The 144,179-nt window shown below is 40.3% G+C and overlaps 1 protein-coding gene across 1 annotated transcript; it reads right to left on the bottom strand.

Annotated features, from left to right (window-relative positions):
• Positions 1-51,713: 51,713 nt before the first annotated feature.
• On the bottom strand, positions 51,714-135,222 carry OTC (ornithine transcarbamylase). The gene is made up of 10 exons (XM_004457647.5): positions 135,011-135,222; positions 123,579-123,717; positions 121,125-121,206; positions 101,452-101,539; positions 81,131-81,284; positions 70,374-70,496; positions 64,005-64,058; positions 63,776-63,925; positions 58,786-58,923; positions 51,714-53,046 (listed from the first exon to the last, which is right to left on the bottom strand). The coding sequence occupies exons 1-10, from the start codon at positions 135,085-135,087 to the stop codon at positions 52,987-52,989; spliced, it is 1,065 nt and encodes a 354-aa protein (XP_004457704.1). The 5' UTR covers positions 135,088-135,222; the 3' UTR covers positions 51,714-52,986.
• Between the last annotated feature and the right edge of the window lie 8,957 nt (positions 135,223-144,179).

Genomic DNA, 144,179 nt, shown 5'->3' with positions numbered 1-144,179 from the left:
GGACTATCCTGAGGAATGTACTAGACAATGTCTCAGAAGGTGCCCAGTTGATGTGGGCTATGGGTGGGAGGCTCTTTGTCTCTTCAGAGATAACCCAAGCTGTTTGACTTGTGGGTGTGGAACGATAAAGGCTGCAGTCCTGCCCTTAGGGACAATGGCAACAGGCTCCAGTCCCAGGAAACAGTTTAACAATGTAAGGGCTATAAACTTTAAGTATTTAGGGGAAATGCAAAAACCAAATATGCTAAAAGCTTATCTAGAATATCTGGAGTCAATGCTAAAAGCTGCTAATTGAAGCCTATTGAGAACTGAAACAAAGGGACCATTTGGCCTTTCCTCTCTGTATAAAAGACGTTTGAAAGTCTTGTTCAGGGCTCGGGATTCAAACAGAAAGTTCCCTAGTCCGGCTGGCCGTCAATAAACCATTTTTCCTTCTCAAAATCATTCCTGAGTCCTGGCCTCTCTATACTCAAGTAATTGAACTTCTCTCAAATTCTACAACATTTTTGGCGACCGGGGCAGGACAACAAACGAAGGCCAGAGACAGTAGCATTTTGGTGCCCCTTCCAAATCCCCAAGGAAGCTGGGAGGACTCAGGTGAACCCCAAATCTGGGCGCCCCTGGATTAAATTTAATCCAGAAAAGATGTGGGCTCCACCAGAATCTTCCCGACAAAAATTGAGGGCAATGGAAGGTCTGAAGAGAAAGATTCTGGGAACGAAAAAGAACTCCGAACATGGAAGAAGGTAAGACTCCCTGGGTGAGCAGAGTCTGGAAAGCCCTAGCTTTAATTGCTAGGAAGGGGAGGCTGATCACCTCCCGAGAGAACCCTAGTAGCCCCAGAAGGCTGGGGGGAAGCCGTTCTCTCTAGGCTTGGGAAAAGGAGAAAAACCGGGGAAAGGCCCTGGTGTTTTGGGTTTGTCTAACTGCATGTTAGAATCTGGTACTAGTCTTATATCCACTAAAGGAGTGGAGTCTCGATTTTAATAGGAAGGGCTATTTATAGGTTCAAGTCCTAATGTCCTGGAAATTGGTCTAGATTAAAAAAAACAAAACTTGGTTACAGGAAAATGGATCGGCTTTTCTGGTGGAGCTTGGTCTGGGTGTAAAGTTTAAACAGTGGGAAAAGGTTAGCTGAAATCTTTTGTTATGGTGCTAAATTGTGAATGAATTCGCTTTATACCAAATGTTAAGTGTTCTGAGGTTTGTGATGGCTGTGGGGGCAGCCATGGTAAAAATATATATAAACTTTTGGGTCAGATTAGTGACCTTTGTGCTTCTGTCTGTGTCAGCTCAGTGCTAGTGTTGGAGTTGTGTCCTTATGTAAAGTAGAATTACAGCTGAGCTGGAGCCCTCCCTTGCCATTGGCAAGGGGGTGAAATGATTGTGGGGCAAAACTGAGGAGTCTGGATGTTTGCGGAGTCTAGATGTTTGTGCATGCTCTGCTGTCTTGTCTCTGGTCTGGCCCTTTGCCGGGGCTTGGAGGCCATCTGTGTCCGTGCCATGCACCCAAGTTTGTTGGGGCTGTGCCCCAGTCAGGGTGGCCGGGTCCCCTGGAGAGTTGCTGAATTTGAGTAGGTTCTGTCTGCCCATTTTGGCCTGAAAGCTGGAAAGGGGGGAGCGGCTTGCCCCTTTCCAGTGAGTCCACACCTTCTATTCATAAGCTGCATTCCTGTTTGATTGTTGTGCACCCGATTGCCTGGAAGGGGGTAAAAAGCAGAATTAGAATAAATGCAGTAAAGTTCCCTCCCTAGGGTGTCAAAGCCAAAATACCTTTGCATTCTGCCCAGGTTCTTAGAAGGTATTGTAGTAACTTTAAGTAAGAGAATGTGTTCTGTGAAGGTAAAATTTGTCTTAAGGGTATAAATAATTATAAAAGTTTTACAAAACATTGTTTAAATTAAGGTATTTAAATGGCTAATTGCAGAAAGTCATTATTTAACAAAAACTGAATTGATAATAATAATAATAAAAGGCAATTTTATAACAAACTTATTCAGCAGCCAGTCTCCCCTGCCAACTTGCTTCCAAAAAAACTGTTTCTGGTATTACATGCTACTAAGTATTTAAAGTGAAGAAAAGTTCATTATTTTAACACGCTTGTTTAGTATTAATGGCAATTATATGTTGTAAGAAGTTTGCCTGGTAACTTAGTATGTGGGATATATGCAATGTGTTTTTATTGTTAAGGAAACAGAAGATGATTTTGTCCTAAGATAAAATGATTGATTATTGGAAAGAGTAGAGTGTGGGACAGAACCTGAATGAATACTGAAAGTGTAGAAGGTTTGTGGAAGGAAAATTTTTATGATTAAAATTGAGTAAGATCAATATACAAAGAAAATCTTTTTTCAAAATAGCTTTTTGTGCTTTAACTTCATCATTTCCTCAGTGTTTGAAGAAGAGTCTTACCTCTTTTAAAAGAACATTTATGTTCTAGAAATCAAATCCTGAAAAGTAGCTTTTTATTTCAAACTAACTTTAAAGTAAAAGATTTATTCTTTTACTTTAAAGGAAAAATTAAAGTAACGGTTAAGTTCATTTAATATGTTATAAGTCGAATGAAAGGTATTTAAAGGTGTTATAAAATGAATAGGTTTTTAAAAAATTAATAAAAACTGTAAGAGTTAAAATCATTTATAAATGCATTTATATTATAAAACAGTGGAAAGACAATAACTGAAATTATAGCTGGGTGAATTTAGCCTGAAACTATTATTTAAGTGTAAATTCTAAACTAACTTTTCCTTTGTTTATGGTTACTTCAAGCCTAACCTCACCCTTTGCCTTTGCCTATGGTTATTTCATAATTGAGAAGAGCTGGGACATCACTGTCTCCTCTCCTGGTATTAGTAACCCTTTCTCTCATGAATTCAAGTGTAAACTAAATAAATTGCTGCCTGATGGAATAAGGTTAAATGACCACTGGAATTTTATTATCTCCAAAATCAAAAGAGAGGTGGAGGGGGAGAATTCTCCTGCCTGGACTGTCAGTGTCCCTAAGAGTGGCAATTCATGAGAGAAACGTCTGTCTCCCTGAGTCTTCAAATAGCCTCAGTAAATATATAAGATTAATCTTATTGTTTATCCAAAATTCTGCTAATTTCAAGGTAAAATATAAAGTTCTAAAACAAAATGGTGCTAAAAGCATTGAGAACATTTTGGTTATTACAATCCATTAAGTAAGAAGGAAAATTCTTGTGGTAAACTGCATGGTCATAGTGCAAATTAAGGAAAGTTTCAAGAGTCTTTGAAATGTTTCCAGTCACACTTGTTTTGTAAAGATTAGAAGTTTAAAGTAATTAAAGTTATGTTTTTGTCTCAAACTATTTATATCTGCCTATGTGCTCAAATTGTTGAGGTTAAATATGCAGTTATATAAGTAATATGTATTTCTGGACCCCTAATTAATTAAGCTAAACAGTATATAAAATAATGCAAATTATAAGTAATATCAGTGAGTTGTGTTTGTGTCTAACTCTTTGTGTCTGCCCATTTTTAAAAAAATGCTCAGTGTATGTCTTCATACATCAGGATAATATCAAATTAACAAATAAAAATTCTTAAAAGAGCTCTATTCAAATTCTTAAAAATTAAATATGCAGTTATATTTGTAAATATTCTTAAAGCCCAAATTAAACTAAGCAGGATGAAAAAGTCATAGAAATCTGATTATAGAAACAATTGGGAAAGGGCCTCCTCTTTGCAAGAGCTTTAAGGCAAGACTAGGTGTGGCAGATTAAACCTATCTACTAGGCTAGGGAATTAAGAATCAGTTTGCCCTGTAATTTCCCAGTTTAAACCTTTTGTCAGCCATAAAATAAAAACAAAACAAAACAAAGATTAGGTTAATTTTCACATAAGAAAAATGTTGATGTAACCTGGCGGCCTGCTGCCTCAGTCTCCCACTCCCGGGTTGGACAGCAGTGGAGGAGACCAGTTTAGGCCAGTCCTATGGGCAGTGGAAGGATGCCCAAGAAGGAGCTAAGTCGGTGCCATTTCAGCACTAAGTTCTATTCCTTATTTGACAAAGGGGAGCAGGTAAAAACTAAAATGGTTGGAATGTGATAGAGGAAGCAGTTAAATCACAAACTTTTGTGTGGGAAAGTTAAATCTCAGATAAGCTGTAACTTCTGAAGTATCCAATCTATGGAAAAACAGAGGAAAAGCTTGCATGCTAGGTTTAGGGGTATAAATAGTGTCATTTTTCTTTGTTCGGGGCACCAGCCATATCTGGCTCTGCGCCCCTTCTTGCAGGATTGAGAATAAATTCTTTTCTTCTCCACAATCTGGTGAGCCTTATTTTCTTCCAGAAGATTTCTTTCCAACAAAATAAAGGTAATTAGTGGCTCTATTAACAAATTTCAATAAGTAAAGGAAAGTCCATAAAAACTATGGAGAGATCTTTCCTGGGTTATGATTTTAAAAAATTAAGTAATTGTGTAATGTGTTTTAAAACCTGGTAGTCAGTATGCTTTTAAATTATTAATTTTCATAACCTAAAGAAAAGAAGTTTTTAGCTTCCTGTAAGGGAAAAAGAGAACATTCCTTGCATAAACTATTATGGTTTCAATTTTATTTAACTTGAGTGTAATCTCTCATATTAATTTATAAACTAAATTAACATTATATATACAAAATCTTTAGAGTAATGAAAATTGTAAGTTCACACTGGTGAAATTAGGCTAAAGGTAAAAGACTGTAGATATGCTTTCTTAAATAAATAGAGTAAATTTCTTTGGTAATTGTAATTTAATAAGTTATTTAAACATGAGGTGTCTAGTCAATGTGGCTATAGTCAATTATAAGGAGGTTGTAATACATCTGCCAAACTGAAAATGTTTAAATAGTTCTAGTTGTAGAAGTCATTGTTAACTAAAAAAACTTAGATTGGTATTGGTAGCAGAAATAACTTCGTGATAATAAAACCTGTCTGAAGGCCACCGCAAAGTACACATTTAAGTAAATGGTAATAAAAAGTTGTCTTGATTCTATTGGAAATATTCTGTTTTCATTTTAACAATGAAAAATAATATTTTTCCTCTATTACTAAAGTAAAGTACCTACTGTTATCTTCATAGTAAAATTGTGTAAGTAAACAGTCATTTGATATATGTGTTACATTAAGTTGTTTAAAATATATATAAAAACAAGGAATAAACTTTAACATTGTCAAACTCTTGTGCATTCAAACCAGACCTTGAATACATTACAGGTGGCCTCTCCATGTGAGTTATTGGCTAGGCTGGTCACTGACCCCTCAATTAAAAATATGTGCTATATCAGTCTCTGGTTCTGCTCCTGAAGTCGATGGAAACTATATTGCAGTTTCAAGCTCCTGCAGCAGCCAATAATAACTCGGTACAGCAGAGTGTACAATGGATATCACCTCCAGACTGGCACTGTTCCATGGTGCCAGAGAGCACTATGCACCAGGCTAGTAGAATACTGGAAAATCTCTCTAAGATGAAGGATGCTGCAACTTGCTCACTGCGTTGAAGAACATGCTAAGTGGAGCCATGATACCAGGATACAGTAAGTGAAACTTAAACACAATTGGCATTATGGCCTGCTCTCATGGAGAGATAACATGTAAGGTATTACAAACCTGAAACTCAAAACTAATAATTGCAACTCTGAATCCTTATGCATTAAGTAATACATTAGTTAATATTAAGTGCTGTACTTTTATCCTGTACTAAATATATGCCTAATAATTGTAATGCTATCTTTTCTATTTTGGATCAAGTGCAGAAGTATATTAGACATGTTAAATTCCTGGTAAAATCATTTTCTAAACAGTTAATAACATGTCTATAGAATAAGATGGCAGTCTCAGCCAGTCTCAGTCAACTTCTATATTCTACTGTACTCTGCTGTGTAGCAAAGGTGAGGCTTGCTTGCTGATGTTGAGTCACCTATTGAACAAGTCAAAATTGCTAGAAATTGTACAATTAAAACCAAGGTGTAAAAAAAAAACCTTTATTCTGTAGTTCTAATCACGCCACAGGTGAAAACCAAGAGAATTTCCAACTTAGTGTTCTAATCCTGAGTGAAGCCAGTTGCCCAAGGAGTGCCAGTTGACCAGGAGCATCTGACAGAGCGAATGAGTGCCAATCATTGAACAGCTTGGAATGTGTCTTCAGACAAAGCTAAGTGTCTGTTGCAATTTTTCTCTGAAGATAAATAACTTAAAAAAAAAAAAGAATATATATGCTGTTCCCACCAGCTTTTAAGGAGTGCCATCTTTATAGGCACCTAACTTTGTCTACCTCTGTAATCCAGTGTCCTCTTTTAAAACGGGTATTCCAAATTTTTAATTAAGTTTGTTTCTTTCAGAGTGAACATCTTATTAACCATATGAAAACTTCATCCAACTTCGTATAGAATGCCAGAACCATCTTCCTCCAGTTAGAATAAATTAAAGAGTTTTACACCTTATTAGGCAATGACTACACCCCATGGCCAGCAGGAAGCAGTTACAGAAAAGAGATCGTCTCCCTTCAGCACCCCTTTTAAATTAAAGGTGTAAACTCTTTAAGAGTAAAATAAAAGTAATAGATGGATCTGGAACCTGGCTGGAAATCCACGTGAGTGCCAGTGGCAGCAGAATAACTGCAGGAGGCCCCTGCCCAAGATTCTGCTGTCCAGAATGAAAAGTTCTAAACTTCTAAAAACAGTCCTGGATGCTGTACTAAAGACTGATAAATAATCAATCAAAACAACAAACAGCCATCCACCTCATAGCTCCAACAATAATTATGCCAAAGCTTAGCAAGTTAAACTTTGGCAAAAGGGGGGAATGATGTGGGCTATGGGTGGAAGGCTCTTTGTCTCTTCAGAGATAACCCAAGCTGTTTGACTTGTGGGTGTGGAACGGTAAGAGGCTGCAGTCCTGCCCTTAGGGACAATGGCAACGGCTCCAATCCCAATCCCAGGAAACAGTTTCAATGCAAGGGCTATAAACTTTAAGTATTTAGGGGAAATGCAAAAACCAAATATGCTAAAAGCTTATCTAGAATATCTGGAGTCAATGCTAAAAGCTTACCTAAGATGTGGAAGATATATATGCTAATTGAAGCCTATTGAGAACTGAAACAAAGGGACCATTTGGCCTTTCCTCTCTGTATAAAAGACGTTTGAAAATCTTGTTCAGGGCTCGGGATTCAAACAGAAAGTTCCCGAGTCCGGCCGGCCGTCAATAAACCATTTTTCCTTCTCAAAATCATTCCTGAGTCCTGGCCTCTCTATACTCAAGTAATTGAACGTCTCTCAAATTCTACAACACAGTGAGGCTGAGCCCCAGTTGCCCACATTTTATTGGTTTTTTCCTTCCTACCCTCACCACGCTTCCTGAGATCAGCCCTCTCCTCCAACAAACATTTCACACCTAAATCCTTGCTCAGGATCTCCTTTTTCATAACACCAAACTTAGACAAGAAATCAAGCAGTAAATTATGCTATTGTCTCTATCTGCTCAATGAAGTTCTGGTAGAACTTATTCTTTACGCCTTTTCTCCTCCAACCATCATGCACCCATCTGCCACCACCAACTTGGTTCCATTTATTGCCCATTACCTCTGCTCCTAGGTAGGTACCCTTCTATCCCCAAGATGCCAATGGTCCCATGTGAGATGTGAGACTCAGCCTGGAAATCCCTTGCTCCCATGTGAAGCTGCTGTTTCTTATTCTAGTCTCAGCTAGGCGGGTAAGTTGGCTGCCTTTCAACTTTAAAGTATCACATTTGGGGGACACTAAGATCATTGCCAGTCATGGTAGCTTCCCAAACAGTCATAAATACAACAGCTGGCGCTTGGTAAACACATTTGTTCAAACATTGGCCACTTGGAATTCTTTGAATAATGACAACCTTAGTAGTGGGCTTGGCTATAAATGTATTCATCTAAATATACAGGTCATAGATCCACTGAGACTCAGAACATTTGAATCTATTTCTCTGAAGCAAATATTAACAAGCCAGATATCTATTCTGAGTCAGCTCACATTCCAATTATTATTAGCTGCTTGCATCAGTAAACTTGCATATAACACAACACCTGTTGCAAAGAGGATTATGCTTCCTTATTCCTGTAAAAACAATTTGAAACTCAAGAAGCAGTCAGATTTTGGTGTTGAATCTATTTCTATAACAGCACTATTTCTATGTTCTTTTTGGCGTGGTGGTATACAGTGAGAAGTAAACCACAAAAAAAAAGAAAAGGAAAGGAAATGTGTTGCCTTTATAATGGCTGGCCAAAAACAAGTAAGAGCTTTGAAAGTATATAAAAAATAGAATTTAGTAATTTAGGAGGTTATGAAATCAACATGCAACTATCAATAATTGAGGTGAAGTGGTACTCAAATGGGTATATATATCTGTCAAAACTCATTGAACTGTATACTTAGTCTGTTCATGCTGTCTGTAAGTTATATCTGAATAAAAGTGATTAAAATTAATAACCACATATCTACAAGCATTAACAAGTTACAGAATATAATGGCAGGGAAGACCAAATTTAAGATAGCAAAGAATAAAACAAAATAAACAAAATATAATACATAGTGCTCACTTTGACAACACATATACAAGATAATATACATAGGTAAAAAAAAAAAAAAGCCCACAACCCATATGAGAAAAACTGTGACAAACTTCTGAAATACACAAAAATAAAAATGAAAAAATGAAAAGCTATACCATGTTCTGGGTGTAAATTTATAAATTTGGGTACTGATTGAATGCTTAATAATATTAAATAATTAATGCTAATTTAAAATGTGATAATGGTGTAATTATATTTTAAAGAACTGTTATCTTTTACATTAACATTTTGGAGTATTTATGGATAAAATAATATGATTAACTGGGATTTGCTTTTAAAAAACAGTGGTGGAGAGAGGGGAGAGAGTAAAGTGTAAATGCAACAAGATGGCCATGTGTCGATAACTTTTGACATTGGGTGATGGTACCAGGGGATTTATTATTCTACTCTCCTTAGTCTTCTGCATGTTTTATAATGCTTCCTATTAAAAAGTTAAAAGAGAAAATGTAAAGTATTTTATCTGCAAATAAATTCTATTTACAGGCATCATTGTAATTGTTTATTTTCTCCTCTAAAATGTTTGCTTAAATACACAAAACTTCAAAATACAAATCAGTATTTCCTAAAATCAAAATAGAAAGGAAGGGGAAGAGGATGTGGTTCAAGGAGTTAGGCACCTGCCTACCACATGGGAGATCCCGGGTTCGGTTCCTAGTGCCTCCTAAAGAAGATGAGCAAGACGGTGAGCTGACATGATGGGCTGGCATGGCGAGCTGATGCAACATGATGCTGCAACAAGGAGACAATGAGGAAACAATGAGTGACACTACAAAGCAGAGAGCGGAGGTGGCCCAGGTGATTGTGCAACTCCTTCCCACACGGGAGGTCCTGAGATCAGTTCCCAGTGCCTCCTAAAAAGAATACAAGCAGACAGAGTGCACACAATGAACAGACACAGAGAAAGCAGACGGCGAACTCAAACAACAGGGAGGGGGAGAAATAAATAAATAAATAATATTATTTAAAAATAGGAAGAAGGAAGGGATGGAGGGAGGGAAAGGGGGAGGAAGGAAAAATGTATATGATCAAGTAAGTTTAGAAAAGATTGTAGACCTTTTCTTCCTCTTTTAGATTTCATGGTGTACATAGGCCAGAGGTGGACCTCAGAACTGCCTAGAGTGAATTTTTTCTCTTCTTCTCTAGATCCCAGTGAAACCCAGGCATCTGTAGTTTTTAAAATCCCCCAAGTGATTCTAATGCACATATAATGCACAAATAAAATGCCCAGAAACTTCCTGCAGTCAAGGAACTTGCTTGACATCGCTTACCTTGACATTTCCTGAATGTATGTGACCAGGGAACCCTTTTATCATATAGCATCTATTAAGGTCTCCCCAAATCAGTGTTTTGTAACAGGCAACAAAATGCAAGTTTAATTTTCTTTGAATGCGATCTAAAAAGTAGAAATTTGGATTAGGTTACCTGCATGGTGATTTTAGCTACCAAATCTGCAAATGGTAAGGCCCATAGTTCAAGGATTGAAAATGTCGCTACTGACATAACTAGTTTGTGTCTTTATATTCATCCAAATGAGTCCATCAATCAATAATGTAGCCCTGAATTCCAATATGCTCTTAGACCATATTTGTGACAGATTATTCTTTCCAAACTGTCTCCCATCCCCATCTCTCACCTCTCAGTCCAAATGTATCATCTGAATAAAATTAGTAAAATCTCTCCAACGTCTTTTTCACTTTTCATTGGAAGAAACAGAACTTATGGCACTACCTTAAAAGCATAAGCTCTACCAATAGGATACGTACAGCTTTCGAAGACAGAAGCTAAAGAAAATAGTATTGCATTGACTCATCTGACTAAAAAGTAAATGTCAAGGGGAACTGAATTTTGGGGGAGTTCATGGTTGTTAGACCTTTCTGGTTCTCCCCGGGACTGAGAGATTTCCCAAAACACAAGACTTACAGTGCTAAAATGAGGACAGTCTAGGACATACCAGGCCCGTTGATCACCTCTGTTGTTGCCAACCACTAAGTTTGAAAGGGATGGAGGAGGTGTGCATTTTCTCCTATGAGTGGAATGATATAGTTTTGCCTTTATCTTCTGGCCTTTTTCTACCCCTGCCATCATAGTGGGTGACTGTCACTCAATGTCATCCATCCCATTATTACCTTTCCTTGCCTATTCAAAGGATGGTTTCATGCTGCTGGGGTAGTAAGAGGGCTGCACAGTTTTCTATTTTACTTTTATCTTCCAATCACTCTAAGTTTGAGCCCTCATCCCAGGACAACAAAAGGAATGAAGAGTTGGAGAAAGCATCCTTGGCTGATGTTTATTAACATGACAACTGTGCTGTATGTGGGTGGGTATGCAGGGGCAGGGGAAGGCACATAATGAGAAACCTGATGGTGACTGGGAGGCACTGAGCATAGTTTTGTTCATGATTGAGCAATAAACCAGCTGGTGCCCAATTTATACGTTCCCTTACTGATTGATTAATTGATTGAAACAGGAATAAAAGCAAAGGCTTATTTGATGCATTAAAATAATTTCTTCACCCAATCCTCACTCATAATTTACTGTTGTTTACTTGTTTCTAAGGGTACTATATACCAAGCACACTGGAAAGTTACTGCTTTTCAAGTGGTTTATTGTCAACATCCTAGATGATTTTATTGGATTTTAAAACCAGCAGTGGTGATAAATTATTGCTTAACATTTCTATTGTTGAGTCACTGAGCCAGTGGTTGCAAGTGTTTCACAGAATAACAAGACTGAGTCCTTCTCTGTTTTCCAGGCGGCAGGTTTTTGTATTTTTGAGTACCACACATTTATTATCTTACAATCTTTGTGGGTCAAGAATCCAGCCATGGCTTAGCTGAGTCCACTGGCTCAGGATCTCTCATGGGCTGCTACCAAGGTATGGCTGTGGCTATAGTCTCATTTCAAGGCTGCCCTGGAGAAGGTTTCAATTCCTAGTTCACGCTTGTGGTTGTTGGCAGGATTCAGTTCCTTGCAGGCTGTTAGACTGAGGGCCTCAGTTCCTCACTGGCTCTTCTTTTTTTTTAAATTTATTCCCGGCCCCCCGCATTGTTTGTGGTCACTATCTGCTTTCTGTATCCATTCACTGTGTGCTCTCTGTGTTTGCTCATCTCCTTAGTGGAAGAGAGGTGCTCAATCACTTGAGCCACCTCAGCTCTCTGCTTTCATGTGTCTCTATTGTCTTTCCTCTTTGTGTCTCCTTGTTGCATCATCTTGTTGCATCCTTAGAACTTTATAAACACTTGTGTACTATCTTCTAGGGTTGGATATTGCTGCTTTGCAAAAGTGATAAGTCAATCTGACTTTATTCTCCTTACAGATGATTTTATCTTTATATTTTAATGCCCACATGGCATCTTCTTTATATCTGAAGTGTGAAAATTTACTAGAATATGTATTGATCTTTTTCATTCTATAAGTCAGAATCCAGGCATAAAAACAGACACGTTAGTTATTTCAATAGAGGGGATTTAATATAGTTGCACAGATATGAAAGGGCTGAATGAACAAAAGGGGAACACTGAAGGAACCCAGATACAGGAAGCAGCTACCACTTCTAAGATTGGTAAAACAAAGAGAAGAGAAAGAATCTAGAAGCTCAGAGGAGGGGACTCCAAACCCTGGGGAAGGGGTGCTATCTGGGTGGTGCTGGTACTTCAGGATCTTTGGAGAAGAGTTCCTAGAGAGCTGAAACTCAGACCTCTGCAGAGTGTGCACCCCTGGATGCTGCTATTATCGCTAAAGGGGATCAAGCAGTTCTTGGAATGCTGAAAGTAGCTGGATACAGGAATGAATAAAGTGCCTTTGTTGGGGGTGATGCTGACAGCAGCAGCAAACAAAAAAGGAAGAAGGATGTTCCTTCTGCCTTCCAATATCGCTCTAGTGCCCACTATTGGCGGAACCTAATGAGGAGCTGGTTGTCAATTGAGAGATGTAATTTGCAGGGTCCCAGTTCCAGCATCACCAAGTGAAGTATAGATGGGTGGGGTTGGAACTAGATGATTAATAACTGAAATGCTTATTCAGTTTTTCTTGGGAGACAATATGTCTTTTCAATCTATACACTCAAGGCTCCTTTTATTTCAACAACATTCTCTTGATTTATCTCTTTGAAGTTTTTTCTGTTCCATTGTTTGGGCCCTAGATTATTTTCAGGTGGGCTACAGATGGGTGGATAGAAACCACCCCACACATACCATATGTCTAAACTAATTCCCAGTGTAGCACAGCATGTCAAATAGCAGCAGGATGGTGACTACACAGTGCAGCATGGCTGCACAGCTTTCTAAGTTCCCCACCACCACTACCAAGCCCTCAACAGGGAACACAGCTGCAACTGCTACCGCTCACACAAGGTGGGGTCTTGATGGATCCAAGAAATTTGATTTCATGTTTGTAATCAAGGGTGAGACTCTGGGAAAATTGCAATGACGTCACAAAGATAGCTTTACTCACCTCATTCCCAGATCCACTTTAGAATCCCATATCCCTTCTCTGAGTATCTGGGAAAAGAAATCCAAAGAACAACATATGCACATTGGAGGTAAAATTAATATAATTACTAGTTTTAATGTTCTTTTATTTCTTGTTCTATTTAGAGCCTTCGACTAATAAACTTGTCCCCAAATTCTTACCTTTATTTTTCTTGTTTTATTGCACTGGCTAGAATATCCAGCACAGTGTTGAATGGAGTTAATTGTCTTTTTTTTGTGATCTTAACTATAATCCCTTCATTTTGTCACTGTATTAGTCAGCCAAAGGGGTGCTGATGCAAAATACCAGGAGTCTTTTGGCTTTTATAAAGGATATGTATTTGGGGTAGGAGCTTACAGATACCAGGGCATAAAGTGTAAGTTACTTCCCCCACCAAAGTCTATTTCCATGTGTTGGAGCAAGATGGCTGCCAATGTCTGCCAGGGTTCAAGCTTCCTAGGTTCCTCTCTTCCCAGGTCTTGCTTCTCTCTGGGCTCAGGTTCTCTGTTTGCTCCACAAGATCAGCTATAGACTACGAGTCTCTCTAGGCTTTGCCTCTCTCCACAAGGTCAGTTGTAGACTATTAGGTGAACAGCTCCATCTCTCTCCCTGGGGTTTCTGCCATGTCTAAGGAGTTGTCTCTATTCTTCTGTGTTCTTCTCCTGGCTCATTCCTCTCTTCCTGGGACTTGCTTCATATTCCTCTGTTTGCTTACTTCCCGGGGCTCCAGCTCAAGACTCAAGCATCAAACTCCAAATCAGAACTCCAACATCAAAATCTCCAACTCTGTCCTTTGCCATGCCTTTTATCTGAGTCCCCACCCACCAAGGAGTGGGGAACTCAACTCACTACTGACATGACCCAATCAAAGCCCTAATCATAATTTAATCATGCCAGGTACAGACCAGCTTACAAACATAATCCAATTATCTATGTTTGGAATTCATAGCTATATCAAATTGCTACAGCCACCATTAAGTGTAATAAGTATTATAGATATTTGTACATGTCCTTTATCAAGTTAGGGAAGTTCCCTTTTACTTCTAGTTTGCTAACTATTATGATCATGAGAGATGTTGACTTTATCAGACTAATTTTCTGCAATATTACAGTTTTTCTCCTTTAAATTGTCAATGTAGCAAAATACATTAATCAATTTTTCTAATCATTTTTGCGCTCTGGAATAAATTAAATGTGGTAATCTTTTTAAACATTGTTAAATTCGGTTTGTTAATACAGTGTTTTGGATTCCTACATCTATCTCCATCAATGAGAACAATCTGTAATTTTCCTTTCTTTGAACTTCCTTAATTGGTTTTGGATCTAACATGCTAACCTCATCACTTGAGTTGGAGTGTGTCTCCCCTTTCTCTGCTTACTTTATGATCTAACAAGTAATACATTTTCATTAATTTTCCCTACATGCTTGAAAATAAAATGTCTTCTCCAGGTTGATCATGTAGCATTCTATGAATGTACATTGGGTCCAGCTTGTTGATTGCGACATTCCAATCTTCCACAACTTTATGGATTTGTTTTGCTTAATTTATCAATTACAGACAGAAGTGTATAAAAATACAATGTAGCATATTTGTTCATTTCTTCTATCTGTCATCTATCTCTATCTAAAGCATGTATTTGGCATATATGAATGTAGAAGTTTTCTATCTTCTTTTTTTTCCTCTCCCCCCCTCCCCAGTTGTCTGCTGTCTGTGTCCACTCTCTGACCGCTTCTATCCTTATCAGTGGCACCGGGAATCTGTGTTTCTTCTAGTTGCATCATCTTGCTGGGTCAGCTCTCCCTGTGTGCAGCACCATTCCTGGGCAGGCTGCAATTTCTTTTGCACTGGATGGCTCTCCTTACGGGGTGCACTCCTTGTGCATGGGGCTTCCCTATGCGGGAGACACCCCTTCATGGCAGGGCACTCCTTGCGCGCATCAGCACTGTGCATGGGCCAGCTGTACACGGATCAAGGAGGCCTGGGGTTTGAACTGTGGACCTCCCATGTGCTAGGCGGACGCCCTGTCCATTGGGCCAAGTCTGCTTCCCTCTATCTTCTTGATGATATAAAATATGAAGGAAGATAAAAGCATCTTTACCCTCCTCCTGAACAACACAAGGAACTTAACATTTTCTCTGATATATAGCTGTATCAGAGCTGTGTCAGAGCACTCTCCATACATAGCTGTCCAGTCATTTATTATTTTTTTACTATAAAGATTAGATACCCTTACCTACATAGTGGTTTTTATTGCTTTGGATATAGATTTTCTCCATTATCTTTCCTTCTTGCATTTCAGACCTTACACCTGAGATCATTATTTTTCTTGCTTGAATGAGAAGCCTTTAGAATTTACTTTAAAGAGAGGTTGCTGAAAAAGATCTTTTGAGTTTTGTTCACCTAAAAAAATTTTTTTAAATTTCACTTTCATTCTTGAAATATAGTGTCTGTGGATGCAAAGTTCTAAGTTGGCAGTTATTTAAACTCAGAATATTTTGTGGCTATTGATCTAATAGCCATTCTTTAATATGTGATCTTTAGTCTTTTTTCCTCTGACTGCTTTTGATATTTTCTCTGCCTTTGTTAAACTGCACTTTCACTACAGTATGGGAAGGTGTGGATTTCTTTTTATTTATTCTGGTTTGGATTCATCAGGACTCCATAATGAGAATTGAGAAATCTGGACAATTCTCATCCATTATCTCTTTGAATAGTTCTTTTCTTCCATGTCTTTTAATCTCTCTTTTATATTAGTTTTGTCTTGTTTCTCTGTGCTGCATTCTAGATAATTTCTTTAGAGATCCCAGTTGGTACTGCCAAAATACAATGCTCTGATATCTAAACCTCTTTCCTCCCACACTGCAGTAGTGAGTAAGTAGGACTGGAACTCCCAGTCACATCTTCCCTCTTTTCATGTGGGATCCATCTTCTGTTCCTCTCAGGAAACATGAACTGATTTGGAGGTTCTTTCTGATCCCTTCTCTGCTTGGCAGTCCCCCACCACATCATCTCTTCCCAGTTCTCTTTTCCATGCTCCAACGTCAGAAGCAGGTCAGTAAGTCTACTGGCTAAGGAGACAGTCAATGAGGAAGTGAAACTCTAGTTTCTTCTTCTATCTAGTATTTATACCCTTATAAGCTATTCTCTTGAAGTCCCCATTTTGGCCTTATTGAAGGGAAACATCTTCACCAAACCCAGTCAGAGAAGAGGTGATAGTAATGGTGAAAGCTCAGAAAATCTCTGTTTAAAGACATACTCCCTAAAGGGCCACAGGCTGTCCCTCAGTTGCCCCTTTTTATTGACTAGGAGAGGAGTAGGCAGGGTGGGTGGTGATATGGTCTGTTTTTTGTGTTTTTTTTTTTAATTTTTCAAACTTTTAAAATTGAAATAGATCATTCACACCTAAACATACATAAACAATAAATGTGTAATAGTTGTGAACTTAAAAAACAAACATATAATATCATACAAACATATATAACATCTCACCCTATCACCAATAACTTGCATTGTTTTTAAACCTTTCTAACTAATGATTAAAGAACATTGTCAAAATATTACTGCTAAACAAAGTATTTTCCCCTAACCAATCTGATTATTATCTTTATATCATTTTTCTAAAAATTGCACATGCTTTTTATGGTATGCTTTTTGAAATTTAGTTCATATTCATTGTAGGGAGGTGGCTGACGCAACTCTCAATGGCTTTCTGAACTTAGATTTAGAGTATGGATTACTCTTTTAGCTTTAGCTTTGGGGCTTAACTGTAACCTCAGGACAACAGAAAAATTCCACTCAACATCTGATTACACATAGAAGCATGGTTTTTTTTTTAAAAAGATTTTATTTATTTATTTAATTCCCCCCCCCCCCTCCCCCGGTTGTCTGCTCTCGGTGTCTATTTGCTGCATCTTGTTTCTGTTGTCGTCAGCCACATGGGAAGTGTGGGCGGGAAGTGTGGGTGGCGCCATTCCTGGGCAGGCTGCACTTTCTTTCGTGCTGGGCAGCTCTCCTTAGGGGCGCACTCCTTGCGTGTGGGGCTCCCCTACGCGGGGACTCCCCTGCGTGGCAGGGCACTCCTTGAGCGCATCAGCTCTGCACGCAGGCCAGCTCCACACGGGTCAAGGAGGCCCGGGGTTTGAACCGCGGACCTCCCATGTGGTGGACAGACGCCCTAACCACTGGGCCAAGTCAGTTTCCCAGAAGCATGATTTTTGAGTGGAGTTGCTCAGCCATTAAAGTACTCAATTTGTAGTAAGTTGTAGTCCCAAACTCTGCTCTTTAATATTCTGTGCTTAGATCAAATAATGAAATTAATGTGTTCAGAAGAATGATGAAATCTTCCTGAGCTTTCTGTTTTGATACCCTAACTTACCTTGTAACTTCTAAAATTACGTCTCATTCTAAGAAAGTTTGTTAAATACTTTAAAACATGTGAAACCCACACAATTCAATAAACCATAGCCCAATCTTGGGAATTCTCAAAAATAACAGCAAGCAAAAAAACCATCAACTTCTGGTTAGCTTTTTGAATGGGGAACGAGTATAAGCACAATCTATTGATTGTCTGGGATGAACACACACTGGCATCGTCCATTAAAAACTCTAATTAGGGGAGCTATCAATTAAAGTAAAGCATGCCTTGGGTTGCAAATAGACATGACAGAAAACAGTCATTATCTGCTCATTATCTAATCACTGATGGACATTAGTGAGTTAAAGGACTTTATGACTCTCATAAAAACAGTGAAATTTTTAGATAAAATGACATATGGTTATTGTAACACAAATTAAACAAGACAAAAAAGTATAAAAAAGAATAAAAATCTCCATAAATCCCCTAACCTAGAGATAAATACTATTAATGTTTTTGTAAACCCTCTAAGGACATATGTTTAATGTCCTTTTAAAAAAATCACATTTGTCATTGGTTTGGAAAACATGTCTTATTAGACAAAGGTTAAGACTTCACTTACATGATCAGAAAATTGGTTTTAATACCAGTGAATTTGAAGTAAATTCACGTGCTGAAACCAAGCAGGTCAATTGAAATTTTGGACTCCAAAGAATAATTTCACTACAATGCATTGCCCTTTCCCCAAATTTCACGGATGTCAATCACAAAATTCCAAGGAGACCTCAAACCATATTTATAAAAGGAGACCTAAATTTAAACAAACAGAAGTTGTAGCAGACTTTCATTAATTTTCTATGATCTTTTTTGGTCATAACAAGATTTGCAAACTCCAGTGATCTTTGAGTATATATGTATTTGTATTTTTTAAAGGCACAGATATGTGTAACAAGCATTACAATTTCAGCATAGGACTTCATGCCTTCCAGTTCTCTGGAAGTTATTCCCTGCTCCCACCTCAGGTGAATGTCTGCAACTGGACACTGGTTAAGCATTTTTCTTATTTCTGTAAATGGAAGGATGTGAAGAAGTTATGGAGAATATTGTGAAGGATCAGAAAAATTTAAGAGTTGCCCACTATTCTGCGGAAATTCTCCATCTCTGATAAAGAAGACCATATTGCTTGACATTTTGCCCTGCTGATCCCAAGCTGGTGTTAAATCAGTGATGAGTTCTTTTTGGTTTTCTTCCATGTAGATCTTTATAATTGCATTTATGGTGTCTCCTTTAATTGCCTAAACAGGACTGCCACCTAGCTTCAGTAGCCTAAGCTTTCAGAGTGTCAGAGCTTCCATAAGGTAATAGGTGACTAGCTTAAAGGTCTCTTCAAATGCCCTTATCCCAAGTAAAAAAGCTCTTCATTTGGCCTATTATAGGTCAAGCTTTTTTTTTTTAACTATTATCATTACAGGGATTGAAGATTTCAGAATAAAAAAGGAGAATAAAGGAGAAATTATTCCCCTTGTGTGAGCAGAGGATAACAAGAATAAGCAGAACCTTTGGTCATCCACTTGAGCAAATGGGAGTATGGTCAAGGATCGTGGGCAGGGGTGTCCTTCTTCCAAGAAAATCTTAAATTTCAGGTATTATAATAGTAGCATAAATAACTACTCTACAACAGTCAGAATTGGTGGTTCTGGATTATGGCTGCGCATTAGAATCATTTGGAAAGCTCTTAGACAATATCAGTAATGAGGCTCCACCTTCAGAGACCCTGATTTAATTATTACAGGATGTACCTCAGGAATCAGTATTTTTAAAAAGCTTCTCAGTGATTCTAATGAGTACACAGGTTTGCAAATCACTTGTCCAAATGAATAGAAGAGAGAGGAAGCCTCATTATACCTATAGTTTACACCAGGCAAGAAGTCAGTATGAGGATCTTTTTGGGAAGGAGAAATAGGGAAAACAAGGTAGAAAATTTCCCCATTTGTGCTGCTTCCTTACAGCTAGGGTGACCATATAATTTATTGTCTAAATCAAGACACTTCTGAGAATTAAAGAGGAAGCTGTAAACAATTGTGCCAGGACAAAGGTTGTTAACTGTAAGTGTTCAGGCAAACTGGGACCAATTGTCACCCTACTTATAGCTATGGCTTGGTCTCAGAAAAAAACAAAGTAAAACTATGTTGTTGGTTTAATATTTATCCATTGGTAGAATTTTAAGTCACTTTTTAAAACATTTGTCATCATTGCATCAAATTTTGGCAATCAATTTTTGCAAAGCCGTTTTTTGAGGATTTTTTAAAAACTGAGTGTTCTAAGATTCTTATTACACTTTTCCACCACTGCTTTCTTGCAGGAAAGACAGGAAATGAAACCCACATACATTGATTAATATTTTTTTGGCCACTGTGGGCACTTTTTAGGGCCTCCAGCCAAGTTTAATGAGAAAGAAGTTAGAAACTACTTGCTCTAATTAAGTTTTTGGGTTATGTGTGGATTTTGCATGCCCATATTGGGTCCATTTCCCATTAACATGGATAATTAAATGTTAACTGGACTTAACACAGTTGTGAATGCATAGTCTTAACTAATTGCTTTTATTGATTAGCTTGGTTCTTCTGGCCAAATGAAATACCTGTGAAACCTCTTTAAAGAAGTAGAAAGTACTATATAAGTGTAAGGCTTTATTATGTCACAAAATTTTTAATTTTTTAAAAATTTCTCTCCCCGTCCCCCCTCCCCCCACCCCCCAGTTGTCTGTTCTCTGTGTCTATTTGCTGTGTGTTCTTTGTCCACTTCTGTTGTTGTCAGCGGCATGGGAATCTGTGTTTCTTTTTGTTGTGTCATCTTGTTGTGTCAGCTCTCCATGTGTGCGGTGCCATTCCTGGGCAGGCTGCGCTTTCTTTCGCGTTGGGTGGCTCTCCTTACTGGGTGCACTCCTTGCGCGTGGGGCTCCCCTATGCGGAGGACACCCCTGCATGGCAGGGCACTCCTTGTACGCATTAGCACTGTGCATGGGCCAGCTCACCACACGGGTCAAGGAGGCCCGGGGTTTGAAACTTGGACCTCCCATGTGGTAGACGGACGCCCTATCCACTGGGCCAAGTCTGCTTCCCAATTTTTAAATTTTGAAGCAGAAAGGATCTTTATTTTCCTGGGATGATTTGGTTTAATGGATTTTCAATAGATTTTTAATCTGGGAGCCATTTTAGCAACTGAAATCTTAGCAGAAACTCAATATATAAAATAGATTAAAGACAGGTTGCTTGGGTTGAAGGGAGAAGACGTGATTGGGGTAGAGGTGGAGAGAAGAGGACTGTTCGTTGCCTGTTCAGTCTACCACCCCTTCTTAGGAGAAGCATGCAGACACAGTGGGAGAATAACTTTGGGCTCGGGAAATCTATATTGTCTTCCTACTTAGAGTACAAGCTTTCTGCTACAGCTCAAATATCAGCCCACTGCTAGTAGTTTTCTTTTCAATCAAGGAAGATAAGATAATAGATTCTTCTACCTGCCTGCCACCCAAGGATGATATATGAGCTAAAGATGATAAATATGATACGCTTTGATTGCTGCAGAAGACAATGTACATAAATCTAAAGTACATTATGTTTTTATTATAAAATAATTACTAATTAATGAAAGGCAATGTGCTCAGAGAGAGAAAAGGAAGCAGAAGTTTAGTCATTAGAGGAAATAGAGGAAAGACTATTTTAGCAAGAATCCAGCTCTCTTTCTATCAGAAGCTGACAAGTCTACTTTTTTTTCCTTAAAATATCCTTCCCTTACAACCCAATGTCCATCAAATGGCAAATGGATAAACAAATTGTGATATATCCACACAATGGAATATTATTCATTAATATAAAGAAACAGGCTTTCAATACACACTACAACATAGCTAAATCTCAGAATCTGCCAAGGGAAAGAAGCCGAACACAAAAGAACACATACTCTATGAATCCACTTACATGACATTTTAGAAAAGAGAAATGTAATCCATAGTAACAGAAAGCAAACCAGTAGTTGCCTGGGGCTGGAGGTGAGGAGGATTGACTAGAATGGGGTACAAAGGAACTTTTAGGGGTGTTGGAAATGTTGGCATCTTCATTGTGGTAGAGGATCAACAGGTTTAGAAACTTGTAAAGTTAATCAACACAGACACTTAAAATAAGTGCATTGTAGTATGTGTAAGCAACACATCCATTTAGTTGATTAAAAAGTTTCATTTTCTTAGGACTAAGCATCAGTATGTACTTCTCACTGATGCCTGTGAAACAAGACAAAAAATTACATTGAACTAGTCCTGTGCAGGAATATAGATCACTTGGCCTGCTTTTATCTCATGGACACTGCTATATCTGTTTCTAGAAGCTTACACTCTAGATATGAATGTCATTGTTGTTTCTACTTTTATGTTTACTTCTAGTTTCACTTGATCCTCTGATTTGTTTTACTTTCTTTCACCCAATTTGTCATACTTTCTATTTTTTATATTGACATCTAGGCATGCAAGTTATGTGAAATCCTTTGAAGTATAAGACAGAAAAGAAAGTTTTCTTTTATTATATTCTTTTATTATAGCCAAATGTAATATGTGTTCTAAATTCATTATGCTTATACATATATTATGTGCACACACACACAATTACTAACCATTTAAAGATTTAGAAATCTAATAAAGTTGGTGGGTTTGAGAGGCTCTAACTGTGACCACTTGGGAAATGACTCATGTTGTAGGACTAATAAGTGAAGTGGTCGTTGTATTCTGAGTCCTCTTCTGAAATAGATAGGAACTTGACCAAATGTAACTAACAATGGAAACCTTGTTGTTGAAAATATAATTCTAGACAATTCATTGGAAAAATATGATGCACATTTAGATGTTTTTTAATGTTGCTAACAGTGGCAATAGAGATTAATAGCAACAAGGTCTCCCCTCATATTTAGGAATACTCAAACCATGCATGGCATCTATGGAATACATTGTCCAAAGGTGATCTGCCAATGAGAAATGTGCCCAAGGAAAAGTGAATAAATGATGTTTTAGATAGAGAACATATTCATATCTTCTATGCTCTTGTAAAGTAAGAATAAAGAAATCAGAATAAAGAAGACATCAATCTATAGTGATGGGAATGGGCCATGTAGACATTTTAAGGAAATCAAAATTATCTAAGAAAATACCAGATACAAAAGTTCTTCAAAAAACAAAAAAAGGTGACTAGTACGACATAAAAAATAGAGTTACCATAGTAATCTATATATTTTGCATCTATTAACTTTTGTTTCATTGTAAAGTTAAACACCTTTCCTTTAAATTGTTTTTTGTAAACACAAGTGCACTATTGGCAAGTAAAATAATCTCTCCTTCCTTCTCCAAGATTAATCATAATGAAATAATATTATCCCACAAACACCGTAATTAAGCTAAAAGCAGAGATAAGGTAAAATTAAGTTTCAAATGCTGGACAGTTGCAGCAAAATTCTGGCATCAATATTGACCCTGCCCTAGACCAATGCTATTCAAAGAGTGGTCCATGGACCAGCAGCATTAACATCATCTGGGGACTTGCTATAAATGCAGACTCTCATGAATTAGAATCTACATGTTAACAAGATATGTAGGGGATTTGGATGTATTTTAGGTTGAGAAGCACTGACCTAAGATCACTAACACAACCAGAATTATCAAAAAACTTGCTAGGGTCAACAACCATCTCAGTTTACCCTGGATTCAAAGACTTACAGCACTAAAATCAGGAAAGTCCCAGACAAATCAATATGAGTTGGTCACCCTAAAATTGATCAAGGTTCAACATTAAAATGAGATGGGGAAAAAAATGGATGCAGGAAAACTACACTCTAGGTCAGCTTCCATGAGCAATGATTGTTCTTTCATTGTCTGTTTTTACTTACTAATTTTAAGCATTAGAAGTAATTTAAAAGAGGAACCATTCTCTGCTCTCTGAGATGGAATCTTTCAACTCTTTAGGTTCTCCTTAGGAGTTAGGACATGCAGACCAGGGTCAAAAGTCTAAGAGGTAAAACCTGTTTGCTCTGTCAGCACACTTCTTGCCACAGGGGTATATTACACTTGATAACCCAAAGGAAGGAATTTGGGCTATTCCTTTCCTGGTTTTTCATTCAGGGTTGTTGAACTGTACCTCTGGCCTGTGTGTGATTATCTTATAGTTCCCAAACCTCTAAGGAAGGCCACCCGGGATAAAAACTGTTTGCTCTCATTAGCTGGGAAAACAAGGCGCTGTTTATATTCCTCATGCTAGTGTCAGGGGGACCCTGGTTTAATTCCAACACAGGTCTGGGTGTTGATTTCACACAAAGGGATTACCTTAGGTGTCTGAGAAAGCTCCAAGGCAGCCTCCTAGGAGTCCTCTGACTCATTAGCATGTGACTAGGGAAAAGTGGGTAAACAAAATACATTGTGATTTTCTTTTAACACTTGTGGTTAACAAATGGTTATGAAGCCAAATCAAGTAAATAAAATGCAAATGATGCACTCTCCTTTCTCATGGACACTGGTGTTGGTATTTAAAAGCATCCCTGCCAAATATCCCTTTTGTAGAGGGCTGGCCCTGTACTGAGTGTGGTGTGGGTAGTAATTCATTGAAGTAGATGCTGCCAGTGTCCTACCCATAAGCCCTTCAATCCCTGGACCATTTTCATGCTCGCTGGATCCCATGGGCTCTTATTCCCAACAGATTTTATCTGCGACTCTCATTTGGAGGACTACCTTCAAGCTGCCAGTCCTGATTTGCCTGCACATATGGAGACATGGAAGTGCCTGGAAATCTATGTCCCCTGAAGGCAGCCTTTAACCAATCAATGATGGACAGTAAAGAGAATAAATATTACAGTTCCTTTTCCCCCTGAAAGGGGCAATTGTGAGGTGTCTCTCACACTGTCTCCAGATCTGCACTATAAGATTGACCCAAAGTAACATTCCTTAGACGTTTACTTGCTATTACATTCTGGCTTGACCTCCGTCTCTTTCTTGTCCCATTTCCCCATTCCTGTCCTGCTCTTTCTTTAAATACCTCCTAATCAATCACTTTCACCTGGATCCTCGTCTCAAGGTCTGCCTCTGGGGAACCCAACCTAAAACACTAATGTTATATAATTTCAAGAACATTCATATCTCTCCTTCTTTGAAGAGACAGAAGGCTCATACCAATAGACATGCAAATGGGCCATAAGCAAATGAAAGATGTTCTCCCTTGATTATGATAAGAGAAATACAAATTCAAATTATACTTGAGCTACCATTTCTCACCAATCAGAGGGCAAAAATTCTCAAAGTTTGACAACATACTTCAGTGGTGAGCTGTGAGGAAAGAGGCACTCTCACAAAGAGCTATTGGAATTACAATGAGACACACACACAAATATTTGTTTACATTTTCAAAAGGAAACAATGGAAGGAAGCAAAAATATAAATGAAGACTATTACAGGAGGAGGGAGGGAATTCAGTGAACAGAAACAATGTGGAAGCTAGATCTCTGTACATTATTTATAATTTGACTGATGTAATTTATTTTTTTTAGTTTTTTTTTTGTGGACATAAGAGTATTTCTCTTGGGTGAATACTTAGGAGTCAGATTGACAGGTCATATAGTAAATATATGCTAAAATTTTTAAGGAATTGCCAAACTCTTTTCCAGCATGACTGTACAATTTTGCATTTCCAGCAGCAATGTGTGAGCATTCCAATTGTTTTTTAAGATTTATTTTTTAGTTATTTCTCTCCCCTTCCCCCCCTGCCGTTGTCTGCTCTCTTTGTCCATTCACTGTGTGTTCTTCTGTGTCCATCTGAATTATCCAGCGGCACTGTAAACTGCATCTCTTTGTTGTTGTGTCATCTTGTTGCGTCATATCTCCGTGGATGCGGCGCCACTCCTGGGCGGGCTGTGCTTTTTTCACGTGGGGTGGCTCTCCTTGCAGGGTGCACTCCTTGTGCATGGGGCACCCCTACGCAGGGGCACCTCTGTGTGGCATGGCACTCCTTGCGTCTGGCAGCATTGCACATGGACCAGCTCACCACATGGGCCAGAAGGACCTGGGAATCGAACCCTGGACCTCCTACATGGTAGGCAGACACTTTATCAGTTGAGCCTCCAATTGTTTTGTATCCTCATCAACACTTACTATTGTTGTGCATATGTGTGTTTGTTTTTTTAATTTTTAAATTAAATTCTCTTTTTTAAAAAGATACATAGATCACAAAAAATGTAACATTAAAAAATATGAGGTTCCCACATACCCCACCCCCCCCACCGCCCCACTCCTCTCACATCAACAACCTCTTTCATTATTGTGGCACATTCATTTTATTTGATGAATACCTTTTGGAGCACTGCTGCACCACTTGGATTATAGTTTACATTGTAGTTTACACTCTCCCCCAGTCCATTCAGTGGGTTATGGCAGGATATATAATGTCCAGCATCTGTTCCTGCAATATCATTTAGGATAACTCCAAGTCATGAAAATGCCCCCACATCTCATCTCTTCTTTCCTCTCCCTGCCCTCAGCAACTACCATGGCCACTTTCTCCAGATCAATACTACAGTTTCTTCCATTACTAGTCACAATAGTTCTATAGTAGAATACCAGTAAATTCACTCTAATCCATATTTTATTCCTCCATCCTGTGGACCGTGAGTTGGTGATGTCCACTCCACCTCTATATCAAGAGGGGGCTTAGTGGGTCACATAATTTTTACACAGATTAAAAATTAATATTATATTTTAAAAGAGCAAAGCAATTCCTAAAACAGAAAACAAACAGTAATAATGGAACATAATTATGTATCAGTTTGGTGTCATAATTGCAGAAGAATTCTTTCAAAAGACTTTAAAATGTATCCCTCATACATCCCTGCATACTCCTTGAGGATTATATCCTAGATACCAAATAACCACAAAGAAATCTTACACTGCATTCAATAGTCTTTCTTTTAATAATGATATTGATATTTTTGAGATTATGTATAAACTAGGATAAAGCAAGTAATTCTATTACGTCACTAAGAATAAATATTTTCAATGTAAGAGAAAAGCAATGCAAGTATAAAATCAAATATGTTAAAAATCCTGTAATCTTAAATCTGCCTTGAAAATATCAGTATATACTCATGATTTATTTTGCTCTTTTTAATTCTGCTCACTGAAAAAGTCTAAAAGCAATGAAAACCCAATAGAAATTAGGACGCCTAGCACCCCAATTATGGTCTCTAAACAGACTACCCACAAAAAGGAATAACGGCTTCTTAGAGTTATGGTTGGTTCCAAGTCTAGTGGCAGAAATATGTTAAAGGAATCTAAGGAAATGACCATCTGCCATGACAAAACCATATAGTGAGTTGGTTTAAACTATGGGAATTTTTTGGCTCATGGATTTGAAGCTAACAGAAGTCCAAAATCAAGGTGTCAGCAAGGCAACGCTTACTTCCCAAAGTCTGAACATTCTGGTGCTGACTGTCAATGATCCTTGGGGTTCCTTGGCTTGTGTTTCTGTTTCCTGTATCACATGGTGATATCCTCTCCTTTCTTTTCTGGGTTCCCCCTCCTTCTTGTGACTTTCTCTCACTATGTCTGAATTTCTTCTCCTTATAAAGGCGTTCAGTCATCCATATTAAGGTCCATCCTCATTCAATTGGGCCACACTTTAACTAAAATGTCTCCAAGAGATCCTATTTCAGTTGGCTCACACCTATGGGAATATGGAGTAAGGTAAAGAACATATATATAATTCAGTCTACCAGACTATTGTTCTAGAAATCAAGGAAGCTATTGAAGACTATTGAGATCATAATGAGAAGACACAAACAACAAAAAGAAGGGGCTCCTGTTGGTGAAAACCTAGACAACTTGAGCATTAAAAGATATAATGGAACAAATTAAATATATAAATATCCATGAGGTCATGGCATTATTTGGGGGGAAAAAAGGTTTCTTTGGGGGTTCCTGGGACATCAAGTCATTATTCTCAAAATTGGTTAATAAAGGGAAAGAATAATTTATTCTGTGTTCCTTCTATAAGCTATATTTTAGAGTAACCAAATGGTTGATATTCAGTTGTTCTAGGTAGCATTCATAAATGGTCACCAAGATCATTTGGTAGAAGTCAATAGGGAACTTTATAATGGAGGGGTCATACTGACAATACCATAGCCCACTGTCATCAAACAGGTGAAAGAATACTTGAATGGAATTATTGAGGACAATTTAATGAAAGTAATGTTTATCAAGGTGTAGGCATGGATAAGGAAAACCAACAAGGAATTATACCCAAGAATTAGCAAGGGCAGGGTACCATCAACCTTAGGCCTGAAGAGGTGAAGGCAGGGAGCCTAGAGAAAGAACTGCAGCTGTATGCAACTACTGCCAACTAGTAGGAAAGAAATCAGGGAATAAATATCCTGTCTCCACTCTCTTCCCCTCCTATAATCTCTTATAGGTGACTATCATTGGATGAACCCAACCAGAAGCTAAAAGACAAATCAACTCATTGATGCAGCCTATAAAAGTCAGCTTCTGGAGCAGAGTGAAGAACCATGAAGAGTAGAACTCCAGGGTTAAAAGAGAATATCTGACCCACAAGTGATAAATCCTTTTGGTACCAATCTGACTCTTTAAGAAACCTGAACAAGACCAGACTTTATAAGGATGGACCCAGCATCCAGGATTTTCTAAATCCCCTCTCATATAGAAAACCAATAAGGAGGCTGGTGTTGCAATCATTTTCAATAGGGTTCTCAGGATGAAGGCTACAGTGACCCTGTTTGTTCATTCCGTTGACCAGCTTGCAGACTAAAACACCTATGGTGAGATTTAAGATTTGGTTAGGATTCTAAGCTCTCAGACTCTGTAAGAAGATAAAAGCTGTAACGCATACAAACTGGCCCCTCAAAGCTTCTTTAAGTTGACTTTTTTACTTTTACTTTTTATTTCAGAGTAAAGCCCACTGATAGGATGCCAAATTCCTGAGCTTATCTGTCCTGCTTATAGTGTCTGGATGTCGCTAGAACCCTCAAAAGCCCTTCTTAGCCGTTTTGCACTGTTTATTGTGGCAGTCAAAGAGATCCTGCAGAGACATGCATAAGCATAACCTCTGGAATGACCACCTGCCTTGCTTTTGAAACTCATTGGTATTTAACATTCCCCCCTTTCGGTCAAGGTCTTTTTTTTTTTTGCATTGCTAGTTGGTGCTTGGTAATAATCCCTCAGTACTGGGGAGGCTCATCCCCAGAAGTCATGTCCAACATTTCTAGTGCTCCTACCCTTTGTTTCCATGAAAAGACCTAATGGTTTTTGTCTCTTAATAACTAGGGTGACCACAATTTATTAAATAAAAGAAGATATTTTTGAAAGTGAAAGGTGGAATTCTTAGACAGCAGCTGTAAGCTGTCTTGTACCCCCCATGAAAAATATTACCACGAATGTGTTACTGTTGTCTCCCACAGCCTTGCAGAGCTAATTGTGTGCATCCTTTCTTGACTCCACATTCAGGGATGCTACATTGGTAACCTGAAATTGTCCACTGTGGGAGTATTTACACCATGGAAATAAGCAAATGCTACAAATCACGACTTTCTTTTTTCCTGGAAAGCCAGTCATCATTTACCAGTACACCTCTGGCTATAACATTTCCTTTCTGTAATCTTCCGCTCACATTTTTTACCAGTTGGAAGCCTTCTCCTCAGGTGCTGTTTATCCTGTATCATACCTAGACTATGATAAATTAACATCTTTAGTTATTTCCTTTCTTGAACACTTCTCAGGTGGAATGGACTAGAAAACTCCAAATATCCCTTAGGAAGTGGATTTGGTTCAATGGATAGGGCGTCCACCTACCACATGGGAGGTCCACAGTTCAAACCCCGGGCCTCCTGACCCATGTGATGAGCTGGCCCATGTGCAGTGCTGATGCACGCAAGGAGTGCCCTGCCACGCAGGGCTGTCCCCTGCGTAAGGGAGCCCCACACGCAAGGAGTGCGCCCCGTAAGGAGAGCTGCACATTGCAAAAAAATGCAGCCTGCCCAGGAATGGTGCTGCACACATGGAGAGCTGACTCAGCAAGATGACACAACAAGAAGAGGCACAGATTTCAGGTGCCACTGACAAGAATACAAGCGGACACAGAAAAGCACAAAAGGAATGGACACAGAGAGCAGACAACTGGGGGGGGGGGTGGGGAAGGGGAGAGAAATAAATAAAATCTAAAAAAGAAAACCCCAAATATCCCAAACCTAACTGTGACAATATTGGGTGGATGATCTAGATCTCCCAAATTTGGTAAGGTACAGGAATCACAAGAAGTTGTCACTAATTGTATCAACTGTTTGCAGCACTGGAGAGGGTAATTCTCAGGTAGGTGCCTGGAAATGCCCATGTCTTCTTGCCTGTAACTGCTGATGTCCACCTTCCTTCCCCTTCATTCTACCTTGCATGTCTTTCATGGCAGCATGTAACTGAAATGCTGTTGGCAAAGGAATTGGGAAATATAATTTCTATGTTTTCATTTCTTGTGATACTAGAGAGAATACAGAAGGTAGAGATGATACTGAGTACCAGTAAACACTTTGTCATTCGGAGGGCAAGTAACTATGATATTAGTTATTCGATTGAATATAATTAGTCAATAAATATCTCTTATGTGCCATCTATGTGCTAAGCAATGTGTTAGGAGATTCAGAGATGTCATTTTTTCTTCAAACTCTGGTTCAAGATCTATAAGAGGTTATGTCCATATTATTTTTACTGAAATTAAACAAAATAGACTAGAATAGAAATATCAGTGTATTTCATGTGTAGTATCAGTAAATATTGTTTATCAAACTTTTATCAGAGAGAGAGAGGGAGAGAGAGAGAGAGGTGTTATTTGCGAAGTCAAATGTGTTTCTTACTGTGGGTTACAGTCAAACAAAGTTTTGAAAAATATTGCATTAGACCAGGGATTAGCAAACCTTTTCTGTAAAAGACCAGATAGAAAATACTTTCTGCTTTATGGACCATTTGGTCTCTGTAGCAACTACTCAAATCTGTGTTTGTAGCAAAGCAGCCATAGATGATAAATCAACAAATGGATGTGGCTGTGTGCCAATAAAATTTTATATTCAAACGCAGGTAGGTGGCCGATAGGATTTGGCCCACAGGCTGTAGTTTGCTGACTTCTGACTCACAGCAGTACTTCTCAAACTATCTGTGGTAAGGCACCAGTTTTTTGTTTTTTTCCTAATTAATTGCAGATCAGACAAATACATTGTCCTGCAGCCCAGGACAAATATGCAGCATAAATGTGCAACTCATCCAAGTGAGTTCAACAACACCCAAAGTGGCCTATGCTCTGATCAATAAGCTGAGTCCACTGATGATGCACTTAGACAGTATCACAATGTTAAATTGTCATAATAGATTTTAAAGACACTCAGTTTGTGCAAACTGATAATAAACAGTTCACCAACCAGCTTTCGTCTACAAATCCTACCTTAGATAACACTGCTTTAGAGAATACAAGGAAATAGGAGACGCTGCTGTTATATTCAAGTAGTCTATAAACTAATGGAGATGGACTGTAACAAATAATAACACAAAGTTGAATACAATGTGTGGTAATAGAAAACTAGTTAATAGCATGCAGGTTTTCCCAAACCTGACCCACCTGTCTGAAATTGTGCCTGACTTATGTATATAAGCCATACACACAATTCCCAAAGAAATTATTTAATGCCTACTGACACTTATTAAAATTTTTCTTTGATAGTATGTACATTATATGTATGTATATATTATATATGTATGTGGATAGCAGAATTTTTCCACTATCTTTTTTGTTTCACAAAGGTGCTCTTTGAAATTTAAAAGGAAAAATCTGTCTCATAGACAGCATTATGGGCAATTCACGGTGAATGTAGAGTTGGAAAACATTCAATTCAATTACTGCTGGAGCTGCAGCTGACCAAACAGAGACATAGACTATGAGCACCATTATGTTTCATGTTAGTGGTGAAAACCATTTAGGAAATATTTTTAGATTTATAAATATGTAATATGGTAGATGAGAACTAGATCATAGTGTGACAGCCAAATTCTCAACATTTGAAAGTTTCTAGCTTTTATCCTTCTCACATCCTCTGAAATTGAATTTTTTAAAAAAGATTTCTCTCTCTCTCTCTCTCTCTCTCTCTCTCTCTCTCTCTCTCTCTCTCTCTCTCTTTCTCTCTCTCTCTCTCCTCCCCCGCCCCCTTCCCCCGTTGTCTGTTCTCTGTGTCTATTTGCTGCATCTTCTTTGTCCGCTTCTGTTGTCATCAGCGGCACGGGAATCTGTGTTTCTTTTTGTTGTGTCATCTTGTTGTGTCAGCTCTCCGTGTGTGTGGCGCCATTCCTGGGCAGGCTGCACTTTCTTTTGCACTGGGCGGCTCTCCTTACGGGGCGCACTCCTTGCGTGTGGGACTCCCCTACGTGGGGGACACCCCTGCGTGGCAGGGCATTCCTTGCGCGCATCAGCACTGCGCATGGGTCAGCTCCACATGGGTCAAGAATGCCGGGGGTTTGAACCTTGGACCTCCCATGTGGTAGACAGACGCCCTAACCACTGGGCCAAGTCCGCCGCCCTAAAATTGAATTTTTTTCTTGCTCTTTCCTTTCTCTGATGTCCAAGAAGGGATTTCTAATGCCAGACTCATTTGAGAACTTCTGTGCTGGAGAATCAGAAGAAAACGGAGATGGGGTGCGGATAAGAGTTTCTTGGAAGCATGAGTTGATAGATGAATAATGTTGAAGTATTTAGACAGAGAAAGATGGGATAGCATCTCTGGTGTATATGATGGGAAGTGGATGGGAGAGGAACAAAATGGGGAATTTCAAGGCTCATTGCTGAGGGCCATGTGTTTTCTTTTGTAGAGGTGCTGAAATATAAGTGAAAAATATAACCTACTCAAAATTACTTTTGGTTGCATGAAATATGCTCTTTTGTAAACAGTACCATGTAAGGAATGATTTTATAACACTAATGTTATTGCTTTAAAACTAGTAACATTAACTAATAACATTTTACCTTGTCCTTTTCCCCTTCAAGGTACTTGTCAGTTTGCCAAAGGTCGACAATGCAATACACCAGAAATGGGTTGGCTTTTATACTGGGAATTTTATTAGGGGAAAATCTTACAGTTACAAGGCTGTGAAATGCTCAAATCAAGGCACTATCAGAGATGCTTTCTCACCAAAGGTCAGCTGCTAGCAGATCTTGTACTCCTGCCACATGGCAAGGCCAGATGGCAGATCTGCCAGTCTGTCTCTACTTTCTCCTCAAGCTCAGCTGTGGGCAATCAGGACTCTCTCCCTGGGCCTTGTCTCTTTGTGCCTCTCTGGTCTTCTCTGTCTTTCTGCAGCTGTAGGGGAACCTGGAGTCCTCTCTCTCACGTGGCATGGTGAAAATGGTGGCAGTTCTCTTTTTGCTGGGTCTCTCTGTCTCTCTGTATCTTGGTTTACATATAAGGCACCAGTAAAATGGGGACACCCAACCTTGGTCATGCCTCACTGATGTAGTCCAATCAAAACTGATCTAATCAAATGATCTCATAAAATGTCCCTTAACTGAATTTAATGCAATCAAAGGGCCCCACGCCCAAAGAGATGGATTAATTTTAAAACATAATTTGATCTTGGATTCACAAAATTCAAACCATCACAGTAATAGAAGATTTGAAGCTGGGTCTTCAGAATCTGTCAGAGTTACCAAGATTTTTTGTTTGGTGAATATAAAACAAACTTGGATAAAGTTAAAAGATTCCCATGAATCATAGATTTGACACTTTATTTTTGGCCATTAAAACCCTCACTTGATTAAAATCAGGACATTGTTCCCCTTTTATGAGAACCTATTGACTAGGGAAGAGATAGACAACATCATCTCAAGTTTACAACTGTATGAATTCAGGTGCAAGAGATGAGATGTTTGATCTAGGGTGACTTGGTGAATAGGGTCTTCTGATTAATTAGGCTGCAAAGCTGCCACTGAATCCCAGTATTGTTTGTCTCAAACAGAATGCTCAGATGATTTGGGCAATCAAGATACCTATGGATGTGAGATTGAAGAGAAGCTCCTATCAGCCTTCTGATGGCTCAGCAGCCTTTTCATCCTAATATCCTGCCATGAACACTGACATGACTCCAGAGACCTCACTCTCCGGGAAAGAACACTGGGTAAAAGGCTTCACTCTGCCTGTATCCCAGTCTTCACATCCAGCCTCTCTTCTCCCTACACAGGGCTATAGTTTCTCCATCACATTGCCCTAGAAGAGTCACACCCTCAGCTATGTTAAGTTGGGCTGACACCTGGAGGGATTTTCAGACACTGAAATCTTATAAAATAAAATGTTTATTTTCATTTTTTCAGAGGTCAAAGACCCAGGAAATTTTATCAGGATAGGAGGGAAATAGAAAGAAGGTGGTTGTTAATAAGAGAACAGCGAGTTGCCAGTCTCTGAAACACTTTCCCATGGATGATATATTAGGTACATACTGTTCCTCTCCCTGCTAGCAGAGCATGATTAATGTCATAAAGAAAGCTTAAGGAGAGTGAGGAGTGCACATTATGTATATACATACAACCTAATAGTCTAAAACCTGAAATGTAGGAATTAAATTTTCTCCAGAAATGGTTTGCAACCATCTTTACTCAGCACTACGTTTTTGTGTTTGTGGTATGCTTTGAGTTCTTGAAGTGACTGATAGCACTACAATCTTGGATGATTCCCGAAGGATTTGTATTCCCTTTAATGTATTCTTTTAATAAGTGAATTTCAGACAAAATATTTTTCCAGCTTAATTGCTTCTATGATATTCCTTTGAATCCCTGTAGTTGACTTAATAAGGCTAATTCTCTACTTTGAAGGAAAGGTGATCTGCCTCTGGCCAGAAGAGAGGGAATAATTTTTTGGCCTAAACTTAATCCCAGTATTGACTCATCTTCCCAGAAGTTTCAGCACAATCTAACCCACTTGGATCAGAGATACAGCAAGAATGAAAGCCTTGATTCAGGACAAGAACTTTTCCCTATTCTATTCCTATTTCTTCCCAGGCAGGAATGCAAACTCTGCATCTGGCAAATGTGTCATAACATTTTTAGGTCACAGACCCTTCGTGAAAGCTGTGTTGATCCAGGTTCTCTGAGAAGGGATTAGCCCTGCAAGAGATTTATTGAGGGAAATTCCTGTGAGGGAAAAGGGAGGAACTGGGGGAGGGTAGGAGAGCTTTCAGACTAATAAGGAAGCTCCTGTAGAAGAGAGAGTGAAGGAAAGAGGGAAGATTGGGTAGGAGAAGACTTAGACAACAGTGCAGTTCTAAGAAAGTTTTGGCGAAGCTGATGGGAGTCCTGGAAACAACCTCCCCAGTCAGTGGAGTCCTGTGTCTCCCAGGAACTTAGTAGCCTGCCCTAGTACCCCTGCCTCTCTCTCACTAGAGGGGAGCAGTCAGTGGGAGGTGTGATTTCAATGTGGCAATAGATTTCAGAACCCAGCAGCTGGGGTCCTCAGGCAAGTACATTCTCCAGTAGTCAGAGGTCTGAGAGGGGCATTTTCATGTTTGCCACAGGCATTCTTTACTCTGTACAAATCTACCTTTTCACACAAGTTCGGGGAGCAGAACTTCCACGACTCCCATGCATCTGTCTCCCAGAAGGGAAAATTCAAAACAGGGAGGTTGCTAGGACAAATTACAAGCCCTGTTGCTGCAGTTGGTCTTAGGGCTGCAATGGGTATGTATCTTCTCCCTCTTCTACTATCCATGCTAAAATCCCCTTAACCTCTGAAGGTCTTGCTGTCTTGCTGGCTTATCTGGTGGTGTGACCCAAACTTACACTTCTAAGAGGTCTGAGTTCTTGGAAATCACACCCTTCTGAGGTTGGCGGTGCTACACTTGCCCTTTCACGGTCATAACTGGGCAAGAGGGAACCTGGAGGAACCCAAGCAGATCACCTGGGTTCCACACAAATTCCTCCCTGCCCTTGTCATATAAAAGCAGTCCTACTTTCTTTTGCTGATCAGCATCAATTACTCTTGCCATGATTGTGACTCCTCTTCTTGCCTGCTAGTCTCTGGGTACAAGATATCCATGGTGCCATGATGGCAGCTGTAATGTGTAGTTCAGTGAGACTCTTCCTGTGTCCCCTGGCCAGTGTATGCCCTCTTTGGGAACCAGGACCTCAGGAAGCACAAAATCCTCTAATGGTAAGTGGGGCTACCATTTACCATGGTAAATGGATCCATGTATTCTTGGATCCATGTATTCTTCTGATTGGGCACACAGCACTGTAAAGAGATCTCTGATTTATTACATACACTGTGCCCCAAAGGATGTCAACTCCTTTCAGAGTGTAGCCTCCATGCTGGCACTTTAGTTATGACTGTTGAAGGCCATTCTAGCATTTTATTAGCCTAGCTTCCTCTGGATAATGTGGTACATGATATAATCAGTGGATCGTATGGTCACAGACCCAATCTGACATCTCTTTTGTTGTAAAATGGGTCCCCTGGACAGAGGCTATGCTGTGCAGGATTCCATTCTTGTGTATCACCCCCCTGGATAGTGATGCTGACTAAGGTCCTGCAGGCAGGAAAGGCAAACCCATGCCTGGAATAGGTTTCCATCTCTGTGGGGACAAACTGCTGACCCTTCCAGGAGGGCAGAGGCCCAATGTCATTGATTTGACACCAAGCAACCAAGAGATAGAGTCACATCTAGGGGTTCAGTGTGGCTCTCTATTGCTGACATATTGACCATTCAGAGACAGCAGCAGCTAGATCAGTTTTGGTAAGTGAAACCCCATACTGTTGGCCTATATCACTGCTGCCATGGCCACTCCATGCGTATGTCCATCATGCCAGTTCTGGGGTGGCTGATGACAAGGGCTGGCTAACATTGACGGGCCAAATCATTCTGCCTACTTGGTTGTTCAGTATCTCTGCTGTGCTGCATGCTTTCTGGTGGACGTTTCTGCATGTTACAAAGATCTTTACACTTTGCCTATTTCCATCTGTCTATCCCTATGTCTCTTTCCTAGAACTCCATGTCTCCGATCTGTTAGTCCTTTCCCTTTCCTTTTCAGATGGCAGGTCATCGGCCACTGCTCATGAAAGTGTAAATATTCTCGCCTCAAACCACCTTTCCTTCCATACAAAGTGGATGATCAGGTGCAGTGCTCCAGCACATTGGGGAGATTTTCTCTCTCTTTACTGCTTTTCAGGGCCATTCCTGAATGTGGATGCTAAGTAGCCCCCATCCATTATTTTACTTCCACCCACATACTGAGTTGACCATCTGTAGACCAAGCAAGGCTTTTTTACTCCTTCTTCAGCTGTTTGTGGGGGAACCTCCTCTCATATGACTATAGGTGCAAACTGGAAGTGTGGAATTACTAAAACTCTTCTGTGTGGCACAGGGGTCTGAATTACCTGCTTATGCAACTTACTTGTGCCCTCTGGTTCTGCTCTGGCTCCATTCTGGATGTGACATTCCCATGTTATGATAGACTGTCTAACTTTATGATTTGGCAGGTCAGAAAGAACCCAACTCATAATGGGTAGCTCCAGCTGCATGGTCACTTGGTGCCCACAGTCAAGTGTTTTGTCTTTACCAGGCCCAGAAACATGCCAGAAAACTATTTCTTGAGAGGCACATTATTTTCTACTGTAGATGTCATGCACTTGCTCTAGAATCCTAGAGTGTGAATTTTGATTCTCCCACTGGTGCTTGTCCATACTTCGACCTTTTTCCACACTGACGGCTATAGCAGCATATGGTCTGTTGGATTTTATGGCCCAAATGGCAGGGTTTCCTATACTGCAACCTCAACCTGCTGTAGACTCCTTTCCTGCTCTGGGCCCCACTCATAGCTGGCTACATTCCATGTTATCCAGTATACGGGTTGGAACAGTGTTCCCAAGTGTGGAATATGCCACCTCTCTGGAGCTATGTTTCCTTCTTTGTCATGGGGGATATAAGATGCAACACCATCTTACCTTAGAGGGGATGTCCCAGAGTGCCCCTGACCACTGATCTCCTCCACTGTGACATTTTCCCCAGGCCACCACCAGTGAAATCTTTACTAATTTGGTTATTACTTTTTGCCAGTGACTATTTGTGCCCCACCTACCAACTAAGATAATGCCCTCTTCACCTGCTGGGCAGTGAATGACCCAGTCTCAATTCTCCATCTTCCTGTCTATATTTTCAGACCACTCCTGGTACCACTTGTGCTGTCCAGTTTCTCCAAGAAACTAGAGAATAATTAACCATACAAGAGATTAATTAGAGGCAGTATCTATGAGGGAAAAGGAGGAGGAAGGCAGGGAAGGCTGGAGACCACAAAACAGACCTGAACCTGGAAGAAAGAGAGAGAGAATGGAGGAAGGGAAGAAGGCAGGATAGATGTGTTTAACTCAGCAGTGCAGTTCCAAAACAGTTCTGAAAGGCTGGCAGAGTGTTCTTGAGCCAGGGAAGTCCTGTATCATTGGCTGGAAATATGGCCTTGGTGTAAACACAGTGGTAGACTTCAGAGTAGAGCAGCTGGAGCAATCTATCACTCACAGCACTGGCAGTAGGACATCTGAGAGATGTGCTTCATTACAAAAATTTTGTCTCCTTCACAGGAAACTACTAATACAGGCATGCAAAAATATATATAATTTCAAGGGGTTCATGGATCATCTCAAGCCCATGATGATCTACCATGAGTAGTTAAGAACATTTGCTTTCAGAGTTCACTGCTGATCTTTTTAAGCTAGAATAGACTGCTTTGAGCTTTTATCTGAAAGATACACAACACATCAAGATACTATAAAACCCTTAAGTAGATAGTTAGATCATCTTCATATAATGCACAGTGTTGATATGTTTTGGATAACCTGAATGTGTTGGATAGGTATCAAATAGGGATCCCATTCCCAATAGTCCCAATTTGGGGATAGTTTTAGAAGTAGGAGTGGAGAGCAGCAAAGACCTTTCAATTTTGAAGCCCTCTCTTATCTCATAGCATGGCATAGCAGAAATTTGGTGACCCCACCAATTAGAGAAGGTGCAGACCTTAATTCCAGTAAAGTAAATATCAAATTTCTTTAAGCAAATAAAATGTCTTAAAAATGTAATTCCTCTTTGGTAAGCAGTGCAGTGGAATCCTCATCCATAGATTTCCAAATCCAAATAGAGGATGACCTTGGACAACTCATTTAATTCCTGTTTAGAGTCCCCTACCTTTTTATGTTTAAAAACCATAAATACAATTATTTATATATATATATATATTTATCATTTTAATTGAGATAAAATGCACATACTTCAAAGTGCACAAATATTAAGGGAACAGCTGAATGAATTTTTACATACATCCACATAACCATTAACCTAATCAAGATATAGAAATGCCCAATATCCTAAGAAGGCTTCCTCCCACTGCTTCACTGTTCGTACCCATCCATGAAAAAGTAACACTATTCTGACTTCCATAACCATAGATTAATTTTGTCCATTCTTGAACTACATGAACTCCCTTGTGTCTGGCTTCTTCTACTCGAAAGTTGTTGTACCAGTGTAAGAGTTCTAGTTGTTCCTTATCCTATGCTCATGAACACTAGGTATTGGGTTTCTTTTTAATTTTAGCCATTCTGGTGGGGATGCCCCACTTTTAGGCAATATTAAATTAGGTACTTTTATCAGCCAGGAGAAAGGTAGATTAGTGCTCTGAAAGCCTCTTAGAGAGCTTGGGTACTTTTATTTATCTGTTTTCTTATGTGATACATGCCTATGCACATTGGGGGGGGATGTTTTATTATTATTTTGGTCACCTATATACAACCTAAAATTTTCCATTTTCTCCACTTTCAATTATATAATTCTGGGGTGTTCATTATGTTCACAATGTTGGGCTACCATTACTACCATCCATGACCAAATCATTTCTACCAACTCTTTGAGTGCTTTCACCCTGCTGGATACACCTGGATGTGTGGCAGATTCATTTTATTGACTATATATGACAGCACTCTCAGTTCTTCAGAAAAGGGCTTATGGGAATAATAAAAGGGGTGTTTTCATTACAAAGGCCCTCAGAGAAGCCACGATAAATGATTCCTAGAAACTGAAAGTCAAGGTCTATGGCCATAATTGAAATGGTAGGAAGGAAATGACCAATTCAGAGACCTGAGAAAGTGGTTGGATCCAGAGAAAGGAACAGATATTATTGAGACTAACTGTCCACTCTTACTTAAATATCTATAATTTCTTCCCAATGTTATTTAAAGGGTTAATAATTTAGTTATCAAAGAGCCTGGACTTTGTTAGGTCAGAGAAATAGAGACGTTTATATCCTTGAGGTTTTGCTGTTATTGAGTTTTTACTAATGAAAGGGGAAGGGCAGGGAAGTCGTTAATAGTTATAATGAGTAGTTTCCCTTTCTTTAGTCCATTCTCAAATCCAAAAGCAGGAAATATGCTTATTTAATCTGTAAATCGAGATATGACGATAAGAAATATAGATTCAGCATTTCCTTTAGTCCTTTCCCTTAACTATGCTAACTCTATAAAACTTCTTTGATTTATCTGTGGGGAACTATTTCTAAAAGTATCAGCATAATTAAAAGTGAACAAACGTTTATTAATTGCCTTCCTTGTGCTGGGTAAAAGGTTAGGGGTTCTTGCTTCTCTTATATTTATGCTTCACTCTGGGTAATCTTGGTTCAGTTCTTCTCATCCCTGTGAAGCTAAGAGGTTCTATTTTATTAACCTTGTTTTAAAGATTGAGGAAAAGAGGTGAAGAGACCTGCTTTTGGTTATATGCTTCATGTTGATATCAAGTTCAAAGTGTTTACAGCTTTCTTTGACTTTTAGATTCAACTGCCAAGCCTTGCCAGTTTTCTCTTGGATCAAGTCTTGCAGTCCCACTACTACTACCTAGTTCAGGAACAAACCAGCCACAAGACTGATATCTCAAATAAATCCTACACAGTATCAACAAGTCGATCTTGATAAAACACTGCTTTTATTATGTCTCTCTCTCATTTTAAATCTTTCAATAGCTCCCAAAAGCCTACAGGAAAAATTCCAAATTCAGTAGCTGACTGATGAAGGTGTTCTTCAGTTTTGCCCCAACATGTTTTCCAAATACTTCTGCACATAAACCCTTCACTTCAGACAACTCACTGGCCTTCATGTAACGTGTGATGTTTGTTCCATCTCATTTGCTTCCAGTCCCCCAACTTGTATGTCCTCCCCTTTTTTCTACGTTGCCCATCCAAATCCTGCCAGTCATTCCATGATCAGGTCTCATCCATCCACTTCCTTGTAGGGTTTCCTTATTAGTCCTGTGGAAGGTATCCTCTCCCTCCTCTGAAGTCTTGTGGCATTTCACAGTTGTCTCAAGCAATCAGACAGCAAATATTTATAGAATAGCTACAGAATGAAAGGTGACAGAGTAGATTTGAAAAGAAAGAACTATGATATACTCCTTGAATAGAAGGAACTTGGAATGTGTTTAGGGAGGATGGCAGTAGGGATGGAACATTCAAATAGATAATAAAGGATATATTACTAACATATTTGAACGTGTACTATGTAGCAGGTCGTACACTAAGCATTTTCCCTGGACTTGTAATATTTATCCATAAAGTGGGCCTTATTATAATCCCCTCTTTATAGATAAGGAATCTGAGACTTAGAGATGTTAAGGTCTTAGCAAATTCACCCAGCTAATAAGAGGAGAGGAGGGAGTTGAATATGTTACGTACTTATCCTTTATGCTATACTACATTTAAGATGTGATCTCAGGTTGTGGTTGTTCTAGGAGAAAAATGGGGAGATTGGGAGGATGCAAGACACTGAAAGGTAAATAGAAAGGTGAATACAGAGAAGCAGAGAAGGGCAAGAATTAATAAAGGAGTGCATGGGGCTCCCTTACACAGGGGCGCTCCTGCGTGGCAGGGCACTCCTTGTGCGTGACAGCACTGCGTGTGGGCCTGCTCACCACACGGGTCAGGAGGCCCTGGGGATTGAACCCTGGACCCTCCATATGGTAGGTGGACACTCTATCAGTTAAGCCATGTCCGCTTCCCTGTCATAAATTCTTAAATGGTTCAAATTGGGCCAGATATTTGGTTCTCAGCTTTAAAACTATAGATAAAATGTAGACATTTTATCAGTTTGCTGACAGCCAAGTAGACTTTAAGGAATAACTTATACCAACCAAATACATGAGTTTGATGGATAAACCAGATATCAGTATATTCATGTGCAATGACTCAATTTTACAATACATAAGACTCAAAGTTGTCTTCACAGGACACTCCTGATGGATAGATTCTATCAATGGCTTCCCATTGTACTTAGAATTAAAACCCAGACTCTTACCTTGACCTCAGAAGGCCTGCATGGGCTAACTCTTGCCAAACATTCCACATTTGTCTTTTCTCCTCTCTCTCTTACTCACTACACTTTTTCCAAGAATTGCAATAAGACAAGCCCTTTTTCACCCCAGAGCCAACCTGTATGCTATTCTCTCTAACTCTTCCCTTCTACTCTTTACTTAATTATATGGGAAACAGAGATTAAATATCTTAATTTCTTTTGCTGAGCTTAGTTAAAGAAATTTAATTTTTACAAATTATATTTAATGGAAAGCCTTGAGAGGAGGGATATAATCTTATTAACGTAAGTACTGTGAGAATTAATTCAAAGTGTTGTGCTGGTTGTCTCAGTGAGAGAAGGAAGAGAAGTTCAGAGAACGTTTAAATTCCAGTGACCATATAAAAAGGCACCTTTAGAAACACAGCCAGGTGGGGCAAAAGTTTTTAAAGATAAAGATATGTACTCTGTTCCTTGTTCTCTTGTGATCATCTCACTATGTTTACTATTAGTTAATGGTAGGGTGAGACCTTCAGAGAGATGTTACTGCTCCACAACAAGGCTTGTAGATACAAAATGCCTAATGCAACCACTTCTGCTCATAAAACATGTTTGTTATGGAAACTTGTAGTTGTTCACATACGTGATAAAATAGTTTGGTAGTAGGAAATGGAATGGGCTCACAAACTGTAAATGAAGTTACCAGCCCAACAGCTAAACCTATAGCTGTTTAAGAACTGGCACCACCTCAGACAAATCCAATCCAAATCCAGTGTAGTCTCGTCCTTTCAAGTTAGTCTTAGAGATCAGAATGCAGTTTTAAAACCATCTTCTCTGACTTCCTCTCAATACAGCAGTGCTAAAATTAGAGAATGCATCAGTATTACTTGGTAAAAATACTGACTTTGAGACCCCTGTCATAGTGCAAGTTTTCCTCAGATGTTTCTCCAAAACCAGTGACTCTCAAATGTTAATGTGCAAAGGAATCACATGGGGACTTAGTTAAAATGCAGATTATGGTTCAGTAGATCTGGGATGATGCCTGAATGCCCGCATTTCCTACAAGCTCCAAGGTGATGCTGATACTGCTGGCCCAGAGAGCACTCTTTGTAAAGCAAGATTCTTTTTTGTCTTCAGGGACTTAAGGTAGCCAAGTGCGCAGAACTCTGCAGCATCCGTTTCTGATTTAAACCAGAACAACTGGCCTTACTCTGATTTTATCTGTAATATATATTGGGTATCCCCCCAAAAGATCTTGGTGGGAAATTAAAAGTTTTGGATTCACTGTTATAGAGCAAGTTTTGGCTGCACTAACTATGGACACAGCTCATGTTGAAATCTCTTCATCCTACTCACAGCAAGCCATCTGTTTGTTTGTTTTTTTACCTCTACACTGCCAGCTTTGTACCAGGCACTTTGTTAGGCACTGGGGATATAGTAATCAATACATAAACATGATCCCTGCCTTCATGGTACTTCTAGTCTAGTGTAGAGGAGAAAAGCAACCACACATAAATAGATAATGTGATAAGAGCTCTGAGGGAAACAAACAGGGTGCTTTAATAGAGAATAAAGGGATGAAGGGATGGGTACACAATTGGATCAGTGATTCTCAAACTTTCGTGGGTATCAAAGTCATTTGGAGGGCTAACAAAGAATGCAGAGTCTTTGGCTTGTTAAAGTAATGAGGGTCTGGGACTCTGAAGCTTTCCGGGTCTCCAAGATCATTTTAAGGGATCCTGCATGTCAAAACTACTTTCATAATAATACTAGGACATTATCTGCCTTTTTTTGCTGTTTTGACATTTGAAATGATATTGCAAGGCAATGCTGGGTAAAACTGCTGTCATCTTAGCACGAATCAAGGCTGTAGAACCAAACATTGATTGTAGTCATCACTGTCACAAAGGCAGTTAAATAAAAAAGCCAGGTTCACTTTAAAATGTCCTTGATGGATGAAAAGATCAAGATGGTATAGTGGCACTCCAGGATTCCATCCCCCACAGAAGCCTTGAACAACAAGAACTGGCAGGAACATCTTTCTCAAATCTCCAGAAAACAGTTAAAGGACTGAAGTAAGAGAGCAGGCACCAAGTCAAGAAAAAGGTCACTTAAAAGCAGGAGAATCTCCTGCTGCCCCTTACTGGCTAGGCATCAAGCCAGTCCCGGCACCCAGTGCAGTGCCTCGTCCCTGATCCAAGTTCCATAGGGACTGGAATGAGCCTCATGCATGTACTGAGAGCACGTATATTTTTTCCAATCTGTCCGGTGGTAGCCTGAGGGACTTGCCCTCTCAGAACTTGCCTTGCATGTTGAACGCGGCTCACAGAGATCTCATACAGAACGCTGTGGGAGAGCAGTCAAGTGGCTGCCTGAGGCAAGTCTGAAAGTACTTCAAAATAAAAAGTTTAACCAGTGTCCTTGATGAAGCAGTAAGTCAGAAATTATTAATATAAAATTTCTACACTTGAGTATATGTCTTTTAATATTCTGTGTGACGAAATGCAAAGTAAGCATTAAGCTTTTATGTTGGGTGTCTTGAAGAAAAGTGCTGGTCCAGTTGTTTGAGTTATGAGTTGAACCATCTGCTTTTTTCATGGAACACCATTTTTTGTTTGAAAAAACAACTGACAAACAATGATCATTCAGACTTGGGTATCTGGCAGGCATGTTCTTGAAGATAATGAAGTGAGCTTGTCATCTCAACGAAGGCAACTGATATTTGTTGCCAGAGATAAAATCTGAGCTTTCAAGAGAAAATTAGAATTTTGTAAAATTTGTATCTGCTTCCCAATACTTAAAGATGTTTTTAAATAAGTAGCGATAGTACCAAATGTGTTTTTAAATTTTACGTAACAAAATGTGTCACCATTTGGAAGCTCTACATAATTCAGTGAAATAGTAGATTCCAAATGACCAATATGGACTCATGCATGGGTAAGAGAGCCATTCAAAGTGTATGACAGAATAATGAAGTTTAATCTAGCAGTATAGAAAAGTTCTTTGATGTGGTTTCAGATTTCATGTGACAACTAATCTTTAAGGAGCTAACCACATGTGGACTTTTAGTGTAACATCAAAGGATATCAACAATTATGTGAAAGGGCTATTAAAATAGTCCTCCCTTTTCACCTGCACATCTGTGTGAGGTGTGATATTCTTCCTATGCTTCAAACCAACATAGTGCATAGACAGAATGCAGAAGTAGATATGAGAATTCAACTGCCTTCTCTTAAGTCAAATATCAAAGAGATTAGCAAAAGTATAAAACAATGCCAGCCACTCTATTCACTAATTTTAGTTAGTTCCAGAGAATATAATTATTTTTCATAAATATATATTATGGTAACCTGCAATGGGATTTTAAAAAATATATTTTTATTACAGAACTTGTGAACTTAAAAAACAATCACACACATGTGTAGAATTCCCATACAACATTCCCTCACCAACACACCACACATGGTGGAACATTTGTTATAGATTATGAGATAATATCATCAGAATATTATCACGAACTATGGTCCCTAACGTACATTTGTCATGTTTTTTTCCATATCCCCCCTATTATTAACACAATACATCTTTGGCATTGATGCAAGAATACTACCGTCCATAGGTTACATTACTTGTATTTTTCCCATGCTTCTTCACTTCCTTACCACCCTGCGATAGTAATGTACATCCATTCTAGTTCACAGAAGGACATTCTTGCATTTGTACTATCAACCATAATTCCAATCCACCTTTGGGTTTACTGTGTTATTCAGTCCCTAGATTATTCTCTAGCTTTCTTTCAATTGACAAATTAACATTTCTAGCCTATCCTTTTCAATCACAATCCCATTTACAAACCAGCTGCTACTCACTATGTGTTACCATCAACTCTATCTATTTCCACACTTTTTTTTTGGTGGTTCTCCTTTTTTTTAAATTATTCATTTTTTAAAAATACTACATTCAAAAAATATGAGGTCCCATTCAACCCCACGGTCCCCACCCCATCACTCCCCCCACAGCAACACTCTCTCCCATCATCATGACAAATCCATTGCATTTGGTAAGTACATCTCTGGGCATCGCTGCACCTCATGGTCAATGGTCCACATCATAGCCCATACTCTCCCACGTTCCATCCAGTGGGCCCTGGGGGGATCTACAATGTCCCGTAGTTGTCCGGGAAGCACCACCCAGGACAACTCCAAGTCCCGAAAACGCCTCCACATCTCATCTCTTCCTCCCATTCCCCGCACCCATCAGCCACCATGGCCACTTTTGCCACACCAATGCCACATTTTCTCTGTGGACCTTGGATTGGTTGTGTCCATTGCACATCTGTGTCAAGAGGGGGCTTAGATTCCACATGGATACTGGATGCAATCCTCCTGCTTTCAATTGTAGGCACTCTAGGCTCCATGATGTGGTGGTTGACATTCTTCAACTCCATGTTAGCTGAGTTATTTCCACACTTTTAATTAAAACATCTACATCTATTAAGCATCAGTAGACCTTCTCAGCTCTTCTCTTATCTCCTAATAACCTATACTCTACTTTTTAACTCCTTGAGTTTATTTTTAGTATGTAGTTCATATTAAGTCCATACAATAATTGTCCTTTTGTGTTTGAGTTATTTCGCTTAGCATAATATCTTCAAGATTTATCCATGTTATCTTATGTGTCCCAATTTCATTTCTTCTTACTGCAGCATAGTATTCCATCATATGCGTATACCATATTTTGTTTATCCATTCATTGGTTGATGGACACTTGGGTTGTTTCCATCTTTTGATAATTGTGAAGAACACTGGAATGAATATTGGTGTGCAGATGTCTGTTCATGTCACAGTTTTCAGTTCTTCTGGATATAGTCTTAGTAGAGGAATTGCTAGATTATATGGCAATTCTATATTTAGCTTCCCAAGGAACTGCCAAATTGTCTTCCACAGAGGCTGCACCATTTTACAATTCCACCCACAGTGGAGGTGCACTCCTATTTCTCCACATCCTCTCCAACACTTATTGTTTTCTGTTTTTTTTTTAAATAATGACCATTCCATGCAGTGTGAGATGATATCTCATTGTTGTTTTGATTTGCATTTCCCTAATAGCTAGTGATATGGAACATTTTTTCATGTGCTTTTTGGCCATTTGTATTTCCCTTTGGAGAAATGTCTATTTAAATCTTTTGCCCTGCAATGGGATCTTTCATTATTATTTTTAAATGAATTAATAAATACATATTTTAAATTTTTTCTCAGTTTTAGGTTCTAATGTGTTATCTATCAATAGATATATCTCACATAAACAAAAGCTCTTTGGGATCATCATAACTTTTAAGCATGTAGAGAGGTCCTGAGACTAAAAAGTGTGAGAACTGTTACCTTAAGAACAGTTTGAAGATTTCTTCCTAATCCCTTTCCCCTTTATCAGTTAGATCCCAAATCTGGCAATTGCCTCCTGCCCCTAATTTACTTCACATAAATGTACATGCCCCTCACGCCTTCCTAAGCAAACAGTTTAGTCACTTTGATTGGATTTTTAGATTCGATGGCTACCTCTGTTCAGTTTGGCAAAGATTCAGGTCACTCCCCTGAGCAACATGTTCATAAGCCAGTTCCTAGAGGGAGATGGTTCAGCTGCTGGGTTCTGTCAATTTCAGAAGACAAGCTCATTCCTTGCATTTTTGTTTTGCACCAAATATTTACTCATTATCTTTCAGATGATGAGACATAACTGTGTTATAACGAGCTAAAGAAAAAATATAAAGCATTAGAAACAAACAAATAAAAGGGGAACTTACGTTTATTTAGTATTTGTTCTAAACCTGATACTCATATATCTGACTTCATTTAATCCTCCCAACTACTCTATGAGATGGGAATGAAACCCAGATCTCGGTTACTCCAAAGACAGGTTACTAGCCATACGACTTGGGTTGTGTCAAATGCCTTACGATGCTGCTTTATGGATGTGGGGATAAAAACACCATAAATAAGTCTTCAAAACTCATTATGGCAAGTGATTCTCAAAAGTATGATCCCTGGACCAATAGCCTTATCATCCCTAGGAGCTTGTTAAAAATCCAGATTCTCGGGTCTCCTCTCCACCCCCACCAGATCTCCTGAATCAGAACCTCTGGGGGGCTGGGGTCCAGCAAATCTGTGTTAACAAGCCCTCCAGGGGATTCTGATGCATGCTTAAGTTTGAGAACTACTGAAGAATGCCAACACAGCCTCCTGAAGCCAATGTCAAGGGCAGATCAACGACACAGCTGCTGAGGTTGACAATCTAGCAGGGTGATGAAATATCACAGAAATAAATAGAAATATTGTGTCAGTTAACTCAGATCTCCACATATCTGGGAAAAAGTAAATTGGTCTTGCTCCTATCCCATGCAGGTAATAAATTTGTTATGAATTTGAACATGTGACAGGAAAATCACATTTGTTATTTATAATGCTCTGCTGCTTTCTGAGAAGGGCAGATCCTGGTAACTGGAAAATTTTTTGCTTGTTAAGCACAAGCTTGTTACCATTTATCTAATGCCCTCTTAAATCCCTACTTTTTCCTCAATGCCTGAAGGATCAGCAATATGCTACAGAACCTCTGAAAAATCTTATTCATGGATTGTCAGTAAGGTTCCCTAGAAGCAGAGCCAAAGATGGGGATTCTTGGGTAAACAATTTATTGAGGAAGAAGCACTTTCAGGAGAAGCGAAGCAAGGGAAACTGGTTGGAGCAGAGCCAGGATGTGGTCTCAAATGGACACTGGCTTCAGCATGATACCGAAGGGAACTCTGGAGCATGAATTGCAATCCTGACTTGGCCTTACCTTGAGGCAAGGAAGCCAACTTTTGGGACTCTGTGGCAGTCTGATATTATTTACGAATTCTAAAAACAATATTGATTATGTTTGTAAACTAGTGTGGTTCTTCTGGGCATGATAATCCTTTGATTGTTTTAGATTTAGCTGAGATATCTGATTAAATTATGTTAAGATTAGGGCTTTTATTCAACCAAGTCATTAGACTATGTCTCAGCATTGAGTCCCCGCCCCCTTGGGCTGATAAAACAGACTCTCACATGGAAGTAGATATATAGGGAAGAAGAACACAGAGGTAGAGAAAGTGCTTATTAGACAGGATCCTGTGGCCCTGGGAAGAGAGTTGAGCCTGATGGTCTACAATTGGCCTCGTGAAGAGAACAGAACAGCTGAGCCCAGAAAGAAATGAGCACCAGGAATAGAGATGAGCCTTATGCCAGCCTACAGCTGAGATTGGAAGAAGCTGGGATCACAGAGCCTTAAGAGGAAAGAGGAAGACTAAACAAACCCTTGCAGACATAACCTGCCATCTTGCCTCAACACGTGGCAACAGACTTTGGATGAGAAAGAAGCTCTTATATAACCTTGAGTTGGACTCTTCGGGGCCTTGTGATTGTAAGCTTCTACCCCAAATAAACACCCTTTATAAAAGCTAATAGATTTCGGTACTTTGCATCAGCACCCCTTTGACTGACTAATACAGACTCCTATATTAGTCACTCATTGGCTGTGAGCTGCTGGGGCTTGGGTGAGGATGAGAGTAACTTCTTGGTTGAAGTGGCTCTTGGTGGCTGAAACCAGTGCTTCAGAGAAAGGGGCAGCTGTGGACCACTAGCAGTCAACCCTGACAGCAGCTGTGAGAATGGGTGAACCCATGCAAACAGAATCTGGGCAGGGCACCAACAGCATCTATTATGTGGATGCTTTTTGGATCTTTGTTCACATATCTGGGTATGGGTGGCCACCCCCGCCTCAGGTGTGACTTTTCACTGTTTCCCTGACCTCACAGAACCATAGCCCTGGACCAACCCATTTCCCATTCCCCACTCAGCCTATATGGTAAATCAAATCATACATTTATAGGATCGCATATATTTTGCAGAAGGGTATCAAGCACATACCTTATAGAATATATTTCTATCCTAGGACCATTTTGTTATTTCCCAGTTTTTTTCTTTGTAAAATGAAAGGATAGACAAAATTATTTCTAAACCTCATTCTTGTTTTTAAAGATGCATTTGCCTAATAGTTTTTCTCCATCAGGCAATTGTTATGCTCACATTTCCTCTGGGAATGAGTTTCACAAAAGCACTGATTAGAAATGAAGTCTAGTGCTATTGATGTAAGTCAGATACTAGTAAGACTGTGAAAGGTGCTAGCACATGTCAGAGAACTCATTTCCATTTGATCTGACTCAGATGCTCTCATCTATAATTAAAATTAATTTTTCTGGACAATCATTAAGGAGGAATTTTTTAAATACTAAAGAAATGCAAAGTTGATTCTAAAACTCCTGTTGCAGTGCTCTGTGACATGTATTTTCCACACAAAGTTTGACAGGCACTATCATTTCTACTCTGGAGTCTTAAGGAAGTTGTGATAGAAACTGAGTTAAGAAATGCAAACCATCACTGAATTTTCTCTACGTGTTTGTTGGCCTCAAGTACAAGGTGATATTGAAAAATTTTCTGATGTAAATTGTTGAAAGTAGAGCCTATCCCTACCAGATAGTGGCTATTTTGTGTGAATTAAAATACCAATTCAGACATATGAAATACTGAAAAGTGCCCTCTCTGGGTGGACAAATTACAAAAAGCCACTCCTTTTTCCTGGTTGTAGGACTTGTAAGGAGGCACAAGACTTGTAATTGATGTGCAGACCAGGTTTCAACCCTTTCACCTGGGACCTTCGCAAAAGGAACAACTCACACGGCAGTGGTTGTAGGAGTCTTGTCATTGTGACTTGACTGGTGTTTTGTTGTTCAGCAAGACCTTCTGTATTTGTCAAAGGCATTAGTCCTACAGAATTGCTGAGTGGAGCTTTGTCTCAGGACGCAACTCAATCATCTCCACCATCTAGATATTGATGAGAGCTTCCATGACAAACAGGTACAAAAAGAATGCGTTCTGGATACTCTCTCTGTATGTATTCAGCACTCATTTTTATCTCATGAGAAGACTTGCCTTGAATCTTTGGCATGGGACCAGGGGACTCCTGCCATTTTAACTGAGGCTCTAGGATCACGTGTGCAAAAGATCAAATGTGGCAATGCCATGCTGATCTGAGCAGATCTTCTTGCCTGGGATTTTATAATAGTCAAGCCGTTAGCAGAATCTCCATTAGAAATGTCTGATATTGAGTTATTTTTCTAAAGTTTGTTAACTGATAATTGAAAAGAAAACAACTGATAATTCTTCATCAACACTGAGATCACTGCAGTGTAATCACGTGCCGTTTTTACTCCCAGTGTTGCAGGATAGAAGTCCTGAAAGAAATTAACTCTTTGGCCAGTTATATTAATCAAGTGGATAGGAACTATTATGTATACCAGGGACCCAATAGCTCATTGCTTGAGTTTTTGACAATCAAAAAGCAACTATAGTAATACAAATAATGTCTTCTTAAGATGAAATGTTTAAAGGCAAATAAATACCTACAGGTTGGGGCTGATAAGAATGCTAGATTGGATGTGCAAAAAAAAAAAAAAAAGAAAGCTTTGGGGCTTTTTCATGTAAATGCAACTACATTTTGGGCAAGTTATTTCTGATTGAGGGAAGAAGATTATTCCATCCATTTGGTTCAAAGAATAGTCAGGAAAGAGCTGAGGGCTCATCACCATGGGTGATTTGGTAAGTGGAAGGACACTCAGAATTATGTCTTCTCTACATGGGCAGTTCATGGGAGAGATTCAACAATCCATCCACATAGCATCTTCTGGTTACATCATTCCTCTGCTCTCTGCTCAAAGTAGATATCCCACTAAACTTACCTCTCTTTATTTTTAAAGTGCTTCCAATAAATAACAAGGAAGTGAAAGTAACCTTTTACATTTACTAGAAAATTTAATTTTTTTTCTCTACCATCATGAGTTTCCCCAACTCCACCCAAACATGTTTGGTTGCACCTTCACTGCAAATCTCAGTTGTAATTCATCTCTTGCTTGTTTACTTAAATCATCGCGCTCTGCTAAAGAATTTCAGTCAACCAGTCTGGAAATGTTCTTATAATAATAGAGATGGAAGGTAAAGGAAATTACTTTTTTTTTGGTCCTCTGTAAAATGCATTATCATTTGAAAATTCCCCTTAATGCTCTTAACATTTTAACAGAAACACTTAAAATTGTATCATAATGACTCAATAATACAAATTTTGGTCACCCACAAGAGAAATTCAGTTTGAATTTCATCATCATAGTTCAATAATGCAAATTTTGATCACCCAGAAGAAGAACTGGAGGAAAAAAGCTGGCTAAACTGTGGCAAATAGTATATCTTTGGAATTATCAAGTGAGCAGTGTGAGTAGATGCATGATAAACACATACGTGAAAAAAATTTTAATTGTTCCTGCTAGGGAATTTACACCTAAGGAAATGTCACTCTCTAGTGCATCTTATGTTCCTAGCTAGATATCCATGGTTTTAGCACTTGCTTACAAAGGTTTCTTTAGGCTTGTAACATTATGTATTCATTACAGAAAAGAGAGGTATAATCTTGAGAGACAGCCCCCCTCCACAAATGATTGGAAAACAGTTGTGTTTGGGCACTGTTTTCTAAGAATTTCATCATTTTCCTCCACAAGTGAAATTCTGCCTACCTCATTGGCCTGAAAATCACACTACATCTGCAAGATGGATCACTTGGCCTCCTCATTGGTCCTGGGGGACATGAACACAGCCCAGAGATCTACCAGCAGCTGACTGCCTGGTTAATATTTACTTATAAATTAACGTGGGTGATAATTCATTAAGGTAATAATCATAGCTTATATTGAATGGCTTAGACATTATGCTTTATGAACACAGCATTTTATGTTTCATTGAAGCACATGTATAAGATTACTAAAGTGATACCCAACTGTAACTCAGAAATTGTGAATTAGAGAGGGAGTTTAAACCAAGTCAAGCCATGTATTACAGTGCACCACATAGCTTAAGGACTTCAGCAAGGGTTTACAATGGCGAAGCAACATCACAAAATTCACCCATGCCATGTAGTGGGGATTTGTTTATGTCTTAGATTCTCTTCTCCTTTCCCCAGAAACTGTCTCATTCTGTAATAGAAGAACACCGTTTCTCTCTTGACAAGCATCACAGCATCAAAACTTTGGCTTCTTGAGCTGAGGTGAGTAATCTGTCAGCAAGGACACCATGACAGCCTGGATGACATATCAGAAAAAAGGACAGAAAGAAATGGATAAATATTAGCAACAGTCTGCTTAGAGACCTAGAGAAGGAGAACTAGGTTGCAGTTTTCAAGGCTTACAGATAAAATGTGTTTTCCCAAGGAAATGTTAAGGGAAGAGTTCTGAATTAATATTTATTTTTATTTGGACACAGGAAAGCCAAGAGGGATCAGGCTGACCTAAATATACAAACACTGCGCTTACTCAGACTTCATTCAAGGAATAGTGGGTGGGAGAACTGGCACAAGAAGATACCATGGTTATAGCCGTGATGGGATTTTTCAGATATATGTGATACCTAGGTGTTGACTCGTTATAGAGAGACAGAATCCTTCCCACCCCAGTTCCTCATGTTTACATTGTGGTATGGTCACTTGCAACTTAGAGAAGTTTAGGATAAATCAAAAGTAGAGTATTACAAGTAAATCATTTGGGATGAAAAATAATGCCTACTATCTGAATCAAAGTCTTCCTGAAAGAGCACTAGCATCATAGCCACGAGTATAGCTTCTCCTTACTCTGTCAACTTCCACAATCGTGGCAAATAGTAATAATACCAGAAACAAGGACAATAAATGTTTAGTGAGTGAGTGCTTACTCTGTACCAGGCAGCATACTAATTCCCTTACCATGTGGAACTCAGCCGGTCAAGAAACATTTTCCAAACCCTGTGCTAGGTGCTCTGGTGAGCTAGAGAGAAATGTCCACACCTGATCACATTTAATGTAACATCGTTCTACATAGTATGTTCTTTTTTAGAAAAAGGTTTATTTTTATTTATTCCCCCTCCCCCTGTTGTCTGCTCTCTGTGTCCATTTTTTAAATAATTTATTTATTTTTTATTTTTTTATTTCTCTACCCTCCCCCCACCCCCAGTTGTCTGTTCTCTGTGTCTATTTGCTGCATCTTCTTCTTTGTCTGCTTCTGTTGTTGTCAGCGGCATGGGAATCTGTGTTTCTTTTTGTCGTGTCATCTTGTTGTGTCAGCTCTCCGTGTGTGCAGCGCCATTCCTGGGCAGGCTGCACTTTCTTTCGCACTGGGCGGCTCTCCTTATGGGGCGCACTCCTTGCACATGGGGCTCCCCTACGTGGGGACACCCCTGCGTGCCAGGGCACTCCTTGCACATATCAGCTCTGCGTTGGGCCAGCTGCACACGGGTCAAGGAGGCCCGGGGTTTGAACCGCGGACCTTCCATGTGGTAGACGGATGCCCTAACCACTGGGCCAAGTCCACTTCCCCTCTCTGTGTCCATTCACTGTGTGTTCTTCTGCATCTGATTGCATTATCCCGTGGCTCTGGGAAATTGTGTCTCTTTTTTGTCGCGCTATCTTGTTGCATCAGCTCTCTGTGTGTGTGGCACCACTCCTGGGCGGGCTGTGCTTCTTTCATGCAGGGCAGCTCTCCTTGTGGGGCACACTCCTTGCACATGGGGCACCCCTAGGCGGGGGCGCCCCTGTATGGCACAGCACTCCTTGCACACAGCAGCACTGTGCATGGGCTGGACTACCACACTGGTCAGGAGGTTCTAGGGATCGAACCCTGGACCCTCCATATGGTAGATGGATGCTCTATCAGTTGAGCCACATCTGCTTCCCTAGTATCTTCTTAATAGAAGAATAATTTCTACATGAGGAAATCCATCTTTAGAACTACTGACAGGGCAGAACTTGATTTGAGCCCAGGTTTCTCTGACTCAGCTCTTAAGAAGTAGGTTTACTGCCTCTCAGACACTTACTTAACCTTTCAACCCTACTGTATGAATACTGGGACCACATCCCATATTCCTAGCTGATATCTGATGTGCCTGCCTTATATTACAAAGGTGGTCAGTGAATGTATTTATTAAACAGTTGCTACTTGCCAGGCACTATTCTGAATGCCTTACATGCATCATAATATTTAATATCCTTACTTACTGTATGAGGTGGTAAGAGATATAAAATGCAAATGAGAAACTGTGATCTAACGAACTTTCTTGAGTAATGGTCATAAGAGGTGGCTCTGCAATCCAAATGTAGCTTTGCCTGTTTGTAGAACCTGACTACCTCTAATCCTCACACCCTATGAAGTTGTTTCTATTTTGTCCCCATTTTTCATATGAAGAAGCTGTGCTTAGAGAACTTAAGGTGCTTGCCAAGGTCACATGGAGAGCCACGATTTTAACCTCTGTCTGATTTACAAAGCCTATGTTCTGAAAACAATGCCTTGTATTGCTGCCAGGCTACAGATATTTATGGAGCACATATTAGGGTCTGTGTCAGACACCATTTTAAAGGTAATGAAGAACAAAAGTGACAAGTTCACTGCTCATATGAAAGAGTTTCCATTTTAATGGGTCGGGCAGGGGCTGGCAACAAACATAAAAAAGAAAATTCCAGGTAGTGATAAAGGTCATTAGAAAATAAAATAGGATAATTGGATAAAGAGAGGCTGGGGAACCACTTAAGATTTGGTGGCCAGAGAAGAGGGAAGATCTTGCTAAAGGAGTGACACTGAAGGTGAAATCTAAATAAAAAGAAGGAAGAGGAAGGCCAAAATCCGGGAAAAGAACATTCCAGGAATACCTTCTTGGACATCAACCAGGCAAAATCTGTTAAGACTTTTTATGGGTTCCTGGAATCAAGTTTTGTTTGGTTTTGTTTTAATGGTTATTGCACATGTCAAACTTATTTTCTCATCAAAAACTTAGAAAGTCAACTTGGAGTGGGATTGCCAGATGTATTTAAACAAAGAAACAAATACAGGACATCCAGTTAAATTTGAATTTTAGGTAAGTAACAATTTGTTTTTTACTGTATGTCCCAAACATTGTATAGGACATATTTATACTTAAAAAAAATTAGTCACTGCTTATCTGAAATTCAAATTTAACTGGTCATCCTGTATTTTATCTGGCAACTCTAACTTGGAGAAAAGTAATAGACTATAAAATACATGAATTGCATTGGCAATGATATGTATTTGAGGATCATCCATATTGCAGTGCTTCAAAGTGTCAGCTTTTTGCAGTTTCCCTTTAGGATACTTTAGTTCCACAGTAAAATTTGCAGGCAGGGGAAAAAATCCGGCTGACATTTTGTGAGTACTACAGCCTTGCTAATTACGGAAAAACCCTAAAACAAGCTTTATAGGGAGGAAAAGGTGGTTTGTTTTGTGTTTTCAACAAAAGGATCCGAAGGCCTGTGCACAAAGTAGAGAATTAAGTGATTACTAGAATGATCTGAACAGCGCTGCTTGAAACCACTCAGCATGGAGCATGGAGGCCTTAGAAAGCTACTCTGAGTGCTAAAAGAAGGCACCTTTGCTTTAAAATGTTGTATGGTTTAAGAACAAGCCCTTTACTCTCTTTTAGTTATATACTTTATGTCCGTTTTTACAAACATCTCAGAACTGGGGGCAGACTGTGTCTTGTGGGAAAAAGAGTTTCACTTGTTCTATTGTAGATGTTGTAGTTGTTACCTATTATTTAGATGGTGTTGCAATTCTAATAGCAAACAGCTACTAGGTAGTTCCAATAAATATATGTGGAAACTAGGGTCGAGGCTCTCAGTTCCAGAAACTGTGAGTCCCCTGGTCCCATCTTTATCTCCTCTCTTGTGTCTCTCCTCTCTCTGTCCTTCATTTCTGTTAAGTTCTGTGCTGCCTTCCCTTTGAGACAACCAATCGTTGAGCTGATCTCAACAGTGTCTTTTTATCTTCCCCCTGATTTCAAATGAAATTGTGTACACAGAAATTATTCTCTAGAAGAATGCTGTTCAATAGAACTTTCTGCAATGTTGGCAGTTTTTATATCTGAGCTGTCCAATATGGCGGCCACCAGACACATGTAGCTTCTGAGTACTTGGAATGTTGTTACTGTGGCTGAGAAACTGAATATTCAATTTTATTTTATTTTAATTAGCTTAGATTTAGATTTAAATAGCCACATTCAGTTAGTTCCTACCCTATTGGACAGGGAAGTTCTAGAGGAAAATGAATATTGTGCTTTTAGCACATCCCAGAAAAATCTATCACAGCAGTGCCAAGCCTAAAGGCCATTTCAGTAAGATGTCTATGAATAATTTCTTTGCCTATAAAATAGGAATTTGGTCTAGATAGTCTCTAAGATCTCATCCCACTTGAAAATGCTATGCTTCTATGAACTGTATGTCCAGGAGACTAAAATGCACATTAAAGTTTCAGAAGCCCTGGTCTAGTGACTTGGGAATGGCCATTTTGACCAAAGTTAGTGTCTTAGGGTGGCAAGCTGGAAAGACATAATCATGGAAAAGTCATCCCTGTTATTAGATAAGACAAACTTAGACATAATATACAAGCTTCCATTGCCAAGAGAGTCTTGATTGGCTTTCAAACAGGTACATTGGACCTTGACCCCTTGCTGGCCATTGTATAGATAAGCAATGAAGAGTATAATAAAAATATTCACAATGTATTAGGCACCACTTTAAATGCTTTACATGTATTATTTCAATGCTCACCATAACCCTATCCTCATTTACAGATTAGTTAAATAGTTAGTAGACACTCCTTTCCAGCTTTTCTCTGCTCCAGAGGTAGAAAGAAAGCTAAAAAACTACATTTTCCAGACTCCCCTGCAGCTAGGGTGCAAGCATGACACTCAGATTCATCCACTCAAGATTTGCATACATAAATGAGCAGCCTGAAGTAGAAGACATGCTCTGGGAGATTGGAGCTTCTGGCTCAGCTGGGACAGCTCTAATGAAGTATCTGGCATCTAGTTCCAAGGTGCCAGGCTGTGGGTGGCTACATCAGTGGTGTTTTGGCTACAAAAGAACCATAATATTGTAGGGCAATTTTCCTAATTGTGTTGTCCCTGGCTGTGTGGTGTCCATGAATCATTTCCTGCACCCTCTTTCCCAAGAGATTCTGGGAGTTACTTATGTCTTTTAATAAACCTCATTCCTTTAATCTACCTAGGGTGGACTCTATTGTTTACAAGTAAGAACCTGGATGGTACAGTAATTGAGACCAGTTAAACCATTAAAAGCTAAAAAATGGTGAACGTAGATTTTGGTATGTGAATACTCAGTTTTCCAGAGAAGAAGGAAACATTTTGGATATTGTAAAGCAGATACTTAAGGTTAATATTTCCTATACAGGGACAGTGATGTAGATGAAACTAGTAGCTTTATCTTAAAGGTACCAATACTTTTAAAGAGCAGTTTTGCTGTGACTTTGGGAAACGACCTATGTCCAAAAACCAATGTGCCTGTATCGCTACAGACAAGTAGAAAACTAAAACTAAAACAGAGTTATTCATGAAGGAGAGATGAAAGGAGAAAAAAGATAAGGAAGGCAATATGATTCTGAGTGCCCATTTTGTGCCAGGCTCTAAAATAGGGGCTTCTATAAAAGTGAATAGAGAGATTCTAAAATAAGAATTGTACAACTTAAAATGATTGACAGACAGTGGTGGCTGGAGCTTAGGATCATTAAGAGCAGTAAGAATTTTGATTAAAATAGATTCATTTGGAAGGAGGTCAATTTTACTCATTTAAAGATACACCTAGTGTAAATGCTAATAAGCAATAATGAACTACCATGAACTCTCTGGGAAAAATAGATCCCATAGGCACAAGCTATACAGATGGATAAACTTGACTGCTTTTAATTTATAAAAAGTCCTGAACAACCAAGCTGGGCCCATTCAGAAAACACCTACTTCTCCTCCATTCCCCATTTGAAGCTTACCATGATTGTCCACTTCCTATTTTCAGCCTCTGGGAACACTAGTGATCGTGGAGAATAAAACACTTCGTCGTCTACTTCTTCTGGCTTTCTGGGCAAGCAGTGCAAAAATGTCCAGTCAGAGGCAGCAACTTTAGCCGTCTAAAGAAGAGAGAGGGATAAGACCAAACTTTGACTATTATATGTGGCAATCATATTTGTCTTTTTCATTATTTAAAAACACATTTGGGGCAGCAGAGGTTGAGCTCTCACCTCCCGCATGGGAGGTCCCAGGTTCGGCCCCTAGTGCTTCCTGAAAAAAACAAAAACAAACAACAGGCAGAACAAATGAAAAACCAACTCAGGGAAGCCCATATGGTTCAGTGGTTGAGAGCTTTCTTCCCACATATGAGGTCCCGGGTTCAATCCCAGACCCCCTCCCTGTACCTCAAGAAACAAACAAACAAACAAAAAAATTTGCGTGGGGTCAGAATACAAAGAAAGAGAGAAAGGGGCAGGGTGAGGGTTTTAGCACAAGGCAGCCAGGAAAAATGTATATGGTACTTTCAATTTATGGGACTTTATAGTCAGTTTTTGAGTTGAAAGAGAATCACTCCAAGTTAAATCACTAACTCATATTTATGGTATTCTGCCTGGTGGGATAGTGGGTATTTTGGTAATAAACTCTACTAGTGTAATTAATATGTGACTGATAGCAAAAGTCATAAATTTTACCCTAATATAAAAAAGTGGCTTTTATATGATTATGTAATATTTTGAGCTTATCTTCAAGCTATAGTTTTCAGCACTTGAAGCATACTTAGTCATTAGTTAAAACCATTTTTGAAAAATAGCACTGAGGCAGGAATGCATGAAACAGGATTATGCACACTATGCACTGGATGTTTCATTTTAATGCAAATGTACTAGCAGTTTTAATTTTCTCCAACAGTTAATTCTTGAAAGTTATATTTTTCCACTTGTTACCATTGCTCTTTTACAGATTCAAAATTACATTCTTTCATACTTTATTACCTCAAAATTACTTTCTTTGATTCTTACCTTGGACTATATGATAACCTATTTCCCCAATGTAAGAGAGTTAGACTCATTTATAATTTTCCTACACAGGATTGTTCTACCCCTTTTATTTGAACCTATAATTAGCACTGTACCCATTAAATATATGTCCCAGAGACTTAAATCTTCAGTCTGTTTATATGCCGGTTGAGCCCTGAATCTCAGCAGAGTTGCAGCCAACACCTACTCTCCAGTTCATCGAACTGACTCAGGACAACTAAGAAAAGGATGATGATGGGCAACCTCTAATCCTAAAGCAAAGAGTATCTGCAACTCCAAGCAAAACAGGTCCTTCCATTTGCCCCATAAGATCTAAGCCCCTCTCAGTCTGAAGCAGAGTGGGCATTACCATCCCCAAATCCTTAAGATTGAGAAATGATTAAACATAAGCGGGGAATGCAACTATGGACGAAAGTAGACGTACCATTATTCTAGTAACGGAAGAACTTGTAACATTGATATAAAGATAGAGATTCTAAGGAGAGGGGATGGAAGAATAGGTGTAACATGGAGCATTCTTAGGGCATTGGAATTGTTCTGCATGATAGTGCAATGACAGATACAGGCCATTATACATTTTGTCAAAACCTATAAAATTGTATGGTGCAAAGTATAAACCATAATTTAAACTATAGATCTTGGTCAGTAGCAATGCTTCAAATTTTTGCTCATCAATTATAACAAATGTACCACACTAATGTAAGATGTTATTGTATTACTCAGCTAAAGGGGTGCTGATGCAAAATACCAGAAATCTGTTGGCTTATATAAAGGGTATTTATTTGGGGTAGAAGCTTACAGTTACCAGGCCATAAAGCATAAGTTACTTCCCCCCTTCCCAGGGCTTGTTTCTTTCTGGGGTCAGCTGCCCTGTTCTCTCCACAAGGCTAGGTGTAGACTCTCAGGCTACTGGCTCTGTCTCTCCCCCTGGAGCTCAGTTCTTTCTGGGCTCAGCTGCTCTGCTCTTCTGTGTGCTTACTTTCTGGGCTCCAGCTCAAAACTCCAATTAACTCCTGTGCCTTGTCGTTTTCTCTGTGAGTCCCTGCCCACCAAGGGGGCAGGGATGCAACATTATACTTATGTGGCCCAATCAAAGCCTTAATCATTATTTAATCAAGTAAAAGTGAAACCTCTAGTAATTGTTTTGTGTTTGTTTGTTCAATGTCAGTTTATATTTTGATACCTCTGGATGGTGATATAAATTAATAAATAAAAATTTCTAAGAGTTCTATTCAAATGGCCAAAAATTAAATAAGTGCTTATATTAATACTTAAGTTTAAATGTTAATGGGATCGCTACAATGATAAAAAAATGTAAGTCTTAATTAATGAAATTACTATGTCTCTTCATAAAAAAATGGTTCTTGCCTAAGTTGAAATGAATAGTTTATTTTTATTCACAAAATAAAGGATGTAAAACTTGAAAAAAAAAAAGTGAAACCTCTAAATCCAATATAATCTAATATGCCCAGAGGGACAGCCCAGTCTACAAACATAATCCAATAACTATTTTTGGAATTAATAAACAATATCAAACTGCCACAGTTATTAATAAGGGAAAATGTTAGAAGGGGAGGGGATGAGGTATATGGGAATTCCCTATATTTCAATGTAAATTTTTTGTAATCTAAAACTTTAAAAATAAAGTTTATTATATGAAAAAAATTACTTCCTTTAAACTAAAAGTTTATTTTACCTCTCACCTTAGCTCTAGGTTTAGAACCTCCTGAGTTTCTAAAATACTGGCAATGTGACATGCTTAGAAAGGAGTAAAATTTATGCCAGTCATAATTCAGTGAAATGACTGTCTCTCAAGTCTTCAGCTCTGGCACTGGGAAAACATCTAGAACTGGTCAAGGTAAGCCTGAGATAAACCACAGGCAATTTAAAATATCTCCATGAAAATATTTGTCACATGACAAGGGATTATCCATGATATGTGAAGAGTTCCTATAACCAAATAGAAAAAAAAAGACAAAAAGAAACAATAGAAAATGGGCAAAGGATATGATAGCAATTTACAGAAAAAGAAATGCAAATGGCCAATAGACATGAAAAGATGCTTAACTTCACTAATAATCAAGGAAATACAAATTTTAAAGGGCATGAGATACCATTTTCCTTCAGATTTACAAAACTTAAATATGTAAGTAACAACTGAGAATGGAGTGTGGGGAAAGAACTCTCACAGCTGTGGGAGAATAAATTGTTAATCCTTTCTGGATGGGCAATTTCCCATCTCCCATATTTAAAAATATATATGTCAGGTATATATCAGGAAGCAGATGTGACTCAAGCGATTGGGCTTCCATCTACCATATAGTAGGCCCAGGGTTCGATATCCAGGGCCTCCTGGTGAGGGCAAGTTAGCCCGCGTGGAGTGCTGGCCTGAGCAGAGTGCTAGCCCATGCAGGTGTGCTGGCCCATGTGGAATGCTGACCCACATGGAGAGTTGGCGCAGCAAGGAGACGCAACAAAAGGAGACACAGAGGAGAGACAATAAGAGACTCAGCAAACAAGGGAGTGCAGGTGGTGCAAGAATGCCACCTCTCTCTCACTCCAGAAGGTCCCAGGATTGGTTCTCAGTGTCGCCTAAAGAGAAGACAAGCAGACACAGAAGAACACACAGCAAATGGACCCAGAGAGCAGACAATGGGTGGGTTTGGAGGGGGGGGTGGGAATAAATAAATCTTTTTTAATATTATATATCACCTCACCCAGAAATTCTTGTTCTAGGTATCGATTCTCCATTAATACTTGTGCAAAGAAATCTGTATAAGGATGTTCATTGCAGCATTCTTTGTAATTGAGATAATTGTAAATAGCCTAATTTGTCAACAGGGAACATTTAAAGTAAATTATAGTCAACTGTATCTAAATGAATAGACAAGAAAAATCTCTTTAAGATGTGTTGCAGAAAAATTAAGTCAAAATAATGTGTGTGTGTGTGTGTGTGTATATATATATATATATATAAAATGAAAAACCAGTAGTTGCTTATGTGTATAGGCTTATATGTAAATGCACAAAAAAGGCCTGCAAAGAGATACATCAAACTGGTAAACAGTGACTACCTCTGGGAATAGTCACTGTTAAGAGGATAGGGGAAAGAGATATTTTCATGCATCCATTCTACTCGACATCTTAAAAATAAAGAGCTTGCATTCTTATATTACTTTATCAATAAAATATTTGTTGAAATTGCTTAATCCTTCTTGCCTCCAAAACAAACTAGTTACTCTGCTCAGGAAATCCCAGGGTGCACCTGACTTTTAGGGTATTCCTCCAGAACAGTGGTTCTCACAGGATGGTCCCTGGCATCACCTGGAAACTTCTTAGAAATGCAAATGCTTAGGCTCTGCCCTAGACCTGCTGAGTCCCTAACTCTGGTGTTGGGGTCCAGATATCTGAGCTTTAACCAATCCTCCCAGTGATTCTAAGGCATGGTCAAGGTTGAGAACCACTGGTCTAGATCTTAATAGAAAGTCTCAGATTGGATTAATTCCCCCCTGGGAATGCCCTGGAGGGAGTTAGCAAAATTAAACCGGATATTGGGGTCCTAAGAAAATAGAAGCAAAGACTAGCCTGAGGAGAATAGTTATGGGGCTTTTCTTACAGGGAAATGGAAGAAACAGGAGTAACCTAATGCTTCTAAACACAAAGAGTAAAGCATTCCAGTGCCTTGATCACTGTGAGAGGGGGAAGCCTGCTTCTTTTTTTGCCTAGGTTTCAGATTCCTTCATCCAACACAAAAGTGTTTTCCAAAGGACATAGCTAATCTTCAGGAGGAGGGAAATCCCTGGGGGATACAGACAGTGAGTCCTTTATAGAAAATGAAAGGACAGCCTGCTTTCCCCAAAGTGAATGAGTGATTAGATGGTTCTGGCCTTTATGGATGGAATTAATGAACCTTCAGAGAGGCATCAATTTGTACCTTCATTGTAACCTGGTAACCTTGGAAAGCCTGGAGCCGCTTTTTCTTCTCCTCTTCTTGTCCCATGCTTATCCAAGTGTCTGTAATTAATACATTGCCTCCACGCGCTGCTTCCAATGGATCATTTGTCAGCGACAGCTTGGTACCATTCTAGCATACATAAACGTGCTGGTTAGACAACTCATGGGACAGAGAAAGGCAATTACAGCTTTACATATAAGGCACATACCTCCTTGGCATACTGCTCTGCTAACATGGTTATACTAGGATCCGGCTCATAACCCTGCAAGGGGAAGAATTTGATTGTTATTTAGGTAATTTTATCATACATGTTTTCTTATACATATATTTTCTTTTCAACAAAACCCCCCTCCCTCTTTCCTTTTTTTTTAGCTTTAAGATGCAACCAAATCATGTTCAGTAGAATGTGATTTTTACATCTAGACTTTCCAAACTTAATAGTACCTTTGGGAACTTAGAAAGGTAACCAATTGTCCCATCTTTCTTTAATCGTCTTTGACCTCTTTAGTCATAAAGACAATCATCGGGTGTGGGGTTTTCTAGCTCTCAGCAGCAGGTCTTTATGTTCCTCTAATAGCTTAGGACTATATACATAGTTCTACAACCTAATGCATTTTTGAGTTAGAGCGTTTCCACATGCTGGTTTTTTTTTTTTTTGTCTGAAATGCTTTTCTTTGCCCACTCCACATGGATAATGTGCTCAGGTCCCAGCTCAAACGTCTCCTCCTCAGAGAAACCTTCCTTGCCCACCCAGCAAATACTCACTGCCCACATGCACACAGCCTGTTTTCTTGCATCCTGCAGCAAATATTCTGATTGCAGGGCACTTCCTTTGAAGTGGCATTTATACAGCAAGTACACAGTTTCTGCTAAGATCGTATGCTTCTCTAGAATGCTTTGGGAAGGGCAGTGTACGAACTAGGGTGAGGCAAGCGAGGCACCTAGGGCACAACATTTAAGGAGGCACTCACTCTTAGAGTCCTCCCAGAACGGTTCTTGTACTCTAGGCGCCTCCTTGCCTCACCTTAGTCCCAATCCTGGGTGAGAGGACATTATGGGGGCAGAGCCCTTGAAGCTGTTCCACACTCCCTCGGGTAGCCTCACTGCCTCCGTGTTCACCCTCCAATCTGTTCTGTACCCAGCAACAAGACTTGTTTTCTTTGAAGCCTCTGATATTTACTAGTTTCTTAAGTCAAATCCAATTAAAAAGCATCAAGGCTCCCCGCCGACATACCTGGCTTCTGTCTCTTTTAATCCTCAGCAACTAGCTGCACCAAACCTGCTTCTTGCTGTCTCTGTACACGTCTTGCCCTCTTCTGCCACCACAGCCCTTCACCCTTGAACACCTCCCCCCTTGACCCCCCTGGCATCTTCCTTGGAACTTGTCATCTTCTCCTTTGTCTGAGCTCTAGCCCAGCCTCACCTCCAGATCCTCCAGATGAAAGTTCTGTCCGTTCAGACACCATAATTATCCTCACCTTCCTTCATCCTTCTTATTTTCCTGAATTCTTAGCACTTTTTTTTAATGAGTTGAGTTTTAAAAATTCTCGGTGGAACATTGTGGTAGATGTTATGATGTGCTCTTCAGATCGCCCTTCATGAATAAAGGACTTACTTCCCAGCTGCCAGGAGAGCTGCCAGAAGATGGCCCTCAGCTCTCCACCCTCTTTGGGCACTGCCCCAGTTGCAGAGTCTCCTCACCCAAGGTCAACACCCTTCCAGGGCAACCCACATCCAAGGAAAACCGGACTCCCTCCTCCCAACTCAGAGCAGCTCTGCATGGCCATCCCAGATCTAGAACTCTCCACAGATTCAACTGAGACCTTCATTGGGCCTGCATGGTAGCTTGGATTCCACCCCAGGGCTTTTTATCCTTTCTTATTCTACAGACCTCTTTGCCAGTCAGGTGAAAACCACAGACCCCTTACTAAGTCCACACTATACTGTGTATTATTTAATAAATACATCACACCTGCACCACCACATCCCCACAAGAATTTTTTTTTTGAATTTCAATTCAAGCTCACATACCCCTTGTTAAGAACCCCTGCTCTGCCCACTCCTGCTTCCTTTCTCTCCCTTCCAGAGGTGTTGATCTGAAGGGCACTCCCTGATAAACATCCAGCACACTAAACTCTGCCTCAGAGCCTGCTTCCTTGGGAAGATCAACCCATGACAAGTACGTCCAGGTTTATTGGTTTGCAAGGGTGATCATTTGCACATAGTTGTCTTTGTCTAGCATAGTTCTTTTCCTCATTACAAAATTCTTGAGGAATGTAACAACTCAGATATTAATAACAATGATTGCATATATATGAGCAGATATACCACCCACCAACAGTCAAAAATCCGGGAGTCTGGTTTATATGGGATTTGGTGAAGGTAATTAGTAAAGGCTTCCTACTTAGTAACTCATGCTGTGAACAGTCATACTGGTAAACAGAAATGAAGAGATAATAGCTCAGGGGCATCCTGCCCTGAAAATTTAGCCTTTCCTTTGGAGAGCATAATCATTCTAAGAGAAGGAATCAATAAGTACTTAGAGCCAACAAAGAGGTCTGGAAATTAGAAAATCATCCAACCTTGCATGCATCGGCCACAGCATAGAATAAGGAGATGAATTCTTTACCCACAGCTCAGCTTCCAATACTCAATCACTCTTTGGCCTTTACATAAATATTAAAACCAGATGAAGAATGTGATTAACAAACCCAATTCAATCTAAATATTCATTTAGAACAATGTTCAAATCATAATCATCAATACTTTACAGAATAACTTTACAATCATGGACAAAACGATTTTTTCTTGAATGTGTAAGTTATTCTTGGTTGAAGAATGGGGAAACAGATTTATCAAGGCGTTGGAAGCTTTTCAGTGTTTCTTAAATCTACAATAAATCTCATAGTTTTATCTTTAAAGGAAATAGATCTAATAACTGAAAACTTATCAATTGAGGGAACTACTTCTGTACTATTGGACTTTCGAGAAGACTTTCTAAAACTTATTGCCACCGAGATTTAACTGGGTTTTAGTACACTTTATCATTTAAATGAGTTTCTGCATAAAAACCATACCGAAATTACTCTGTAATACTGGAATTTTTCCTTTGTTGTTCATAAAGTATCTAACATGCAATAAAATGTTTAAACCGTATATCTCCCCAACAGAAAAAAACCTTTCCCCAAACACCTTATCCTAGGGACAGCTATCATTAATGTATGTTTTACCAGTAAAAACCAAATGCAATAATAGTTTGAATACATGCTGAGCCTTTCTTCAAGGTATATTTGTAGCTTGAAGAAAGTTTCACTTTCCATAAAATGAAAAAGGGCCATCTTAAATACATATATCAGATCTGACCCTTTATTTTTGGTTCATGCTGAATGAAAGGGGAGAATTATCTATTGTAAGGGTTATCTCTCTGAGTCCCCAAAGTTCAATATAATAGTGTAGCTTCCAATCTGGCTGTTGCCTATGCCCGCCATTTTTCTACGGCAGGGTGCATTGACCCAAACTGGTTCAGCAAGAACGCTAGGGAAACAGCATTTTGTTACATTTTGATTCGATGCAGCAGACACTGCTGGTTCTCTATTCATATGCCCTCAGAGAATCCCTTGTTACTGCTTGTTCCCTCACCTGATTTCAGTGTGCTTTCAATACCTAGGACTGTGGGGAACCTGGCCCAAGACACTGAGGGTGGGTGTGTGTGGAAAGTGCAGGAGATCCTCCAGGATTCAGGTGTTTCCTATTGGAGAAATTCATCTCTTAATCCTCATGGTGTAACTCATGTTTTCCAGTGGTCAACAAATACCTCAAACTCAAAAAGCAGATGCAGGAAGGAATTTTAAATTTTTGTATGTTCAGCACTGGATGGCTTAGCTTATCCGAGTGTACCACAGTAGTGGCTACTGAGATAACGGCAAACACATGCTTGGTCAGAAATACAATAATTGTAAATAGTGTTGACTTCATGAGAAGCTGAATTTTATCTTTTACCATAAATCAAATGGTTTCTATTTAGCGACGTTTTCCCTTCAAAAGACTCCTGATAAGACATTAGTGACCAATGAGAAACATAATGGGGGAAAGAATTCAGTAGAGATGGGGTATTTGAGAGGTTTTGTGCTGATCTTTCTGGACTGGTTTGTGTGTGAATCTTTTCTAAGGTTAATATTTGCCATCCAAAAAGCCTATTCATTTTGAATGGGGCTGGGCGTATCTTAACACGGGGCTTCTCTTAAGGGGATCTGCACTTTAAAACATTTTTAGTATATATATTTTATGTATGTATTTATTTATGTATGTATGTGTTTATAACATATAGAGATGAAACATTTACATGATAAGAAATTCCAACCGTATGGTGGGGTAACCATGAAAATAAAAATAGTCTCCTTCCTACATCTGTCTTCAAACCTCCTGGTTCCCCTCCTGAAAGGCAATTATCACCAACTTCTTCTGTTTCAAAAGGGTTACTTTGGGCCCAGGAAAGAAGTTATCCTTCCCAGCAGGGTAGGAAGTATGTGAGGGTCATCTTCACAGTCATATGAGACTCAGATTTTAAAAGCCCAAGGGATCTAGGAGTTGAGCTTTTTATTTTTTATTTTATTTTTATTTTAGGGATTGAACCCAGGACCTCGTACATGGGAAGTAGGCACTCAACCACTGAGCTACATCCACTGACCAACGAGAGCTGACTTTTTGTTTATTTTTAGGGGGTACCAGGTTTTTAGGATCGAACCTGGGGTCCTGCACATAGGAAGCAGGTGCGCAACCATTTGAGCTACATCTGCTCCCCTGGAGTTGAGTTTTTTTTTTTTTAAAGATTTATTTTTTATTTATTTCTCTCCCCTTCTCCCTTCCCCTCCCCCCCATTGTCTTCTCTCTGTGTCCCTTCTCTGTGTATTCTTCTTTGTCCACTTGCATTCTTCTCAGCAGCACCGGGAATCTGTGTCTCTTTTTTGTTTCATCATCTTGTTGCATCAGCTCTCCATGTGTGTGGTGCCATTCCTGGGTAGATTGCACTTTTTTCATGCAGGGCAGCTCTCCTTGAGGGGCGCACTTCTTGCAAATGGGGCTCCCCTACACAGAGGACACCCCTGCGTGGAACAGCACTCCATGCGCACATCAGCACTGTGCGTGGGCCAGCTCACCACACAGGTCAGGAGGCCCTGGGTTTAAACCCTGGACCTCCCATATGGTAGGCAGATGCCCTATCAGTTGAGCCAAATCTGCTTCCCTGGACTTGAGTTTTGAAACACCAAGCTGTTATAGAAGCCATCACTGTGATTGTCTTACTTGTGTGTTATTTTTCTACCAAATTGAAATATTAGAAAAATGACAGTATACTTCTCATGCAATGGGAATTCCATGCTGCCTGGATGTCAATGTTTTCTTCAGTCTTTGTGGTGGTAATGCCAGTCACACAATGGCCCATTTCACAGCATTCAAAGGGATCATTCAAACAGATTTTAAACACAGACTCACAGAGTGAAAGGCCTCAGGCAAGATTCTCTCTCTTATTGCAGAGATGGGAAATTGGGCACCCAAGAGCCCAGCTAGCTATTTAATAGCAAGCCTGGTAACATAACTTAATTTTTGGCCCTAACTGTGCTCTCTCTGAATGGAAAAGAGGTTTGTTTTCACTGGGAAATGGCATCTGGGAATGATTTAAGATGGAGGGGATTAGCTGGATGTGTAGAAATTAGAACCGTCATACATTGCTAGTGGGGATGTAAAACAGTGCAGCTACTGTAAAAAACAGTTTGGTGGTTCCTCAAAAGGTTAAACATAGAATTACCAAATGACCGAGAAATTGAATTCCAAAGTACATACCCAATAGAAGTGAAAACAGGTACTCAAACAAATACATGTACACACATATACATAGCAGCAATATTCACAATAGCCAAAAGGTCGAAATGGGCCAAATGGCTGTCAACAGATGAATGGATAAACAAATTGTGGTATGTTCACACACTGGAATATTCTTCAGCCATAAAAAAGGAATGAAGTACTGATACATGCTACAACATGGGCAAACCTCAAAAATGTTATGGCAGGTGAAAGAAGCCAGACGCAAAAGGTCACAAAGCATATGATTCCGTCTATATGAAATATCAAGAATAGGTAAAACCTACATACAGACAGAACACTGATTGGTGTCTGCCAGGGATGAGGGGAAGAGAAAAGGAGAGTGACTGCTTAATGGGTAGAGGGTTTCCTTTTGGGTTGATGAAAAAGTTTGGAACTAGATAGAGATGGTGATTGCACAACATTGTGAATGTAATAAATGCCAATGGATTGTTCACTTCAAAACAGTTTTTTTTTCCTGGGGTAATGAAAATATTCTATAACTTTGTCTGGCCATACTTATCTGAATATAAACATATGTAAAAATTCACTGAGATATACACTTAATCTTTGTGTATTTTATCTTATGTATATGTCATCTTACTCTATATCATACCTCAGTTTTTAAAGTCATTATGCTTAAAAAAAAAGTTTTGTGTATGTGAATTTCACCTCAAAAAAAAAAATAGGGGAATAATTTCATGGCAGAATGTTTCCTTACCTTTGGAGTAGCTGCCTGAAGGTGCATGCCGAATTTTGCTGCACTCATCATGATGGAGTGTAGGATGTTGTTCCCATCCCCAATCCAGCTGAGGGTAAGGCCTTTTAGAGAGCCGTAGTGTTCCTACAAGGCAAGGGATGAAGGAGATTAAATCCAGGAGGCAATAGGAGGAAACGCACTTATGCACAGCAATTATTAGGGTTCAAATAAAAGGAACCGTTTTTACTTCAATTTTAGTAGTTTAATGAATGTAACTAAACTTTTTGCATTATACAGAACAATTCAATAAAATTTAGAAAACTGTATAGCCTAGAGTATAAACCACAATGTAAACACAAATGTTACCTTGTTTGAAAGCTATTGTCTCAATATCTGTACATCAGTTTCAGTAAATATGATATGAATAAGTTAAAAGATTATCTCTGTGGAAGGGGAAAGGTTTTATAATGGATATGTGGGACTACTGTATATTGTATATATGAATTACTGTGATCTAAGGCTCTTGTGAAGAGAAGCTCAATAATTAGGGAAAAAAGAAAAGAAAAAGATAGGATGCAGAATTTTTCCAAATCAATATATATTCTATATCTAACCTTTAAACTCATTGCTATATTCCATTTTACTATTAAGGGAACCTGACATTATATTGGGCTTCACTGTTCAGGAAGTTTTGGATCACAGAGTGGTTCAACAATGGCATCAGAGGAATACCGGTATGGGATGCTATTGACAGGGAACATATGGTTGACAGGAGTTATACAGGGCATGTGTCTGGGGTGCACAGAAATGTTTGGATATACTCATAGTGGAAACAATTAAAAACAACAGCTGGGGGGGTACTGAGTTCCTGGCCGGGGGGGGGGGCTCTGTCGTGGTCTCTAGGGGAGCAGCAGCAGTCCCCTAGGTGCAACGGTAAGGACCAGGAAGGAATGAGGGTCCAACAGTGACCCCCCTGATACTAATGACTATGCTCGTGAGCCTATACGCCTGAAATAAGAACAAGGTCTAGAGCAGCACTGTGCCTAAGGGTTCCCTCCTGACAGCCTCCGTGTACTCAAATGTGGCCAGTCTCAAAGCTAAACTCAGCATGTAAATGCACTGCCTTCACCCCAGCATGGGACATGACACCCGGGGATGAGCCTCCCTGGCACCGAGGGATCACTACCAAATACCAGCTGATGACGTAACTAGAAAATGACCTTGAATTAAAGGTTCAACGCAGACCAGCAGAATATCCCTGTCTACATATAATAACAGGAGTTAAAAATGCTGTTTGACCTAAAGTAAAGGGGAAATGGAAAGGACAAATGAGTTTATATGGCTATGAGTCTCTAAAAAAGAGTCTGGAGGGTCAGAAGGATTGCCCTTATGCACACCTGAGCAGAGTCCCAGAAACAGATAAAGTAGATACAACCCCAGGTATTGGTTCTTTTGAGGGCTAAAGAGACCCACAGGTTCTATGGTCATAGCAGATGAAGTTCACTGCCATGTCAGTTGGCCCTTCTTTGGAGCTGTGTTTCTGCGTGATGGCGCTGGACTCAGATATGATCTCTTTTCACAAGCCTTTCATGCTACTTTACTGGAATTGTAGTTGGTGCTGGGGTTTAAGATATATCTAGGGGATTTGAATCTCTGGACTGACAATATGATAGCCAGGCCCTGAGCCTCAACAGACTTCAGCTCCTACACTCTGATTTATTGGACTTACCCCACTCAGCTAACATGGAGTTGAAGAAGTCAACCACCACACCATGGAGCCTAGAGTGCTTACAACTGAAAGCAGGAGAATTGCATCCAGTATCCACGTGGAATCTAAGCCCCCTCTTGACATAGATGTGGAATGGACACAACCAAGCCAAGGTCCACAGGAAGGAGGAATACAGTAAGGATTAGAGTGGACTTAATGATATCCTATTCATGAACTATTGTGGTTAATAATTGAGAAAATGTGGCATTGGTGTGGAAAAAGTGGCCATGGTGGCTGCTGGGGGCAGGGAATGGAGGAAGAGATGAGATGTGGAGGCATTTTCGGGACTTGGAGTTGTCCTGGGTGGTGCTGTAGGGACAATTGCTGGACATTCTATGTCCTCCCATGGCCCACTGGATGGAACGTGGGAGAGTGTGGGCTATGGTGTGGACCATAGGCCATGGGGTGCAGCGATGCCCAGAGATGTACTCACCAGATGCAGTGGATGTGTCATGATGATGGGGGAGAGTGTTACTGTGGGGGGAGTGGTGGGGTGGAGGAGGTGGGGGTGAATGGGGAACTCATATTTTTTTAATGTAATATTTTTTTAAAAAAATGAATAAAGAAAATAAAATTTAAAAAAAAAACATGAATGCACAATCACAGAAAAAGAGCACAATGTCCTCATGTCTTTTTACAGGGATTTGTGCGGAGATTCATATTTTCCTACATTTCAAGCCTGAAACTTAGTTGTATTCATTCGTTCAAGAAATTGAGCACCACCAATATCCAGACACCCTTCATGGTCCTGAAGATATAACAATGAAAAAAGGAGACATAAATCCCTGCCTTTATGGAGCTTACATTCTTTGATATAAGAAAGTAAAGTACAAGGCACAGTATGACGTGGTGTGATGTAGTGGCTCTGAGTATGTTCCCATTTATATAATGTTTAAAAACAAGCACAATAATACCCTTGGTTGCTTATGGATATAGATGTGTGCAAAAAATTACAAACACATGTCTAGGAATTATAAATACAAACACCAGGATAATAATTTCTTGGTGGGATGGGAGGAAGTAAGATTCGGTAGCATTACACAGTACATTTCAACTCTATCTACAATGTTTTCTTTTAAAAACACAAAAAAATTATTTAAGTGATTATTCTTCAGATTAAGATTTGACAAAACTAATTGGCATATAGGTGTCTGTTTTATTTTTCTTGAAGCATCTGTCACTTTGATGTATTTTATATATTTATACAGACAAGCTTACAGAAAGAGAAAGGCTAAGAAATTTGAAGATAATAGAACTACTAGGTGGCTAAGCTAGGATTTAAATCTAGATCCATTTGACACAGAGCATGCTCTTAATAAGCTTCTATTTATTCATTCAAATCCTACTTTGAGTATCTCCTATATGAAGGCATTGCACAATGCCCTGCAGGGGACACTATGATGAACAGGACAGCTCATTGTCTCTCAATGAATTTATAATACAGTAAGGATGAAGCCCTAGGGGTAGTGTTAAATTATCTGATGTATATGTAAAACACACCAGCAAACAGCCACTTGGTATCTGAAATCATTGCATCATCCTCTCTGCATGGATCTTATTCCATTCTTGGAAGAGCTTCGTTTTTGTTTGTTTGCTTGTTTGGTTTGATTTATATTTTTATTAGAGAAGTTGTATGCTTACAGAAAAATCATGCAGAAAATACAATTTCCATATACCTTCCCCACAATACAGTATTCCCTATTATTAACATGTTGCATTTGTGTGCTACCTTTGTTACAACTGATAAAACCATTTTTATAATTATATATTAACTATAGACTATAGTTTACATTAGGGTTCACTGTGATGAATAGTGAAATGTTTTTAAAAAAATGTTTATAGTAGTAACACACACACACAACCTAAAATTTTCCCTTTTAATCACATTCAAATACATAAATCAGTGGTATTAATTACATTCACAATGTTCTACCATCATCACCACTGATTACCAAACTTTTCCATCAACCCAAATAGAAACTCCATACGAATTAAGCATTATTTCTTCATTCCCTACCCCGACCCTGGATCCTACTAAACTGCATTCTATTTTCTGTCTCTATGAATTTGCTTTTTTTAAAAACTTACTTCATATCAATGTGATCATATACTTTTTGTCCTTCTGTGTTTGGCTTATTTCACTGACCATGATGTCTTGAAGGGTCATCCACGTTGTCACATATATCAGAACTTCATTCTTTTTCCACCCAAATAATATTCCATTGTGTGTATATACCACATTTTGTTTATCCATTCATCAGTTGATGGATACTTGGGTTGCTTTCATCTTTTAGCAACTGTGAATAATGCCGATATGAACATTGGTTTGTAAGTATCTGTTCATGTCCTTGCTTTCAGGTCTTTAGTGTATATATCTGGAAGTGGGATTGCCAGGCCGTATCATAATTCTATGCTTAACTTTCTGAGGAACCACTAAACAGTTTTCCACAGAAGTTGTATCATTTTACATTCCCACCAACAATGAATGGGTGCCCCAATTTCTCTGCATCCTTTCCTACACTTGTAATTTTCTCTTCTTTTAGTAAAACCATTCTAGTGGGTGTGATATGGTATCTCATTGCAGTTTTTATTTGCATTTCTCTAATGGCTAATGATCTTGAGCATTTTTTCATGTTTTCATTGGCCATTTGTATATCTTCTTTGGATAAACATCTATTCAACTCTTTTTTCCATTTTATAATTGGGTTTACTGTTGTTTTGTTGTTGAATTATATGGCTTCTTTATATTTTCTGGTTATCAAACCCTTACAAGACATATGGTTTCCAAGTATTTTCTCCCATTTCTATAGGTTGTCTTCTTATGTTCATGATGAAGTCCTTCTATGTATAAAATTTAAAAATTTTTATGAGGTCCCATTTATCTATTTTTTCTTTTGTTGCTTGTACTTTTCATGTAAAGTCTAAGAAACTATTACCTAACACAAGATCCTGAATATGGTTCTCTATGTTTTCTTCTAGGAGTTTTATAGTTTGGGTTCTTATATTTAGGTCTTTGATCCATTGTGAGTTAATTTTTGTATATGGGGTGAGGTAGGGATCCACCTTCATTTTTTTGCATATGGGCATCCTGTTTTCCAAGCACCATTAATTGAAGATACTATTCTTTTCCAATTGACTGGACTTGTACCCTTGTCAAAACTCAGTTGGCTGTATGTATGAGGGTTGATTTCTGAGCTCTAAATTCAATTCCATTAGTCTATATGTCTCTCTTTGTGCCAGTACTATGCTATTTTTTTAAAGATTTATTTACTTATTTATTTCTCTCCCCTTCTGCCCCCCCCCCCCGGTTGTCTGTTCTCTGTGTCTATTTGCTGCGTCTTCTTTGTCCGCTTCTGTTGTTGTTAGCAGCACAGGAATCTGTGTTTCTTTTTGTTGCGTCATCTTGTTGTGTCAGCTCTCCATGTGTGTGGCACCATTCCTGGGCAGGCTGCACTTTCTTTTGCACTGGGCGGCTCTTATTACAGGGCACGCACTCCTCTTTAGATTTGTAATAGGTCTTAAAATCAAGAAGTGTAAGTCCTCTAAATTTGTTCTTTTTCAAGATCCTTTTGGCTATTATGTGCCCCTTACCCTTTTATACACATTTGACGATTGGCTTTCTGCAAAGAAGCTGTTGGAATTTTAATTGGAATTGCATTGAATCTGTAAATAGCTTTGGCTAGAATTGACAGTTTAACAATATTTAGTATCCAAGTCCATTAACATGGAACATTCTTCCATTTACTTGGGTCTTCTTTGAATTCTTTTCACAATGTTTTGTAGTTGTTTGTGTAAAAGTTCTTTATATCCTTGGTTAAGTTTATTCCTCAATATTTTCTTTATTTTGGTTGCTATTTGTATTAGTCATCCAAAGGGGTGCTGATGCAAAATACCAGAAATTGGTTGGTTTTTATAAAGGGTATTTATTTGGGGTAGGAGCTTACAGATACCAGGCCATAAAGCATAAGTTATTTCCTTTACCAAAGCCTATTTGGAGCAAGATGGCTGCCGATGTCTGCGATGGTTCACGCTTCCTGGGTTCCTACATTTCTGGGGCTTGCTTTTCTCTGGGTTGAAGGTTCCTTTCTTTATGGGGCTGGCTTCTCTTTCTTCTGTGTGCTGACTTCCCAGAGCTCCAGCTTGTCTTCAGCATCAAATTCCAACATCAAAACTCCAACATCATAAACCCTCAACTCTGTTCTTTGCCATGCCTTTTATCTGTGAGTCCCCACCCCTTGGTGGGGTACAGATCAGATAGAAATGTAATCAAATATTTCTTTTTGGAATTCATCAATAATATCAAACTACTACACTATTGTTAATGGATTTTTTTCTTGATTATCCCTTTGGATTGTTCTTTACTAGTGTATAGAACCACTACTTATTTTTGCATGTTTAATTTTTATCCTGCCATTTTGCTGATTTTGTTTATTAGCTGTAGTAGCTTTGTTGTGGATTTTTCAGGATATTCTATATATAGGATCATACCATCTGCAAGTAGGGAAAGATTTACTTCTTTTCTAATTTGGATGCCTTTTATTTCTTTTTCATGCCTGATTGTTCTAGCTAGAACTTCCAGTACAATATGGAATAACTGTATGGCAGTGGGCTTCCTTGTTCCTGATATTAGGGGGAAACCTTTCAGTCTTTTACCATTAAGTATGATGTTAGCTGTGGGGTTTTCCTATGTGCTCTTTATCATCCTGAGGAAGTTTCCTTCTATTCCTTGTTTCCTAAGTGTTTTTATCAAGAAGGGGTGCTGCATTTTGTCAAATGCCTTTTTGCATCAATTGAGATGACCATATGTTTTCTTCCTTTGTTCCATTAATATGGCATGTTACATTAATTGATTTTATTATGTTGAATCAATTTTGCATACCTGGGATAAATCCCACTTGATCATGGCGCATAATTCTTTTAATATCCTGTTGGATTCAGTGTGCTAGTATTTTATTGAGGATATATATCTATGTTCATAAGATATATTGGTCTATAATTTTCCTTTCTTATGGTATATTTATCTGGCTTTTGGATGAGAGTAATCCTGGACTCATAGAATGAGCTAATGAGAGTTCCCTCCTCTTCCATTTTTGGAAGAGTTTGAGCAGGATTGGTGTTACCTCTTCTTGTGATGTTTGGTAAAATTCTCCTGTGGTCCTGGGCTTTGCTTTGTTGGGAGGTTTTGTTTTACTGATTGAATCTCTTTACTAGTTGTTGGTTTGTTGAGATCTTCTATTTCTTCTTCACTCACAGTGGGAAGATAGTGTGCATGTTTCTAGGAATTTTTACACTTCATCTAGATTTTCTAATTTGTTGGTATTCAGTTGCTCATAGTATCCTCTTATAGTCCTTTTCATTTCAGTGGGGGCAGTAGTAATGGACTCCCATTTTCATTTCTGATTTATTTATATGTGCTCTCTCTCTTTCTACTTTGTCAGCCTAGCTAAAGATTTGTTAATTTTATTGATCTTTTCAAAGAACCAAATTTTGGTTTTGTTGATTCTCTCTATTGCCTTTTTATTCTATATTTCATTTATCTCCACTCCAATCTCTGTTATTTACTTCTTTCTCCTTGCTTTGAGTTTAGTTTGCTCTTCTTTTTGTAGACCCTCCAGTCTTGAGGCTAGGTCTCTGATTCAAGATTTTTTTAATTTAAACATTTAGAACTCAGAGTTTTCCTCGCAGAGCTGTCTTTTCGGCACCCCATAGGTTTTGGAATGTTCCTTTTTCATTTCCATTTGCCCCAAGATATTTCCTAATTTCTCTTGTGATTTCTCTTTGCCCCATTGGTTGTTTGAGTACATTGTTTAATTTCCACATATTTGTGAATTTTCCCTTTCTCTTTCTGTTATTAATTTCTAGTTTCATTTTATTGTGGTTGGAGAAGAGACACTATATGATTTCAATATTTTTGCATTTGCTGAGCCTTGTTTTGTGACCTAAAATATGGTCTGTCCTGGAGAATGATTCATGCACACTAGAAAATAGTATGAATTCTGCTGCTGTTGGTTGAAGTGTTCTAGATATGTCTGTTAGATCTAGTTGGTTTAGATTATCATTCAAGTCTTCAATTTATTGATTGCTCTTTTGTCCAGCTGTCTTATCCATTGTTGAAAGCAATGTATTAAAATCTCCTACAATTAATGTAGAACTATTTCTCCCTTAAAATCTGTCAATATTTGCTTTATATATTTGGAGGCTTTGCTGTTAGGTGCATATATATTTATAATTGTTATGTCTTCTTGTTGAATTGACTCCTTTATCAGTATATAATGACCCTTTCCTTGCAACAGTTTTTGACTTAAAGCCTCTTTTATCTGATATTGGTATAGCTACCCCTGCTTTCTTTTGGCTTCCACTTATATGGTATATATTTTCTCCATCCTTTCACTATCAACTACTTGTGTCTTTGAATTTAAGGTGTGTTTGTCATAAACAGCATATAGTTGGTTTATGTTTTTATCCATTCTGCCAATCTCTGCCTTTTGACTGAATAGTTTAGTCCATTTACATTTAAAGTAAAAACTGATAATGCAGGGCTTTTTTCTTCCATTTTGCTATTTAGTCTTTGTAAGTGTCATATCTTCTTTGACTCTCAATTCTTCCATTAATACCAACTTTCATATTTATTTGATTATTTGTCTCGTACCACTTAGAGTCTCTTCTTTTTTTTTAAAGATTTATTTTTATTTATTTCTCTCCCCTTACCACCCCCCCCATGCCCCAGTTGTCTGTTCTCTGTGTCCATTTGCTGCATGTTGTTCTTTTTGTCCGCTTCTGTTGTTGTCAGCGGCACGGGAATCTGTGTTTCTTTTTGTTGCGTCATCTTGTTGATGTCAGGTCTCCTTGTGTGTGGCGCCATTCTCGGGCAGGCTGCACTTCCTTTTGCGCTGGGCAGCTCTCCTTACAGGGCGCACTCCTTGCATGTGGGGCTCCCCTATGCGGGGGACACCCCTGCATGGCACAGCACTCCTTGCGCGCATCAGTGCTGCGCAATGGCCAGTTCCACATGGGTCAAGGAGTCCCAGGGTTTGAACCATGGACCTCCCATGTGGTAAACAGATGCCCTATCCACTGGGCCAAGTCCACTCCCCTTGAATCTCTTCTTATTTATTTCTGGGTATATCTTCATGTATTTTATTTGTGGGCTCCATGGGGTTATAATTTAACATCCTAAGTATACAAAAATTATTTTTTATTTGATACTATTTTAACTTCAATAAGCATCAGTCAGCTCCAAACTGCCCTGGAGATGGATTGAGGCAGGGGCAGAAAGGGTGCCAGGAGCTTCTCCTACAGTTCCTCAAAGCTGTGTTTTCTTGATTTGGCACTTGCCCAGTATATTTCATCCTTCAATTGTTTTCTGTAGTTTTGAGGAAGCCTATTGTCTTTAAGTCTCTTCTGTCACTTTTGTCTGGGGCAGTTTGGAATAATGGCTGCCCTTAGATTCAGGCTTCCAGTAACCTGAAGTAGCTAATCAAAAGCAGAGATCAGTGATCAGATCACATAGCCCTGGATCTTGGGAAACTAGGTCTTTATATTCCACCCTGACACCCGCAAACTGAGACAGAGGCCAGGGTTGAGGGCCCCATTGCTGCCTACTGTGAGACTGAGGGCTGGGTAATGGTAGACACTGCCTGGAACATACAATTCACTGGTATTTATTATGATTTACTAGCCTTTTTCTACTGTCATTTCCTGAATGCTGTACAGTGTTCTACTAGATTCCAGAGTTTCAAAATAGTTGATCCAGGCAATTCCTACCTGTTTAATAGTTATTCTGTTGGAAGTACTGATTTCTGGAGCTTCCTGCTCTACCATCTGCTCACAATCCTCTCAACTTAATTTTTTCTTCCACTGCTTTAGTAAGCTACTTCTGCCTATAGGACAAATTCTGGAAACGTGGACCAGAGATGAGACTCCTGCATCAGTATTTCAGGCTGCCACCAGACAGACTGGCAACAATACACAGGCACCCCAGTATACACATAGGGTTTTCCCTGCTTATTCCAAAATAGGACCAGAGATCCACAATGGGGGCACAGCCTGGCTCCACACTGTGCTGGGGAAGTGGTGGTGGAGGGGCCAGCAAGGGTGCCATAAACTTCTACAATTTTTAAAACTACATTTTCTTGATTTGCCAGTTCTCATTGTTTTACAGAGCTCTGAGGAAGTTGGCTCTGCCAGTTTTTTCTAGTTGTCCAAAGATTCTCTGGGGGAAATGGCACCTTGGAGTGTATTACAGTGTCATCTTATTGTGTGGAACCTCCAAAGAGCTTCATTTTGAGTTTAACCTCACATACAAATATGCATAGCTTAATCAAATGGAGGAGAGACATGGACCAATCCAGTTATCCCTGCCTCCCCACCATCATGCCTAGACACAGAAACGACAGCCGCTAGGATTCCAAGTAGCTAGACCATTTGGACTGGCTGTGGTAAACCAAAGATGAATCTTTCTAAATTAATCCAGTTCCTAATTTTGAAGGATGTGGCTAAATTTAAACCTCAATTCTATAAATTCTGCATGTTCTTAACCTTAGTCTTAAACAACAAGTTTATTAAAATGATAGAATGTCCCCTCCTTCAGAAACTGGCTTAGTAGTTGACAATTTTGAATATCCAAACAATACTACACCAATTCTCACCCCCAAGTCATAGACCTTGATATGTGCAGGATCACATATGCTTTTCTATTTTATGAGCGCAAACATTTCCTATTCATCTATTGTGTTAAATATGGTACCATAAGCAAAGTGGGTGAAAGAACAGGGAATGAGAAAGGGGCTAAAATGTGTTTGAAGTGGGGTTGAGAGAAGAAGGACCTTGTAGTCTGTTTTCAAATATGCCCCATTTCCCCTGGATAGCACACGTGTGCTATAATTATTTGCCAAAATGATATTTGAAAACAAAACACCAATAAGATCATTTAAGTATATGGTTCCATTTAAAACTAGTTAGGAGCTATTGGTTGATTTTGCTCTTGTGTATGGCAAAGAAATCAGCTAACCTGGAGTGTGAGGTAATCAGCCAGGATCTGGATAGGATGGTACAAATCTGACAGTCCATTGATGATAGGGATTGATGCTTCTTTAGCCAGGATGTCCAGATCTGATTGTTTATACACTCGAGCCAACACTGCATCTGTCATGCTGGACAACACACTATGGCAAACCAAGAAAAGATAATCTAAATTAATTATGCTTAATAATTCCTTCTTTAATGTTATCTTAAACAGTAATGAGAAATGCAAATAAATTATAATTTTTGTAGAGTTACCATTTAACTACCTAACATAACATTTAAAAACTAATATATTAACATGTCATCATTACAGAAGCCAGATGTTATTCTACCCAGATCTGATCCAGTGATTTTACTATTTTTTATAGAAATAAGAAATAAATCGTGCACCCAGCAGACATGGCAATGAATGACACTTGATAAATGGCTTTTGGTTCAGTTCAAAGGGATAAAACCAAAATTGGAGATACACAGAGAAACATTAATGACTTGGCATGTGGTTAATTTTCTTTTGCATCACCTCACAGAAAAAAATCTTTTTTCATTATAGAATTGAAAGTACCAGTGTTTTAGCCTTGGGAGGGCCCTCCCTTCAACAAAGAACCTGCTGTGAGGAGTTCAGTGAGCTACAGCCTCCAGCTGCCACCTTTTCGCGATCTACCACGGCGTTCCTGCTGGGGCCACACTCTTCCCAAGCTGGTCCCAGCCGGTGACTGAGCATAGTGAGGGGATTAGAGCTGGGCCATTCATGCTGACATGGGACTTTTCTGATGGGCAGTCTGCTCTGGGGCTCTCCATTAGCCTGGCTGAGACTTTCTCAGAGTGCATGGCTGTCTGAGGCTCCTACTACCTCCTCTTCTGTTCCTCCCCCTGTACTTTCATAGGGCTCAGACCTGCAACATGGTCTAAAGACTCTCCCAACCTACTTCTGCTTCATGTCTTTTTTTTTATTCGAGGTACCCCAGGGCCGGGGATTGAACCTGGGACCTCATATGTGGGAAACTGTTGCTGAATCACAGAGTCACATTGGCTCCCCTGCATTGGTTTTTTTGGTTTTTGTTTTGCTGGTTGTTTGCTTTTTTGTTTTTTCAGGAGGCACGGGAAAGCAAACCCAGGACCTCCCATGTGGGAGGTGGGAGCTCAACCGCTTTATCCACATCTACTCCCCCTTCGTCTTTTCTTAATCTGTCACAGATGTTTCTTTCAATAAATCTTGTGCCCATCTAATTCCACCTTGGAGTCTCCTCAGTAGACCTGAACTGATACGGCCAGCAATGAACACTGGTAGGGGCTGAGCCTGAGAAGACATTCCGGCCCTTGCCACTACTCTTTGTATAGCTATCTGCATCTCTGAAAAAGGCAGCAACTGCTCCCTACCATACAGCACAAAGAAATAGGCCAACAGAGCAAGATAAATCAAATCATGGCCATGAATTCTAACAGCACACAGAAAGATGGGTATTATTCTCATTCTATAGCTTAAGGGCCTCTGGTTTAGAGAGGTAAAGTGGTTTGCTTGAGGTTACACTGCTAATTAAATTGGAGGAACAAAAGTCAGTTTAAGTCAATAGTCCATGTTCTTCACTGATTCACTGTTGGTGGAAATGTGAATGGTACAGCCACTGTGGAGGACTGCACTTGCCATGGGACCCAGCAATACCATTGCTAGGTATATACCCAGAAGAACTGAGAGCAGTGACACGAATAGACATCTGCACACAGATGTTCATTGCAGCGTTATGCACAATAGCCAAAAGTTGGAAACAACCCAGTTGTCCATCAACTGATGAACAGATAAACAAACTGTGGAGTATACACATGATGGAATATTGTGCAGCAGTGAAAAGAAATGAAGTTGTGAAACATGACAACATGGTTGAACCTGGAGGACATTATGTTGAGTGAAACAAGCCAGACACAAAAGCACAAATACTGTATGATTGCCCTATTATGAACTAAATATATTATGTGAAATATAAATATATTATGTGAACTATGAATATAGGTAGAATGGCATATATGACTGTTTTTCTTTAAAACTGAACAAATATAAGTTAATACTAAAAAATAAATATCAGACAAAAAAACCCCACATTATACTAAGTACAGGAGACAAGACACAGAGTACTGCATATTGTGTGATTCCATTTATATGAAATATAAATATAAATTAATTTATGAAGATAAATGAGATTGGTGATTATGTAGGTGTGAGGAAAGAATGCTAAGGGGTGTGGAGTCTTCCTTTTTTGGAGTAATGAAATTATTCTAAAATTTTTGAGATGATGCATATATAACATTGTGATTACACTAAAAGCCATTGATATACACTTTGGATAGAAGAGTCCGAAACAGGAGCTATGTACAGTGCGGGAAGCATAGAGGAATTGAGAGGTGAGGAATTTTCTTGTTTGTCTGTTTTTCATTTATTATTATTGAAATAATGAAAATGCTCTAATAATGATTGAAGTGAGGAATGCACAACTATGTGATTGTACCAAATACCATTTATTGTAAACTTCAGATGAATTGTATGCTTTATTAATATGTATAAATAAAATTGATTTGTTTTTTAAAAAGTCTATGTTCTTAACATTATAATACATTATCTTAAATCTGCAGATGATAGCAATCTGGAAGACGAGCCTGAAATCCATATTTTAAGTTCTTTTTGTATGTTGGAGTGATGGTGGTCCCTCAGCTAACGCTTCAGACTTACAAAAAGAACATGGATGGGATAGATGTGGTTCAAGCGGTTGCACTCCTGCCTACCACACGGAAGGTCCTGAGTCCAGTTCCAGTGTCTCCTAAAGAGAAGAATAATAGACACAGAGAGCAGACAGCAAGTGCAAACAATGGTGGGGGCGGGGAGAAGGAGAACTAAATAAGATAAAAATAAATCTTAAAAAAAACATTGATGGCCTTTGATTTAAGAACTAGATTTCCTCCTATTATTTAAAGGGAAATACCCTATAACAGTGGTTTCCAACCATGTCAATATTAAGGAAGTCTTTCTAATGGCAAAAAAATTTTTGGAAGACCCCTCATAATAATAGCTAAATAATAGATTCATTTTTGTCTTGGGTCCTAATTCTGCCTCCATAAGTTAACTAGCAGCTTGACCTTGGACATGTTACTTAACCTCTCTTTGCCTTAGTTTCTTCTTCTGTAAAATGGGAATAGCAATGTCCACCCCACTGAGTTACTGTGAGGATTACATGAGATAACATTTATAAAATGTATAGCATAATGTCTAATTCATAGTAGGGGATCAAAAAGCAGAAGATATTATTACCATGTATGAGAAAATGCATAAAAATTAAAAGCTAGTATGTATTCAATAAAGTCTTTATAAATTTGTACTTTAATTGTTATATACGTTTGGAGAATTAGTCCCACTTCTATGCCTGCGACATATGATTTACTCAGTCTGTAGAGAACTTTTGGTGCTTATAAAATTCAAGGACCCCTGAAAAAACTCCTTGTCCCCAGAAGTGAGAGAATTATAGAGACTGAAAATCATTGTCCTCTAACAATATTTTCTAGGCTTTCAGTTTTTTTTCAGATTTATCTTTTACCCATGATTCCCAGATTTTCAGAGTTGATAAACTGGCAAAATTTCCAAAAAAAAAAAAAATACAGACCAACTTAAAGTTTCCAACTCTTTGTTTAGCAAGTTAAGGGCATTAAAAACAAGGAAACAAACATGTACAATACTCTATTAATCTCATTTAATAAAAGAAAGGACATTTTAATGCCAAAAAATGGCATGAAGGACATTAACCTGGCTTTGAGAAATTCACTATATTATCCTTATCACTTCTGATATAAACTTCCTCATCCCAGGGCATCAGTCAAGGTGATTGAAATTTGAAAACCACTGCTCTGAAATAGCTTATCACATTGTATATTGCAACCTGAGAGAAGTAAATAAAAGAACCACTTCACAGTTTCTCTTGAAAATCAAATGATGTATTTGCTACACTTGAGAGTCACCTGAGGAGCTTTTAATGTCCATTGAGGCCATAGTCCATATCAATTAAGTAATAAAATCAGAATCTCTAGTGGGTAGAGCCTAGGTATCAATATTTTTTTAAAAAATGTCCCCAAAGTGCAGCCAAGACTGAGAACTGGGAAGCAGATGTGGCTCAATTGATAGAGCATCTGCCTACCATATAGGAGGCCCAAGGTTCAAACCCAGGGCCTCCTGGTCCATGTGATGAGCTGGCCCATGAACAATGCTGATGTGTACAAGGAGTGCCGTGGCACTCAGGGATGCCCCCTGCTTAGGGGTGCCCCACATGCAAGGAATGCACCTCACAAGGAGAGCTGCCCTGTGTGAAAAAAGTGCAGCCCGCCCAGGAGTGGCACCAGACACACACAGAGCTGACGCAGCAAGATGACACAACAAAAAGAGACATAGATTCCCAGTGCCGCCTGACAAGAATACAAGCAGACACAGAAGAACCCACAGTGAATGGACACAGAAAGCAGATAACACGGGGGGGAGGGAGAGAAATAAATAAAATTAAAAATTAAAAAAAGACTGAGAACTAAAGCTAGCACCTTGCTTCTCAAATTGTGGTCCTCAGACCAGCAGCACTGGCATTACCTGGGAACTTGTTAGAACTGAAGAACCCCAGGCCCCACACAGACCTACTGAATCAGAATTTGAATTTTAACAAGATCTCCAGGTGATTCAGTTGTACCTTAAAGTTTGAGAAACATTGGATTAAGAGACTCCTAATAAAGAGAGAATTAAGGTTAACTTATTTTTGCAGGTACAATCCACTTTTTTCTTAGAATCCTACTCGGGCAATAAATCAAGGATAGACAAAGCTTCTGACATGGCAGTCCACAAAGAAAGAGGACTTTGTCCATAATCTCTTTGGCAGGAAGTGCCTGCTAAGTTCAATTAAAGGAAAAGCCACCTCAAATCTTTTGAATAAAGGTTAATGCACTCCCTCCCAGTAAGGATCCCCTCATTAAATAGAGTAACCAGCTACTCTAAGCATAAGGGCTTCTAAGAATGCATGTTTCTAACTCAGTAGTGGGAAAGCAGCTTAGATGGACGTAGATATTTAGTTTTATGATACCTAAAATCTTATGAGAGGGAGATAACACCCCTTATCTTTTGTCGGTGTTTGACATCATTTCATACTTCAGACTCCTTTAAACTTGCTTCACTTCCTAACGTGTGTACAGAGAGGACTGAAATTATGGACTAACTATTGCAGTCAATCACCTGGAATCTCAGAGTTAGAAAAGCAAGTTTGACTTCTATTATAATCTTAAATAATTTTGGGGTAGCTAGGACTACAGGCTGTCAATCTCTTATGGCTGTCACGAATTTATCAATTTGTTGTTGAGTTTTGCTTGATTTAGGGTGAGTCCCATGTAAACATTATCTAACCACATGGATGAGAAACCAAGGCTCTTTAAAACCTTGAAGTAATTAGAGTAAGTTAAGAAAGAATGAGGAAGACGAGGCTGAAAGAGGGAGATGCAGATGGAGAATGCACTACATGCACAAGTCTTTCAAGAAGATTGAAAAGAAGGCAGCTGTTGTTCCCTCCTTTGAAAAAAATCTCCATCCAGAAAGCACCCAAAGAAAAGTAACCAACAGGGCAAGCATGCATTTACTTTCTCTGTTTATAATGTCAAGTTGGTATCCCTGGAACCTCAACGATATAATTTTGTGGGTGAGAGTCTGGCTAGCTTTATTAAGGCTGCCCAACACCTCCTAGAACAGAGGTTCTCTATATTGGCTGAACATTAGTATCACCTATAGAGCTTTAAAAAAAATTTATGATGCCAAACTCTGCCTTTTGGAAGGTTAACTCTGATGGCTGGATCCAGACATTAATATTTTTAAAACTCCCCAAGTTATTCCAATATGAAAACAAAAAGGGAAATAATTGTCCTAGAAAATAAAAGGCGAGACCCAGGACAACTAACAAAAGGATGATGATGGACAATGCCCATCTCAGGAAGCAGAGAGTATCTGCAACTACAAGCAAGACAGTTCCATCCATCTGCCCCATGGGATCTAAGCCCCCTCTCAATGGGAAGCAGAGTGGGCATAACCATCCTAAAATCCTCAAGACAGAGGAATGAACAAACATAAGTGGAGAATGTAAACATGGACTAAAATAGACTTATTATTATTCTAATAATGGAAGACCTTGAAACATTAATATAAAGACCTTGGTCACCAGAGGTTCTGAGGGGAGGGAGAGGGAAGAAGAGGTGTAACATGGGGCATTTTGAGACATTGGAATCATTCTGCATGATATTGCAATGATGGATACAATGCATTATACATCTTGTCAAAATATAAAATTGTGTGGTGCCAAGTGTAAAACATAATGTAAACTGTAGACCATGCTTAATAGCAGTGCTTCAATATGTGTTCATCAATTGTAACAAATGTACCACACTAATGAAGGATGTCAGTGGGGGGTATATAAGGGTTGGGGTGTGTGGGAGTCCCCTACATTTTCTATGTAACTTTTTTGTGATCTAAAGTTCCCTTAAAAATAAAGACTAAAAGGCACATTAAAAAAAAAAGAAAATAAAGGGTGAAAAGAGGTAAGAAGAGAATGAGGTATTCTGCTGCCCAGTATAACAATGGATCAGCGTAGAAGACGAAGTCAAAATGGGTCTGAAACATCCTGTTGTTGCTAGGAAGCAATAATGAATAAAAATTAAAAACAACAACAACAAAAAACAACAGAGGCAGTGCTGAAAGGAAAGAGTCAACCTAAATGAATTTGTGAATTTGTGATCATTTATGCTAATAAAAATAGTTAAAGGAAACAAATTGTATCTGTAAAACACCAGGATACTCTTAAGAAAAGAGTTATTATAAACAAACTATGCAGCAATATAATTGCAATACTAAAGAAGGTTGAATATTACCATGTACATTGAAATTGACACAAGTAGGAAAGCATTGATATATGGATAGATATTTTATGTCTTTTAAGTATATTTCTGCTCATAAAATTTAGATATATACCTTTTGCAATCTCTGTAAACTGCAAAGAATTAAAATATATAAGCTGAATAATCCTAGAAATAGTAGGAACTATATCCTAAATGGACAGGCCTCATTAGTTTTTGTAGTCTTAGAAATGAAGTTGAGTTCAGCAATTCAATTGTACCACTTGTACGCAATTTCCAGTTTGAAAGAAGATACAACCATTTTTTCCCAAAATTATACATTAGTTAACTGTCCTGAAAAAGAAATCTAAATTTTCAGACTCAGTTTCTCGTTTCTCTGAGAATGAAACCTCTTGATGACCCAACAAATTATGACACAATGCCAATAAGAAGGCACATGTTTTAAAATATGAAACCAGGCCAGGTTACTATATCATAACAATATTACAATAGGTCAAGTACTGCCAGAGATTAAAAACAAACAAACAAAAATTTAACAACACCTCATCTTTTAGTTTCTTTAAAAAATCAGAATCTATATGAAAAAAGAATAAGTATCCCGTGGTAGATAGAATGATGCCCCCCAAGGATGCCCACATCCTAATCCACAGAACCTGTGAATATATTATCTTACACGGCAAAAGAGACTTTGTAGATGTGATTAAATTAAGGGTTTTGAGATGAGGAGATTATCCTGGGGTGGGTCCAATGTAATCACAAGGGTCTTTACAGGAGGGAGAGAGGGAGGAAGGGATCAGAGAGAAGAGAAGATGCTATACTGCTGGCTTTGAAGATGGAAGAAGGAGGTCATGAGGCAAAGGATATAGATGGCCTTTGGAAGTTGGAAAGCACAAGGAAACAGGTTCTCCCATGGAGCTTCCAGGAGAAATACAGCCCTGCAGACCCGTTTTAGACTTCTGACCTTCAGAACTTCTTAAGAGAATAAATTCGAAAGCTATAAAGTGATTTAAAAAAAAAGATATTCAGCCTAGTAGCCAGCAGCTTGAGTTGAATTCATCTTGAGTTTAGCAACCAGTTCCCACAATAAAATGAAAGTTACACGTTCAGTCACACAGAACCTGCAGCCTTGGCTTCCTGAGATGGTATTTCTTTTCTTTTTCAGTCTGGTAAGATCGCATAAACTTTGAGAAGGTGTAAAATATTCTTCTGTAGAATCGCTGACATCCCAGCAATGTTTAGAAGTTTGCATTTTTGTAGTCGAAATATTATTAATCAGCTCTGTAATCAATGCTGCATTTTATGTGTATCATTTCTTTTTTAAGGAATTAGGAGAATTCAAGGAAATTTGAAATGCTAGGCTTATGATTAAGTGAAATGTTTAAAAGCATTTGATTAAGTTTGCAATCAACGTATAAACAGTTGAGGAGACTTGTTTTGCTCATTTAATATGTATTTGATGTATTGGTTGTACAAGTAGTATATGAATATTTAGAGTGATGGTTCTCACGCTTCAGTATGCATCAGAATCACCAAGAGGGCTTGTTAAAACACAGATGGTGGCTCCATGTCTACTTGGTGGGTTTGGGCTGGGGCCCAAGATTTTGCATTTCTAACAAGTTCCCAGTTGATGCTGATGCTGCTGATTTGGGAACAATACTTTGAGAACCACTGATTTAGAGGAATGTTTGTTATTTAATGTTAAAAGGAATGCTGATTGTTTGATAAATTCATAAGTTTAACAGATTGGACTGTATGCAAAATACAATGAGTGAGGAATATTTCTCTAGACACATAAAAACTCTTGAACATTGAAGAATCTATGGGAAAAAGGGAAAATGACGAATCTTGATTTTAAAATGGTAACAGAATAAAATTTTTTTAAAAATCCATGGAACTACACTATACAAACAGTGACCTCTAGGTTAAACCATGGACTTTAATTACTGGTACAATTATAAAAATGTACTACGATCAATTGTAACAAATGTTCCACACCAAGGCTACGTGTTGGTGGTAGGGTGGTTTATGGGAATCCTGTATTTTCTGCATGATTGTTCTGTAAACCCACAACTTCTCTAATAAGAAAAAAAAAAGGCACTTCAGTCCTCCTTCAGCCAAAGAAGCTGAAGGTGAAGTGGAATCCAATGACATGACAGGTGGGTGGAGCGGGCCACCAGGTTTTTTCACATCGGAATCATTTGGGGAACAAAGATATTAAAGACCCTTAACTAGACAATTGGTGCATATTATTTTGTCAGTGACATGGTTTCCTACTTCATGCTTGAAGTTGCTGTATATACTGGAGAAATCATCGTTCTTATTCTCCTTGCAGGCTACTAAAGATCTTTTTTATTTAAACAAACAAAACCTTTTCACTGGAAGTACTGGCAAACCTGTAACTAAAGCTTGGGTATGCACACATTAGCAGTAATCTGGGCTTTATATAGCTCTCCATCAATTTAAACCTTCAGCTTTAAACATTTTAAAAGCTTTGCCATAAGTGCTGCAAATGAAAGGCTGACAAGTTTAAAATACACTCTGGCCTTATAATGACTTTTTTCATTTCTATTGAATATACAGAGTTCTGCTTGCCTTCTGGTGGATTCCTGCAGCTTTGAAGACAATCCTAGACATCTGCCAACAATGTTAGCAAAACAGCCTTTGCAAAATGCAAACTACCGAAATTTAAATTTTTCCACACAGACCGGTTTTTCCTGGATGTTTAATAGACAATATTAGGATTTTTAAAAATGATTAACAAGTTAAAATATTTTTAGAAAACTTGAGTCTACCTAAATGATTAAAACATGCTCTGTGTTTCCCTCTCTCATTCCCTTTCCTACTGTTTAGAAAAAAGAAAAGCATGGTCGGAGACTTTAAATGGAAAGATGGTAAGGAGAAGAGAGAATCTTAACATTGATTATTTTGGGATGATGGCAGTATTGGTGGGTCTATCTGTATTTTTTTTACCTCCTTTAATATTTTCTACCAAAGGGGGAATTGCAGTAGTAGCCAGAAAAACATATTATTATAAAAAGGAAATTTCTCCCTAACATGATTTTGAAAGTAATTTAAATGAACCAGGCCTTCTTAGAGCACTGGCTAATTCTTTGCCTGGTAAAGAAATGTACAAGGTAAGCCTGGAGTATCTTGTCATACCAAAAGCAAAGAAGTTATCAAAGACTATTGTAGCCATGTCAGAATGACCCATATTAGATCATATTAGCCAAAGATGAAAAGTTTTGAGCATCAATAAGTATAATAAAAGCAATGAATTGAAACCTTTAAATATATTAAAGTCCACTGATATTCTATTCCGGAACTAATGTGATTAGTAATGGAAGCAAATGTAGCACTGAGATGGAGAAAGTGGCCATGGTAGCTGCTGAGGGTGGGGAGTGGGAAGAAAAAATGTGATGTGGGGGCATTTTCAGGATTTGGAGTTGTCCTGGGTGGTACTGCAGGGACAGTTACTGGACATTGTGTGTCCTCCCATGGCCCACTAGGTGGACTGGGGGAGAGCGTAAACTAGAATGTGGACCATTGACCACGTGGTGCAGCAGTGCTCAGAGATGTGTTCACCAAGTGCAATGAATGTCCCATGATGATGGAGGAGGTTGTTGTTATGGGAGGAGTGGGGTGAGGGGGGTGGGGGGGGTATATGGGGACCTCATATTTTTTTAATATAATATTTTTTAAAAAGACAAAGAAATTTAAAAAATAAATAAATAAAGATATTAAAACAGAGTAACCTTGAGAAGAACCATAGCAAGGCCAATTTCAACTCAATTTAAAAGAGAACTCTCCAGCTATCAGACTATAAAAATAGAACAAGATAGCTCAATATGTAAAGAGTGCCTCAATATCAGATATTTTCACACATTTTGAAGGAATAGTGTAAAGGGGCATGAAAAGGATAGTTGATATAAGTAACCCATAAATACCTTTACAACCCCAAATTTATGTTTTCTTTGATATTTTTCCTTTGGTATAAGACAAACATATTTTTAACTCCTGTCCCCCCCCTCATTGTTTGCACTTGCTGTGTGCTCTCTTTATCTGCTCGTCTTCTCTTTAGGAGGCACTGGGAACCAAACCTGGGACCTCCCATGTGGGAGAGAGGTGCTCAATCACTTGAGCCACCTCAGCTCCCTGCTTTGTTGTGTCTCTCATTGTCTTTGCTCTTTGTGTCTCCTTGTTGCCATCATCTTGTTGCATCAGCTTGCTACACCAGCCCATTGTGCCAGTTCACTGTCTTGCTCATCTTCTCCAGGAGGCACTGGGAACTGAACCTAAGAACTCCTGTTTGGTAGGCAGGAGCTCAATCACTTGAGCCATATCTGCTTCCCTGTTTAGGACTTAACTACTAAAACACACAGAACTCCAAAACAAAAAAACAAAAATCAAAAAACCCACAGGAAGCCAAGACCCTTAAAGCCCCAGGAAGGCCTGCTGCAAAGCGTGTGTGGTTATGTGAACAGATACTAAAAAGACACAAATAATGTGCTGGGACAGATCTTGGGAGTGAATGTGGTTATTGACGAGATGGACAATCACATAGCAATCCTGATGGCCTTAGAAGGAGTTACGTTGCTAAATAATGGAACATGGTGACTATGCTGCCAAAGCCAAGGGCAAAGAGAAGTTCTTTTCTTACAGGATCCTGTAGGCATTCTTCCTTTTGTCCCTCTTCTGCTTGAATTGGATTGCATGCCCTCTAAAATAAAGTTTATCAATGATAACTCATATAGGCTGAGTAGCTGGCTGGGAAACATTGGAGGAAATTTTGGTTGTGGATGACGAAGGCATTGAGAACCCTATAATCATTACTCAAAGGATGTTCGCTATTTTTTTTTTTTTATCAAAGCAGACCGAAGCCCTAGAGGAAACACAGGCTTTAACCCCAATGTAAACTGGTTAAGGGATGAATTCCCTGAGCTTCCCTCCAAGAGGGAAAATACTCCAGCCTTCTGGTATGTCATTTCAGTTGTGTCAATATATATCAATCAGGTTATCATTTTAATTATATCAATATAATGAGTAGAAAAAAAAGATGGCACCCTTTAACAAACCTAAATGGGCTTCTCTCAAATGGGCTGGTGCTGGGAGATGCCCAAGGATACTGAAGGAAATTGTCATATGCAGTTTATATTCATGAAGGCTTCTATAATGGCCAGATTGCTCTGGCTTAGATGTTAGAATGCATTTGAAGACCTCAGGAAATAAAATGGGTCTAGCATATTGATATCCAGAGTGATCTCCTCCAAGGTGAACTGTAAGAATTCTAGTGTTGAGTCACTGTGCCCTGCCTAAGAGACCAAAGAAATGTCCAGGCAAGTGAGAGGCTTGTCCTAGGGTTCAGCATAACTCAATTCAATCAACATTGCTTACATTTCTTCTGTGTGTCTTTACAAGCATGATCTCATTTATCCTCCCATAACTCACTGGGATATGTATTAGCTTCTCCATGTTACAGCTGAGGAACCTGAGATTCAGAAACAACTGACCCAAAACACAGGGCCAATATGTGGTCCAGCTGTCATTTGAACTGAAGTCTGCCCCTGCCTTAAATCCCCTGCTCTTTATACCGCAGCACACTGCTTATAAGAGAATATATCATAATTTATGCTGTGACTGGTTTTTGAAACAATTTACCCATGAACATACAACTGCTATACCTGCTAGTTTCTAGATGTCCTCTGTAAAGATCAATAGAAATATATTTCTCTCCTAGATACCAATATTTTAAAACATTTTTACCAAGAAAGCTAAGAGATTAACTTTTTCATCTTAATATTAGTGGCATAAATACTCTAATAACAGTATTTCAGCTTTTAAAAGCATCCCTTTTAATATGGTTCTTTCCTTCTTTTGACAACTTTGTCTCACCCTAAATCTCCCTATAACTTCCATTATTTGAGGCATCAGAACAGCAACGCCTGGAAACCTTCCATGTTGCTGCAGGGGCATGTAGACATGTATTTTATGCTGATTTCACTTTCTACTAGTTTTACTTTAGCAGGACATACATTAGCAATCACTACCATAAGTAAATTACATTTATAGGGAAAGTAATTAGGGAAGAACAACGTATCATTATTTGGTTTTATATGGAGACTTTCATACACTTGGCTCCTGAAACTGTGCTACTAAGCACTGTATTAAAGTGAAAAGGACTGTGAAGCTATTATGCACCTTTCAATAGTGCACTCAGAGCATTAGGCATGAACAGCCGTCATTATGGAAGAAATAGAAAGCCTTGAAACTGGATGATAATGTCTCATTGCTGTTTCACAGTTCCATTTAATTTCAAACTTCCAAAGAATTGGTGGTCTGAGCTAGGCTAAAGTTCACCTCTGGTGTCATATCTAAATGGTCAAGGCAAGGAAAGAAATAGAATACCAAGCTCTTCACCCCAGCCCAGCACCATGGCATTGACAAAATCCAAAAATATCCCAAGTCAGAAGCAAATTTATATGAATGTATATGTGTCTGTGTTACATTTTCTGACATGTTAGAGGGTGGAAAAGAGTTGCCAAGAGAGATTGCTCAAAAGAAGTGAACAGTGGGATTAAATTCTATCTGATGGGAACCCTGAGTTCCAGGAATCCACAATGAACAGAGAAAACAATTCAAATCTCAAAGGTGTTCTCCCATGGGTATAGGATACATTCCCTTACCAGTTAGAGGAGATCAAGGTAAAGGACATTTAACCAAATCCAGAAGAGACATGAGAGCCAAGTTGTGCAGAAAAGAGTTAACATAGCAGGCTTGAGACTGCTGCCTCAGAAAGACCTGCTTGCAAGGTTGGCCTTTGTGTGGTGTTCTGGGAACTTGGATTTTCTGAGGGTTCCCACCATTCCCAGAATTGATGAGAGTGGCTCACTGTGCCTAGATTGTTGACCAAACAATATGGCTTTTCTGAACACCTGCTTTCCTTCTGGGAGTCTGAAATCTTGGTAGGTGTTAGGTAGAGAGTGCCTATGTGACCAGTCCCCAGTAAAAATCTAGGGCACTCAAGTGGCAAGCCACTGCCTGCATGAGTGCCTACGTGGTGAGCCAGTGCCTGAACGAGTGCCTGTGTGAGTGACCGCATGGTGAGGCAGTGCCCCAGGCAAGTGAGTCACACAGCAAGATGATGATGCATCAAAAGAGACAAGGGGAGAGTCAAGGTGAAGCACAGCAGAAACCAGGAACTGAGGTGCAATTGGCAGGGAACTTCTCTCTACATTAGAGGTCTCCAGGATGGAATCCTGGTGAATCCTAGAGGAGAGAAAATGAGAAGACAAAACAGACAGCAAAAAACAAAACAAAATTAAATTTAAAAAAACAGCAGGGAGGGGGGAAGGGTGAAATAAATAAATAAAAATCCTTAAAAAATCTTGGGCACTGAATCTCTAATGAGCTTCCTTGGTAGAAAACATTGCACACATGTTTTCACAACTTGAGAGAATTAAGTGTGTGCTATTGTGACTCAACTAGGAGTCTACCTATGGAGGTTTGTGCCTAGTTTGCCCCATGAGCCATTTCCCCTTGCTGGTGTTAGTTTGTATCCTTTGACTGTAATTAGCCATACCTGTGAGTACGGCTATATGCTGACTTTTGTGAATCCTCCCAGCAAATCGTTGAACCCAGTAGTGGTCTTGGGGACCCTCACAACACCAGTTCTTCCACAGTGTTGGTTGACAGCTCCAACTCAGTGATGCCCTTCACTCACCACTAGCACCCTCAGACTGAACAATACCCAGCACAGACTTAGCTAAGGAGATTTCACCCACATTATATCACTTCAAAAATAGGCCTAGGGAAGTAGATGTGGCTCAAGCAACTGAGTTCCTGCCTACCACATGAGAGGTCCCAGGTTAGTTTTCCAGTGCCTTCTAAAGAAGATGAGCAAGGCAGTGAGCTGATGTGATGGACAGGCTCAGTGAGCTGACACAAAAAGAGATACGAATAAAACATAGTGAAAGACACAACAAAGCAGGGTACAGAGTGGGCTCGAGTGGTTAGGCTCCTCCTTCCCACATTGGAGGTCCTGGGTTCAGTTCCCAGTGCCTCCAAAAAAGGAGATCAGCATACAACAAACAGACACAGCAAACTCAAACATTGAAGAGGTGGGGAGAAATAAATAAATAAAAAGAAATATTCTTAAAAAATAGGTCTAGACAGAGGTGTCCATGGTAAAAACAAGCAAGGCTGAAATAAAATGGCATGCCAACTATATGTAAACATGTGACTGAAAACAAAATGAAAGAAAAGGATATAGAATGCAAGTAGTAGGTGAAGAATACGTTCTAGAAAAAAACATAACTGAAAAAAAATACAGAAGATAAAGTTTTGAGCTATAGATGAACTTAATAAGATCTAAATTCAACAAAATAAAAGTTCATAAACCGGATGAAAGTAACAGAATGAACTAAAAGGTGATATTGAAGAGACAAAGAAGAATATTGAGAACAAAAGTAACAATATTACAGAAATAATAAAGAACTATAGCAATAAGGTTTCGAGAAAATCACAGTGAATCTAGAGGAAAAGACAGGGATTAAGTCAATTACAGATGACATAATAGATATGGAAGACAAGCAAAAATAATCTAACAGAAGGATAATAGTTTCCAGTGAAGTAGAGAATCCAAAAAATAGAAGGGAAAAATATTCAAAAATTAAATAAAGAAAACTTTTGCTAAATAAAAGAGTTACTCAATACATAGACTTAAAAGCACAGTATATTACAGAAAGTTTTAATATAGAAAACTGATGCTGAGAATACCTTGGTGACGTTACTGAAATTTAAGGATAAATAAGCAATTCAAATATATAAGGAAATAAGGAAAACTACCTGAAAGGGGAAAATAATTAGACTGGGCTCAGAATTCCCCATAACAATAGTCAATACCAGAAAACAATGGGACCAGGTCTATAAAATACAAAAGGAAGGAAACTATAACCCAAGAATATTAAACAGAACAAAGTTATGACTCAGTAGACAATAGGCAAGATGTTCTTAAACATGCCTAGAAAGGGAATCAGCTCCTAACAGCCCTTCCAAAAGAAAACTAATGGATGAAGAAATCCACCCCATTAAGAGATTAATCAAAATAAAAACTTAGGATATAAAACATTTAATAAAACATTTATTTAATAAATAAAGGGTGGTGATCATTTATTAATTTGTTTAAATTTGAAATCAAATGATAGACATTTGAAGCTATCAAGTTACACTATAGCATATTACTATTTAAGCCATGATTATTTAAAAGTAATATTAGAACTAATAGAAATTGAAAGGAAAGGGAAAGAAGGACAAAGGAATATGGGAATGGTGATTTCCTTGTTGTTCATGGCAATACTCTCTCACCAGATATTTGCCGGTTGTCACCCAGCTCCAAATCCACCTTTCTGTTCTCAGTTCTGTGTTATGGGGGCTGGGACAATGCAAGCCACATTTCTGCTTTGCCAGCTTTCCCTGGTAGGCTTTACCAAAAAAAGTACAAGAGGGAGAAGAGCGAGACTGCATTTGAGAGCGTAGAGTTAAAATGGACCTTAAGGATCAGAATTCCCTTCTTTTATAGAGAAAGAAACTAAGATCCAGAGAAATCTTCATCTGTGAAGGTCTCAGAGTAAGTAAATGGCAAAGCTGGAACCAAAACTCAATTCTCCTGATTTCCAGGCTGTGCAGAAAAGAGTTAACATAGCAGGCCTGAGATTACTATCCTTTGAAAGGCCTGCTGCAAAGCTTGGCCCTTGGCTGGCATCTGAGGACTTGCATTTTGAGAAGGTTCGCACCATTTCCAGAACTGATCAGAATGACTCATTGTGCCTACACTGTTTGTACAAACAACATGGTTTATGCTGAACACCTGCTTCTGGGAATCTGGAATTTGGGTACATGCCAGTCATAGAGTGTTATATGCCCAGCCCCTAGTAAAAATCCTGGTCACCAAGTCACTAAGGAGTCTCTCTGGTAGACAACATTTCACTTGTTTTTCATTTTGTTTTGTTTTGTTTTTGGTTTGTTTGTTTTGCTACCTGTTGCTGGTGGAATTAGGCATGTCCTGTATGACTTCACCGAGAGAGGATTCTTGGAAACTTGCATCTGGTTTCCCTCAGAGTTTGCCCCATTTGCCTTTTCCCTTTACTGATTTTTGTATATATCCTTTGGTTGTAATAAATCATAGCCATGAGTACAACTATGTGCTGAGTCCTGTTAAGTCCTCCTAGTGAATTGTTGAACTTGGGGGGTGGTCCTGAGGGCATCCTAATCACAACCCAATGTTTGCCCTAACTTATTTCACTGTCCCTCTCATGGTCTGTATAGAAGAGGCAGTAGAGTGTAGTAAAAAAAGCATGGCCTTCACGTGACCCAGCAATACCAAGACTGGGTACACACCCAGAAGAACTGAGAGCAGTGACATGAATAGACATCTGCACACAGATGTTCATTGCAGTGTTATTCACGATAGCCAAAAATTGGAAACAACCCAGGTGTCTATCAACTGATGAATGGATAAACAAACTGTGGTGTATTCACATGATAGAATATTATGCAGCTATAAGAAGAAATGAAGTCATAAAGCACATGGCAACATGGATGAACCTGGAGGACATTATGTTGAGTAAAGCAAGTCAAACACAAAGGGACAAATACAGTATGACTGCATTACTATGAACTAAATATATTGTGTAGCATATTGTATGATTCCATTTATATAAAATATACATCAATTTACAAAGAGAAAAAAAGAAGTAAATGTGCAAGAATAGCCAGAAATGGGAGATGTGGACTGCAGGGGAAGCATAAAGAGGTGATGGATTTTCTTGTTTGTTTGTTATTTATTATTATTACTGAAATAATGAAAATGCTTTAATGATCACTGAGGTGATGAATGCACAACTACGTGATTGTGCCGAGTACCACTGATTGTTCACTTTGGATGAATTGTAGGCTTTGTTGATATGTATCAATAAAATTGATTTGTTTAAAATAAAAGAGATTCCCTTAAAAAAAAGTTTGATTTAAATCCTTACTTATCTGCTAAGTTCCATTAGTTCCCTTAGCCATGGTTCCCCCATCTATTAAGTTGGGTCCATAATACCTACCTTGCAAGGTTTTTGCAAGGATTTAGCAGTCCATAGTAGATATCCTTTAAGGAGAAGCTAATATTTTTATTCAGAGTTTTAAAAATAAGACAGAATGATTGGAAGAAATTTTAAGGATCCAGTTTTATGTAACCATATATCCATATAGCAATGGAACTAATTATGTGAACTTCAAAGCCCCCGATAGTGTTGGAATTTGTGAGCAGATTGTTTTTCTCAGAACATGTATAAGTTCGTCTAACAAAGAACTTGGACTGAGAATTGTGTGGAAAGCAAATGCAGGAAAGGATATGTGTACATTCCTCCACAGTTTTCAACCCATGCTTTCAACCCATGCTTGGCTATTTGTTTCTTGCTTTGGGTGTGCTGCCCACTCCACTTCTTTATGACCCCTTATCTCTTTCCCTCTGCTAATCTGCACTCCCTCTTTCTTGGAGCTCAGCTGCTCCTCCAACTGGAAACTTTTCCAACCACTGTTCAAATATGACACATTCACCATCATGCACCTGGTCCGAGGTGGAGGATCCCCACTGAAACTTCTCTCCTGGCTCTCTCTCTAGCTTCATCCCTTAGCTAAAGTTTGGAATATTTGTCCTTGAATAAAGTATATTTCACTTCTGTGGAAGCAGAATTATTAGGCAATATAATCCCAGTCAGTGGCAGTGTATTTGGAAGAAAAACTCATTTATGTTTATTCTTTTTGTGCCTTGCATCCAGAAGATGAACACAGCACTTCTAAATACTAACATTGTCTCATCTGACGTAACATAAGTAAAAGGTTTAAAGGCAAGTTTTCTGAAATCACTTCAATAATTCAAATGAGGCAGATCCTTTAATACATACTAGAGTAGCTGCTATAAAAAGCCAACAATGTCTACAAAGAGTGACTTCATGGCATAATATTTTCAGAAAATAATCATTAGTCTTCTTATCAAGGACAAAATATTTAACAAAGACTTTGCTCTGAATTTCTTGGCCAGACATCCTATTGGGGAAAGAACATTCCATGGGGAGTCAGGAGGCCCGTGTTTCAGTTTTTCTGTATAATATAGTAGCTAAGAGCCTTTTCCCATTTCCCATTTCATCCAGGTAGGGGGAGAATGACTAGCTCTTACCAAAGGAATGTGAATGTAGCAGGAAGTGCATGCAACTTCCCTGCTACCGCGCCTTTGAAGCAGGTATGCCTTCTCTATACTTTCTTCCCCTAACTCCTGTACTTTGGAGGCAGAATTGCTCTCACTCAGAGTCCCTAAATGACCAAATAAATAATCTATCCTTCTTTCTCAACAATCAGGGACCTCTGCATTGTGTTATGCCATAGATATTTTGAGATTTCATGTTATAGGCACTAGTACATTCCTAAATTGTTTAATCTCTTTGGGTCAGCCTGTTTGGATTGTAATATGGATTAAATGAGTAAAGCACTTAGAAAATGCCTGGCATACAGTAAATGCGCAATAAATGTTAGCTATTACTATTATTACCTGCTGTGATATTAACTAGTTATGAGTCACTGAATAAGTCAAATTCCCTGGACCTTCATCTCCTCAACTTTCAAATGTTAGAGTCATACTTGCTTATTTATGTTTTCCTAAATTAAAAACTTTATATTCAGAATCCTGGTTATATAAGGAACTTTGAGTATTAGATTTGGACTGAATCTTCATATTGCTAAGAAAAAAATGATCTTAACTCATGGAACATGGCCAGAGGAAAAGGGAGAGGTGTTCAGAACATCAGGTTACTTCTACTCACATTCCATTGATAAGAACTAGTCATTCACCCTTACCTAGATGAAACAGGAGATGGAAAAGGCTGGAATACAACTGCTGTAATTTACAGACTGCAGTTCACAGTAATATATAATATTTTTGTAGCAAAGGTAAAGAAGGTACTATATCAATACTAAAAGTAAACAACAAGAATATGGTATTCAGTTTGATGAGATGTGAATATGATCAAGCATTTTTTTTCTTTTCTTTTTCTTTTTCTTTTTTTTCATTAACAGGGAGACCTTGGTCATGTCATTGAACCAACCTGTGCTCATCACTCATCTTTCAGAACATTGGAGAAAAAATTAAGTTTGTTTTTAGGATTAAATAAGGTAAGTATGCCTAGACAGGATTTGTTAAAATAATGTTTCCATAATTTGTTAAGCTGCCTTTTGTCTGTTATTTTATTTTTCGAAGTTGAAATAAAGTTTAAAATAAAATAAGATAAAAGAGTTGTATGCTTTCCTTTTGAAATTTATCCATCAGATTCTGAAATAAGCTTTGGTGAAAAGAAAAGATTTACAAACCGGGCCGTGTCAGTGAGACTTTCATTCACACCCAAATGAATATCTTGGGTGGTAAGAAAACAAGGGTGTCCTCCCAGAAGTGCAAAGCCTACAAGAGAAGAAAAAGATAAATGAAGTATTTTGAAAAATAAAAATAAAAGAACTAAACTATGAGGAATTGACACCATCTCAATGGGAAAATCAAAATCTTGAAAGTTATCCAACTTCTTTGATAGGAAATTCCCAGGCAAAGCAAAATGAGGAACTGAGGGAAGTAGATGAAATTTTGTGCAAAAGCATTCATCTCTCCTGCTAATACGTGCCCATTCCTCTATCCTCTTGTTCAGAACCTGGCAATTATGGAGCATTGTTCCATATTGGGGCCCATGGCTGACTTTGATTCTTTAAAATATATAATGATATGCTCCCAGGAGAATGCAAAAATAAACTATAGTACTAATATAGTAGACCATGGAGTACAATAGAATCCAGCAGAAAAAGTTCAGCAATGAGAAGACATGAACGGATACGCACAACAACGTAGATAAATCATCTAGACATTGCACTGAATGCAAGAAGCCAGACACAAAAGAGTTCAAACTGCATGATTCCAAATATATGAAGTTCTATTTTAGTATATGAAGAATATGAAGGTTAGGCAAAACTAACCTAGAGTGGTAGAAACTCAAACAGTGCTTTCTTTAGGAGAGGGGGATTGAGTCAGAAGGGGCATTAAGAAACTTTCTAGAATAATAGAAATGTTTATATCTTGATGGAGGTTGTGGGTTCCAGGGTATATACATTTGTCAACAGGGTCTGAACTGTCCACTTCAGATCTGTGAGTTTTGCTATATGTAGATTATACCTTAATTTTTAAAGTTTGAAAATAAAATAAGCCTTGAGATGGAGGTTTCGGGTCACTAGGATTCAGCAAAGTGAAATGAATTATTCTACTGTTTTCTTTAACTTCCAACAAAGACTAAACATCATTTTTCTACCTTGCAGGGGTATGAGAGATTATTGCTGATACTGGAGCAGACAGCAATAGGCCCTGCCCTGCCCTCACAGCAAGAGTTCCATTTGTTCTGAGGAAGCTGACACACAGAGGGATTTGCCCCAAGCCATAGCTGAACTCCACTGGCTACGTGCAGAGCCCTTTTGTCTCCTGCCTGGGAGCAAAGTTCTGGGCAATGGAGACATCCAATCAGAACTTTACAATATCTCTTTTTTTTTTAAAGATTTATTTATTTATTTATCGCAACCCCCCCCCCCCCCCCCCGCCCTTGTCTGTTCTCTGTGTCTGTTTGCTGGGTCTTCTTTGTCCTCTTCCTTTGTCGTCAGCGGCACGGGAATCTGTGTTTCTTTTTGTTGCGTCATCTTGTTGTGTCAGCTCTCTGTGTGTGCGGCGCCATTCCTGGACAGGCTGCACTTTCTTTCGCGCTGGGTGGCTCTCCTTACGGGGTGCACTCCTTGCACATGGGGCTCCCCTACGCGGGGGACACCCCTGCGTGGCACGGCACTCGTTGAGCGCATCAGCACTGCACATGGGCCAGCTCCACACGGGTCAAGGAGGCCCGGGGTTTGAACCACGGACCTCCCATGTGGTAGACGGACGCCCTAACCACTGGGCCAAGTCTGCTGCCCTCTACCATATCTCATTTGAGGCAAGTTCAATTGGCAGACTTTCTCTGATACACAATGAAAACTCAAACAAGTACAATTACAAGACAGAGACATGTGTGAGGAATTTGGCAAACAGTACTATTGTTTTCCTTATTTTAATATGCCTGATTTATCATTTAGGAAATGTACCATAGTCACAATTTACTAATCCCGTCTGTGTCCCATGAGAAAGGAGGAAATTATTAATCGCATGGTGAATTATAGGGCAAGGAGCTGTGAACCTTAAGGCCAAGGCCTCCTTGTTGCTGCATCCCTTCCCCCAGCCTTTGTTATCTCCTTCCTCCAGCCGTTGCTGTCCTTCCCGCCAGTCCCGCCCACGTTGCCAATATATAATCTGCCTCCTTCCCTAGCTACTGCCTACCTCATAGCCGCCTGCACAACTCCGCCTATCCACTACCGCCCCGTAGTTAATCCGCCCCAGCTCCTGCCCCTCCCTCTACCCAACCCTATATAACCAAGTGTATTTCCGCAATAAAGCAGACTTGTTCCTGCGCTCAGGCTGTCTCCGTGGTTTTTACCGCGCGTCCCCCACGCCTGGAGAACCTAGGCCTATGCGCTGGCCTAGGGGCTTCCCGCCGAGCCGTGGAAGGCTGCCCGGACCACGTGGGCCGCTAATCACTGCCAGCGAGCCCACACTTGGGGGCTCGTCCGGGATCCTTTCCTTCCACCGCCCTACGGCCCCTGTTGTCTGCTGTTGCTGTTGTCTACTGGCGATCATTTCAGCTCTCCAGGTAGGGACCCCATCGCCGTCTTTTCTTCTCCCACTATGGGCACCTCCCTCTCTTCACACCATACCCCTCAGGTTCGGCTTTTAGCCGCCCTGCTTGATACCAATGGGGTTCGCGTTTCCCTGAAACAGCTCCAAAAATATTGGAACTTACTACTCCCCTTCAATCCGTGGCTCGCCACCTGCCAGCTCTGGAGCCCAGACACGTACTCACGGCTGATAGATCGAGTTACCTCTGCCATAGAGCATGAAAAGCGGTCTTTTCCGCCCGGCCTGCTGCCTACTCTTGTGGCCGTTCGTGCCTGCCTCCTTGGTGCACCATCCGAAGTCATCCGGGACAAATCGATCAAACAACCCAATGACTATGAGCCCGATGATCTTAGAGACACGAATTCTCTGTCTGACCAGCTCGCCGCAGCTCTCGAGCGCGAGCCTCCCCGCTCGCGCTCCCCGCCGCCTACAGAAACCGTTTCTGTGGCTCCTCAGAATGGCGGACCTCCTCCTCCTTCCTCTACCCCTGCCCAAGATGGCGTGCTTCCTGCTTCTTCCTCACCCGGATTAGAGCCCGCCGGCGGGAACAAAGGCGCTTCCTCTCGCCTTTACCCGCCCCTTCCTGTCTCGTCATCCCCCGGGCCGGCCCCCGGAAATGATGTAGCTTCGCCGCCATCTTGGCCGGCCCCCGGAAATGATGTAGCTTCGCCGCCATCTTGGCCGGCCCCCGGAAATGATGTAGCTTCGCCGCCATCTTGGCCGGCCCCCGGAAATGATGTAGCTTCGCCGCCATCTTGGCCGGCCCCCGGAAATGATGTAGCTTCGCCGCCATCTTGGCCACCCCCGGAAATGATGTAACTCCGCCGCCATCTTGGCCGGCCCCCAAAAATGATGTAACTTCGCCGCCATCTTGGCCGGCTCCCGGAAATGACGTGGCTTCACCGCCATCTTGTCCGACGCTCAAAAGGGTCCCGCCGCCAGCTTGTTGCCGCCTTGACGCTGCTAAGCTGCCACTCCCTCACTTGTTTCCCGCTACCGCTCATCCCTCGCCACCACCATATAACGGCGACTCCGGGAGAGCGCACCCTTCCGCCCCTCAGCTTTACCCGCTCAACCCGCTGCCTACGCCACAGCGCCCTCAGACCTGGCTTCCCTTTACGGCCGAAGAGATCAAGACACTGCGAAAGGCCGTGAAAGAAGATGGTATAGGTAGCCCATATGTCCAACAATTGTTAGAAGAACTGGGGGTTCAACTTGCGCTCCCCTATGACTGGATTTCCTTAGCCCGTGCCATTCTTCCGCCCGGTCAGTTTCTTGAATGGCGTGCCTATTATCAGCATGCTGTTGAGCAGCAAGTAGCAGAGAACGCCCGCATCGGTGTCAGAGATCCACCGGACGCCTACACCGGAATCAACGGCTTTGCTAATCCTCAGTCTTATGTCAATATAGATCCAGGGTTTTGGCAACGAGTAAAGAACCTTGTCCAGCGGTCATTTTCGCTAGTCTCCTCCAAGCAATCTACCAAATTTGCGCAAATGCTTCAAGACCCACAAGAGACCTTTCCCGCGTTTGTCGCACGCGTTCTAGAAGCCTGTCAACGGAAAATCACCAATGAAGACGCCCAATTTATGTTAGCAAAAGAGCTTATTCTTGACGGATGCCTCGCACCCTTCCGGACTGTCATCCTCCCTCTTCGCGACAAGCAGTTACACGAGTGGGTCTTAGCCTGCCGAGATATTGACCCTCAAACTAAAGCGCTTACTACTGCCTTCGCCTCTGCCATGGCTGTGTCCTCTGCCTCTGCTTCTGCCTGCTTTCGATGCGGTCAACCTGGTCATTTCATCCGCGAGTGCCCTCAACAAGCGGCTCCCCGCCCTGCCGAGGCACTGCGCCGACCGAGAGGCCCCCCCACACCATGCCCGCGCTGTGGAAAAGGGTACCATTGGGCTCGCGATTGCCGTTCCTCGCAACAGCCTTTAAACTTCCAACGGGGCAGGCCTCAGCCCCTCTCCCAAGAGGCCTTCAAGAGAGCTCCAAAGCCCTAATGTGGACAATGCCTATCACGCGTCACCAGAAACCTTCCCTCGAGCTCAAAATCAATGGGCAGTGGCTTGAAGGGCTCTTAGACTCTGGTGCTGAAATCTCTTGTATTCCCTTTGAAATCGCTGCCTTCAACCACTGGCCCCTTGAAACCGGCCCTCAAGTCATTGGCGCCACAGGAGCTGCTACCTCCTGGAAGACATCACAGCCTTTGCATTGGAACGATCGAGAAGGTCACGAAGGCCAAATTCGTCCACTCGTCCTTTCCTCAGTTCAAACCATCCTGTGGGGACGAGATGTCCTCAGCCAGCTAAAAGCTCGAATCACCACAGAAGCCTTCTCAGCCGCGCTGCCCCCCCCTTCTAGGGGCCACTGCTCCTGTCTCAAGACCTGACCCTATCCCTCTGGAATGGGACACAGAGGAGCCCATCTGGGTCGAGCAGTGGCCCTTGCCCGTGCACAAGTTACAGGCTCTCTCTGCCCTCGTCGAGGAACAACTACAAGCGGGGCACATTGAGCCGTCCACCAGTCCCTACAACTCACCAATCTTTGTCATTAACAAGAAGGACACTAGCAAGTTCCGCCTTCTCCACGACCTTCGAGAAATCAACAAGCACATCAAGCCGATGGGGTCACCTCAGCCAGGCTGCCCCCATCCTACTGCAGTCCCCCAGCATTTTCATGCGGCGACCATCAACATCAAGGACTGTTTTTTCTCCATTCCTCTTCACCCGCGGGACTGCCCACGATTTGCATTTACAGTCCTACGCACCAACAACCAGGGCGCAGCACGCCGATTCCAGTGGAGAGTGCTACCACAAGGTATGCGGAATAGCCCCACCATGTGCCAGCTTTATGTCAACTGTGCCCTCGAGCCGTTGCGCTCTCATTTCCAGCCTGAAGAAACATACATCATCCATTATATGGACGATCTTCTCTTAGCAGCGAGTTCTAGCACACTTCTCAATGACCTGCTTTCTGCAGTGATGACCAACCTTTCGAGTCTCGGGCTTACCGTACAGTCAGACAAAATAAACCTCAAACCTCCTTTTCAATTCTTGGGCTTTCATTTCCATCACTCCATACAACCGTCAAGCCCTCAGCTGCACATCTCTCCCACTATGACACTGACTGAACTTCAGCAACTTTGTGGGCAAATCAATTGGCTTCGATCAGCACTTCCCATCACGACAGCACAAATGCAGCCTCTCTTCGAGCTTCTGCAAACCAAAGATAGCCCACCTGCTGCAGTCCGGCAAAAGATCACCATCACCCGCGCTGCACAAGAAGCCGTCCAACAAGTCAGTGATGCGCTTCAGCAATGCCGCCTCGAGCGATTCTCTCCAGATCTTCCAATCCTTGCCCTGGTTCTACTGACACCAGTCACCCCGACAGGTCTCCTGTGGCAAGATGGTCCTCTTCTTTTTCTGCACACGTCAAAGAGCAAACTCCCAAAAATCTGCCCTTTCCTAAGGGCCTGGATTGCGTTGGCCACTGACTTAGTCCTCCTTTCCATACAAACGTATGGTATCCCACCACACACTATTATTTGGCCTCTTGATGCCAAAGAAGTTTCTTCCCTTATTATGAACAATACCCAGATGCAGAGCTTAGTAGAGCTCTTTCGCGGCTCCTTTGATAATCACTACCCTCATCACCGTTTGCTGCAAGGGGTGTCTCAGTTAGCATTCTCTAACCCGTTCCGCCCGCTGCCTGCGCGGAACCCCATTCCATCAGCCATCACTGCCTTCACAGACGCCTCAAAAACAGCGTTTGCAGCCGTTATCTACACTCCTGGAAAACCTGAGCCCCAGCACTTAGTATTCGCCAATGACTTTTCTGTTCAAGTAGGCGAGCTCCTAGCGGTCGCAGCGATCCTCAATCTCCACCCAAACCAGCCTCTCAATATCTTTACAGACAGCCTATACACACTACAAGTTTGTCGTAGCCTGCCACTTGCCACCTTTTTGCCAGGCGATTCAAACATTGACCGAGCGCTTGCCTTCATGCAGCGCTTACTTGAAACGAGACAGCAGCCCTGGTTCATCACACATTTGCGAAGTCATTCCAACCTTCCGGGGCCCCTTGCCCACTGCAACAACCTTGCCGATGCGGCGGTGTCAAGCTTTAAAGTATTTCCTTTAGCTTGCAAAGATTATGTTGTGGATGAAAATCTGCTTGGAGACCCCATCAACCACGCTAAGTTGCTGCACTCGCGGTTTCATTACTCAGCGCGGACAATTCGCAAGCTCTATCCAGAATTACCCGCTGAAACCTGCAAGCACCTAGTGCGCTCGTGCCGCGTGTGCGCCCCTCTCCTCCCTCTGGGGCCCCTGCAACCCCGAGGTGTCAACCCTCGCGGCCTCCGACCTAACTCGCGGTGGCAACTAGATGTCACTCATGTCAGCGCCTTCGGCCGCTTCAAGTATCTTCACGTAGCCATTGACACCTTTTCCCATCTGTGCTACGCAGTGCCCCTCGCAGGGGAGAGTGCCAAACATTGCATCAAGGCTCTTCGCCAAGACATTCTGTTCATGGGAGTCCCGTGGGACCTCAAAACAGATAACGGACCAGCATACCGCAGTGCTTCCTTTGCCAATTTTGTGCAAATGTATCACATCACACATCACTTCGGCATTCCGTATAACCCACAAGGACAAGGAATTGTCGAACGCACTCATCAACAGCTCAAGCTACTCATTCAAAAAGAGAAAGCCTCTTCCCCCCACAAAGCTCCAGCAGATGTTGTAACAGCTTGTCTCATCCATCACAATCTCCTAACTTTTGATAGTCAAGGACTCTCTCCTACGCATAAGCATTGGGGACCTATGTGGCCGCCTTCTCAAACTCCTGTGGTCTACTGGAAAGACCCAGCTTCCAATCGCTGGCAAGAAGAACCTGCCCCTCTGCTAGCACAAGGGAGAGGGTTCGCTTGTATTTTCCCAGAAACAGAACGACAGCCTCTTTGGGTCCCAGGAAGGTACATCCGGCCTGCAACACAGCAGCTTGACCTAGATGATATCCCGCGCCCACTAGCGCCAGACCCCGAAGATATCCCACGTCCTTTGATACCAGAACACAATACTGATGGCAATGATTGAGACATCGGCCAAGCCCCCTCCTAAAAATGTTTCTATTCCAATAAGTGCTCTCTCTAAGTTTCTTTCTGCTGATTGCCCCTCCCCTCCTCTATGGGGGCTCTTTTTTCCTTTTTGTCATTTCAGATCTTTCTAAGGACCCAACTCTGCACAAGAGAAGCCTTTGCTACCTCCGCAACCCGCCGTTGACAAGTGCCTGACCTTCACCAAAACGTGCCTTATAACCTATCAATAAAGGGAACTCACCGTGCAAATGCTCCTCAAGCTCCCCTCCCACCCACTCTTACTTTGCTTTTTTCTTGCAATTTTCATTTTTCTAACAATCTTTTCAGCTGTCTGTCTCGCAGCCACAGCCCCAACAGACTGGAACCTTCGTCAACGTCTTCTCCTCGCTATTGCCTGGTTGCTTCTAATTGCTATCCTCATCTCTCTTGTAGTCCTTCTCCCATGACCACTATGCGCCCCCAAGTACATTCATCTGAGCCTACTACCCCAACACCGTCGCCCATGGGGACCACACCAGCTCTCTCTCACCGCGAACGACGTCGACAACGCTTCTTTGCCCGCCGCCTAAGCCGACTTTCTCTTGAAGATGATGACCCCATCGAACGCCAAATTCTCCAGCTCCTCCGACAGGCCCGCTCTGTTCACACACCCACCCCTTGTTCCCCTACCCTCCCTCGTCTCATTCATCTCCTTATCCTCATGCTGTCTCTAGCCTCCTCTGCTACCGCCAACCTGAATCACCAGCCCTTCAATTGGACCCTCAGCCTCTGGCAGTTTGAAAAACTTCTCGCCTTCAACGTGACTGCTGGAGCCCCCTCCTTCACGCTGCACGTTTGCCGGCTAGCTGGATACGATCACACAGATACTAAAATCTCAGGCTCTGTTATAAATACATTTAACATGGGATACATCAGTAATAAGTTGCCACCCCGACCCAAGTGCTCAGGCACCCCTAGCAGTGGCCTTACTGGCCCCTACGGGAAAACTCTTTCCGGTTACTATATTTGCCCCCCTTCAGTGAGAGGCTGTCATGATCCAACACATTACTACTGCCCATCCTGGGGCTGTGAAACCATAGCCTATGGCCTGTCTACAACCCCAAAAGACAAAGACCCATATCTCACCCTCAAGTATGGAAATCGATGGGACCGCGTCACACTTTTTGTCAAAGACCCTAATTCAGATCAGTGGTTCACAGGCCGCACTTGGGGGATCTGTCTGTATATGACCGAGTATGACCCTGGTGCCTTTTTTATTATAATGAAAAGACCTGTCTCCGCCCCACTCTCTGCTATTGGTCCCAACCACATCCTTAACTCTCTTCCCCCACCCACTGTTCACCTTCTTCCGTCCTCATCTACTCCCCTCAAAATCTCTTCCACCTCGACCGCCTTCGTTCCTTCTACTAGGCCCACTTTCCCCCCTGCTTTAAATATACAACCACATCCTCTCATCTCCTCTAGTCCCTACTTCAAACTCCTAAACGCCTCCTATTTCTCTCTCAACGCCTCCCACCCCAAACTCACTCGCTCTTGCTGGTTATGTCTTTCCCCCAGCCTCCCCCTCTATGATCCACTTGCTATTCCCGCGCCCCTCTTTATTTCCTCCACCGATGATTCCCCCTCTTCCTGCAATTGGGATCAATCTACTCATATCTCACTCACCTTTACGCACATCTCTTCCAAGGGTATATGCATTCACCCCCGTTCTTCTCGCACTCCCAGCCTTACAGCCTGTGCCAACTATACCTCCCCACACATCTCTGCCAAATATTTAGTTCCCCTAAACACCACCCAATGGCTCTGCTCCTCCACGGGACTTACTCCATGCTTATCTGTTGCCACACTTAACAAAACCAAAGAAACGTGTGTTCTCATCCTTCTCACGCCTCGAGTTATCTATCGCACTCCCCTACCTTTCTTTGAAGCCTTTGACCATACACAAGAAGCTATTTACCTCCACAAACGCGAACCTATTACTGCTGTACTCACTGTCACTTCCCTCCTAGCTGCAGCTGGAGCTGCCACTGGTGTTGCAGCTCTAGCCACACAAGCATCCGCCCTCCAAAACCTCAGACAAGCAGTAGACTCTGATATCATCTACCTCCGTGATGCAGTCAAATACCTTAAAGACTCTCTTAATTCTCTCTCTGAAGTTGTCCTGCAAAACCGCCGAGGCCTTGACCTCCTCCTCCTTAAAGAAGGTGGCCTATGTGCTGCTCTAGGAGAAGAATGCTGCGTTTATGCTAACTATACCGGCTTAGTAGACTCTAGCTTAAAAGAACTTGAAAAAGGTCTCAACCAACGCCGACTTGAACGAGCCCAAACTGCCGGCCCCTGGGGCTTCCTGCAGCCCCTCCTCCCCTATCTCCTCCTGTTGCTAACCCCAGTTCTGCTCATCATCCTAGGTCTCACAGTTGGCCCCTGGGCCATTCGACGAATTATTCGCCTTGCCAAAGATCATGCTGACAATGTATTCTCCTCATTTGTCCAAATCCATTACCAACGTCTCGTTGCTTCTGATTCCATTCCTCAATCTCGACCATGTCCTCGCCCCCCTTCCCACCGTACTTCCTGCCTGTAAGCTGCTTACTGTAGAACTCCCTGACCGTAGCCGCCGGCACGGGTTTGTTTCCCTCGGCGTAAAGGGCTTGGGTGCACCCCCCGCCCCCCTTTATTGCTATACGTCAGAAAAATTTTGCAGTTAAGTTAGCCACAGTGCTATCCACCCCAAAAAGCAACGTCAAGTTAAGTATTTCATTTAGCACTAGCACGTACCGACCCTAAGGGCTATACATGCATCCTGATCAAATGCTATGTCATTTGCCCTTAGCCAGTCAATTCTGCCCCCTTACCCCTTGTCCTCCCCAGAGATACTCTGTTTTCATCTACTCTCCCTTAAAAAACAGAAGGAGCAATTGTTGCTGCATCCCTTCCCCCAGCCTTTGTTATCTCCTTCCTCCAGCCGTTGCTGTCCTTCCCGCCAGTCCCGCCCACGTTGCCAATATATAATCTGCCTCCTTCCCTAGCTACTGCCTACCTCATAGCCGCCTGCACAACTCCGCCTATCCACTACCGCCCCGTAGTTAATCCGCCCCAGCTCCTGCCCCTCCCTCTACCCAACCCTATATAACCAAGTGTATTTCCGCAATAAAGCAGACTTGTTCCTGCGCTCAGGCTGTCTCCGTGGTTTTTACCGCGCGTCCCCCACGCCTGGAGAACCTAGGCCTACGCGCTGGCCTAGGGGCTTCCCGCCGAGCCGTGGAAGGCTGCCCGGACCACGTGGGCCGCTAATCACTGCCAGCGAGCCCACACCTCCTGAAACACCTCACCAAGGCCTTAGCTCAATTTGAATAATGCAATTTTAATATGGACTTAATAAATGATATTAATAAATTATTATTTTCGTTAGGTATTATAATGATATTGATGTGGGCTATGGGTGGGAGGCTCTTTGTCTCTTCAGAGATAACCTAAGCTGTCTGACTTGTGGGTGTGGAATGGTAAGAGGCTACAGTCCTGCCCTTAGTGACAATGGCAAGGACTCCAGTCCCAGGAAACAGTTTAACAATGCAAGGTCTATAAATTTTAAGTATTTAGGGGAAATGCAAACAAAATATGCTAAAAGCTTATCTAGAATGTCTGGAGTCCATGCTAAAAGCTTATCTAAGATGTGGAAGATATATATGCTAATTCAAGCCTATTGAGAACTAAAACAAAGGGACCATTTGGCCTTTCCTCTCTGTATAAAAGAAATTTGAAAATCTTGTTGGGGCTTGGGATTGAAACAGAAAGCTCCCGAGTCGGCCGTCAATAAACCATTTTTCCTTCTCAAAATCATTCCTGAGTCCTGGCCTATTCATACGCAAATAATTGAACCTCTCTCAAATTCTACAACAATATTGTAGACATATATGAAAACATTCTTTTTTTAAAAGAGGCATACTTACATATTTAGGGAGTCAATATCATTATAGCTCTAATTTTAATTTAAAATTCTTTGCAAAAAAAAACAATCAATCAAAGAAGGCAACATATTAACAATTGTTATATCCATGTAAGGGGTATTGAGGTGCTTGCTCATTAGGCTAATCATTTTACTTTTTGGTTGGCTTTAAAACTTTCATAATAAAGAGTAAAAATTAAAAAAATACTCAATAAGAAAAAAATAGACCTCATTTCTGTAGCTGTGTAAAATGAAATAATTATATTCTACCTAGGTTATATTTTTTAATGTTTTCTTAAATATGCCCAGACTAAATGATTTTTCAACCAAAGGCAACAGTCTAGCAAAGACTATCCACAGACCACTACCATGGGCTAGCACTTTCTAAACATCCTTTCACTGAATCTCTCACTCTCATAAAACTCATGGTAGATATGATCATCGGCATCTTATAAGCAGGGATTCTGAGAGTCAAAGAGACTACAAAATTGTATGAGATAGTTGTTAAGTCCTTTTAACCCCAAGCTTTGCCATGTGAGAACCAGCCACTGAGTCAACTTACAACATCGTGGAAATGAACTCAGTCTTCATCTGGAAAATACAGGGGTTTGCCAAGAGCCTGAAGTTCCTCTAAGGATCTGACGTTCCAGGTCTCAGGTAGAGCCAGAGAAATCTTAGAATATAAAACTCCCCAACAATACTACTTGCTATGGGTACCTAAAATAGTCTGACTCCATTTTTGATGTTTGGCTGCTGACAGCTTTCGAGCCCACCATTCTCCTTTCGCTTTATGCCCCACAGCTGGACAAGCTGATAAGAAAGTCTGGATGTTTCCTCCTTTTGACAACTAGCTGGAGGTCAGACCACACATGCCCCAGCCTATGCATAGGAACTTTCACCCTACCCCCTAACCACAATAAAATCCCAAGCCAGCCTCCTTTCCCTGTTCTCTCTGGCCACTCGGACACCAGCTTGGAAGCCTGTCCTACCTAGAAAGCTTCCTTATGTGAATAATAAAACATTTTCATGCCCTCCTGGAACATGTAAAGCATCATCAGTGAAATTTTGGGTGCAGGGTCCATCTCATTTTTTAAAAAGTGACCACAACATATTCTGGATGCACAGCATGGTGCTCAAGTTCATTCACTCATTCCTCAAATATGTGCCTGGTGCTGTTCTGGGCACCAGGGAACTCACCATAAACAGCAAGGTGCAAGTCCCTATCTGCATGGAGCTTACATTCTAGTGGGGAGAGGCAACTATAAACTAAATAAGTAAATCAAATACATTGCTTGTAAGATGCTCCTAAGTGTTATAAGAAAAATAAAGCAGGGAGGGGGGTTAGGGAATAGGAAGTGTGATTTTAAGTAGCTTGGTCAGGGAAGCAACCCAGGTTGTGTGACATTCGTGTCATGACCTGAGGAAGATGGGTGAGTGAGCCATGGAAAGCATGCCAGACAGTAGGAAGAGCATGTGCAAAGGTCCTGAGCAGGCATTATGTCAGGTGGGTTCAAGGGACAACAAGAATGTTGGTATGGCTGGTGCAGAGTTGTGAGGAGGAGAGTAATAAGAAGTGAGGTTGGAGAAGGAAGGTGGGGAGGAGGCAATGGCATTGGCATTTTTCCTGAATAAGATGGGAAGCCTTTGGAGAATTGGAACCCTAGAATGACATGATTGGACTTATGTTTTTTTCTTCTTCTTTGCTTTCTTTTAAATGTTACATTCAAAAAATATGAGGTCCCCATATACCCCCCCACCCCCCCCCCTCCCACATCAACAACCTCTTCCATCATCGTGGCACATCTACTGTACCTGGCGAATATATTCTGGAGCACTGCTGCACCACATGGACAGTGGTCCACATTGTAGTCTACACTCTCCCCCAGTCCACCCAGTGGGCCATGGCAGGACACACAACGTCCAGCATCCATCCCTGCAGCACCACCCAGAACAACTCCAAATCCTGAAAATGCCCCCACACCATATCTCTTCTTCCGTCTCCTGACCATCAGTAGCCACCGTGGCTACTCTCTCCACATCACTACTACAATTTCTTCCCTTACTAATCACAATAGTTCCCCAGCAGAACACCAGTAAGTCCACTCTAATCCATACTCTATTCCTCCACCAGTAGCAGGGTAAGAGGGCAAGCAGGGAAGCCAGTCAGGGACTGTTGTAAAAATCTGCATGCTGGTTGACAGCTCGGATGAGAGTGGTAGCAGCTGAAGTGAGAAAGTGGTTGGATTTTTGACATATTTTGAAAGTAGAACCGACACTCAGCTGATGACCTTACTTCCTACATGACTGCAAAAACTGTAGGAATCAGAAGAAAATTCCCAGACTCCACCAATACATCTACCTACCTGCCAGCATCTGCACATATACATTGCCTTGTAAGCATAAATGAACTTTCTGTACCCTGAGTAATGCTAGCCCTTCCACTTATGCATTAGAGGACACGGTCCCCTCTTGCCTACTCACCGCTCTAGCAAGTCTTCCCTTTCTCCCTTATATCATCTCAAATTAGCTGTTCCCTTTTTTTTAAAAAACAAAACAAAAATAAACTCTTTCTTGGCCCTACTTTTTCTGCTAGTTATCCCTTTAATTACTTGTTCCCTTTTGCAGCAAAATTCTGTTTGCTCTTTCTCTTTCCAGTTCCTCTCTTCTCATTTCCCTTAAACCTCTTCCCAGAAGGCTTCAGCTCCCCACCACTGCACCCAAACTCCTCTCACCAAGGTTACCAATAACTTTCACATTGCTATATCTAGTGGCCATTTCTCAGTCCTCACTCCTCTGGACTTACCAGCATTTAGCAAAGTTGATCACCACCTTCTCCTTGACAAACTATCTTCACACAAACGTCCAGCACACCACACCTGCTTGCTTTTTTACATCTACTTTGGAAATTGCTCCTTTTAAGTCTCCATTACTGGTTCCTCCTCTTCTCTTTGACCTCCTAATGTTGGTTTGCCCAGGGCCAGCCCTTAGTCCTCCTCCCTCAATCTACACTCATTTCTTTCAAAATTATATCCAGTCCCATGGACTTAAATACCACCAATAGCCTGGGACACCCAAATCCTCTAGGGCAGATCTTACTCCCAAACTCCAGACTCATCCAACTGCCTTTTCAACGTCTCCACTTGTAGGTCTAATAGATATCTGAAACTCACTACTTCCAAAACTAAATTCTTGATCTTCCCCTCCAACCTGTTTTACCTGTAGCCTTCACAGTTGCTCAGGCCAGAAACCTTCAAGTCATACTTGACATCTCTCTTTCTCTCACTCAGTAAACCAGGAATCTTGTTGGCTCTCTCTTCAAAACAAACTCAAGAGTCTGACCCTCTCATCGCTGTCACTGCTCTCACCTGGTTCCAGCCTCCATCATCTGGATTACCGCAGTTACTTATTGACAGGTTTTACTGTTGCTATCTTTTTTCTGCACCCCGTCATCCTCACCCTGTAGTGTATTCTCAACAGAGCAGTCAGAGTGATCCTTTTAAAAAGCAATGCAGATCATGCCTCTCCTGTGCTCAAAACCCACTATTCAATAAATACTTGCTGAATGAATGAAGGAGGGATTTTGACTATGGAGAGAGAGACAGCTCATTTTGTTCATTTGCAAACATCTCATTTTGTTAACAGAAAAACAGAAATTTCTATTACCTGTGAGCTAACGGCATCTAGTAATGATTATAATCACTTCTGAGCAATTAGTTTATTTAAAATCAGGGCAAAGTAGATAAACAGATATGACTACTTTACATTCAACAAGGTAGTAACTATTATGCATCTACTGTGTACCTAGCACAGGGAGGCATTCCACTGAGGACTGGGGACCTTGGAGGAAGATTTCAAACGATGTTTGAGACTTCCTGGCAGTCTGCTCCAAGTCACATTCTTTCTTTGACTACAAGTTATTCTGCTGTGGGGATTAGTCTGTTGCCCTTTGATTGCCCTCTTTGTGCAAGAAACAAGAGCCACAAAAGGTGGGGGTAGGAAGTTGGGTCACAGAGAATGTTATCAAGTAGGAGTCAAAGCCTTCAGCCACCTTGAAAGAAATAAACTGGGGGAATATTGCCTGTGAGAAAGAACTGCAACTGCAATTTTCACCACTGATCCAGAAGTAGTCTGAGATCCCAGTCCAAAAGCACAGGTCAAACATTCACCCATTTATCAGACCTGTGGTGACAAGAAGGGCATCAGAGGTTCTGAGAAGCCACCCAGGAGCTTCCATTGCTGAAGAGAGGATAGAGGGATGTAGCTGCATTTTCTCTTCTCCTTTAATGCAGAGAAGTCTGTTTTAATCTGATTCATTTGTTTATGCTTTCACATCAGATATTTTTCGAACAAAGGACTTGTTCTGTTACTTTCTTAATTTATCTTTGGGAAAATAAATGTGAATCTTATTTTGCTCTTTCATTTCCTCACAGATTCTTGCAAGTTTTAGAAGAAAGGGTATAAATAGAATTCATTCACTGGAAATGTAAAGGATTTGAGGGCCCTTGCTGGTAGATCCAAGGCAGTTATTAACCTTTCTGTGCTTGACTTTCATGCCTGCAGAATAGTATCACAATGTTTATTTGGGCATCTTTATAAGATGATGAATTTCAAACAGCATCTTGAGCACCAGCTTATATTTAACCTTGAAAGTGAAATACCAATGTTAAAAAACAAAAAGAACAGTCTCTTACGATGCCCAATGCACGTTTCTATCAGTCACTGCACTTATTGAGATGAATAAATGTGCCCGTCTCTCTGCTCAATTAACTTTCAGTAAAAGAACATAATCATCAGTAGACACACAGGAGCATTGTGAGGTTTGTCAGCCAAGCATATACAAGGAGTGGGTTAGGAATGAACACTCTACAACTGCACACAACAACAGCGATTCATCACACAAACATAATGCTGAGCAAAAGAAGCCAGACACAAAAAAGCATTATATAAATGATTCCATTTATTTAAAGTTTGAAAAGAGGCAAAGCTAATCTATGCTGTTACAAGCCAGGATAATGTGTTCTGTTTCTCTATCTCAGTGTTGGTGATATGGGTGTGTTCACTTTTTTGAAATTCATTGAACTATGTATTTAATGATTTGCATACTTTTCTGTGAGCATGTTAGATTTTACTAATAAAAATGTTACATAAACAATTACTGTGGTTTAAGTTGGGTAGAGAAATTTATTCTACCCACGGAGATAACTGGAAATATCTCTGGGACACGTGCTTGGGATGGAATTCTCAAGTACTGTTCTGTGAGAAGCAGCCCATGCCAGTGTCTGGCAGTAACAGACAATAATAATTCCATCTTATTTTCATTCTAAACACCAAGGTAACAGTTTTTGATGATAAAATTGCAAGAAGGCACAGCTATTAAAGAGGCACATATATACAATAGAAATGCTCTGCCATATTTTTTGTTGGGGTTTACTGTTTCTGTAAGTATTTAGAGCAGCTACTCAGTCTGACTTATTTTCCTACTGTTGAGTTTGGCAGAATACCATATGAAATTAGACCCATGGGTACATTTTGAGGATAATGATGAATAGTATGTAAACCATAAGTTTATATGATTATATGTTCCATTTCTTCTGAATCCATTGCTATGGTTGGCAATTTTGTCCAACTTTCAGAGTACCACTTTACAGAACACCATCATTTAATGAAATACTTAATGTCACATGTAGAAACAATTTTACTAGAATAAAACTATCACAGGTCTGAATTAAATTGGATATTTAAAATATGCATTTAATAATAGCTTCTAATCCTGGGTCTGCCATTTATTAGCTACATGTCCTTGGGTCATTGACTGAACCCATTTCAGCCAGTTTTCTTCAATGTTCTCTCTCTGGTAGATTTGTCAAGAGAATTAAGGGAGATAATCCAGGTAATTAATGTAGAGCACTTGGCATAGAGTCTGCCCCTGAGAACTTACTAAGTTTTAGCTACTGTTTTTATTAATAGCTTAACTACCACATTATATGTGAACGGTGAAACGGATCAATTTTTCAGGCCTATCTGATATCAAATGTAACATTTGAACAGAGAAAAATGGTAGAAAACACCAACAATGATTAATTCATTTGAGAAGCCTGAAAATTGAGACATTTCTACGTATTAACCAATTCTTTGGTGGTCAAAAAAGACCACCTCTCAAGTACTAATGATAAAAGAAAAAAAATAAAATAAAATTTTGCCCAATTCACATAAGGCCGGTGTTGGAAGGGGACAAAATATGAAAGTCACTGACTGGTTTATTCAATATTCCCTTTCCCCCTACTATATGCCAGATGTCAGCATGATCTTTTATGGGAACCAGCATTAAAGAGAAAAATGTTCTCATCTGTTTTGAAAGACTAGGTGATACCTTGTATATTTCCCCTCTTCCTCCTTCTTTCTTCCAAAGGGCATTAGTAAGATCAGTGGACTTAAGATCTGAATTCTGGTGCTATTTATCCTAATTCTATAACTTATCTAAGTCATTTAATCTCCCCGAACTTCGTTTTTATTATGTTTTTTACCTCATTACTGATCATTACAAGGGGGAAATTACATGTAGTTGTTGGGTTCTTCTAAACCAGGGGTTCTTAACCTTTTTTGTTCCATGGACCCCTTTGCCAGTCAGATGAAAACCTTGTATCCCTTACTAAGTCCACGATATACTGGGTATTATTTTAAAAATATATCACACCTGCACCAACACGTCCCCCTAAGAGTAATGTTTTTTTGAATTTCAGTTCAAACTTACGGGCCCCTGGTTAAGAACCCCTGTTTCTAAGCTCTAGAAAGGGTTGTTTCCAAAGTAGGATAAGATATTTGAAGAATCAACCAGTGCATTTTTGTTCGTAGCACTTCCTCCCAGACCCCATCTATTTGCCCATTTGTTCAGTCTTATTATTGACTCAAGGGAGGGCTGATAGAGCAGAAATACATAGAGAAAGAAAAGAGCCAATTTATGACTTATGAGTTTCAAAACAGATTTTTTGAAACTTAAGGCAGGGATAATAATTTGAGAAAAAGGAAAATTTGAGTTTCAAAGGCCTGGGACTCCAAGCACAAGCAATAGATTATGAAGAATACATGGAGAGTCAAAGCCAGTTTTTTCCTGCTGCTTTATTGACCAGCCTCCAACCCTGGGAGTGGGAAGGGCAAGAAGGAGAGCAAGAGAAGAGAAGCAGCGGAAATAGAAATTGATGGAGCTTTGACACTGTAACCTGCTGTCTGTTCCTGAAGTCCAAGTTCTAAGATGGGGGGAGCATGATGGAAATTACAGAAGAGTTTGGGGAACTCAAGAGCTGTCTTGCTTTTAAGGCAGAGCTATAGGAGGCAGCAAATAATAGAGAGCTCCCCAAAGCCCAGCATGAGGAAGGGACAATAGAGTAGAGATGGTCTTGCTGTATCTCTGTGCCTAGAGTGCCTTGGAGAGCTGACAAGAAGTTGAGAGAGCCAACCCAAGAGAGGTCTTGGTTCTTATGATCAGAGTAATACAATTCCCACAGTACATGGGAAACAGACAGACACAGTGAGGAAATGCAGAAGTCCCAGACTTCTCCAGCATGGCAATTTGATGATGTTTTGATGACCAAGGAGCAGATCCCCACCTCCAGCCCCAGATGTCCTGACATTCACATACCCTCCAGAACTTAGCCATGGCTGTGGGGGAAAGGAGACCTCAAACATCCCAGAAAATTTAAAATGACTGAGGCTTGCTTAAAGTTGCAGAGGTTAGGTTTCTGCCACCTAGCAGAATGGGAACACACAAGAAAATGTTCTTTACGTCTTAGAAAAGTAGGCACATTTCTTGCCTTCATGAGTGTAAGGTCTGAGAATTGGTGGCCACTTACATTTTTTTAGAAGGTACCAGGTATTGACCCACAACCTGGTACACACAAAGCAGGTGCTCAACTACTGAGTTACACCTGCTCCCCTCCCACTTACATTCTATACCTAACATCAAGAAGTATTTGGGACTTCTTCTCAAATCCTCATGGGATTCTTACAGTGAAAGATAATCTTTCCTCTTGCAAATTTTATGAGAATTGGAAAGTGCAGTTAGAAGCTTACACTGCTGCTCCCAGGGTCGATGATTTCTCTTTGGGATTGCAAAAAAAGACAAATCCCTCAACTGAGGTGGTACTCCTCCCAGATCCTCACTCTCAAGTCCCTTTTCAACACAAGTGTGATTTCATTCATGAACTCACCTGTTTCTGTGGACAATCGTGTTCGAGTACTTCTTTTCTCAAAAATCATGCCTAAGGACTTTCCTTGCAATAAAGGCAAATACTGAAAATCAAGCACAAGGGTAAAATTAAAATGCAATATATATTTTATGTCCAATACCAAGGATTATGTTTCATAACTCATTCTTTACATTATTAGAAAATGTTGAATAATACATTGCTGCTTTTTCCTCTCTTCCAAATAAATGATCAAAAGATTATTTTAAAAGTGAAATTAAAGTGTTTTCATATGTTAAATGGGGGAAGGGAACAGTAGTTCCCACAGCTTATTGACATGTAAAAAGTAATTTTTGTTCAACCTAGGTTCAACCTGAGCAATTGTTCCAAATTATATAAACATTTCATACCAGAGCCAAACGTCATCTTGCTTAATTACACTGAAATCCCCATTCAGTTTTGAATGACCTTGAAGATGCTTGAGTTGGAGGTGTTTTCTCAGACAGGAATATGCTAATCTGTCACAACAAGGGGCATTAAGATTCCTGCTTAGGTTGACAATGAAGCCCAAGAATTTCGGCTATGTTTACATCATTCATTCTTGTGGGAATATGAAGGCTTTGTTTCTGGAAGTTCTTTGGAAACAATCTGGAGATTTTGGGGGTGGAATGGAGCTCTTCCTCCTTTCTCTTCTGTAGATGGATTTCCCCAAAGGTTCAACTCCGGAACAAATAAATTCCAGCCAGCTAACTTTCCTCACACACAAAGGTTGAAGAACAAAGGCCTGGGATCTGGGGAACATTTTCTAACTTCAGGTCTTCTTTAGGAATGCCAACCCACGGCAGTTTGGGTCTCTCCTGTCTTCAGTTTTTTCTTAGGAGCTTGAAGGATCAAGTAGGTAACAGAGCCTGGGACTCCTGGGCAGAGGGATCCTGAACTAACCAATTAGGAAGACGAATCTTGAGTTAACCAGTAGGGTAAGAGAGTTTTCAACCAATAGAATCCATTGCTTTAATTAATAGTCAGCCAATCAGCACCTCATGGAGTCAGCCAATCAGCATTTCTCGGAGTCAGCCAACCAGCACCTCTCAGTTAGGATACCCAGTTTATATAATATGCTAATCTGATTTTCAAACCCTAACCAATGTCCTTGCTTAGAACCAGTGATTGACCAAGCAGAACATCACAACTGAGGCTCCACCCCCAGGGGCGGTCACACAGCTAGACTATATCCAGAGCAGTTCTAAAGCTTAGAGTGCACATTCTATCTTCACCCCAGCCATAGGAATGTTGAGCTGCGATGCTGAGCCAAACTGCACATGCTGAGCTGAGCTGCAAACACCTAGTTGAGCTACAAACGCTGAGCTGAGCCAAACACTAAGCTGTGAGATGCAACACTGAGCTGAGAGTGCCAAGTCGAGTTGCAACAACAAACATCCAGCAGTAAGCTGAGCTGCAACATTGAGCTGTATGCTTCCATCAGTATCTCCGCCAGGCTTGTGTCTTGCCCAGGGCTTGAGCTGTAACACGAAAGGTGCTTCCACTGGCACCTTGGCCAGGCTTGTGCCTTGGCCCTGGTTGAGCTGTAACACTGAAGGCACTTCCACCAGTGCCTCAGCCAGGCTTGTAACTTGGCTAGGCTTGTGCAGCAACACCAGGGGGCATTTCCATCACCACCCTGACCAGGTTCGAGTTCAATACTGAGCTGACTAAATAAAATTTGATCATACTGAGGTTGCGTTTCTTCATTCTGAAGTCCATCCAAACCAGAGAATAAAGTTGGTGACAACAGAGCTTGGAGAGCTAGTCAACTAGATAAGAAAATCAAGAGCACAAAAACCTTTCTCAGCCTGAAACCTACACTTTCAAAAACTTTTGAACAAGCTTGGAATACAAAAGTGCTTTCACAGTTATGCAGCCCAATGAAGCTGCTGCATTAATTAGGGGTGCTTCAAACATAAATTACTCAAGATGCAGAATAATGCTTAGAGCTAAGCACTATATCCCATCTCTTCTCCCACTTGGCTACCATTTATTATAATTGTTCCTTTGCTAATCTAAATTTTTAAAAAACACTCGCATGGTGATATTTTGGACATTATCCTAATGATCATATATCTGATATGCATCCAAAATTGAAATTTGTTGCTAGAAAATTTTGATAAAAAACACACAGAGAAAAGAAAGAAGTTATAAAAATAAAATCTTTCCAGACAAATGAGTACTTAGATTCTGATCCAGTTAATGTTTCAGCATTCCACGTGAAAGAAGTGCAATGGCTTGTCATTAAATAACTGATTTTTATGCTTTTTTGGATGCCTGTACATTCAGTGATAATCAGTTACCTTGACTGTGTGGTTTCATTACTCAGCTACTGTTTAGAAATTTTAATGCCTTTTCTTTCCCCTCTTTCTTTGGGAAGGCTATTTGAAAAGGCTGAATAGTAGTAATGGGAGGTGAGATGAAAATGGTACTTACTTCTCCTTTCTGTTTTATCCTAAATTTCAGATCTGCTGATAGCCACAGCATATACTTAATTTCTTCTCCTGTAAAATTCTTCAGAGTCAGGAGGTCTCGACCCTTCATCTTTAAGTTATTTTGTAGGGGTTGTCCACACCTACAAAACAAGAAAGGAGAAATATGTATTTAAGAAAAATAAGTATGTGATGATTTGTTGTTTTATTATTTACTGAAAGAAAACAAATCACATGTAGTGCCAAATGTCCCTATAAAGTGTTAATGAGTTGAAATTGATAGGGCCATAGTTTACATTTTACATATCCAGCATTTGGGTTGTTGAGAGAAAAGAAGAATTTGAGGAAAAAGATTGAATTCTTATTTGCATAAAATAGTAGGAAAGTAAATTCTTATTCACATGAGTAACTTTGTTATTTACTAGTCATGCAACCTTGGGCAAGTTACTTAAACTCTCTTTGTGCCAGCATTTCTCATCTAGAAAATAAGTATAACAACCTTATAGGCTTCTTGTGAGGATAAAATGATTTAATACATGTAAAACAGACAGCATTTGGCATATAATAAGCACTTGATAAATTTTAGCCATTAATATTTAAGCATTAGATTGAACGAACAGAATTTGTAAGGTTCAATAGAAAACAATTTCATACTTTTTCTCCTACTGCCCTTGAACTCCATTCCGGGAGATTTGTTCTTTTCTCATTTGTGGATGCAAATACAATGGTCCCTGTGGCTTTTCTAGTAACTTATAAAATTTTTTTTTAAAAAGTCCTCTGTTTACTTTACTCCCTGCAAGAGTCTTAATAGGGAAGCAGATGTGAGTGTGGAAGTTGGGCACCTGCCTACCACATGAGAGTTCCCGGGTTTGGCTTCTGGTGCCTCCTAAAGAAGATGAACAAGACAGCAGGCTGACACAGAGAGCTAATGCAATGAGGAGGCACAACAAAGAAACAAAATGAGAGACTCAACAAGAAAGGAGCAGAGGTGGCTCAGGTGATTGAATGCTTCCCTCCCACATAGGAGGTCCCAGGTTTGGTTCCCAGCGCCTCATAAAAAGAAGACAAGCAGACACAGAGAGCACACAACGAACAGACACAGCAAGCAGATAGCAAGCACAAACAATGAGGTGTGGAGAGAAATAAATAAAAATAAACCTTAAAAAAAGGTCTTAGTAAAATAATTGTTTCCAGTTGAGTATAATAATAATAATAATAACAATAATGATTATAATATGATTAAAAAGAAACTTAAGGAATTTATTCCACAGCTTTTGCCTCCCAGCTCAGGCCTGATTCAAGCTGGCCTCTTCCACAGGGGTAACAGTGGTTATGGGTTGTTTCCTCTCCATCCTTGTCTTCAGTTCCTCCAAAGATAAAGTCAAGGGAAGATGAGAAGTTAAGGGCCAGGGAAATTCTGGCTCTGTTCTAGCATTCTAGCACTGGTATAGCCATTTGAGGCTGACTCTTTCTCTTGTGGGTGCTTTTTTTTAATTAGAGAAGTTGTGAGTTTACAAAACAATCATGCACACCATACAGGATTCCTATACATCGCCCCACCACCAGTACCTTACATTGTTGTACACATTTGTTACGAATGATGAAAGAACATCATATTACTGATATCTATAGTCCATAGCTTATACTTGGTGTATTTTCCCCACAAACTATCCTATTAGTAACACCATGTATTAGTACTGTATATTTGTTATAGTTCCTGAGAGAACATTCTCATATTTGTACCGTTAACCATAGACCATCGTCTACCATGGAGTTTACAGTGTAATATGGCCTCCTGCCTTGCACAATCCATCCAAAGTGCACACTCAGTGGTTCTCAGTTCCATCACAGAATTGTGCTATCATCACCTTGGTCCATTTTAGAACATTTTCATTACTACAAAGGGAAAAATCCCACATGTAAGGTGCTTTTAAGGGTCCTTTGGAGAACTCCCTCATCATTAGGAATCTCTCAAGGCAGTCCTTAATGTAGGCGATTGCATTTCCTATGGCATCCGTGGGAACACATTCAGCCTCATTTTGCTGAAGTCTCCCCACCCCTTCAGGAGGTCTCTGAGCATTATCTGAAACAATGGTCTCTTTCTCATTCCCTATTGGTTCATGGGAAGTCCTCCGTGTTCTTTGCTCTGAGAAGAGTCAGTTGCGTCATGGTATAGCTTCCTCTCTTGTTTTACCATCAGAACAGCTACCCAGCCAATCCCTCTCACTTTAGATTTTTGAGGTATAGGCTTGACATCAGTTTACTGTGTCCCCAAGCTCTCCCATGTAAGAGACTGGGCTCATCAGAGCCACATTCTCTAGACTTGATGTGAGGGAATAGAACTCCCTTTATGGGAGGCACTTCATACACAATGGTAACAATCTCCAAAGATCTTCTTTTGATCTCCACCTCCTATCTTGGTTTATCCAACCCATTTTATAAGCTGGAGGTGGTCACCAATGGCTCACAAAACTTATTTTTGTCTACCTCCTTCACAAGATCTGTTTAAGGGTTCTAGCTTTGCACCTTGGAACAAAGGAAGAGTTGGCACCTATTGGGCCTGGGCAGAAACTGAGAAGGAAAGAATCCCATTTTAACATTCTGTTACATTGTGATGACAATAATTGTTAGTTGAGGTAATCAGTCTATAAAACAAATAGCATTTACTCCTTCTTTATTCCCAGTGTTATCTCTATTTGACACTAATTAGTATTGTATATCATTAGAAATTATGCATACCCAAGGGTCAATTGTAGCTCACCACATGTATTAGACATTAATTTTACTAGGAGTAAAATGACTGTCACAAAAAGAATGCAAGCTTAAGAAGAGAGCTCGTGCTACTTAGGATGAAGAGTAAATCTTGTGGTGGGATTTATGTATGCCTTTTACAGTGATGACAAGACAAGATGTTTTCTAGAAAAATGACAAATTCATTCAATTTGCTGTTTCCACTACATTATGTCAAATAACTTAGACAAATTAATGTTTTACTAAATATTCAACTTTCTGTCAGTCTGGTTCATTTAGCATTCAGTAGGTGAATCGATTCTTTTTAGTAGAATTTTTGTGAGATTAAGCCCTTCAGAGATTCTAGTTCATAAGGAAGGAAACTTCCATAAGGATCAAGGGCTTGGGGGTTGGTTGGCTGATTGGTTGAATGATTGATTTTTTAAAAAGACTTATTTATTTATCTCCCCTTCCCCCCTCCTTTTTTTTTTTTTTTGCTGTCTGTGTCCATTTACCATGTGATCTACTGTATCTGTTTCTCTTTCTGTCTTTCTCCTCTAGGATTCACTGGGCTTCAATCCTGGGGTCCTCTGATATGGAGACATTTTCCCTTCCAATTGTGCCACCTCAGTTCCTGATCTGTTTTGTTTCACCTTGACTCTCCCCTTTGTCTCTCTTTCGTTGCATCATCATCTTGCTGCATGACACTAGCTCACTGTGCAAGCAATCATCTTGCTGCGCAGACACTCAACTCACCACATGGGCACTGGCTCACCACACAGGCACTTGCGCGAGCACTCGGTTCACTGTGAGGGCACTGGCTCACTGCATGGGCACTGGCTCACCATGCAGGCACTCATGAGGGCACTGGGCTCACCACGTGGGCATTTGGCTCGCTGCACAGGCACCCACATGGGCACTTGGCTAGCCACGCGGGCACTTGGCTCAGCATGGGCACTCAGCTTACCATGCGGGCACAGGCTCGCCGTGCAGGCACACTTTCTCTTCTTCGTTTTCACCAGGAGGCCCCAGGTATCAAACAGGAGTCCTCCCATATGGTAGGTGGAGGCCTTATCACTTGAGCCACATCTGCTTCCCTGATTGATTGATTTAATTCAAGATGCTAATGATGTATCCAACTCCAAATGAAATTCATGTTTTCAGCTTGTGTGTGGATCAAAATGTTCAAAGATGTACCATTGTCTTCAGCTTTTAAAAATATGTGAATCTTAGACTCTCCAAATGGAAATTTCTTTAAAGCAAGTTTATTACAAACCTCTAACAGTAAAATAATTTGAGCATGGACTCACAATATATGTTTACTTATTTAGAGTAAATGTGCTATGATACTAATAGATTATGTACATAATAAACAAAAATAGAAATTAAAATGTTTAGACTTAGCAGAATCAAATATCCTAAAAGGAATTTATAAATATATGAAAATATTTTGCTGGTAAAGAGCTTTCTAGAACAGCCCACCATTTTCTACCTTCTGCTGGGACCCTAGGAAAAAGCTTACAAAACTGTGGCCAAGGTCTCAATTGCAGTAGTCTGCCATTTAGTAACAGTGGCATGGCATTTAGACAGGAAACTTATATTTGCATAGGTATTTTTGTTAGGTGTTTGTGTCTGATAATATTAATTAATGATGATATTAAGCAAAGGTTGGAATATGTAAGTACTGATACTGCTGAGAAGTAAACCCCTTAACAGACTGGTACTCATGAATTTTTCTGCATCAACTGGAGCCTTCTTCTGGGGATGTGTGGCACAGGTTGAAAATGTCTGCCTTGGAATGGAGGCCTGGCAGCTTCATCTTTCCCAATTCACATTTAGGGCAGCTTTGAAAATATGTTTTCTTCTGGAATATGAGCCAAGCAACAAAAAGTCACAGATGAGCAACACTTTTGACACTATATCTTACAGTAACACATTAGTATATTATGGTTTAAGACTTCCTATGGCATTATTTTAAAAGAGGGAAAATACTTGGCTAGAAAACCCCACTCCCTAGGTATCTAAGAATTTGGGAAACATTATTATAGCCATTGAATATATATCCATCAACAGCAGGAAAAACAGTTCTTAAGCTAATTTTGAAGGCCTTATTTTTTGCCTAGAGCTCAAGCTCAGATTCTTGGTTATTTTGGAGCCCAAAACAGCTGAGTCTCCAAACTGCTCTATTTATGGACTACAATATCCTCTTCCACTCTCAGCCCCTGCAGAATTTTCTTGTATCCTCTCCCTTCTGAATACTCATAGGATTACAGATTTCATTTAAGAGAATCTCATTAAGCTTAAAAATGTGTTGTTATTGCTGAATCACAGAGAAATAGAAATGAAAATTAGAAGGAAAGGAAAATTTTGCAAGGAACTAAATTTCCCCCTCACTTGCCCTACAAGGAAATGGGAAAATTATGATAAAAGAGAATACCTTTTGCCTATTTCAATAAGACTCTAACTCCCACTATTATTTCCCAATAGAAGACAGATTGGGGGAGCCAAAAGGTCTCTGGGGCTCCCTAAAATTTTTCCTCAGACTCCTCAAGAAGTCTCTAAATGTGAGAAGTGGGTGTGGCTCAAGTGATTGGGCTTCCACCTACCACGTGGGAGGTCCTGGTTCCGTTCCTGGTGCCTCCTAAAGAGAAGACAAGCAGACAGAGAGCACACAGCAAATGGACACAGAGAACAGACAGCAAACCCTAACAATGAGGGAGTGGGTCAGATAAATAAATCTTCAAAAAAGTCTCTAAATGGGGGGTGGGATGGGATTAGGATTGTATTTAGGGTCAGGGTTAATGTTCTGCTGTTGGAATTGCACTGTGAGATGTTGCTCTTTCTATTTCTCCACTGACCGAAGATTTGAGTATAAATGTAGAAAGAAAATACAAATACCTTGCATGAATCTCTGTCTTGGTCCCCTCTCTCCATGGACCTCTTTTAGACAGAATAAGTCCCCATGGTTCTTGAGGGTGGGGGGGGAGAAGGGTGGGGTGGTAGATATTGTCCATCTGTCTATACCGGCATGTGAGGGCTTGAGTAGAAAATGAAATTTTAAAAACTAGAAAATGAAATTTTTTAAAAAATTGTACCTAAAACAGTGGTGAAGGGGGCCATATAGTTTACACCATTGAAAAATCATTTGAGTAGTCACCACCTTTCTCAATTCTACCCAATAGGTGGGGCAGGAAATGTTCTCTTGGGAAAAAGAACTGTTTTCCATAGATATCATGAGCTAACCAGGAAAATTTATCGCTGGAAGGAAAGCAAACACAATGGTCCAAGTTTAAATCCCTATCCTGTTTACTGCCTCCTCATCGACCTCCCTTTGGCTCTGAAATGGAGCTGCCACCACCCTTTTTTAAAATTATTTAAAATTTTAAGAAAAGTAGAACAACTCCACAATTGTACAATGTTAAAACACCTGTGCCACAGGCCCCTTTCTTTCTGGTCTATGTCAAGGGTACCTTGAAAGGATTTTCTTGCTTTTTGGTAATAACCCATACTTGAATTAGCCAAGTAAAATCACTGGCAAAAATGGCTATTAATTTATCATAAAGGCCCCATGCCACACAGTTGGAGGTGGCCCACTCCAGTTCGCAAGCAGCAAAATCAAAGCCAGAATCACTATTTTAGTTTTCTTGGTAAACTAGACCCAAATCACATTATCGTTCTTCAGCCAGGACGTAATAAGGAGGAAATACTGCTGGAAAAAAAACACACAATGGGAACCACGGACGGATTTTCCATCCAGACTGTCCTTACAATCTGTTTAGAGCCAGAACTTTGGGGGAAAGCAAAACCAGTTTCTTATATTAATTTTATCCCTTACAAAAATAATTACAGAGCTTTCTCAACCCCAAATAACTCAATGCTTAAAAAACGAAGCCAAAGTAATAATAGAACCTTGTATTGGCTTAATTTGAATCTCTTCCTAGCCTGAAAACGGAAGGCTTGACTCTACTGGCAGAATGAAGCCTTTCATTGCTAGAGTCTGCATTTTCTAACTCTGGCAAGCATTTTGGGGGATGTGGGGAGCCTGGATGTGTTCCAGAGTATGTTTGTATTTTGTTGGAAAAGAAAGTGCTTGATTAGCATAAAATATGGTCAGTCAGAAACTGACTTTGCCAGAGTAGGAAAAAAATCAGTGTTAAATGATATTTTGATCCCCATGGAGAATTTGAGATAAAGGCTTTAGCTCCTGGAAGCATAAGAGAACCCGATGTGTCTTATAGCTGAGATTTTTGTGTTCCTTCAATGTTGCAGATAAATGAAAGAGTAAAGGCATAGTTTCTTGGTTGAAGGATTTTTTTTTCCTTTCTAAGATATTTTGGCTATACCTAAAAAAAGGATATTGGGCAAAGGTAGATTGGTCAAGACAATCAAACCAGTGGAATGAAAATAGCAGAGGCCTGAAATGTTTAAATTCCAGTACTAGTTCAGTTCCAATTTGGAATAAACAATGACTTTGGGAAGGTCATTTACCAATTCTGGCCTTAATGCCTCATCTGAAAAATTAAGAAAGTGAACTAAATCATTGATTCTCCATGTCTTTGTCTTCTACAATACTCATGAAGCTTATAAACACAAGATATTCCCACAGGCCATAAGAGCACCATCTGAATTCTCAGTGCCCTCATTTTAATTCCAGTCCTTTTTTGTCCTTTTCAGGAAGGCATGTGGGAACGCATGGAAAGAAGAGTGACATTGTTTACAGAATTACCTTAAATCTGATCCTATTTATTTGAAGGGAAAAAAGCACCACAAATCACTCCCAAATCTGCTTACTTTTATTTTTAATAAAAATACACTTCCAACAGGCCTCACTACTGTCATATCCCCATATGTAGTATAAATTATCACTGATAACTAGGTGAGTAGGTGGTTTCTAAGATCCCTTAGATATTCAATATTCTAAAGTTATGAAACTTCTTGTCATATGAAAATTGAGGAATTCAGATGAGGTTTAGCCTTGTACTGATCCACTATTAAAGGACCAGAAACCTGAAACTGTTGAAAATCTGTGGTTGCCTCTACTTCTTTTATGTAAGTTCAATTACTAGAAATAACAAAACCAGAAGAAAACATACCAAATTCTACTGTTGGCCAAAGGTAACATCATGACCCCATTGTATTCCTGGTCTCTTGCCATGTATGGTTCTCTAAAGTCAAGTTAATATATACGTTATTTAAAAGGCATTCTTTTTCAGTTATAATACAGAATATGAATAATCAAAGAGCACTGTTTTCTCTCACCTACCAAAAAGCATGGATGGCCTATAATGTCTTTGTCTGTGTGTCCATATGTGTACAGGTGGGCATGTGTGCAGAGTGAGCAGGACTATAACGAGATATGTAAGCCCTTAGAAAAGTCTGGAATGAAATACCTGAAAACCACTCACCTCAGGCTCCAATTCATAACCTCCACAGAATTGGTTGGCTTAGTTCAATATTCTCTGAAGAAATTTCTATTTGTGAGATGAAATTGAACTGCACTTACAAATTGGTCTGCTCTGACAAAGAATGGGTTTTTTTTTTCCAGTGGTTTCTTTAAAAGCTGTAAGTGGTTCCCCTAATAGCCAACAAATCATAGGACAATCTCTATTTTCCAAACACAGTCAGGCTGCAGAGTCTTCTTTGTGAGACAAAAAGCCTGTGGATTGGGTGTTTTCAGCAGTCTTGATGTCTGATCATATTGATTTGTAACATAAATAAATAAATGGCTAAACATGATTGATCCAGGTGCTGTGTGGATGGGTTCAGCCTCTGTAAGCTGCTCACTTCAGATTGAGCACCCTCTGTTTTGTGGCATTGCCAAACCCTAACCACATACTGCCTATTACTCTCTAGTGGTCAACTCACTGTAGTATGCCCTTTTTTTTTTCCTTTTTAACAATGAGGGTCCTCCCCTATCCCTGAGAGAAATCGAGGTGGGGTAGAACGTGAAACTCTGCAAAAGTCGAAAATCAAATAAAAGTGTACCACAGGCAAAATAGACAGGAATCTTTTCTGTGCTCATGAGGGCTTTGCCTAAGGTTGTAGGTTTTATTGGAGATCAGTAATTCTGAGTTCATCTAGCCGGCAAGGAGCATGGCTAGCTACAAGAGTAGGAAAGAAAAATACCCGCGCCACATGAGAATGCCACTATTTGAATGTTACCCCATTGGTTGGTTGGTTTTTCGAGGCAATGATTCCTTTAATTATACCAATGAACAATAAAATGCCTGAACCATTAGTCTAAACAGTCGATTTGGTTCTACTGGACTGATGACACAGCATCTTCCAGTTTCATGTTCAAAGATGAGACCATAGCCAGCAAAGGGCCATGGATAGAAGGAGAAACAAAGAAGCAAGTTCACAGATTGTAAACAGATTCTCAGGAGTGGAGGCCAGAGGTGAGGGACCATGGCTGGTTATCACCTGGTACCAGCCCCAGCCTGTACCTCAGCTCGGTCTCCATGAAGTGCTAGATATCAGTACTAAAAGTGGGACTGTGCTACCCAAGACCAGATGCTGCAGTCAGGTGCTCTGAGTGGAGAGGAGTAATTTGGTAACCTTTGGTCTAATTTAAGGCACATGAAAGGAATCCCGTATCTTCAAACATCTGACTCAACACCTTGAACTTCCTACCACTGGACACATCTCTGACTGAAGGCTTTGACTACTAAAAGCCAATGCTGAGGGAAGCGGATTTGGCTCAACTGACAGAGCACCCACCTACCATATGGGAGGTCCAGGGTTCAAACCCAGGACCTCCTGACCCATGTGATGAGCTGGCCCACGTGCAGTGCTGATGCACGCAAGGAGTGCCCTGCCATGCAGGGGTGTCCCTCGCGTACGGGAGCCCTATGCGTAAGGAGTGTGTCCTGCAAGGAGAGGGGCTCTGTGCGAAAAAAGTGCAGCCTCCCCAGGAGTGGTGCTGCACACATGGAGAGCTGACACAGCAAGATGATGCAACAAAAAGAGACACAGATTCCTGGTGCCGCTGGCAAGAATGTAAGCAGACACAGAAGAACACACAACGAATGAACACAGAGAACAGACAACGGGGGTGGGAGGAAGGGGAGAGAAGTAAATAAAAAATAAATCTTAAAAAAAAAAGCCAATTCTGAAATACCAATACCTCATCTGGGAGGGGCTGCTCATGATCATTCACTAAATACTTAGCATATCCCTAAGACATTCCTCCCCTGCTCTTCACCACCTTCTTTCCTCCCAAGGCCCTTCTTATAATCAGTATGCCCTGCCTTTCAATCAAAACCTTCCATCTCCCGTTTTTCAACAGAGATTTATGCTATTGAGTTTCTAATAACATGGATGACTGAAGGCTTTCATATTTTCAAGTAGCAGATATGGATTTAGGATGATTTAATCATTCTTTTGTCCCAGCCTCCATTCACTGAGAGAGATGAATAGAGCATAGCCCAAAGTAAGTGCTCAATAAATATTTGTTCAATAAATGATTGAAACACCCTGTGATGTAGACAGAGCAGGTATTCTTTTTGGTTCATTTGTGTAGCTAAAGCAATATTGGCAGGAAAATTTAGTGACTTGCTCAAGGTCATGTACCGAGTGGTAAAGCCAAAACCTGAGCTTTTCTCCAGATATTTGGGTTATGGGGTCTAACTCTGGTACTAATTGGTAAACTGTCTCTGGGCTTCCTTTCTCTTATCTGTAAAATAAGAGACAGCAGTAATCAGTGGCTCTGAGGTACCACCTAGAACTAAAACTCTGGGCTTAATTTCCAATATCATTAACACCGTCACTCTGGCTTCTGAGAGCCTTGTACTCACCAGGCAGGCAAATTTAATGGAATCCAGCGAGCCTAGAGCTATCAGGCAGCTCAAAGAGGGAGGTTGAAGGGAGGCCCAGGGCCTCTGTAATGGGTTGGATTCCCACCGAAATAACCTCGAGACTTCCTTTAGGAACTTCTTTCTTGAGGAAGTCAGGGGATTGCTCTGAGGTTGGTTTAGGTTATAAAGAGGCACTGGGGGAATTGATTGTTAACATACAACTATTCTAGTAGCTTTCTGATAGCCTTGCTTACTCAGCTAACTCATCTCCCTGACCCCTTCCCCACTGAGACATCTCATTCCACCTTCACCAACTTTATGCTCAAGGGCAGTCATCAGGATGTAAGCTTTTATAATGAATTCACTGGAGACAAGCCTACTTTGGACATACCACAAAGACTTTCGGGGATGGATTTCAGATTCGGATTTTTAAAAAAATTTATCCCCTTCACCTGTAAGGCTCCTCTGCAGCAGCTTTGTAAATATTTATCCAGCTGCTGTTTGGAGCCTGTTTTTTAGAAGATCTGCTACATCCCAACACCCTCGAGTCTTATATTGTTTTCAAGCAAACTTAAAGACAAGCTGATGGCCCTATGCAAATTAGTTCCTACAATTTTCTTCAGCCAGTTGCTCGATTAGAATGTGCACAAACGAAAGATGTCAAGAACACTTAGTCTGTTCCACCCGCCGCGGTTAGCTTACCCCACAGCTCATGATGAAATCTGATTATGGAAGGGCTGAGCAATTAAAGCTCAGCTGGCATTAGAGACAATTGTCTCAAACTAGAGTAGAACATGGTGCTGCAACCCTGCAGAAAGAAACCTTTGGTGGCTGCTCTCCTCTGCAGAATATAATTTCATTTATCACCCCGGTTTTTAAAGTCAGACCCAAATTTCTGGCTGTCACTTACCAAAAATTTCGAACCAAGATTTTGTGACCGATTCTAAGAGCTTCATTGTTCAACAGGGTCCTCAAATTAACCAGCATCTTCTTTTGACAGTGAAAAGGATGGTTCTCTGCTCTTGAGGACTCCACACCAAGGTAGCTCCTGGGAACCACCTAAAAGTTAGGCTTTCAGTTGCAGTGAAGGAACAAAGGTAAGATTGCTTTTCAACTACCTTATCAGATTCCCCTGGTTAGAGATTGTTCAGGGCAGGGTGCAGGAGCATTTGAACTTTAAGCCAAGCTCCACTACTACGCATTTTTTTTAAAGAATGAATCCTGACTCTTTCAGTGCTCAGCCGACTCATTTTTCATAATATATTTATGCTGCCACATACTTGTAAAAAATCAATTGCCGAATATTCATTGAGCGTATAAAATATGCAAGGCAGTGCAGTGCTAGCTGCCATGAGGATACATAGGAATAACTCATTCAGAAAATGTGAAATTGGCAGTGCAAAACCCCAGATATAGACCTGACAGCCCTGAATATTTGCAACGATATTACTTTCCTACCTCTAAATCCCAGACTTGCCACAAAAACAAAAAGAAAGAAGTGTCCCAGAAGCTCTTTATTTGGTAGCAGGAAGCTGGAGAGAGACTAGAATTATAGTTAAGGATCTCAGTCCTTTAGCTCCTTTTGTGCTTGGCACATAGTAGGTCTTCAATACATCGCTGTCTATGGTCCTAGGAGGCACCTACAATTGGTAGAAGCGGGGAGGGATATCTAGGGGGTCATCCACACCTTCACATTCATTCATTCATCCTCAGTTACAAATAGGGCGTTTTCAAAGTCTGTACTATGAAAGATACTGGGCTAGATGGGAATTTCAGAGAAGGAAGATGAGCCTAAACTTTCACCTTCACAGTTCAGAAAGGGTAATAATATTTGCACATAAATACCCATAATACAAGCCCATAAGAGAGGTTCAGATAAGGTGCTACAGCACCACAGCAAAGGGGGAGAGCTCAAAGCTGGGAAGGGTGGGGGCAGGGGGAAGAGAAAGGTGCCTTTCCAGGTCAATTTATATGACTTTAGCTCACCCAGGAAGCAAGTGCTAAAAGTTTGTATGGTGGGAAAAAAGTGTTACTTTAAAACCAACTATGGTCACTTCAGGGTCAGGCGTGGGTTTTGTTTTTGTTTTTTTAAGATTTATTTTATTTTATTTTTTTTAAAGATTTATTTATTTAATTCCCCCCCCTCCCCTGGTTGTCTGTTCTTGGTGTCTATTTGCTGCGTCTTGTTTCTTTGTCCGCTTCTGTTGTCGTCAGCAGCACGGGAAGTGTGGGCGGCGCCACTCCTGGGCAGGCTGCTCTTTCTTTTCACGCTGGGCGGCTTTCCTCACGGGCGCACTCCTTGCGCGTGGGGCTCCCCCACGCGGGGGACACCCTTGCGTGGCACGGCACTCCTTGCGCGCATCAGCACTGCGCATGGCCAGCTCCACACGGGTCAAGGAGGCCCGGGGTTTGAACCGCGGACCTCCCATATGGTAGACGGATGCCCTAACCACTGGGCCAAAGTCCGTTTCCCAAGATTTATTTTATTTCTCTCCTCTCCCGCCCCCCTCCCCCTGTTGTCTGCTCTCTGTGTCCATTCGCTGTGTGTTCCTCTGTGTCCGCTTGCATTCTCGTCAGGCAGCACTGGGAATCTATGTCTCTTTTTGTTGCATCATCTTGCTGTGTCAGCTCTCCCAAGTATGCGGCGCCATTCCTGGGCGGGCTGTGCTTTTTTCGCACAGGGCAGCTCTCCTTGCAGGGTGCATTCCTTGCTCATGGTGCACCCCTATGTGGGGGGCATCCCTGCAGGGCACTGCACTCCTTGCACGTGGCAGCACTGCACATGGGCCTGTTCACCACACAGGCCAGGAGGCCTTGGGTGGCAAACCCTGGACCTTCCATATGGTAGGTGGACGTTCTATCAGTTGAGCCACATCTGTTTCCCAATGTTCTTGTTTTTTTAGGAGGTATCAGGGATTGAACCCAGGACCTTGTAAATGGGAAGCAGGCACTCAACCACTGAGCTATACCCACTCCACAGGGATGGTTTTGATGTCATAATTAATATCAGTGAAGAAATAAATGCTGACAATGTTCTGTTTTACTTGCAGGGTATGATGCGGCACAAAGAGAGGGAACATGGAGATGTCCAAACCTCTGCTAAATCTTCTGTCCTAGAAAGAATATTCCAGGCAGAAACAACTGTTTCCGAAGGCACTGAAATGGGAAGGTATAAAGTGAATGTGCCAGGAAGTAGACGTGGCTCAACTGATAGAGAATGCGCCTACCATATGGAGGGTCCAGGGTTAGATACCCAGGGCCTCCTGACCTGTGTGGTAAGTGGCCCATGCATAGTGCTGCTGTGCGCAAGGAGTGCCGTGTCATGCTGGGGCGCCCCACACGTAGGGTGCCCCACATGCAAGGAGTGTGCCCCACAAGGAGAGCCGCCCTGTGTGAAAAAAGCACAGCCTGCCGAGGAGTGGTGCCACACACACCGAGAGCTGATGCAGCAAGATGACGCAACAAAAAAGAGACACAGTTTCCCAGTGCCGCCTGACAATATAAGTGGATGCAGAAGAATACACAGCAAATGGACACAAAGAGCAGACAACGGGGGGGAAAGGGAGAGAAATAAATAAAATAAATCTTTTTTAAAAAAATTAAATAAAGTGAATGTGCCAAGTTGGAGAATGGGATGGCTGCTTTGTTTAAAAAGACAGTAAAGCATCTTTGAGCAGGCAAAATGGGCCAGTTTTTGGATAGGTTTTAGAGAGCTAAATTGCTCTGTCTAGTACAGGGAGGGAAACTGAATGTTTGCAGAGAGCCTGAGGGAAAAGTGGCCAAACTGCTAATGTAAAGCCCCTTCTCACCCCAAGTCTTCAGTAAATGTTTATGCATTGTTACATAAGAGAGCTCAGATGAGCCATGCTTGGGAAGAAATCAAGAATAAGTGTCTGCACTGCTATGATAGAGAATGCAGGTCGCACTTCTGAGACACACAAGCAGCTGAAAAACACTCATAATTCTAAGGAGGTGGGAGCTCAGAGCCAGAGGGGACTAAAAATAACCCAAACTACCCATAACCCCCAGAGAGATTGAAACAGAGGAGTTCAACCACAAATGGGATGAGGTTAAAGGGAATTCCATTGAATGTCAAGAGACAAGATACCTCAACTGACATTCAGGTCATATGTGGGAGAACACCTTACAGGCTCTGACAATCAGCCTGAGAATTCATACAGGTGCTCTGGGATTCTTCTAATTCAATGTCACAGCTGCCATCCTTGTTTGGCTCCCTCCCTAGCTCTCTTTATTCACCTAACTCTTCAGTCACTCATATATCTTTGCCACAAACAAGTGTGCATCTTCCATAGGTCATGCATGTGCTGGGTGGTCTCTGAGGGATGCAAAAATTAACAGGTGTGATGAGTCCCTGCCCATATGGAGTGTGTCATTTAGAACGACTCCAGCCTTGGTCTTTGTGCCCTGACACTGTGCATCCTAGGGAAAGAAGCTTGTTCCCTGCTGCCTTGCTTCAGGCCCCATGAGTCCCCAGCTTGGTGCCCCTAACCTGGCTTCCATCATGGGGGTATTCGATGGGCTTCCTGGAGAAGAGGGCACTGATTTTTCATGAATCAAGAAGAATTAGAGAATTGTCAAAATTGGGGGGAGCTACAAAGGATATTACATCAAAGAAAGGGACCTGTGAATAGATACAGAGGAACAAATGGGCTGTATAGAGTAATAAATGATTCACAATTGGAGGGGTGGATCTACTCCATTATTGACAATGTAAACAAATCCCTGACACCAGCACGCACACTAAGAAAAACAGAAAACATGAGTGTGGGTGTCCCGTTCATACCTGCCACTTTCTAATGCAAGCACCTATAGCTGTCTGCCCAAGGGTTTTCTTTGGCCTCAAGCGCAACTGAGGAGAATTAACATAACACCCACTGAGAACAGCCTTTAAACAATTATGGATGGAAGTTGAGGATAAACTCCCTAGAATCCTCACCACTTAGATGGGCAACTATGAAGTGTGCTCTACACACACCCCCAGAGCCACAGTGGAATTGGGCCCCAATTGCCAAGTCATAACCTTCTCATCAATGCATGCTGTATTGGCTGTCATGCCTTCACTGTCTCATTGCTCTCACCAGTATTTCCTGAGATCCTCTCCCAAATAAACTTCTCGTACCAAGAATCCTTTCTCAGTGCCTAGTTTGGCGGAAACCCAGTCTACTACCCAGGTCTACCTTCTGAACAATTTTTCAATACCCTGATTCTTATTTTCTTCCAACAGGCCCAACTATCTCTGACTTGGCACTTGGGCTTTCAGTGTTGATATCTTTGTCACCCACATTGTACCCTCACTTTCTGGGTTACCCTGCAACTTGTGGTACCCTGGTAAATGTTTCATAACCAACTCTCAAGAAAAAGGGCTCTGATTTCTGGTATCTGCCAGTTTGTGTGCTGTAAATTATCCTTCTATTGCCACCTTTACACTACCAATGTGATGTCACTGAACACGGAGTTGAGAAGAGGATACAAAATCAGCTCTTACAAGCCACTGTGAGCTGACCTGCAACTTCTACCCAGAAAGGGGGAGCCTCTCAAATTTTGAGAAGAAAGATTGGAGCTAGATTGTTGAGGACCTTGAAAGTCAGATTATAGAATTAATTAAATCTGTAGCCAAAGGAAGATTTTTAAAGTTTTAGAGCTGGGCCAGACCTGGGGACCTATGTCATTATCTGCATTGTGTTTTGAAAAGATTAATCTGGCACTATCCTATAAGAAGTACAAAGGGGAGAAAATGGAGGCAAAAGACAAAGAGGTTATTTTATTATACAAGGGCCTGATCATGTACTGTGGCAATGGAAACAGAAAACGGGATGGATACAAGAGAGTTAGACGTTAAAATCCACTTGACTGGACAACTGATTGGATGTTGAGGGCAGGAAGATGGAGAAGTTAACAAGGTTCCAGGATTTCAAATTTATCCTTTCACATTGGAATCTAAAATTCCAATCAGCCAAATGTTAGCATTGGGGATACAAAGAATGGCAGTGTTCTGAAATTTTAAGTTTGTAAACATCACGTATGAACTTGCGATATTTCTTTGAGATTGCCACATCAGTACCCTAGTGAAATCCAAGCACTTAAGAGGAAATCAAAATGTGATGCAAAGGAAAGAATGATGAAAAGGACATTTAGAGATCATGTGTGATATCTGCTCAGTCACTAACTGATGGTGTCATTGGCCAAGTCATCTGACTCCCCTGAGACCCTCAGAGTCCTCATCTGTCCGACTATAAGTTTTGTAAGATGGGCTATTACAGTGTGCGGGAAATGGTAACATGCTAATCAAATCAACACCAAGGTAAGGAGTTTAAGAGCATGGACATAACTAATGCCCAAAACACTATTGCAAATTTGAGCTCTGTACAAACAAGACATATATATGGCTGTCACTGCAATGAAAGGATATTGTTTATTTCAGTGGTACTAAATCCACAATTTTCATATCATTTTTTCTAGAATCCTTAAGATCCTAAGAAAAAACAGCACTTGCATAAAGTTACACTGTATTTAAATCCTCCAAGTTCTGTGAATTGTTGTTGGGGATCTATCTTCCAATGGATATGAACAAAGAAACTGGTGTCCCTGTCTGAGACTGGTAGCTATCTTGTGACCCTGAGGAGAAGAAGCTTCTTCAGGAAGCTGTGGTTGACAGAGTGGAGGAAAGAAGGAATCTTGGTCTTTTATGACGTCACTGAGTTGCAAAATCAACCAATTCCATGACCCTCCCTACCACTGGGCACATTGTATATAAAGAAATGTCCTTATTTGTTTAAGTCACTCTGAATTTTTTTTTTTTTTGTTACTTGCAGCCAGATGCATGCTAACTAATATACAACTTGGCTTAGGTTTTTGAAGGTTTATTTCTCATATGACAGGAAAACAATGTCCTTCAAAGATGTGGGTTCTAGGTCAGAACCAATCATTTTTTGGTTGAATGGCCTTAGGCAAGTCAGCTTCTTTAACTGCCCTTTTCTCACCTTTATTTTTGGTTTTGTCAAATGAATGTACTTATTACCGTTTGTTATTTTTTAATTTTTGATTTAATATACCATAGACTTTACATTTGTACTGTATTGTAACACAAGTATAGATTTGTGAAACTGCCACCAAAATTAGGATACAGAACAGTTCCTGTATCCTCCCAAGGTAAATTCTTTTGTAGTCATAGCTTCCTATCATCCCTAACCCCTGACAACCACTGACCAGTTTTCTGTCCCCTACAGTTATGCTTGTTCTAAAATATAATATAAATAGCATTATACTGAAGGTGAACTTTTGAGACAGGTTTCTTTCACTCAGCATAATACCTTTGGAATTTATCCAAGTTGTTGTGTATATCAATAGCTGGTCTCTTTTTATTGCTGAGCAATATTTCATTCTATGGCTATACTATGGCTTGTTTATCCATTTCCACACTAAAGGACATTTGGGCTGGTTCCTGTTTTGGAGCTTATAAATAAAGCTGCTATAAACTTTATGTACAGGTTTTTGCATGAACATAACTTTTATTTCTCTAGAGTAAATATCTAGGAGTAGAATGGTTGGGTCATGTGGTAGGTATATGCATAACTTTTGAAGAAACTTCCGAACTGTTTTTTAGAGTGACTATCATTTTGCAGTCCCACTAGGAATGCATGAGAATTCCAGTTGCTCCACATCCTTGCCATAACTTGGTATTATCAGCATGTTTCATTGTTGCCATCCTAATAGACATGTGGTAGTATCTAACTGTGGTTTTAATTTGCATTTCCCTAAAGGTAATAATGTTGAGCAGTTCTTCCATATACTTATTTGCCACCCTATATCTTCTTTGTGAACCTGTGTCTATTCTAACTTCTTTGTCTGTCTGCTGTGGATATTGTCTGGGAGGTAGGGGCCTAGCTTAATAATTTGAATGAATAAGGATAAAAAAATGTTAGACACACCTTACTCAATTTAAGAAAGCATTGTTACCCATTATTCTCATGTTTGTGTTTTTTCTGGGATCAGCATTGCGTGGATCCAACACTGGAATATGTGAAGGGAGGAATTTAGAATTTAACATGTAGACATGATCCTGTGTAATAAATTCCCTATTTCTAACACTGTATTGTTAAATAATGCTGCAGTCTGGCTTGTGTAGTATATATGTGTATGTGTCTACTTGTATATATAGATAGATATAGATATAGATAGATAGATAGATAAATAGATATCCTGGATACAAGACCTTTATTGGATATGTGATTTGCAAGTATTTTCTCTGGTCTGTAGCTTGTCTTTTCGTTCTCTTAAAAGTCCTTTTCATACAGCAGAAGATTTTAATTTCGATCAAATCCAATTTATCATTTTTTCTTTTTATCGAGATTATTGGTGATATAACTAAGAACTCTTTGCCTAACCTAAGTCACAAATATTTTTCTCCTATGTCTTCATTTAAAATTTTTATAGTTTTTCATTTTACAATTAGATTTATGATCCATTTTGAGTTAAGTTTTGTCTAAGGTATGAGGTTTAGGTTGAGATTCCTTTTTTCTCATATGGATATCCAATTACCCTTTTCTTAAGAGCTCTCTGTATCACAGGCAAATCCAAAGTACTGAAGAACCCAAAGATCCATATGCATTTATATCCCTAGAACATTTCATTAGCTGTAAAACCCTGTCCCATTGAAAGAATTTATTATGTAACTTGGATCTACATGGTAATTGGCAATTGGAAATAAATTAGAATTATGATAGTTTAGGAAGCACCCATCCTAAACTACCTTTTTTACTTTCCACATGTATACATGTAGCTTACAGAGCTCCTGCTTTACAGAGAATCTAAAAATTACTTTTCAATTATCAGATGATATCAGGGAATTGTCTAAAAATATTGATTCAGGGGTGTTTTCTTGTTACATCACTCCTAAGTTGTTTGTTCTAACAGGCAGGCCCTAGGCAAAATTATGAAATCAGTAAAGATTATCTCAAATCTCCCCTCCACCCCTTTTTTCCCCACCATCCCCTTTCAATTGAGGCACTTGAACAAGGAAGACAGGAAGCTTCTAGGGGTCCCACAAGAAGAACAAGATTCTGAGCTAGAGTTTAAAATGCTTGTCTTCAGATTCAAATGTAAGCTCTCTTCTCTCTTGTTAAATAAACTGCATTTCCATGAAGCCATTCTTCTGTTAATCATTGACTCTGGCAGTTGTTGATTGTAAGCAGAGCCCAGAATTTTCCAGATTTTTAGATAAGGACAAAACTCTCAAGTTTTCATACCTGGTGTTTTTTATTTTGTGATCTGGCAAATTTTGACACCAAAGACAAGATTAGAAAATATCCACAATTTATGAGGTAGTCACACGGGTAAATACGATATGGTTAATGACCCAACTTTTGTGTCAGAGACAGATGAAATGCAAAGAGTGAGGTTATCTTTCATGGGTGCCCTTTTATTTGCTTAAATTCCCACCCAGAATCCTAGAGCCATCTCTTCCCCCATAGGCTGAGTCCAATTCCTCCCCTTGGAAGCACAGAGGGCAAGCTGTACATACAGGGGTTTTATTAGCAGACCAAAGGCTATCAGACATTAAGCAAACAGGGAAATCACAGAGGCTCAAAGTTCACCAATGACTCAACAATCATTGCTGGTGCTCTCTGGGACTGCCAGACACTTCTAGGGCCTGAGTGATGTAGGGGCCCAGTGCGATCCTTGACATTGCTTCCTGATGGCCCGGACATGGCCTAGAAGCACTGCCGATGTGACAATTTCCATGACAATATGCTCCCCATGGGTTCAGAAGATATGTCCTGGATGTCCTCAAAAATCAGAGCTTGGTGAATGTCTTCCCTGCCCATATCTAGTTCTTTGCAGTTGGCACATTTCTCCAGACCCAGTTTGAGAAGTCCCCTTGACTTGCCCATGATTGGCTTATTAGGCCACATCTGCTGAGCAAGAGCTCTGCCCTCACCTTAAGAATCAGTTAAACGAGCCTTTTTCTTTTAAGTCTGCTCCTCTGGTAATTATACGGTGGTCTGTAAAGATGGGACCTATCCAGGGTCTAGAAGATAGAAATGGAAATCTTGTCTCCA

Source organism: Dasypus novemcinctus, chromosome X (genome assembly GCF_030445035.2).
Source record: "Dasypus novemcinctus isolate mDasNov1 chromosome X, mDasNov1.1.hap2, whole genome shotgun sequence".
Lineage (NCBI taxonomy): Eukaryota > Metazoa > Chordata > Mammalia > Cingulata > Dasypodidae > Dasypus > Dasypus novemcinctus.
Note: the sequence above shows the minus strand (reverse complement) of the source record. Positions and strands in the feature narration are given on the sequence as shown.

Excerpts from the sequence above, each read along its gene's own strand:
- OTC (XM_004457647.5), bottom strand. The coding sequence starts at position 135,087 with ATGCTGGTTAATTTGAGGACCCTGTTGAACAATGAAGCTCTTAGAATC. Across the intron at positions 123,718-135,010 it reads ATCTTGGTTCGAAATTTTTG|GTGTGGACAACCCCTACAAA; the intron begins GTAAGTGACAGC and ends CTTGTTTTGTAG. Across the intron at positions 101,540-121,124 it reads ACGATTGTCCACAGAAACAG|GCTTTGCACTTCTGGGAGGA; the intron begins GTGAGTTCATGA and ends CTTCTCTTGTAG.